Source organism: Lepidochelys kempii, chromosome 2 (assembly GCF_965140265.1).
Source record: "Lepidochelys kempii isolate rLepKem1 chromosome 2, rLepKem1.hap2, whole genome shotgun sequence".
NCBI classification, from domain to species: Eukaryota; Metazoa; Chordata; order Testudines; family Cheloniidae; genus Lepidochelys; species Lepidochelys kempii.
Genome location: NC_133257.1, coordinates 145,911,924 through 146,056,102, shown reverse-complemented (window position 1 = coordinate 146,056,102; position 144,179 = coordinate 145,911,924). Strand labels below are relative to the sequence as shown.

At 43.6% G+C, this 144,179-nt stretch overlaps 2 protein-coding genes and 1 pseudogene across 8 annotated transcripts; 1 reads left to right on the top strand and 2 right to left on the bottom strand.

Moving 5' to 3' along the window:
• Positions 1-22,560: 22,560 nt before the first annotated feature.
• On the bottom strand, positions 22,561-41,961 carry MED10 (mediator complex subunit 10). 7 transcript variants are annotated; one of them, XM_073332415.1, is made up of 5 exons: positions 41,794-41,960; positions 40,898-40,981; positions 39,443-39,545; positions 36,581-36,687; positions 22,561-22,832 (listed from the first exon to the last, which is right to left on the bottom strand). In XM_073332415.1, exons 1-4 carry the CDS (start codon positions 41,913-41,915, stop codon positions 36,592-36,594), a joined length of 405 nt encoding a protein of 134 aa, XP_073188516.1. In that variant the 5' UTR covers positions 41,916-41,960; the 3' UTR covers positions 22,561-22,832; positions 36,581-36,591. The 7 variants fall into 7 exon arrangements, with proteins under 7 accessions (XP_073188516.1, XP_073188517.1, XP_073188512.1 ...); XM_073332416.1 differs by having other exon boundaries at positions 22,561-22,715; XM_073332411.1 differs by lacking the exon at positions 36,581-36,687 and having other exon boundaries at positions 41,794-41,961.
• A 10,570-nt stretch (positions 41,962-52,531) lies between these two features.
• LOC140906138 (uncharacterized) lies at positions 52,532-77,398 on the bottom strand (annotated as a pseudogene).
• A 4,194-nt stretch (positions 77,399-81,592) lies between these two features.
• Positions 81,593-133,363, top strand: UBE2QL1 (ubiquitin conjugating enzyme E2 QL1). Its single transcript, XM_073332410.1, has 2 exons — positions 81,593-83,375; positions 124,201-133,363. Exons 1-2 carry the CDS (start codon positions 82,554-82,556, stop codon positions 124,330-124,332), a joined length of 954 nt encoding a protein of 317 aa, XP_073188511.1. The 5' UTR covers positions 81,593-82,553; the 3' UTR covers positions 124,333-133,363.
• Positions 133,364-144,179: the final 10,816 nt, after the last annotated feature.

Genomic DNA, 144,179 nt, shown 5'->3' with positions numbered 1-144,179 from the left:
CACACTAGCCTTTGTAAATTGAGCTGAGATTTCCCAAACACTTCAACCAAAGCACACTGTTTTAGATAAAATATAAAACAGATTTATTAGCTACAGAAAGATAGATGTTAAGTGATTATAAATAGTAAACATATAGAGATCAAACCTGATTACCGAAGCAATAAAAGTAAATTCACAATCTGAGTTCTATAAACTAAATAGTATTTGAATCAAGCAGTGTCTCACCCTGACAGATGGTAAAAACAGTTCACAGATCTTCAATACACAGGTTGGAACCGCCTTCCAGCCTGGGATCACCCTCCCCAGTTCAAAGTTCTTGTCCTCCAGACACGTTTCCAGGTGTTGAGTTGTAGCTGGGAGTGAGGCCAAGTCATGACGTCTCTTCTTCTCTTCATAGTTTCTTCCAGCTTGCAGGAAAGATCTTTTGCTATGATGTGGGTCAAGCAGTCTCCATTGTCTATGTTCTCTCTCTGAGAAGTCTCCATTGTATACAGTTCATGGGATAGTGGATTCTCTTTAATGGGCCATCAGCACATGTGGCTACTCCATTGTTGTACCTGAAATGCTGGTTGTGCATGTTCCCAACCTCACAACATATTTCAATAACACCATACAGCAATACTTCATAACCTCAAAAATAACGATAGCACATACAATCCAACAGGATATTAATGTTCCACAGATCAAGACTTTCAAAACGATACCTCACATGGCATACTTTGTACAAAACATATCATAATTATATGACAGTGGTGAACATGGAGGTTCCAGGGGGTTGCTTTGAGGTACAGGGTGCCACAAATACCCTCTATGGGATCGTGTGGGATAGTCAGTGACAGCTAGGTGTGTGTGGTTGGTGTGGGTTTTTTTTTTTCCATATTGAAGCAGGATCTCTCAGGATATATGGGTGGCCTGTCCCATGATGTAATCTACTTTTCTGGTGGAGCGTCCTTGTTTGGTGGAGGTCGTTTTAAGTGTGTTAAAGTGTGTACCCCAGACTTTATCCTTGGAGCATATTCCATGGTTCAACAAAGACACTGGATTTATTGCTCATTACCACAATCTATAGTCCACTAACCTTCCTTTGTCCTACAATTGCAGAGGTGTTAATTGCCCACTTCACCTTGAATGGTTTCTTATAACATGTTAACTCCTTATGAAACATCTGTTCCATCTTGTATTTAGCTGTGACACTCTGAGGCCATGTCTACACTACAAAATTATTAACTATTTCCTTAAGTTAAGTATCCTCACACCTTCTTGTCAACTGTCTAAATGGGCCATCTTGATTATCACTACAAAAGTTTTTTTGTAGTGATAATCAAGCCACCATTAATGGCCCACACTTTGCATAATTACAGTAGGACCTCAAAGTTATATTTCATATTTCTAGTTTCAGATACAAGAATGATACATTCATACAAATAGGATGAACACACTCAGTAGCTTATAAGCTTTGTAATGATGCCTTACAAGAGATCTTTTACATGAAGCATATTCCAGTTACATTATATTCACACTAATTAGCATATTTGCATAACATCATATGGAGTGCCCTGTCACAATGGGGAGGGAAGAGACTCTCAGACTGACATGTCTGAGAATGCGAATGGGGGATCTGGGCCTGGAGTGGGGGCCTAAGAGTGGTGACTCTTACACAGTTTGATTTAGAAAATTCCCCAGAAGTTTCTGTAGAGAGGCTCTCAGCCACTCCTGATGCGTCATGTGATAGCGATGGCCTGTTGGAGGATGATTTTCAAATGGTGTCTGATGTAGCAGGTATGCCTGATGATTCTGCAGAGGAACCCCCAAATAACCCTGAAAATGCAGATGTAGTCCCCCAAACATCTGTGTATAGGAAGCGAGTGAGAAGTTGGCATTCGGAATCACCTAGATTTAGCAGATCGTTGTATTGTGAAGAATTTTGTTTTGTCAATCTGGAGCAAATAATTTCAAACCAGCAGGTTGTGGAACCCATACACAGGGGGGGTCCAGTTATTTCTTGATTATGTTAATTATAGGCTATCCCCAGATGATTTTATTCAGTTACATTCAGAAACATGCCATTTAAACAACCCTTTGTTTTCAGCAGGAAGAAAAGGAAGTTACTCACCTTGTGCAGTAACGATGGTTCTTCAAGATGTGCCTCTCTATGGGTATGCCACTGTAAATGTGCTTGCGTCCCTGTGCCTCTAATCGGAGATTTTTGGTAGCAGTGTCCGTTGAGCCCACACATGAGCTTTCTCTCCCTTGTGGTCTGCCTCGAGGTTTTCTAGCACTGCGTAGATGAACCCCCTCTCCTTGCTCAGTTCCTTCTCTACCACAGAGCCCTATGGAGAACTCCGAAGTAGAAGGAAGAAGGGCGGGTTGTGGAGCACCCACAGGGGGACATGTCTTGAAGAACCATCATTACAGCACAAGATGAGTAACTTCTTCTTCTTCTTCTTCAAGTAGTGTCCCTATGGGTGCTCCACTATAGGTGACTCCCGAGCAGTATCCACAACACTTGCTAGGGAAACAAAAAGGAGTTAACAGTTATAGGAAAAACAGATTGCTGACAAAAAGTTATGGGCCAGGGTCATTGTAAAAATATTTTAAAAGGCTAAAAATGTGATGGGTGTGACGGGTTGGATCACAGAAACCCCTTTGGGACTGCCACCGGATATCCCGAGCAGTATCCACAACACTTACTAGGGAAACAAAAAGGAGTTAACAGTTATAGGAAACGGTATATGGGACTGTATATGGGACTTCGGAGTGGAGTCTGTTGTCTCGCTGAATTTTCAACAGGACCTTGGATAAAAGAGGAAACTGGTAAAGGCATACAAGAGGTTCCTGTCCCAAGGGAAGATGAGGTCCTCTCCCAGTGAATGTTTCCCCAAGCTGGCCCTGGAGCAGTAACGAGGACATTTCTTGTTCTGGTAAGTAGCGAAGAGATCTGTAGTCATAGTTCCCCAAAAGGCAAATATATCTCAAAGCACCTCTGAGTTCAGTTCCCATTCGTGGTCATGAGAAAAATTCTGACTGAGACTGTCATGTTCTGTATCCCTGGTAGATAGACAGCTGAGATGAGCACATTGTGATGGAGTCACCAATTCCAAAGTTTGCGTGCTTCCATGCAGAGGGAGGGAGATCTGGCAACTCCTTTGTGATTTGCATAAAACATATGGGTCATATTGTCCATCATGATCTTTATGTGAGTATTCTTGATGAAAGGCAGAAATTGTGCACAGGTGTTCCTGACAGCCCTTAGCTCCAAATGAGTGATATGGAGGATCACTTCTATGGAAGGCCATTTTCCCTGAATCTTGTGGTTGAGTAGGTGAACTCTTCAGCCTATTAGAAAGGCATCTGTCCCAGGTGGGTCTGTGTAGTGGGAGGAACGCTCTCGCTTTTACTGCAACAAGGTTGGCGCTGATAAACTCCAATTGCTGTACCAGGGTTAGTGCATTGCTACAATGGAGAGAACCTTGGAGAATACCCTGGGTGGAACAGTCTGTACTGATAATGGTCATACCCAAAGGTAAACAGTAGGAATCTCCTGTGTGATGGTTGTATTGAGATATGGAAGTAGACATCTTATAGGTCGAGGGCCAGAAATCAATCTCCTTGCTCTAGAGCTGGAATAATGGCTGCTAGCATGACCATCTTGAACGTCTGCGCCTTCCTGTATTTCTTTAATGCCCTTAGATCTAGAATGGGCCTCCAACTTCCCTTCACCTTGGGGATCAGGAAATAATGGGAGTAAAACACCTTGCTCCTGAGATGCACCGGGACTGGTTCTATTGTTGAGATACAGACACACACACACACACACATATATTTTGATTCATATATTCATGTAATATGTTATATGTCATTGAGGCCTGGTATGAATGTTGTGTGCTTGACATGAATACATGTGTTGCAAATTAGCAACTGAAGCAAGAACTTAAGGTCAAGGACTATTGGAACTATTTGTGCAAAACCAAACTTGTGTTCCGAGAAAAATACAGAAAATCATCAGAAAAGGAAACAATACCACCTGGACTGGTATAAAATTGTATAAGAATTGGAGGAAATGGTACTCCTTGGATCATAGAATCATAGAATATCAGGGTTGGAAGGGACCTCAGGAGGTCATCTAGTCCAACCCCCTGCTCAAAAGCAGGACCCATCCCCAATTAAATCATCGCAGCCAGGGCTTTGTCAAGCCTGACCTTAAAAACTTCTAAGGAAGGAGATTCCACCACCTCCCTAGGTAACGCATTCCAGTGTTTCACCACCCTCCTAGTGAAAAAGTTTTTCCTAATATCCAACCTAAACCTCCCCCACTGCAACTTGAGACCATTACTCCTTGTCCTGTCCTCTTCCACCACTGAGAATAGTCTAGAACCATCCTCTCTGGAACTACCTGTCAGGTAGTTGAAAGCAGCTATCAAATCCCCCCTCATTCTTCTCTTCCGCAGACTAAACAATCCCAGTTCCCTCAGCCTCTCCTCATAAGTCATGTGTTCCAGACCCCTAATCATTTTTGTTGCCAAAAAAAAAATTCCCCCCCCCGGGGAACTGGGGGCGCCCCTCCCCGCCGGGTGAGCGCGGGGGGAGGGGCAAGGGTTACACGCCGGGCACGCTCTGCCCCTGGCCAGCTCGCGGGCTCCCCGGCGATCATGGCAGACCACCCAGGATTGTCTCTTTGGAATTGTGTGGGTAGAAGGCCTAGTAAACAAAGGCAAAGAACCGATAACACGATGGAATGGACTATAAATGGTTGCCTAGGATTTCTGCAAATTTTAGTTGTTTATTAATCCAGAGACCCATGTGGATATAGATGTGGTTTTCGCCGGCTCCCTGCATCTTATGATCTTATGATCGGAAGGCATCTCAACTGGCCAGCAGGACCATTCTGACCTTTGGACTCTTGTATAGTATGTTTGAGGTGTGAATGTGGAGTGAGTAAGGTTTGTTTTGTAATCAATAAAGAGTATTTAGAATATTATATACCAACACTGTGTCTGGTATCTGCTTGCTCCCCATCCCATAAGGAGACCTCTATTGCGTGTCTAACACTATTGCCCCTAGGCATAACAAATGATATATTTCTTGATGAATTAGTTTCTCATAAGAAGGGTCATAGAATCATAGAAGATTAGGGTTGGAAGAGACCTCAGGAGGTCATCTAGTCCAACCCCCAGCTCGAATCAGGGCCAACCCCAACTAAATCATCCCAGCCAGGGCTTTGTCAAGCCAGACCTTAAAAACCTTTAAGGATGGAGATTCCACCACCTCCCTAGGTAAAGCATTCCAGTGCTTCACCACCCTCCTAGTGAAATAGTTTCCCCTAATATCCAACCTAGACCTCCCCCCTGCAACTTAAGACCCTTGCTCTTTGTTCTGTCATCTGCCATCACTGAGAACAGCCTAGTTTCATCCTCTCTGGAACCCCCCACTTCAGGTAGTTGAACGCTGCTATCAAATCCTCCCTCACCTTTCCCTGAAGGGGGACAGGGAAGGAGGGTTGGAATGGGGGAGGGACATGAATTGAATAGCATAACCCTTCAAAATCTCCAGGATCCATCTGTCAGAGGTGATATTCTCCCAACTGCTGTGAAAAAGGGCCAGGTGACTGCTGAAGGGACATGACAGGTGTGTAGATGGCAGCTGATGTTGCAAGGTATAATTGTTCAGGCCCTCGACCAACCCATCAAAAGTGCTTAGCAGAGCCAGTCTGAGAGGCCACAGATTCGGGTGCAGACCTGCTTCGGATTTTGAGCCCTGGTCCTCTCACGCTGCTGCTCGTATGAGCACTGAGATGGTAGGTATTGAGGAGATTGTGACCTGTGGTGTGGCTGAGAGGTATATCTTCTCTTCTGTCCCGCAGCGTAGATTCCTAGGCTATGTCTACACTACCGTGGTAAGTCAACCTAAGTTATGCTACTCCAGCTACCTGAATAACATAGTTAGAGTCGACATAGCTTAGGTTGACTTACTGTGGTGTCTACATTGTGCTGGGTTGATGGGAGACGCTCTCCCATTGACTTACCTTACTCCTCTCGTTCCCAGTGGAGTACCGGAGTCAAACGGAGAGTGCTCTGCCATTGATTTAAGCAGGTATTCACTAGATCCACTAAATCAACCCCCTCTCCCCTGTGCATTGATCGCAGCAGCGTCAATCCCGCAGTAGTGTAGACATTGCCCTCGGGAGTGTAATGTGGCCTGGGAATCCTTCAGGATGTGGAGAGAAGAATCTGTCTTCTCTGTGAAGAATTTTGGGTCCTTCCAACTGGAAGTCTTCTGCAGAAAGGTGTAGCCAAGAAACCCACTACTACTCATTACTACTGTCATGGAGACCAGGCAGGCCACTGTATCGGCTACATCCAGTGCAGCACCAGTCTGGCTATTAACTGACCCTCTCTGAGAATGGCCTGAAACTGCTGCTTTTGTGTCTCTGGTAAATGTTCCAGAAATGCATTTAGTTTCCCATAATTAATAAAATCATATTTGGCCATGACAGTTTGGTAATTCACAACTCTGAACTGTAATGTCACCGACAAATACGCCATCTTGCCAAGCCCGATTGTATGGGGTCAACTTGGCATGATGTTGCTTGCTTCGTGCATTAACCACATTCACTACAATGGAGTTGGGTTGCGGATGTTGAAACAGGAAGTCTGCCTTTTGGGGAGGGATGTAGTATTTTTTTGGCTCTCTTGCTGGTTGGTGAAATGGAGGCTGGTGTCTGCCAGATGACTTTGGTAGGATCTAGAATCACCTCATTAATTGAGAAGGCAATTCTCAATAAGGAAGAGGTGTGCAGAATATCCACCAACTTGTGACGTGTATCTGACACCTTCTGCAGGGGAATCTGCAGCTTATCTGACACCCTCTTGGTAAGATCCAGAAAGTTCTTAAAATCATCATCTAGTGCTGGGGGGGAGGCATTACAGCCTCATCTCATGGAGATGAGGAGAAGTTTGCTGGAGGGGTAGCTTCCCGTTCGAGCCCTTCTTCCTGTTCTGAAAAAGCTTCCTCCTCCCCTGGGTTGGGGGCTCTGGATGGCCAGGCTATAGGAGACCATCTGTTGGACTCTCTCTGAGAGACACTGGACAGCCGCAACATGTGGGATGTGTACGTCACCCAAGGATCGCAATACGGCCATGGGGGGTGGGAGGGTATTGGCGATGGGGTTACCCCAGGGGGCCCATACCATGATCGTAGGTTGGCTCAATGGAATTGAGTCAGACCCTTGAATTGTGATGGTGGACCACAATGAGGGGCCAGGAAAAAGACCTCCTGGTCGTTGTCAGACTCGGCACTGGGTAACATGGCGCTGATTGGGGTATTGGTGGTACATGGCCCAGTGCCAAGAGTGATTTTGGGTGCCAGGATGTGCAGGTACCGAGTAATGGGGATTGTGGTTCTTCCCCACCCATCAGGTCTCCATGGTACTGGAGCTCATGCGGTACCGTGGGCTGACTCAGTATCAGGAGTGTCCGTGGTACCTTCTCAATACTGATGGTTGAGAAGGTGCAGAGCACTCCCTAGATAAGAACTGTGTCAGGCCCGGTACTGAAAGTTTTGTTGGTACCGTTCTTTTAGAGATGGTACAGTAAATGTCTTTTCCTGGGTACTGGGGTCAAAGGTTTCCAGAGTAGTAGAGCTTATGTGGTACTGTGGGCTCACTTGGTAACACAGAAGAGTGCCCGTGGTATGTTGTCAATACTGATGGTTGAGAAGGTGCAGAGCACTCCCTAGATGGGAGTTTTGTCACACCTGATATCAAAAGTTTTCTCTGTGCTGTTCTGTAAGAGACGGTATGGTAATTGTCTTTCTCCTTAGGGTGAGGTACTGTTGCCTCAGAGCCTGAGCCCCTGGCTTCCCCAGGTGGTGCAGCAGAGGTCATAGCAGAGGCTCCCTTCTGGGTACCATGCTTCAGAGCTGCTGGTGCCATCGGTACTGAAGTGGCAGCAATGAGGAACCCCTCTGGCTGGTCAATTACTAGGAGCCCTTTTTTACGAACAGGAGGAGTCTGTTGTTTGTTTTTCACGATTTTACCCCCTTTGAAGTTAAAGGTTCCAGGGATGATCTTGTGTCAGCACCTGGAGACTGAAGTGCCTTCTCCATAAGTAGGAGTTTTAACTTCAGCTCCCAGTTCCTGCAAGACTAGAACTTTAGCTGTGGCAGGGGAAGCACTTCTGTGGGACTCTCCCAGGCACCAGACACAAAGAATCAACTCCTTGCAGGAGAGGCACCTCTTGGAGCTGGGCATGCCCCTGGGTGGGGTCTATCATCCTCTAGCAGTGAGGAATGCAGAAGAAATGTCTTCTTTCCTCCTCATCTTCTTTTCTTCTTTTTCTAAAATTGAAAATACATAGTGTCTTCTAAACATGGGGAGTGGGGGAGCAGGAAATGTAAACTGAAGTTCTTTTTCTTTCTTTAATACAGACAGAGTAAAAAGGAAACACTAACTATTAAAGACTAACAAATTTATTTGGGCATAAGCTTTCATGGGCTAGAACCCACTTCATCAGATGCATGGAGCAGAAAATACAGGAGCAGGTATAAATACATGAAAAGATGGGAGTTGCCTTACCACGTGTGAGGTCAGTCTAACGAGACAATTCAATTAACAGCAGGATACCGAGGGAGAAAAAATAACTTTTGAAGTGGTAATGAGAGTGTATTTATACCTGCTCCTGTATTTTCACTCCATGCATTTGATGAATGGCTTCTAGCCCACGAAAGCTTATGCCCAAAATAAATTTGTTAGTCTCTAAGGTGCCACAAGGACTTCTTGTTGTTTTTGCTGATACAGTCTAACACGGCTACCACTCTGAAACCTGTCACCATGCAAGGCACTGAATTTAGCCATATGAAGTGGAAATCCATCAACTTCATGAAAAAACTCGTGTAGATGCAGACAGACATCATCTTCCTTTCCAAATGCAAACAAATGGAAATCATACCAAAAGGATTAAAGGTAAAAAATCCATTACAATCAACACACCACACAGACTATACTGAGAGATTGTGTCACACACTCTCAAAGAAACTGAGGAACCACCTCATCAAAATCCTATACAACAAACAGAAGAAAATCAAGAATGAACTCTCAAAACTAGAAACTCTCTTCAAAACCCAACCTTCCACACAAACTCCCTCATGGCTGGTCTTTACAAAAACTAGACAAGCCATTTACAACATACACTTTGCTTCTCTACAGAGGAAAAAGGACACTAAATTATCTAAACTCCTACATGCCACAAGGGGCCACAACAGTGGTTCCCTTAACTCACCCAACAATATTGTTAATTTTCCACTGAATGCATCCGATTAAGTGAGCTGTAGCTCACGAAAGCTTATGCTCAAATAAATTGGTTAGTCTCTAAGGTGCCACAAGTACTCCTTTTCTTTTTACTATCCTTTGGTGATCTTCCAGACAAAACCATCCTAGCTTCTATGGATGTAGAAGCCCCCTACACCAACATTCCACATAAAGATGGACTACAAGCCATCAGGAATAGCATCCCCGATACCATCATGGCAAACCTGGTGGCTGAACTTTGTGACTTTGTCCTCACCCACAACTATTTCACATTTGGGGACAATTTATACCTTCAAGCCAGCGGGACTGCTATGGGTGGCCGCACAGTATGCCAACATTTTAATGGCTGACTTAGAACAACACTTCCTCAGCTCTCATCCCCTTATGCCCCTACTCTACTTGTGCTACATTGATGACATCTTCTTCATCTGGACCCATGGGAAGGAGGCCCTTGAGGAATTCCACGAAGATTTCAACAATTTCTATCCCACCACCAACCTCAGCCTGGACCAGTCCACACAAGAGGTCTAATAAGTGCTAATAAGTGATGGTCACATAAACACCACCCTATACCGGAAACCTATTGAATTCTATACTTACCTACATACCTCCAGCTTTCATCCAGACCACATCACACAATCCATTGTCTACAGACAAGCTCTAAGATACAACCGCATTTGCTCCAATCCCTCAGACAGAGACAAACACCTACAGGATCTCTATCAAGCGTTCTTAAAACTACAATACCCACCTTGTGAAGTGAAGAAACAGATTGACAGAGCCAGAAGACAGGCCCAACAAGACAGGCCCAACAAAGAAAGTAACAGAACGCCACTAGTCGTCACCTACAGCCCCCAACTAAAACCTCTCCAGCAGATCATCAAGGATCTACAACCTATCCTGAAGGACGATCCCTCACTCTCACAGAACTTGGGAGACAGGCCAGTCCTCGCTTACAGACAGCCCCCCAACCTGAAGCAAATACTCACCAGCAACTACACACCACACAACAAAAACACCAAACCAGGAACCAAACCCTGGTGCCAACTCTGTCCACATATCTATTCAAGGGACACCATTATAGGACCTAACCACATCAGCCACACCATCAGGGGTTGTTCACCTGCACATCTACCAATATGATGTATGCCATCATGTGCCAGCAATGCCCCTCTGCCATGTACATTGGCCAAACCGGACAGTCTCTATGCAAAAGAATAAATGGACACAAATCTGACATCAGGAATCATAATATTCAAAAACCAGTAGGAGAACATTTCACTCTCTCTGGTCACTCAATAACAGACCTAAAAGTGGCAATTCTTCAACAACAAAAACTTCAGAAACAGACTCCACCATGAAACTGCGGAATTGGAATTAATTTGCAAACTGGACACCATCAGATTAGGTCTGAATAAAGACTGGGAGTGGTTGGGTCATTACAAAACCTAAACCTAATTTCCCCAATACTAATTTCCCCCTACTGTTACTCACACCTTCTTGTCAACTGTCTGAAATGGGCCGCTCTCATTACCACTTCAGAAGTTATTTTTTCTCCCTTGGTATGCTGCTGTTAATTGAATTGTCTCATTAGACTGATCTCACACTTGGTAAGGCAACTCCCATCCTTCCATGTATTTATACCTGCTCCTGTATTTTCCACTCCATGCATCTGATGAAGTGGGTTCTAGCCCACAAAAGCTTATGCCCAAATAAATTTGTTAGTCTCTAAGGTGCCCCAAGGACTTCTTGTTGTTTTTGCTGATAGAGACTAACCCGGCTACCACTCTGAAACCTGTCACTAACTATTAAGGAGAACAAAAGAAACAAAAATAACTACTACTTATGGTAATGATGCAGCTAAGGAAGGGAGGACTGCTTGCTCTGTTGGAAGCCAAAGGCCAGTTGAGGAGGAATTGAGGGAGGGTTCGCCTGCGCAGTAACAAATAGTCTTGTGGCAGACCACGAGGGAGGAAGAGTGCATGAGCAGGCTCAATGGACATGGCTAACAAAAAATCTCTGATTAGAGGTGCAGGGGTGCACATACAAGTATATTAACTCCTCGCTGCAATGATGATTGTGGAGCTTCGTTGAGCTGGAGGAGTCAGACGGTGGGATATTTCCTGGGGAATGCCTTACTGCTAAATGATGAACTAACACTCAGCTGAGCCCTCAAGGGTTAACACTTTGCTGTTAATGTAGCCTCACACTCTACAAGGCAGCATAAATGGAGGGAGGAGACAAAGCATGGCAGAGAGAGACAGACACACACACCGTGTGTGTGTGAGAGGGAGCGAGACAGATACATACACTATGTGAGAGAAACACGCATTGCCCCTTTAAGTACGCTGACCCCACTCTAAGCGCACTGCCTTTTAAAGTAGATCAGCAAGTTGAGACAGCATCTGCTGCCAGCAAGTTCCCTTCATCCTGAGCCCTGTCCTGTCCCCTCCCTGCTCTGAGGGGGACACCCTGACATTAGCACCCCTTTTTCCCCCCGCTCTGCACAGCAAGCAGGAGGCTCCCAAGAGTAGCTCCAAGGCAGCTGGCAGGAGCAGCACACAGCAATGGGGGGGAGGGACTGCTGAATTGCCCTACAATTGACAGCCGCACAGGGAACTTAGGGGAGCTGATAAGGGGGCTCCCATGGTTCCAAGCCCCCACCAGCTGGCTCCAATGGGCTGCTCTTTCTGCAAGCAGTGGACAAAGCAGGCGCTGCCAAACAATGTTATAAGGGAGCATTGCGCAACTTTAAACAAGTATATTTTCTAACTGATCACCAATGTAATAACGTTAACCGTTGTTAAACAATGTTAAGTGAAGAGTTACTGTACAGTGGAACACCCATAGGGACACTACTTGAAGAACCACCAGGGATGACTTGTCTGCTGAAGATTTCTTAAATCAGACCTTTAAACTGATAGAGTATAATAGAGAGAGACATTTTGATGGGATATTACACCTTGTTGTGACAACTGTAAAAAACAAGGGTGGAGGTGGCCATAGTTTTAAATTCTATCCCCAACAGTCTAATCATCAATAAAAAGAGACAGTATTTAGTAGACCTGACTAACACCAGTAATAATCTGTGTCTTGGCTGTCAGATCTGATGGGAAACCCTCAGATGCAGAATGAGAAAGCTGCATGAAAAAGTGGGGTGATCAAATTAAAAGAAAGGTCATGCTTAGCCATGTAGCAGTGTTTGAACAGCATTTACAAGTCAACATACAAGTGGTGCTTTATACAGAAAAAGTGGAATGGCAGGTTGGCATCCTGAGATTTTTTTCAGCCTTCTGCATGATGAACATTATTTTGGAGTTCTGGATGTGAAAAAGCTTTTTGATTTGAGAAATTATTGTGCTTTGCTACAGACTGTATAGTCACACACACATGCAGGTTTGAGTGCCGACTCTGCTTGATCACAACATGTGCAGACAATGCTCTAGCTGTACTGCAGGTAAACACTGTATTGCAGTGCTTAGACAGACACATAGACTTGGCATCAGAAAACTAAGTTGAATGCCTGTCCTAAACTTTAGGTGCCAAGTGTCATCTCATATGAACACAGGGCACAAATGCAAATTGAGATGCCGTAAGCAGTATTAGGCCCTGATCTCTGGTGATGTAGACAGTCACCTGTGTTTTATGGACAACATTAGAAAGTCTGAATGATCAGAAAAGTATGTATTTTATTATTTTGAATGCATGCAGGAGACACGATTGCATGTGCCTAAAGCCAGACAAATTCTGGGAATTTAAGAGAGAAAAGAATCTGGCTTTTTTAAGACCTTTATTGGAAAATAATTCCAGGACTACCCATTCATAACACAGAAAAGGCTATGATGCATTGTGACATACTGGGGCACATTCCAGACTAGTGGAGGGCTATGTCACCCCTGCCCTGCAACCTTGGGGGCCTTACAATGTTTTGTTGTAGTAGTTCCCACTTGGGTTGTTCACAATCAGCCTTCCAGTATGCAAGCCACACCCTGAGTGTCTATGTGTAACTTCAGCCTGCCAGCTACACCCTTGCTCAGACCAGACTTGATTATACTGCAGAGTGACCCCAGCCCTGGATCTTCAAGAAATGTACACCCAGAAATGTATGTCCTGTACTACCCAGCCCTCTCCTGAACAGTACAAATATATTAGGACCTGTTATTCCTTTAAGTTTAAGGGAATAATATGCCATTTTATTTCCTTAAAGTTACCCAGACACTTCAATTTAAATACACTGGACTACATAAAACAATAAAACAAGTTTATTAACTACAAAGAGATACATTTTAAAGTGAATACAAGTAATGAGATATAAAAGTCAGAAATGGTTACAAGAAAAATAAAGATAAAATGCTTACTTTCATCTATTTAACAAATTATATTAGTTGCAAAGAAAACTCTTTCACCACATGCTCCAGGAGATTACTGACCAAACTCTCAGGTTAGGACCGCTCCCGCAGAATCCAGTGGCTGTTTCCTTTTGTCTTCTCAGGTGCGGAGAATGAGGTGGGCGGGAGGAGAGGAAGGGGTGCCTTGGGATATTGGTCTCTCCTTTTTATAGTTTCAGCCCCCCTCTTGAAAACCATTTCCAGCTGGGTACCAGGAGACAAAACGTCCATGGGGAAGGACGTTGCCTGCTGCTTTTTCCTCACCTGTTTGAGCTTCCTTTGTTTTCTCTCCCTGCTTGATGACCCTGTTTACTACTTAAATGCAAATTAAGGAAAACACACATTCCTTCCTTTGTTTAAGACAGACTTGACTTCTGCCTGGGCTCTGGAACATGTGTTAATAACATCATACTGGGGAATCTTATAACTTCATATATAATGGTGCCACACAGATTTTAGACAATACTCATCAGCAAATTATGAATTTTCAAATGATATCTCACAAGGCATTCTTTCTATAACGATGATTACAATACTGTGTAGGGAGTGAATAAAGGAGTGTATTCTGTCACATGCACACTTCGTTGTTAGACAATTACCGACGGAAAAGATGTTTACAGAACTGATTACTCATGATGGTAGACGAGTATTCGTGAAAGTTAAAGTCCTTAGGCATTCATTTTATAGACTCTAAACTTTTCAACTATGAAACTTATCAGCTGGGAGATGGGAGTTGGATTGTTGTGAAGGTATTTCCCATATCTTTTTTTAATACTTAAAAAAAACCAAAATTATGTGGGATCTATGTCAGGGGTGGGGCACCATGGTATTGACAGAATGATGGGTAAATAGCAGAATATCTAGACTAGTTTTGGGACAACCAGCATAAGACATTTGACTTGCAGAAAGCGCTTTGTATATTATTGTCAGCAGAATGTCAAAATTTTGACATGGGCCTGCAGCCTGTACAAAGAAGAAATCATGAAAAAGACAAATCGGAGATATAATAGGCGCCGACTCCGTGGGTGCTCCGGGGCTGCAGCACCTATGGAGAAAAAATGCTGGGTGCTGAGCATCCACCGGCAGCCCCTCTGATCAGCGCCTCCCACTCCCTTCCTGTGCCTCTTGCCTGCTGTTTCGTGGCATTCAAGGAGGCTGGGAGGGATGGGGAGGAGTGGGGACGTGGCATGCTCAGGGGAGGGGGCGGAACTGGGAGGGAAGAGGTGGGATGGGGGTGGAGCAGGGGTGGGAAGAGGTGGGATGGGGGTAGGGCCTTGCTGGAAGGGGTGGAATGGGGGCAGGGCTTGGGGAAGAGCCGGGGGTCGAGCAACCTACGGCAGTTTGAAAAGTCGCCGCCTGTGGGAGATGTTGCAGGGAAAGAGTCTGGTAAGTTCAGAGAGGTAAAGGTAAAATTGTTTATAGATGATTTCCAGTACATAAAACTGGCATCTGCCTGCACAGCTACATGTAGGTTTCTGTTTTTACAGTCCAACACCATAGCACTTCTCCCTCCAGACAACTATTACAGACAGAAAGAGATATTTGACTCCAGCTATTCAGTGGCTGTTGTATACCACACACACAGAAAATATTCAGCTATTGCATGCACATTACAGGATGGGGAATTACAGATAGAACCCTACTTTCTGGATGGTTACACTGTCATTGACAGGGAATGTATGGCCTACAAATTAAATGGGTGTTTTTCCCACGGCTGTGTCACTTGTTATTGTGAAAAAAACGTAGAACACTATGATAGGGACAACTTTCAGGGTTTTTTTAGTATAAGAAACAGCTCATGACTGATTAACTCAGAAGACAGGGGTATGAACTCAAAACTTCTGGGAGCATGGGTGGAATGTGATGATAGAAACAGATTGGGAGCTTTCAGATTTCTTAAACAAAGCCCAATTGACTGAACCTCTAATGCCAAAGAATCTTCTTATTGGGGGGAGGACTAATGCTATTTGCCTGTATTACAAACCTAAACCCGGTGAAGAAATCCACAATTATGGTTTTATCAGTCTGTATCCTTTTGTAAATAAAACCAAAAAATATTGAACACTCCAAAATTGTTCATGACAAATTTGGCTCCCTCATAAATAACTTTGGAATTGCAAAAGTTAAAGTGGACCCTCAGAAGACATCTTTTTCCCCATTGTTACTTATCAGAGTGGGTAGCAAACTTACATTCCTGCTATGCCGTACCTGTGCAGAAATTGAGCAGCAGGAGACATGCACCCACACTTATGAGGACAGGGCCATCATGGGGATTTGTTGCACTGTGGAATTGAAGGGGTATAGCAAAGGGGTATATGGTGGTGAAAATCTATGAAATTTGGAATTTTGAAGAAAAATCTGACAAACTCTTTTTTGAGTACATAAAATTACACTTCCATCAGAAAGAAGAGACTTCAGGGTATCCTAAATCATGCATGGATGAAGAAAAACCAAAGAAGTATATTAATTATTTCTACCAGAGAAAAGTCACACATTTCCACCAACATGAGATCATAAAAATTGCTAACACTGTTCTTTAATTCTCTGTGGGGTAAATTTCACCAAAGAACAACCTGTCTAATACCAATATTGTGAGAGACCGTCACAAATTATGTCAGTATCTATCCCCCCCCCCCACTTATGAGGTTTCATCTTCTGAGTTTATTGATGATGAAACAGCCCGTGTTCTTGGAAGTATGCAAAAGAATGCTATACAGTGTCTGGCAATATAAACATCTTCATAGCTTGTTTCACCACCATTTATGCCCACTTAAAACTATAGAACCTGCTAAACAGGTTGCAAGAGTGTTTCCTATACCATGACACAAACTTGGTGGTATTTGTAAGATGGGAGGGAGACTGGAATCCCTCCATGTGCGTGTGTGGTGGGGGGGTTATTTAGTGAAATCCCACCAGAGAAACACATCATGGTACAAAAATGTACAGGTGCAAGCTGTCACAAGGAAAGGTCTGCATGAAAGTCAAAGGGATTACCTTGAATGTAGCATGCTGCGAAAAGATCAATTTTGACAGTTTGAAAGATCTAGTCCTGGATTAGAGCGTAGCCTTAGGAGAGAACACCCCTAAAAAGATAGAAGTGCAGCAACCCTGTATCATAAACAAAAATCAGTGGCAAATAGAGACAAAGTCCCTTAAGAAAACACAGAAAGTCATTCTACCACCCTGACGTGCAGAGAGAATAGTAAATATGTCAGGTGACCAGCTTGGCTTAACAGTCAAATCCTTGCTAATCTTAAACAGAAAAAAGAAGCTTACCAGAGGTGGAAGACTGGACAAATGACCAGGGAGGAGTATAAAAATATTGCTCAGGCATGCAGGAGTGAAATCAGGAAGGCCAAATCCCACTTGGAGTTGTAGCTAGCAAGGGATGTTAAGAGTAACAAGAAGGGTTTCTTCAGATATGTTAACAACAAGAATCATAGAATCATAGAATATAAGGAATGGAAGGGACCTCAGGAGGTCATCTAGTACAACCCCCTGCTCAAAGCAGGACCAATCCCCAACTAAATCATCCCAGCCAGGGCTTTGTCAAGCCTGACTTTAAAAATATCTGAGGAAGGAGATTCCACCATCTCCCTAGGTAACACATTCCAGTGTTTCACCACCCTCCTAGTGAAAAAGTTTTTCCTAATATCCAACCTAAACCTCCTCCACTGCAACTTGAGACCATTACTCCTTGTTCTGTCATCAGCTACCACTGAGAACAGTCTAGATCCATCCTCTTTAGAACCCCCTTTCAGGTAGTTGAAAGCAGCTATCAAATCCCCCCTCATTCTTCTCTTCCGCAGACTAAACAATCCCAGTTCCCTCAGCCTCTCCTCATAAGTCAAAGAAAAAGGTCAAGGAAAGTGTGGGCCCCTCACTAAATGGGGGAGGCAACCTAGTGACAGAGGATGTGGAAAAAGCTAATGTACTCAATGCTTTTTTGCCTCTGTCTTCACGAACAAGGTCAGCTCCCAGACTACTGCACTGGGCAGCACAGCATGGGGAGGAGGTGACCACTCCTCTCTGGAGAAAGAAGTGGTACAGGACTATTTAGAAAAACTGGACAAGCACAAGTCCATGGGGCCAGATGCACTACATCCGAGGGTGCTACATCCGAGGGAGTTGGCAGATGTGATTGCAGAGCCATTAGCCATTATCTTTGAAAATTCATGGTGATCAGATGACGTCCAGGATGACTGGAAAAAGGCTAATGTAGTGCTCATTTTTAAAAAAGGGAAGGAGGATCCAAGGAACTAAAGGCCTGTCAGCCTCACCTCAGTCTCTGGAAAAATCATGGAGCAGGTCCTCAAGGAATCAATTCTGAAGCACTTAGAGGAGAGGAAAGTGATCAGGAACAGTCAGCATGGATTCACCAAAGGCAAGTCATGCCTGACTAACCTAACTGCCTTCTGTGAATGAGGGGAAAGCAGTGGACGTGATGTATCTTGACTTTAGCAAAGCTTTTCATACGGTCTCCCACAGTATTCTTGCCAGCACGTTAAAGAAGTATGGGCTGGATGAATGCACTATAAGGTGGATAGAAAGCTGGCTACATCATCGGGCTCAACGCGTAGTGATCAATGGCTCCATGTCTACTTAGTAGCTGGTATCAAGCGGAGTGCCCCAAGGGTCAGTCCTGGGGCCGGTTTTATTCATTATCTTCATTAATGATCTGGAGGATGGCATGGATTGCACCCTCAGCAAGTTTGCAGATGACACTACACTGGGAGGAGTGGTAAATACGCTGGAGGGTAGGGATAGGATACAGAGGGACCTAGACAAATTAGAGGATTGGGCCAAAAGAAATTGGCCAAAAGAAAGGATTGGGCCAAAAGAAATCGAGTGACCAGAGAGATTGAAGTGTTCTCCAACTGGTTTTTGAAAGTTATAATTCTTGACGTCTGATTTGTGTCCATTTATTCTTTTACGTAGAGACTGTCCAGTTTGACCAATGTACATGGCAGAGGGGCTTTGCTGGCACATGATGGCATATATCACATTGGTAGATGTGCAGGTGAATGAGCCTCTGATATTGTGGCTGATGTGATTAGGCCCTATGATGGTGTCTCCTGAATAGATATGTGGACACAGTTGGCAACGGACTTTGTTGTGTGGAACCACTAACCCAGGAACCTATCCTTGCAACAAACCACTGCTAAGTAAAGTAAGTGTGCTCTTGTTACTGCCTTTCGCAACAACTTACATGTGTGAAGTGGGATTTTCAACTATGACAAGATTAAAAACCAAAGATAGAAGCTGACTGAACAATGGACCTGATATGCAGGTAGCCCTTTCATCCTGTGATCCTGACTGGAACGAGATCATGATGAACAAACAGGCCCACCAGTTACATTAAGGAAGTGAAACTCAACCAGATCGCCTTTATATGTTTTGTTTAAAAGTAATGGCTTTGTCTAGTTTTAGTTATGTAAAGTGGGTTAAGTGGAAATGTATTGCAATATTATGATTTTATGAAAACTCTAGTCAAAAGATATTATGTTGGGTCACGGGCATGTCATAAATCTAATGGGAAGGGTAACCACCTTTCTGTCCACAGTGCTATAAAATCCCTCCTGGCCAGAGGCAAAACCCTTTCACCTGTGAAGGGTTAAGAAGCTAAGATAACCTCACTGGCACCTGACCAAAATGACCAATGAGGAGACAAGATACTTTCAAAGCTGGAGGGAGGGGGAACAAAGGCTGTGTCTGTCTGTGTGATGCTTTTGCCAGGAACAGATCAGGAATGCTCTTCAGAACTTCTGTTAAGTTAGTAAGTAATCTAGCTAGAAATGCGTTCGATTTCCTTTTGTTAAATGGCTGGTAAAATAGGTTGTACAGAATGGAATGTATATTCCTGTTTTTGTGTCTTTTTGTAACTCAAGGTTTTGCCGAGAGGGATTCTCTATGTTTTGAATCTGATTACCTGTAAGATATTTACTTTTTCTTTAATTAAAATTCTTCTTTTAAGATCCTGATTGCTTTTTCATTGTTCTTAAGATCCAAAGGTTTGGGTCTGTGTTCACCTATGCAAACTGGTGAGGATTTTTATTAAGTCTTCCCCAGGAAAGGTGGTGTAAGGCTTGGGGGGATATTTTGGGGAGAAGACGTCTCCAAGTGGGCTCTCTCCCTGTTCTTTGTCTAACACGCTTGGTGGTGGCAGCATAGGGTTCAAGGACAAGGCAAAGTTTGTACCTTGAGGACGTTTTTAACCTAAGCTGGTAAGAATAAGCTTAGGGGGTCTTTCATGCAGGTCCCCACATCTGTACCCTAGAGTTCAGAGTGTGGAAGGAACTTTGACAGGCATCAACAATGTTCTTCAACTGGGTCACAAGAAAAAAAAGTTTGAAAACCACTGATCTAAGACATTCCCAGCTATAGAAAGCTGAGTGGGGCATTCTTCGTAACAGCCAACAGAGGTGGTACCTTAATGTATATACTTTTCTCAATGCTGGTCTATGCGGGAGCTATTTGAAACAAGTTAAATTTGAATATGATGCACTCTTCAGATCCACATTGAACAAAAGCCATGTTGATTAAAAAGCCATGTTCATTACCAGATGGACAGTGTTTTCTCTTTCTCCCAGGTTTTCTCTTGGTCTTTCACTTATGGCTGGCCCTGCATGTCAAAGTTCTTCTTTTTAAAGGGTTTTGGGCACCCTGTGCATCACACCTCTCTTTTTCTTAAGTCTCCTTTTAATATACATACATTATCGGCCTTACCGATCGTCTAAGGCCAGGTGGGTAACCACCCACCTTATCCAGAAAAGCTCAGGAGACCCGGCTTACTACATCTTTGGCTATGTTTTGTGTGTGTTTTTATATGGGGTTTAATAATTGCTGCCCCCTTCTTAAATGAGGTTACAGAACATTCCCCTCATGATATTAGGAAGGGCCTATCCAGCCCAGGCTTTGTGAAGTTTCTGTAGATGGTTGGGTCCCTGTAATTTTTCAGGTCCATATAGCATTTTGTTTTTTAAAAACCCTTCTCTCTCTCCAGGAGTAGGTGCAGCTTGATGATGTCATTATGCTTTTGGCAAAGTGATGTCTCTTCTGGTCTGTCTTTATTTCAATGGTGATGGTTTCGATGTGATGTTTACTGACTGTGATATAATGCTGTTTATCATACATAATGGTGACAAACTCATTGATCCTTCCTCAGATGGGGATGCAGCGTAACAAAGTCCCCCACAAACTGGTGTTCTACGATGTTTGTGTATAGATACAAGGAGCTGAAACCCCCGTAATGTCTCTTGAGAAGGGGCTTGTTTGGACACTGCAATTGTGGGCCAAACCCAATATATTAGATAGCTTCCTGCCTATAGAAAAAGCATAAGCAACATCAGAAGATTTAAGTCTAACTTTTGTACCCGCAGGGTCATACTTCATAACCACCTCTGGTAGTTCCCCTGAACGATTAGCCATAGTATTATTCATATAATCCAGTAATTTGGGTATGGACAAGTGATAGCCTTGTCACAGGTTGAAACTCCATTTCTTCTCTCCAAAGGCAATTTCAGAAGGGTAGCTTCATTGATATTGTTCCAGCTGTGCAGGTACTGCATTTCTATTATCACCACCCCCTAGGCTCCTGCGAGATCCAAGGACTTAACCTGCTGTACTGCAAAGTTCAAGCTACTGTTTTGAAAGCAAAAAAACCTCAGAGCTGGCATTGCTAAAAGTAATATACCCCCCATCCCCATTCATTTTTTCCTCTTTTTACAGGAATAATTGTTTTCTTTTACAGCAAAATGTCAGAGTTGAAAATGTGTTCCATACAACAAATTTATCGGGCCACTCCAACCATTTCACCGGTAGCCACTTCTGTCCTCACCCTTTCTTTCTCTGCTAGGCCTTTTTCAATCCTGTAAATCCTATCCTGTTGTGGGTTAACTTTTTAATTCTTCAGGGTAAAAAAAATCCAGTAACTGTCTCATCTCCATAATCTTTTAATTGGTATACAGTTCTCTGTCCCTTGGTTAAGGCTTCATCCACTATGAATATTCCAGTGATAAATGTTTGTTCATAGCCTTTTTGAAAAACTCATTTTTTTAAAGATATAGTGGCCTTCTCTAAAAGAGGAAACAATCTGATCTATTTTAAAACTTTCTCCATAAGCCATTTTCCATACTTTCAGAGAATTTGAGGAGTTAATATCAAAAGGTCTGATACAATCAAAGTTTTCACAGAACTGTATGTAACTCTTTATAAACTCCGGTAACACATCAATGTAGTGAAAGGTATTGCTGGTTGTAATACATCTCCAAGTCTTAGACTTTAAAGTTTTGTTAAACCGCTCCACAACCCCTGCTTTGACTTCATTAGTAACAAACTGATGGACATGTTACTTTAACAATTTGCTTAAAGGTTTGTTTAGAAATTCTTTCCCCCAATCGGTTTGTAATTTTCAAGGTACGCAACTGTCCCAGAAAACAGTTATAAAGACCTGGGATATTTCACCACCCATCTTGTCTTTTAGGCCCAAGCATATTTACATAGACATTCTGTCACTGTCAAGATGTACTTAAAACCACTGTTGTGTTTGGAGAGCTGCTGCATATCCACTTAAAACCACTGCCTTGCCATTATGCATCACACCTGAAGTAACAGTCTTATTTCTTTAAAAACGTATTTATACTGGTTTGTGTAACATGTAAGCATCCTGCTCTGAAACCCAAGCTCTTATCTGTCTTCTAGTCAAAGTTTTACTAGGTTTTCTGGCAGCTTGAAAAAGAAGATTCATGCCTCTGAAGCTCCCAACTTCCCTGGAGATGTAATATTTTCTTTAACAGAGCCTCCAGTATACACATGGCTGTTGGTTGTAAAGTCTTTTACTAACACTAGTATGGAGGGGCCACAACCAAATTTAAACAAAAATCTTTTATTAATCACATGGTTTAACACATCATTTTACAGCCATTTTATGCTGTGGAAAATGGACATTGTGAACTCATACCATCCAAGGGTCCAAGCTGGCTCATTCTTCCATTTTGTTCTTATCCAGCATCTCCTCTTGATCTCTGTTAGAGGCATGAATAAAAACAGCTGATGCAAGATAATATTCCCACTGAGAGTGAATCTGTTCCAGGATGTCCTAGGGGATTCTCAACGGCATTTAGAAAGGTGATGGCAAACTGCTGACAGATTTTTCAAAAAAGAAATAGTTTTAAGTCCTATTTTAGATTTACACAACCCCAGGTCAGTTCCTACCCCATTACAACCCCCCACTCCCCTGACTTCCACTTGTATAGTCTATTTACCAGAGTAACATCTTAATTCACTTTGTCCGATGGTGACTCCAAGGAGGCTTGGTTGCCCTCCTCCACAGGTTCAGATGGTGGCCAGACATCACACTCATTGGTCTGACTCACAATAGCATGAGTCTCGCTGTCAGGTTCCAGTGTACCCAGCCAACAGCTAGGCCAAAGGGCTACCCATGGCCACTCCCTCCTCCTCCAAATTGTCGCTAATGTAGCACTTTGTGAGATATTTAGCACCCTTTGAGCTCAAACTAATCTCCTAGTTCTCACAGGGGTGGTAAAGGCTGCCATGTTTCCTCTCAGCATTTCCATGATTTCTGAAAACACACCCTTGAAACAAGATAGCCTGCTCCACGCAGCAAGGAACTTCCAGGGGCAGTGCTGCTGACCAGCCAGTTGTTAAACTCCAGAAAATGGAGTATCTGGCCTAGACACTTGTGCAATACTTATTCTAATTGGTACACATTTCCCTTCCAGAATGTCCTATGAGGCTGGAATCTGCTTGGATTGGTATAGAGCAGTGGAAGGAGTTCTTAGAGGAGGCACAACACTTCCAGACAGGTCATCACACCCTGAAACTTGCCCTGATTGGTCACTCCTGCTTTTGGAGAGGTCTTACAGGGCTGGAACAGACACCAATTTGTAGAGGGTTGCAAGGCAGGGGAGAGAGTGAGGTTCTTAGTGGAGACATATGACTTCCTTCCAGCCACGTGCCAATCTCTGCCCCGGAAGTAACACCCCAAGGGAGAGGGTCTTATGAGATGAGGGGGAAGTGGCAATGTTTGATTGATGGTAGATCTTTTCATTATTACTGACAAGCCCTAATAGAAGAGCTTCCTTTCCAGCAGGCGGGACACATCTGCATAAGCATTCAAATAAAGGAAGAAGAAGAAGAAGAAGAAAAAAAAAAAGTCTTGCAATATGTAAACTTATTATTGAGAGGCTCTTCTCCTTCATAGTTATGCCAAAGAAGCTTCCTATAACTTTGGCTTGGAAAATTGGTTTGGTGTGAAAATTACCACATTTACTCTGCAGGCAAAAAGGAGAACGTTTTCACAAAGACTGCAGAATATTTGAAAATCGGATAAAAATCAATGATTTTTGTATAAATAAAGCAAATTTTAACAAATTTAAATTAAAAGTTTTTATTTAAAAAGTAATCCTTTTACAGTTAAATTTGAATTTATGGCAAGCTGGTGTTAAGCCCTAACCATAGTTTTTGGAAAATGTAGGGGACAATTTCCTGGTGCAAGTGCTGAAGGAACCAACTAGGGGCAGACCTCTTCTTGACCTGCTGCTCACAAACCGGGAAGAATTAGTAGGTGAAGCAAAAGTGGATGGGAACCTGGGAGGCAAGTGACCATGAGATGGTCGAGTTCAGGATCCTGACACAGGGAAGAAAGGAGAGCAGCAGAATACGGTCCCTGGACTTCAGAAAAGCAGACTTTGACTCCCTCAGGGGACTGATGGGCAGGATCCCCTGGGAGAATAACATGAGGGGGAAAGGAGTCCAGGAAAGCTGGCTGTATTTTAAAGAATCCTTATTGAGGTTACAGGGACAAACCATCCCAATGTGTAGAAAGAATAGTAAATATGGCAGGTGACCAGCTTGGCTTAACAGTGAAATCCTTGCTGATCTTAAATACAAAAAAGAAGCTTACAAGAAATGGAAGATTGGACAAATGACCAGGGATGAGTATAAAAATATTGCTCGGGCTTGCAGGAGTGAAATCAGGAAGGCCAAATCACACCTGGAGTTGCAGCTAACAAGAGATGTTAAGAGTAACAAGAAGGATTTCTTCAGGTATGTTAGCAACAAGAAGAAATGAGGGAGGCAACCTCGTGACAGAGGATGTGGAAAAAGCTAATGTACTCAATGCTTTTTTTGCCTCTGTCTTCCCGAACAAGGTCAGCTCCCAGACTACTGCACTGGGCAGCACAGCATGGGGAGGAGGTGACCAGCCCTCTGTGGAGAAAGAAGTGGTTCGGGACTATTTAGAAAAGCTGGACGAGCACAAGTCCATGGGGCCGGATGCGTTGCATCCAAGAGTGCTAAAGGAGTTGGCGGATGTGATTGCAGAGCCACTGGCCATTACCTTTGAAAACTCATGGCGATCGGGGGAGGTCCCAGATGACTGGAAAAAGGCTAATGTAGTGCCAATCTTTAAAAAAGGGAAGAAGGAGGATCCTGGGAACTACAGGCCAGTCAGCCTCACCTCAGTCCCTGGAAAAATCATGGAGCAGGTCCTCAAAGAATCAATCCTGAAGCACTTGAACGAGAGGAAAGTGATCAGGAACAGCCAGCATGGATTCACTAAGGGCAAGTCATGTCTGACTAATCTAATTGCCTTCTATGATGAGATAACTGGCTCTGTGGATGAAGGGAAAGCAGTGGACGTGTTGTTCCTTGACTTTAGCAAAGCTTTTGACACCGTCTCCCACAGCATTCTTGCCAGCAAGTTAAAGAAGTATGGGCTGGATGAATGGACTATAAGGTGGATAGAAAGCTGGCTAGATTGTCGGGCTCAACTGGTAGTGATCAATGGCTCTATGTCTAGTTGGCAGCCAGTATCAAGTGGAGTGCCCCAAGGGTCGGTCCCGGGGCCGGTTTTGTTCAATATTTTAATAAATGATCTGGAGGATGGTGTGGATTGCACCCTCAGCAAGTTTGCAGATGACACTAAACTGGGAGGAGTGGCAGATACGCTGGAGGGTAGGTTTCAGACTAACAGCTGTGTTAGTCTGTATTCGCAAAAAGAAAAGGAGTACTTGTGGCACCTTAGAGACTAACCAATTTATTTGAGCATGAGCTTTCGTGAGCTACAGCTCACTTCATCGGATGCATAGGATACAGAGGGACCTAGACAAATTAGAGGATTGGGCCAAAAGAAATCTGATGAGGTTCAACAAGGACAAGTGCAGAGTCCTGCACTTAGGACGGAAGAATCCCATGCGCTGCTACAGACTAGGGACCAAGTGGCTAGGCAGCAGTTCTGCAGAAAAGGACCTAGGGGTTACAGTGGACGAGAAGCTGGATATGAGTCAACAGTGTGCCCGTGCTGCCAAGAAGGCCAATGGCATTTTGGGATGTATAAATAGGGGCATTGCCAGCAGATCGAGGGACGTGATCGTTCCCCTCTATTCAACATTGGTGAGGCCTCATCTGGAGTACTGTGTCCAGTTTTGGGACCCACACTACAAGAAGGATGTGGAAAAACTGGAAAGAGTCCAGCGGAGGGCAACAAAAATGATTAGGGGACTGGAACACATGACTTATGAGGAGAGGCTGAGGGAACTGGGGATGTTTAGTCTTCGGAAGAGAAGAATGAGGGGGGATTTGATAGCTGCTTTCAACAACCTGAAAGGGGCTTCCAAAGAGGATGGCTCTAGACTTTTCTCAGTGATAGCAGATGACAGAACAAGGAGTAATGGTCTCAAGTTGCAGTGGGGGAGATTTAGGCGGGATATTAGGAAAAACTTTTTCACTAGGAGGGTGGTGAAACACTGGAATGCATTACCTAGGGAGGTGGTGGAATCTCCTTCCCTAGAAGTTTTTAAGGTCAGGCTTGACAAAGCCCTGGCTGGGATGATTTAGTTGGGGATTGGTCCTTCTTTGAGCAGGGGGTTGTACTAGATGACCTCCTGAGGTCCCTTCCAACCCTGATTTCTATGACTCTATAGTATAATATATTCATCATTTTAATAAATACAAAGAGATATTGAATCAATGAGACCTCTTCACGAACTTTCATGAGTTAAAAACTGGGTTTTTATACACAGATCCAGGGGGAAAAAATAGCTAACTTAAGGTCAAGCTTTATAAATATGGTACAATTTGTCTTGTAGTGCACAAAATACGTATGTCATTTTCAGTCTTTAAAATGGAGTAAATGCTAATATTTCTGTTTCAAATGTCAGCATTTTCAGCTGTGATGTGCACAAACACTTGGTTTCATCTGTTGTATTTATCCAATACATTTTTTGTTAGTTAAATAAAACTTTTTAAATGCTGTCTGTACACTTTAATTGAATTCCAGTTTCCATCCAAATGAAGCTTGATACAAATCACAAGTAAAAAGTTAATTATCTAGTAAATTTAACAATAAAAATGTAGAAGTTAAGAATCTGAAGAAATGTATGTTAAATGTATAGTTAATGTATCCTCCTGGTTAACGAAAGCAGTGTCAAATCTAGTATAACAACTGCATTTAATTTTAAATTAAATCAGCAATGAAAAATGTTTAGGAAAATAACTATAAAATACAAATGGAAAACGATTAAAATTGATTTATATCAAGATTTTCTGCTTGCTGATTTTAATTGATGATTAAACCAATCTATCATTCTACCCAGGTTGGAGGCGATTTAAAACAAAAACACGCTTCTCAATAGTTCACGCCATATTGACTTCCCAGCTTGTAACTTCAAACAAAAATCCTTGCTTTCAAATTCAAGTTACACCTCCTGGATAAGGTAATTGTTCTGAAATTTTGATTACACTAAGTTGTGATGATATATGCATTTCAATGTACTTTAACTCATTTGTGTGGGCAGCTTAAGCGTTCATTTCCTTACATGCAAGAGTTTTTTAAGCAGGCCTGTTTTTCAAATTAAGTGTTTTGTTTTTGAAATTAAAAAGACTAGTTGCTCACCATGCTAAATAATAAAACTGGCTAAATTGTATGCTAAGCAAGAATATTTTGAACATGGAAACAAAGCCAGAAAACTTAGCCTACTGATTAACACAGCAACAGGCATCTGTAAGTGATAATGATGATGATGTTTTTTTTTGTTTTTTTGGGGGGGGGGGGTTCTAATTTTCATTTGAAATGCACAAAGACTAGAGTTGCTGAAGCATTATTGCATTCAACTGAAGTTTACATGGAAAAGGACAGGTAGATTCAGAAAAGAATAAACTTTTACTCTTATCTGAATAAGCTCAAAAGCATTCCAAAGTTAACTAAGCACAAACAGAACATAATATTTTCAGAAAGGATTACCAAACAATGACTTGAAAAATAAAGCACCACACCCAGAGGGGTGTAATGGTAATTTCTTTTAAAAGTTGTATCTTTGTTTATTTTGGAAGCAATTACTGATGATATACAAAGAAACAGAACCTGCTGAATGCATGGAGGATTTCCACTATTTAATTGATCCTAAAAACAGAGGTGGACAAACTACGGCCCACATCCAGCACGTGGGACCCTCCTGCCCAGCCCCTTAGCTCCTGGCCCGGGACGCTCGCCCCCAGTCCCTCCCCCCGCTGTTTCCCCTCCCCCGCAGCCTCCGCTCACTGCACTGCCACCGCAATGCTGTGGGCGGCAGCGCAGCTACAGAGCTGGCCTGACCCGGTGCTCTGTGGTGTGCAGTGGCTGGCTCCAACTGGGCGATGCAGCTGCCTGTCCTCGTGCTTTGGGTAGTGCAGCTGTAGTGCCGCCAGCCACTGGTGCTCCAGACAGCGTGGTAAAGGAGCAGGAGAGGTTGGAGAGAGGGCAGGGAAGTTAGGGGGTGGTGGTCAGGGGGCAGGGGCAGTCAGGGGTGGAGGGTCCATAGACGGTCAGGGGACAGGGAGGTGGACAGGCAGGGGTCCCGGGGGCACAGTCAGGAAGGGGGGGGTTGAAAGGTGCGGTGGGGGGCAGTCAGGGGCAGGGGTTCTGGGAAGCGGTCAGGGGATAGGGGTGGTTGAATGGGGCAGGGGTCCCGGGGGGGGCAGTCAGGAATGAGAGGCGGGGTTGGATGAGGCGGCATGGGGCAGTCAGAGGTGGGGGGTCCGGGGACAGTCACGGGACAGGGAGAAGGGGTGGTTGGATGGGGCAGGAATCCTGGGGAGCCGTCAGGAGGCGAGAAGTGTGGGGGGGGGGGGGCAGATGGCAGCAGGGGCCGTGCCACGGATGGCTGTTTAGGGAGGCACCGCCTCCCCTAACCAACCCTCCATACAATTTCGGAAACCCAATGTGGCCCTCATGCCAAAAAGTTTGCCCTCATGCCCCTGTCCTAAAGGAGTGGACAAAATAAATCATGCCTTCCACAGGCCAATATCATTGATGTTTGAAAGTATAAAAGTTGTACAAGATTTTAATATTAAAGATGTCTAAAACTGTAGGCTAGCCTGTCTCCCTCAAACTGCAATATTTTATATTTTGATTAAAAAGCTTGATTGTTTTATTTTTCCAATTTATTCCGTCTTAGGCAAAACAGGTTTCTTGGTAGAATTCATAGGATGAATGCTGCCTAACAGCCTTCCCCTTCTGGCAAGGCTGAAAGGCAAGTCAATAGCTATAACTCAAGATGTACTTTATTTATTTACTTTTAAATAATTTTTCAGATTTACTCTTGTAAGCCTTGGACATATGAACCAAACTAGGCTTGGCCTTGGCAGAATAGCAACACACCAGATATTTGCTAACCAAGTAAGCACATTTCTGAACAGCCAGGATGGTACTAGAAAACCCAGACCTCTTCAGTAACTAGGTAAGCAAACACTTAAGAGATGTTACAAGAGACACAGACCCCGTTGTTCTGTTCAAACTAGCAGGTACAAGGTACAAAGCTGGTAACTAACAACATCTAGAGTGTAATAGGTAACTTGTTTGTTTCAATGCATAAGACAAGTCATAGGAGGGACCACTTTGTACTGGCCTAGGGGACAGCATCGTGTTATGTTGATTGAGCTGGTACCTTGTTTCAGGCATACATGTGTTAGTGTACCTGTAACCACTGAGCTGGGGTACTAGGACTTTGCTTTGTCAACAATAAACCTGGCTGAGCACCTTTCCCACTGAACCAAGCCAGTGGTCTACCTTTCTGAACACTGAGGTCTGATGAATCAGCAAGCTGTACTCCCTACTAGATGCCAATACACAGGAACTCCTGAGACTAGCAGCAACACCACCCACATTTGTCACCCCTGTCAATTATTTTACGAAACTCATAAGTAACCAGTAACAAATGAAAAAATAGGAAGTATCAGAAAACTTGCCTTTATGCAAAAGATGTGTATTTCAAAAACTTCATAATCAATCCCTGAATTATTCAAAGACATTAAAGAACGTGGTTCAATTTTTGGTAAAGCAGCAGTAAACAAGATGTTGGCATGAATAAACACTGATGAAAAAGGGGTTCGGGTAAAAGTAGGACAAAATGCCAGACTGAAGATTCTCATCTGAAGATAATCACAGCAACTAATTTAATAAAAAGATTATAAATGGGATATTTGGCTCCTATCACTACTTTAGGCAGTAACAAAGTGAACACTCTCAAAAGATACTTCAGGTTGAACCTCTCTAGTCCAGCACCCTCGGGACCTGACCAGTGCAGAACCAGAGAATCTGCCGAACCACGGGAAGTCAATGCAGGGTGCCAGAGGATCTCCGTAAGAGCAGGAAGTAGGAGTGCAGGGGGTGCTGCAGCACCTCCAGGGTTCGCGCCCAGTGTGACTCCCTGCCCGGAGGCTCCAACGCCGGCCCCACATCCTCCCTCCCGGAGCTGAATGCCACGAATCAACTGTTCGTGGCACTCCAGAGGCGCTGGGAGGGAGGAAAAGGAGTTGGTAAGCACGGGGCTGAGGGGGGAATTTGGCGCCGATGGATGCTCTGCACCCACTGATTTTTCCCCATGGGTGCTCCAGCCCTGGAGCACCCACAGAGTCGGCACCCATGTCTGACTACAGACGTTGCCAGACCAGGGAGTGCCAGATGAGAGGTTCAACCTGTATTTTGGTACCAGTTCTTTCCATTATTAATCCCCAAGAAATAGGCAGAATCAACTGAATCAACGTTAAGATTCACATGAAACACACAAAAATCATTACAGTTCAGAGGAAAATGAAGGCCCAGTCTTGCTAAGGCTACAGTTATACTACTTTTAAGTCTATTACATTTTTTGAAAATTACATTGAAAAGACAACTACGGGTGCGAAGTCAACCACTCAAAAAAACTTAGGAAATGCCAGAAGATTTCCTGTGCCATCCCTCTTCTGCATATGCATCATGATTCATCTTTTAATTACAATATTTCTACAGGACCCGTGCCTCATTCAGTGTACAGGATGGATGTAGGCCAGTGAATAAATAGCATTTCAATATTTTATATTATTCTCACTGTTCAACGTGCAGCCTTATTTACCACAAAGCATCCAAGCCCTGCACCAAATAAAAATTATTAATTTGCTTATAGGCTTTTCTCTAGTGCTGTCAACATCTGAATGCTTCACAAATATTAATTTATCTTAATAACCACACCTGTGAATTGGTATAGTTATCCCAAGCTGTAAAATGGGGAAGTGATACACAGAGACTTAGGTCAAAATTATCAAATTCACTTTTTTTGGATGCCCAGTTTGGGATGCCTTGGGCTGTTCAAAGAATAACTTACACTGAGTTCAGTTAAAGTGCTCAGCACTTTTCAAATCATGCCTTAAGTATCTCAAACTGGTCACCCAGAAAGTGAGGAATGCATAGAAGCTACTGTGAAGGTTTGTGACTTTCCCACTATTACATGAGGACTCTTGGCAAAGGCAGGGATCGAATCCTATTCTCCCAGGGGCACACTTGACTGCCTTAATTACAAGAAGAAAAGGAGTACTTGTGGCACCTTAGAGACTAACAAATTTATTTGAGCATAAGCTTTCGTGAGCTACAGGAAGATCTTTTCACTCCCTGCCTCTTTCAACTACACAGCTTCCAATTCGTTTATTACATTCTTGATTCATTCCTTTCCACCATCCAAACTGTGCACCAAATGAGGCCTGATCCCATGGAAAAAAATCACTATGTGATCATGATGACTACCATAATGCAGACATTATGGGTTTCACAGCTATTTGTTGTTAGCAGAAAAGTGTGGGACTCAAAGAATACTGGACTCTATTCCAGGTCCTGGAGGGCAGTGTGTTACAAACCATTTCTGCTCCTCCTCCCTCACATGTCTACCTCATCCACCCATGACCTCCCCACAGGCTATCCTCTTCTGTTCTTATCCCTTCTGCTCCTGTTCCACTCATGTGTGCAAATGGCAGTTTTCTGAGGCTTATAATTTGGCAGAATATGGATGGAAACGCATGAAATAAATTAGTACTTGTGAGGGATATTTTTTAAAACAGTGACCACCTCATTACTCAATTTTAACAAATGATCAGTTGAAAGATGGGTATATACATGCTAAATATGAAAGAGTGAGCTATAATCCTTCACACAATTACAAGAAAAATGAAACTTAAGCCATCTCATTTTCTTATTTTTGCAGTTAATATTGTTTATAAAAATCATAATAACTGGGAGCAATACCTTGACTTTAGTAAAGCTTTTGATACAGTCTCCCACAGTATTCTGGCCTGCAAGTTAAAGAAGTATGGATTGGATGAATAGACTATAAGGTGGATAGAAAGCTGGCTAGATTGTCGGGCTCAACGGGTAGGGATCAATGGCTCGATGTCTAGTTGGCAGCCGGTATCAAGCAGAGTGCCCCAGGGGTCAGTCCTTGGAATTAATTGCACCCTCAGCAAATTCGCAGATGACACTAAACTGGGGGGAGAGGTAGATACGATGGAGGGTAGGGATAGGGTCCACAGTGACCTAGACAAATTGGAGGATTGGGCCAAAAGAAATCTGAGGTGGTTCAACATGGACAAGTGCAGAGTCCTGCACTTAGGATGGAAGAATCCCATGCAGCGCTACAGACTGGGGACAGACTGGCTAAGCAGCAGCTATGCAGAAAAGGACTTGGGGATTACAGTGGATGAGAAATAGAATATGAGTCAACAGTATGCCCTTGTTGCCAAGAAGGCTAATGGCGTATTTGGCTTCATTTGTAGGAGCATTGACAGCAAATCGAGGGAAGTGATTATTCTCCTCTATTCGGCACTGGTGAGGCCACATCTGGAGTACTGCATGCAGTATTGGGCCTCCCACTACAGAAGGGATATGGGCAAATTGGAGAGAGTTCAGCAGAGGGCAACAAAAATGATTATGGGGCTGGGGCACATGACTTATGCAAATAGGCTGAGGGAACTGGGGTTATTTAGTCTGCAGAATGGTGGGGGGGGGCGGAAGAGGGATTTGATAGCAGCCTTCAATTACCTGAAGCAGGGTTCCAAAGAGGACAGATCTAGGCTGTTCTCAGTGGTGGCTGATGACAGAACAAGGAGCAATGGTCTCCAGTTGCAGTGTGGGAGATCTAGGTTGGATATAGGAAAAGCTATTTCACTAGAAGGTTGGTGAAGCACTGGAATGGGTTACCAAGGGAGGTGGTGGAATCCCCATTCTTAGAGGCTTTTAAGGCCCGACTTGACAAAGCCCTGGCTAGGATGATTTAGTTAGGGTTGGTCCTGTTTTGAGCAAGGGTTTGAACTAGATGACCACCTGAGGTCTCTTCCAACCCTAGTCTTTTAGGATTCTATATATAGAACTAGATTTTGGCCCTAATAGGGATCATCATGAGTAAGTGACAAAATAGTCAGAGATACTATTAGCTAGAGAGATACACCATAATCACATTTTTCTCTTACAGGGCATTTTTAAACCATGTGAGGCAAAAATGAGGAAAAAAAACAAGTTTTTCCAGAGGACTGGGAGAACATACTGCTTGCCTTTATGAACAAAGTGTCCCTTGGAGGTCAGTGGAAGATTTTGTTTATACTCTATATTTATATTCTTTACCACAGAGTTTTATAAACCAAAATAGATTCAAAATTCAAGAGGTAATGCCATAGAGTTGGATTCATTCCATCTTTGACAACAATTTCAAACTGAAAGATTTCTGTTCTGCTTTAAAAACTGGATTCAGGTATAATTTCAAAATAACGACATTCCCTAAATTTCTATTATTAGTTTTGTATACATGTGTAAGTTGACTGAAATTAAACAAAGTAGATAGAGACTACCTTTATAGTCACAAATTTTAAACCTAACTATAGTGAGAAAGCAAATACTCTTAAGTTATATTTATTTATTTTTAGCCAGATTACCTTTCTTGGTTTATCCTTCCTCAAAAGATTCTATTATCAATCTGAAACAAATAAGTTCCCCGTTCTGAATTCTTTTCTAATCACCCACAATACTGAGTATGTATACTTATTGCAATCTGAAATTTATACTGCCTTAACTTACTGTCTTCCTACCCTCTCTTTTGTTAAGGAAACACGGCTGTTTCTAGTTTTATTAAATATAAATAGGAGCTAGAACAGTTGCTGTAAAGCTGATAGCATATACAGAATACATGCAGGTGCTGCATATGCAAGTGTGGCCTTCATGAGTTATATAAGTCACTTGAAACAAATGCAAACATAACATCTCTTTGTATTCTCTATTTATGCTGCTGGTAAGAGAGCTGCTTTACAGTAACAAGTGAGATCAAATAATTCAGCAAGATTTTAAACAAACTGAAATTAAATCTCAATATACAGACCAACATCAGTGAAATGTTAAGTATTAGAACAAGAGGCATATCTGCTACTATTTGGACGCCTCCCTAACATGGTAAAAGTAGGGACGTTTTCAGCCTTTTCCACCGTGAAGCTAGCCTTTCACTATGTGCACTATAGCACTGCATAGTGATCCTGTTAAACTAATCTTTCCTGCAAGGAGCATCTACAATAAACAGTAGCTGCGACTTGTGCTAATTTGTACAAGCTCTCTCTATTATTTTATTGAAAAATATATTGGGATGGTGACACATTCCCCTCTGGTGTTATCTGGACTGGTGATCTCCTAGGCCTCTCCAATCCTTGACTCTGGGAGCCAGCCTTACTCTGCTCTGCTGTGAGAGCCCCCACTCCTGGGCTGTTCACGCACAGCCTCTGGCATGTAAGCTACTTGCAAGCAAATGACACTAACCAATATCTCCGGTCCCAGACACAACCCTAGGAACCTCTGTCTTGCAGTATCCAGTTATGCCCGCCGGATGTTGCAAGCTTATATAAATTCATCAATTTAACAAAGAAATTGATATGTAGCAGGCCTGTTATCCCAAGGGGTGCCTGTAACACACTTTGAACCAAATGCACTGCTTCAGGTAGAACAAAAACAAACAAAATTTATTAACTATAAAGATAGATTTTAAGTGATTATAAGTCAAAGCATAACAAGTTAGAGTGGTTACCAAAATAAAATAAAATATAAGCATACAATCTAAACTCTCAAACTTATTAGACTGGGCAGCAACTAGATTAAGCAGTTTTTCCTCACCCCACTGGATATTGCAGTCCTCAATATACAGGTTTGTCCTTTAAGCCTGGGCTAATCTTCTGTGTTGGAGTCTTGTCATCTTCTTCTCAGTGTCTTGGTTGCTTGCAGCATTGGTGGGGGCAGGAGAAGGCCCCAGAATATGTCCACTCTGCCTGTTTTATACTCTCAGTCCATATGCTTATATAACACGAGTCCAGGCATGTCTGTGGGGCACTGCGGAGTCTCCAAGCAAGGTTGAGCAATTCCCCTGGTAGGGTCTCATGCAGGTGAGTCATTGCATTGTAGCTCCCTTGCTAGACAATGGCTGTTGATGGGTTATTTGACACCCCGCCTGGGCATTGGTTACTTTCCTTGTTGTTGCCTCTGGGAGCGAATATCTGGCTGATTCCACAACTTACAGCATGTTTTAGTGATCACCATATAATACAATTCTCATAACTTCATATGCATTAATGATATACATATATATGGATAGAGAAATGACTCAGCAGATCATAACCTTTCCCCTGATACCGTACAAGGCATGCTTTATATGTAAGATCACAATTATATGAAAATGAATAATATGGAGAATATTCAATATGTTCCCCCAAGGTACAGACTGTCACAGATGGTATGGAACAGAAACATAGTAGAAGAACTAGCTACAATATTCATTTCAAAGTGTTTATTATATATTTTGCCCAAAGAAAATGCAATACACTTAATAAAAGATTTGTTTCTGCATCAAATGCTGAACAAAATGCAAGCACGGCTGGGAGGCCATCCTTGAAAATGTTCAATTTTTCCATCCTCAGCCACCTGTCCTTCCATTCACAGGACTGAAGGGGACTTTTTGGTTGTGGTTGACAAAGTTACATGGATGTACAGCACCTGACAATGGATTTCCATTTCAGCAGAAATTTAGTAAAAAGAAAGAAGTCCTGTCCAGTCATGCTTTTATAAACTATCAGGAAAGAGCTAGTTAATAGTAGTCAATTCTCATTCCCGCCCTTCCTCCCCAACCCACCACATGAGATAGGCTGTAGCCTATTATAATAATCAAGTATAACTAGCTTCCAAAAGAAGTGTATTTATCCAGTCTGGCACTTGATCATAATTCTTTTCCATACTAAAAATGTACTTTGTGGGAAATGACGTACAATAGCTTGCAAGTCTCACACATGCCTCAAACAACTTTTGTGGAAAGAACACAGTAGTACAGGAAGTTTCAAATGCAATCTTTAGATGCATAAAAGTCTGTAGGAAAACATTATGGCTTCCAAAACAAAACAAAACCACCCAAAAACAGTGCGTGGTAATCAGGCTCCCTTACAGCCCATAACCACATACATGAACACGCCTAGTAGGAAGACTGAAGAACTTCTTCTGTCCAGTGAGCTCAACATTTTCACAAAAGATTATCAGTTCCATGAAAATATTAGGCATCTTAGAACATACCAAAGGCAGTCTTAAGGAGGAGGTTCTTCTCCTCGAATAGCTTTGTACTTGGCCATGTCCTCTGGGAAGACCTTAGTCAGCTCTTGAATCAATAAGCTTTTAAATTTCTAGAATGAAAAAAGATTTTAGAAAATAAAAAAATTGGCCATATATTGGAGCCAGTCAAACAGAGTAAGTTATTCACTGAAATATTTGCAAATAATAGTCAACCAGGTCTACCATTCCTTGACCTCACTGAATGGTATTCAAGTCAGAAAAAACAAGTCTTACAAGACCCTTATTCATAGTAACTGCCTGAAATCTATTTTATATTTTCTATAAACTAAACTAGCAATCAAACTCTTTCAAGAAAGGTAAGGAAACTAGACTCTTGATAAGCTCTGGCGCAATGATGTCCAATTTGTGGCCCTCAAGTCTATCATTTTAAAGAAGAAAACCGGCACTTACTTAATTGAAAGTGTGCTGAACCATGTCCTGAAGTTTGTAAACTAAGAAGCCTGAATCAGCCCCCTTTCCACCATTTCCCCCAGTGCTTCCTAGCTCTTCTCTTGAAGCCTCAAGAGCAACTCTGATGTGAGCCAAGTTCCTCTGAGCAACTGCTGTCCCTTCCCTGATGCAACAGCTCAGCAACTCATCCGCTTGGTGCACCACAGCGGAAGGAGAGAATAGTTCTGACTTCCCTGCCAGGCTGTGGGAGCTTCAGGGAGAAAACAACAGAAGTTTGATTGATACTACTTGAGACCAGGGAAGCACCTAGCAAAGCACAGCGGATTTCCTTCCCTCACACAATCACAGGACAAGGGTAGGAAATCTCTAGTAAGGGAGGGAAAGATGCTGAGAACCAATCAATTATGGCTTCCTGAATCTTTATCCCAACCCTGAACGCAGATTAGAGCAACCTGGGAGTTTCTCTAATTTGTACTATGGTGTCCAATAACTGGCTATAGCCAGCATACAGCATACTCCAGTCACACCCTCTCCATCAGAAATACGACTTATATAGTTAAACATAAAACTATTATGCTAGATCACAATAGGTCCACCAAGCCTGATATTCTACCCAAAAAGAGCATCTTACACCCAGCACTTCAGAAGGAATAAAAAGAATAATGCACTTAGCCAAGTATGTAAGGCTACATCACAAGGCTGAACACAGACCACTGAAACCTGGAGATCAATTTATGTCTTGTAGCACGCATATTGCTGTCCTCTGTGCGTATTTAAATCTAGCTATTCTTCAGCTGCAGATTTTTTCTGAGTCTTGCTAAAAACTGTCTCAATATCTTTCAGTAATGAATTCCTAAGGCTGATTAAACATTAGGAAACAGGATGCCCACAATCTTATTGAAAAGAAACTACTAATTCAGACAAACACATTTTAACTAACATCAACTTGAACTTCCATTTAATATCATCTGCCACTGTGTGCCTCATCTCATACTGAAGATGATAAAATTCACAAAAGATGTATTTTACTGTTAGGTACAACAGTTTCTTGTTATACATCTATAACTATTATCCACACATCAGTGTTCCAAAGGCAATAAGGCCAAACAAGATTTGGAAAACATAACAATGCTTTTATTTAAGGGGAATAAGTGCAGACTGCTGTTACTACTAAAAGTTAGTAAAGTGTCCTCCATTCATGGGTTTAAGAGTGGGTTTGGGTTTTTTTTTTTTTTTTTTAACTTTGATTTAATCCCTTTAGCATCACACAAGGGGAAAATACTGTTATGGGTTGGGTTAAGCCTTGTTGAAACTGGTGTGGTTAAACTGCCCTTCACTCACGAAAAGTAGAAAAAATATTCAAACTCTTATGAAACCAGAAAGGTGGAACAATAGCAGCCTCCAGCCAAAACACAGACACATGCAAGGCACATGTGGATGGAGAGGCTTCACTGAATATTGCTTTAGCAGCGGTGTATGAGACAGGGAAGCAGCAAGAATACAAAACAAAAATCAGTGAAAGAGCAGAAAGTCAAGGACAAAGGCTTGCCTGGGAGCATGATAAAAGCCTAGAGATATTTTTATGCTGAGTGTTGGTTGAAAGAGGCTTGGAACTGTGAGCAAAGAAACTCTCTCCTCTTTGACTCCTGCTATGTTCAGGGAAACATGACTCTCTGAATTTTTTGTAAAATAAGCAGGAATGCATTGAAGATACCAAGCTCAATCAACAGTTTCTCCTCCTGACCAATACAACCCACAGGACCCTGAATTTTGGGGAACTGTTTAGGTCACACAAGGGTAACTATCAAATAACAGAAACCATCTTACTTTATTAGAAAGAGATAATTAGAAAGTATCCTCCATGTTTTTCTATTCTTAGAACTGTTTTATGGTGAATTTGCACACCATAGCCATGCTTAGGAAATTATACATTCAGTACCTATGGAATAGCAGTTGAAACAAAACCAACTAGCTCTTACACAGCACACTTTCCATCATTAGATATCAAAGTGAGGTGGCAGCTCTATGAACAGACTGTATAAAGAAGATTAGATTAGATGTGTGTTATGGCTATAGAAATGAAAGTTTGATTTTGTATTTAACCTTACCATAGAATTAGAGACCATAACTACAAAACAAGCTGCAACATTATCAGTTAAGATAAATAGATTGGAAATAAGCCGCAGTGCAACCCACTTAATGAAGAAAATCTGATAATCATTCCAAAAAGATGACAAGGCTTAGAAATACTTAAATATGGTTCCTATCCTTATTATAAAGAACACAATTATATTTTTAATACATCATAGAATATCAGGGTTGGAAGGGACCTCAGGAAGTCATCAGGCCAATGCTCAAACCACGGAACTATCCCTCCCCCCAAATTATACTCATTATACATTATACTCATCTTACCTTCATAGTGTCAATTTTGCCTTTTACTTGTTCATTTTTAGCCAAAGCCCTTTCCAAACACTCTTTAGTGTAAAGCTGGGGATTACGGCCTTGATCTATGTATCTGGAAATATGAAAGATGCCATGTAAGTGTATCATGTAAGTTAAGATATTCCTTACCTTCACTAAATACAGCAATGAGAAGCTCAATTACACTGAGTAAAAGAAAGGCATATACAAGTATGCTTTGTGTTCCTCCATCTGAAGCATGCATTCTAATATGTGGATTAGGCCAGCAGCTCCCAAACTGTGATCCAAGGAGCACCTGACAGTGATCTGCAAACATCTGGTGCTGGTTTTCAATGGCCGGCTGCTTCTAAGTGTCCAGACTTTTCCTTGTGAAGAGCCTAGAGGATTGTAGAATGTGCTGGGAATCAGCACCATGTGACTAGCTAACTCTCTCCAGACCACCAGTAAGTACATGAAAGCTGGAGAAGAAACAGGAGTCACCATCAGCAAATGGACCAGCAGTGAGAGCAAAGCAAAGTGATGTGACAACCGTAGCAAAGTGGTATACAGGGAGAAAGGAATAAAGCAGCTAGAACATCAAGGGAAGAACTGAGTAGACAGAAGTGGGGAGATGAAAAAAACCAAATATTCAAATTATCTTCTTTTAAAAAGGTCACACATTTACTTTATTAGAAAGTGCTAAAAAGGCATTAGTATTTCCCCAATTTTACTATGTCACAGAAACAATTACTATAGTTGCCACAAGGATGTTATGTGATTGAAAATAAATTGAAAGATATTGTCTCAAACTATTAAAATATAGACTGAACTATAAGAAAGTTTTGAAACCACCTGGTTTAGCCATCTACAAGTAGCAATACTATACACATTTCTCAGCTTGTCACATTTGAGGTAATTTAGAATTCATGAAATTGAATGACTAATGTGCTAACTCACTGAGCAGTATAAGTCGATTCACATAGCTCTGCCATTAAACTTTGGCCCAAAACTAGATCAGTAAGAGTATAACAGGTGAATGCAAAATTAACAACTGACTGCCAATTATGTAAATATATGCAGTGACTATGGCGTACAAAAACAGAGGCTCTGATAAAAAACAAACTAGTTTTCACTTGTAATCTAAAGCAAGATTTGAATCCTGAATAAAGAACCAGAGTGAGATGGAAAGCTATACACAGTACCAAGTAACTGAATTAGATAAGCTCTTTCCCAGCCTTGAGTTATGCAATTTATGCAAACATTAATGACAAAATAAACAGACGTGAAAATAGATGGATAACTCATAATTTGTCTTACTCTTTTTCCTTCAGATTCTTTAGGAATATTTCTAAAGTCAAATTAAACAAAACACAAAAACTGCAGTGGAAATGTCTAACACTACAAGATTAACTGTCTCTTCAATTTGATGATGTGTGGAGGTTGCTCCCCAGATGTAAAGTTACTTACTCAAAAACCTCTAAAGGTACGCTTATATCGTGAAGTTGCTGTCGGCACTTGTCAATATCTTGCAAGCCGGTAACCATAAAATTCCTGGGAAGAGAAAAATCATGTGGCTATAAAACCAGACCCAAATTAGTTACAAACATCCTTCTACATTTTCTCAGCTTCAAAGTATAACTGATCTCACTGCTGTTGGGTTGCTGCCTACAAGAGGCTGCAAGAATAAACAAGGGAATGAAAAGGTTCTCTGGAGGTTCTCATGGCACCTTTTCCATGTGCAGCCCTGGATTCCTAATGCACTTCTAAATCTAGGTCTTTGGTACACAGCACACCATACCGAGTATATGAGTCCCTTCCAAACAGAATTAATTAATCGTCACAGGACACTCACAAAATAAATCATTATTGTTGCAATCACATGTCCCAGATTTGACCCTACTACAAACAGGTTTGGAAATCAGTATATTTTCCCGTCAGGCTGTACACTTGGCACCACTGCATCCTGTTGAATCATGCTAATAGACCATGCTTCAAAGTTTAGTTTATAGTTTATTTAAACCTAAGTATTGCTCTTCACACACCAATGCAACTGCACGTTAGAGACCTGCTCCCTGCTGATCACCACGCCACGTGACAGGCGTTACTTGACATGTGGACACTGGTCCATCACCGACAGACCCGCCCTGACTACTCCTAGGCGAGACAGCGCCACAGGCCTCCCCACCCACAAGTGGTTACAGGCCGTCGCTCCTCCGGGAAGCGTCCCCACGCCCGCTTCCCATAAGGCCCCAGGGCGCCTGCAAGGGGCCGGCGCTGCCGCGTAGCGCTCGGCCGCCAGGGAGACCCCCAGCCGCCCAGCGCAGGGGCCACTGAGCCGGGGGCGGGCGCGGCGGGGGTCTCACAGCTTCTGGTTGAGCCCGGCCTGGCTGCTGGGCTGGAAGTCGCTGACGATGATGCCGAGCTGCCGGATGTTCTCCACAAACTTCTCCAGCTGCTCCTCCAGCGAGTCGAACTTCTCCGCCATCGCCCTGCGCCGCCGCCACTTCCGGGTCAGCTGCCACTTCCGGTCGCGCGCCCGAGAGCGTCAGGGGGCGGGGCGAAGCCGGGGTTCCCGCCCTGCGACCCAGCGGCGGGCCAGGCCCGGGCTTCGGGGAAAGCGCCCCAGGGAGGGGGGCAGCTCCCCGGCCTCGCGGGCTCCTGCTCTGCCCTGGAACAACCCAAGGCGAGCTCCGTGGGAGTCGCCGGGCGTGGGCGCAGCTACGCTCCGGTCAATCTGCCCAGGCCATTAGGTGCCGCGGAGAAGCCACCTGACTGAGGGGCGTGGTGCCCTGGTTGCCATGCGGAGGTTGTTGCAGTGGGTGTGCGGACTTGGTCTGTGTCAAGACTAATAGGCCTCCCGCAGCTGTCCGGTAGCACCCTGTGCCCTTGCAGCACTGTCAGTTCCTAGCACCAGTGCTCAGGAGTCACAGAGAGAGAAAGAACATTAAGATGGGCCAGATTGGGTCAGGCCAAAGGTCCAAATAGCCCGGTGTCCTGTTTTCCAACAGTGGCCAATGCCAGGTTCCCCAGAAGGAATGAACAAAACCTGTAATCTTCCTTTTCTTTTTGTAATCGTCAAGTGATCCTTCCCCAATTCCCAGCTTCTGGCAAACATAGGCTAGGGACACCATCCCTGCCCATCCTGCTAGTAGCCGTTGATGGATCTAGATCTCCATGAACTTATCTAGTTCTTTTTTTATCTTATAACCATGTTATAGTCTTGGCCTTCACAACATCCTATGGCAAGGAGTTCCATAGGTTGACTGTGCATTGTGTGAAAAAATACTTCCTTTCATTTGTTTTAAATCTGCTGCCTATTAATTTAATTTGGTGATCCCTAGTTTTTGTGTTATAAGAAGGAGTAAATAACACTTCATTTTTTACTTTCTCCACACCAGTCATGATTTTATAGACCACAAGTATACCCCCCTCCTAGCCATCTCTTTTCTAAGCTGAAAAGTCCCAGCCTTATTAATCTCTCTTGATAAGGAAGCCATTTAATACCCCTAATCATGTTTGTTACCCTTTTCTGAACCTTTTCCACTATATCTTTTTGTGAGATGGGGCGACCACATCTGCACATAGTATTCAAGATATGGGCGTACCATGGATTTATATAGAGGCAGTATGAGATTTTCTGTCTTATTATCTATCCCTTTCTTAATGATGCCCAACATTCTGTTTGCTTTTTTTGACTGCTGCTGCACATTGAAAAAAAATTTTGCTAGCTGTCCTTCAAATTCTTTTTTGGCCTTCCTAATTATATTTTTACACTTCAGTTGCCAGAGTTCATGCTTCTTTCTATTTTCCTCACTAAGATTTACTTCCACTTTTTAAAGGATGCCTTTTTGCCTCCCACTGTTTCTTTTACTTTGTTGTTGCCATAAATATAAAGGGAAGGGTAAACACCTTTAAAATCCCTCCTAGCCAGAGGAAAAACCCTTTCACCTGTAAAGGGTTAAGAAGCTAGGATAACCTCGCTGGCACATGACCAATGAGGAGACAAGATACTTTCAAAAGCTGGAGGGAGGGAGAAACAAAGAGTCTGTCTCTGTGATGCTTTTGTTGGGGACAGAACAGGAATTGAGTCTTAGAACTTAGTAAGTAGTCTAGCTAGATAGATTATGATTTCTTTAAATGGCTGAGAAAATAAGATGTGCTGAATAGAATGGATATTCCTGTCTTTGTGTTTTTTTGTAACTTAAGGTTTTGTCTAGAGGGATTCTCTGTGTTTTGAATCTAATTACCCTGTAAGGTATTTACCATCCTGATTTTACAGAGGTGATTCTTTTTTACTGTTTCTTCTATTAAAATTCTTCTTTTAAGAACTGAATGCTTTTTTCCTTGTTCTTAAGATCCAAGGGTTTGGGTCTGTGCTCACCTATGCAAATTGGTGAGGATTTTTACCAAACCTTCCCCAGGAAGTGGGGTGCAAGGGTTGGGAGGATTTTGGGGGGAAAGACGTTTCCAAACAACGCTTTCTCAAAAATAAACCCGGTCAGACGTTTGGTGGTGACAGTGGAAGTCCAAGGGCAAAAGGTAAAATAGTTTGTACCTTGGGGAAGTTTTAACCTAAACTGGTAAAAGTAAGCTTAGGAGGTTTTCATGCAGGTCCCCACATCTGTACCCTAGAGTTCAGAGTGGGGAAGGAACCTTGACAGTTGAGTAGCCACATTGGCACCTTTTTGGTTCTGTTACTATGTTTTTTAATTTGGGATATTCATTTCTGTTGAGCCTCTATTATGGTGTCTTTAAAAAGCTTGCAGGGATTTTACTTTTGGCACTTTACCTTTTAATTTCTGTTTAACTAACCTCCTCATTTTTGTGTAGTTCCCCTTTCTGAAATTAAATGCTACAGTGTTGGGTTGCTGTAGTGTTTTCCGTGCCACAGGAATGTTAAATTTCATTATATTATGGTCACTATTACCAAGCAGTCCAGCTATATTCACCTCTTGGACCAGATCTTGTGTTCCACTTGGGTCTAAATCAAGAATTGCCTCTCCTCTTGTGGGTTCCAGAACCAGCTGCTCCAAGAAGCAGTCATTTCAGGTGTCAAGAAACTTTATCTCTGCATCCCGTCCTGAGGTGACATGTACCCAGTCAATATGGGGATAGTTGAAATCCCCCATTTTTATTGAGTTATTAATTTTAATAGTCTCGCTAATCTCTCTGAGCATTTCACGTCACTGTCATCATCCTGGTCAGGTGTTCAGTAATATATCTCTACAGCTGTATTCTAATTATTCAAGCATGGAATTACTATCCATAGAGATTCTATTTAAGGTTCATTTAAGATTTTTACTTCTTTTGATTCTATGCTTTCTTTCACATATAGTGCCACTCCCACACCAGCACGACCCGTTCTCTCCTTCCGGTATATTTTGTACCCTGGTTTTACTGTGTCCCATTGATTATCCTCATTCCACCAAGTTTCTGTGATGCCTGTTATGGCAATAGCTTCATTTAATATGAGACACTCTAGTTCACCCATCTTATTATTTAGGCTTCTAACATTGGTATTTAAACAGTTTAAAAACTTGTCACTTTTTAGCTGTCTGCCATTACATGACATAATTGAATGGGACTTTTTTTCATTTGACTGTTTTTCATCAGATCCTACCTGTATTTTATCATCTTCCATACTCTCCGCCTTACTAGGACATTGAGATCTCCATGAATAGATCCTCCCCTAAGGGATGTCTCTGTCTGAACCACATGCTCCTCCACACCTGTTGGCTTTCCCCCAGCCCTTAGTTTAAAAATTGCTCTATGACCTTTTTAATTTTAAGTGCCAGAAATCTGGTTCCATTTTGGTTTAAGTGGAGCCCATCCTTCCTGTATAGGCTCCCGCTTTCCCAAAAGTTTCCCCAGTTCCTAATAAATCTAAACTCCTCCTCCCTACACCATCATCTCATCCACACACTGAGACCCTGCAGTTCTGCCTATCTAATTGGCCCTGCGTGTGGAACTGGAAGCATTTCAGAGAATACTACTATAGAGGTCCTGGACTTCAATCTCTTACCTAGCAGCCTAAATTTGGCTTCCAGGACCTCTCTCCTATCCTTCCCTATGTCACTGGTACCTATATGTACCATGAACCCTGGCTCCTTCCCAGCACTACACATAAGTCTATCTAGATGCCTCGAGAGATCCGCAGCCTTCGCACCAGGCAGGCAAGTCACCATGCAGTTCTCCTGGTCATTGCAAACCCAGCTATCTATGTTTCTAATGATCAAATCGCCCATTACTAATACATATCTCTTCCTAATAACTGGAGTTCCCTCCACTGGAGAGGTATCCTCAGTGCGAGAGGATACCACAACATCATCTGGAAGGAGGTTCCCCAGTATGGGATCATTTCCCTCTGCTCCTGTTGGATGTCCTCTGTCAGGGTTCCCTCCCCACTCTGAACTCTAGGGTACAGACGTGGGGACCTGCATGAAAGACCCCCTAAGCTTATTTGTACCAGCTTAGGTTAAAAACTCCCCAGACACAAATTCTCCCTTGTACCTTGGGTTTAAGTAACACTGCCACCACCAAGTGATTTAACAAAGAACCAGGGAAAAGGACCACTTGGAGTTCCTCTTCCCCCAGCAATCCCCGCAAGCCCTTACACCCCCTTTCCTGCAGAGGCTTGAGAATAATATCCTAAGCAATTGATTACAAAATGATCAAAGACCCAAACCCCTTGGTCTTGGAACAATGGAAAAATCAGTCAGGTTCTTAAAAGAAGGATTTTATTTTAAAAAAAAAAAAGGTAAAAATTATCCCTGTAAAATCAGGATGGAAAATACTTTACAGGGTATTCAGATTCAAAACACAGAGGATTCCCCTCTGGACAAAACCTTAAAGTTACAGAAAACAGGAATAAACCTCCCTCTTAGCACAGGAAAAATTCACAAGTTAACAAAAGATAAACTAATCCACCTTGCCTGGCTTTCCTATACTGGTTGCAATATTGGAGACTTGGAGTGGGATGGGTTGGAGAAGATGGATTTCTATCTGGCCCCTCTCAGTCCCAAGAGAGAACCCCCACACAAAACAAAGAGCACAACAAAACCTTCCCCCCCAAGATTTGCAAATATCTTCTTTCCCCATTGGTCCTGTTGGTCAGGTGCCAACCAGGCTGTTTGAGCTTCTTAGCTTCTTACAGGTAAGGAGAAATTCTAGGCTACCCTTAGCTGTATGTTTATGACATCCTCCTTCCCTGAACTGACATCCTCCTCAACAGCACAGAGGCTGTCAGACCAGGTGTGGGACCATTCTACTGTGTCCTGGAAAGTCTCATCTACATACTCCTCTGTCTCCCTTAGCTCCTCCAGTTCAGGCACTTTAGTATCCAAAGCCTGTACATGGTCTCTGAGAGCTAGGAGCTCCTTGCACCAAATACACACATAAGCCACCTGCTCACAGGTAATCATATATGCTGCATTTGGTGCAATAAACTGGATAGCCCCTACTCTGTTGTTGGACTTCCGCCTGCACTATCTTTTTACTCCTGAAGCTTGTTCTTTTGTTGTTGTTTTGTTTTTATCAGGGGGTGTTTTTGGCTTTAAGTTTAAAGAATGGTAAGTGTATCTAGCCCGCACTCACAGTCCCCCTGTAAAGTCCCTCGCAAAATTTCCCTGGTTAGCCACTCCTGTTCCCTAGCTCCTCTGGTCGCTTAAGAGCAGGCTTTTTAAATCCCTGGTCTTCCTGAGTAGCCCTGCCCCCTGGTTAAGAGTTGATGGTGCTAAAGGGTTTTAGGATCAAAGCCTCCTTAAGAAGCTCTCAACCTTGCCTAGAAGGTCACTAGGCTCAGCACATACATGGTCAGCACATGGTCCCCCAAACAAACAGACCACACAGTATATTTCAGTCAAGCAGCATCTGTGAGCCATTGTAATATCTCTGGGGCACCATGGAGCCAAAGGGCATGGTATCAAAATGATAGCGACCAAACGACATGGCAAAGGCAGGTTTCTCTTGTGATTCTGATGTGAATGGGATCTGCCATATCGCTTGGTTAGGTCTAACATGGTGATATATCAGGCCTCACCTAGCTGGTCTAGTAATTCTTCCATTCGGGGCATGGGTAAACATCGAATTTGGAGATGGCTTGACTTTTTTGAAACCTATGCAAAACTGGATAGTACCACCTGGCTTTGGGACCAATACAACCAGACTTCACCATTTGTTGCAGGATTCTTCAATGCCCCCTGTTTCCAACATCACATGGACCTCTTGCCTCATGGCCTCCCACATTCTTGAAGGGAGTGACCATAGGTTCTCCTGGACAAGGTACTGGTTCTGTTTGGATATGGTGTTGCATGAGATGATTCCACCCTGGCTGGGAGACAAACACGGTTGAGAAAACTTTTACAAGGCTTCTCACTTAGGCTTTCTGTTCTGGGTAGAGGTGTTCCCGCATCTGTATAGGGTTTGGGTCCAATGAAGTGGACACTTGGGGACTGGGTCTGGCTCAGGGGGATAAGGAGCAATAAATAACCTCTCTTGCTCCTTCCATGGCTTCAGAAGGTTAACGTGGTAGATCTAGGTTAGTTTCCTCTTATTGGGCTGCCTGATTTTGTAGTTTACTGGCCCAGCTTGGGGTATGACTTTGTATGGGCTTGCCATTTAGGGCAAGTAACTTAGACGATATACTTGGAAGTAGAAGAAGAACCCGATCTCCCAGCTTAAACATGCACCTATACATCCTTTTCTTATAGGTTCTCTCCTGGGCCTGTAGGTTACATGCATTAAAGCCAACTATTATGGCTAAATCTCATGAACAACAAACTGGCATTCAACATAAACAAAACCCAAGAAAACACTATGATTCACTAATAATAAGATATGATAACAAAATAATATGAATCAAACCAAAAGAAAACATATTGTGCAATAAAACAAGCTAGTAAATTGGCCTTATGGGCTACAGCACCAACCTTACATTTTAGGGGCAGAAAGAAGTATGCAATGATAGAAGTATCCACTAAGGAGGTTTTCTGTGGCAAAGGACCCTAGGGTTTTGAGCCTCTCCTGAAGTTTCAGAATATACTTTATCACATTCTTCATCCTAGGAGACTGTTCCTCCCCCATCTCTTGGATCAGGTCAAGTATTTCCTGGCATTGTCTCTCACGTAAGAGTTCAAATGGGGAGAATCCAGTAGATAACTGGGGAACTTCTCAAATAACAGGGGAGGGATCAGCTGATCCCAATGTCAGGGATCCTGAGGAATATTTTTTTTTTAACATTCTTTTCAGGGTCTGGTTGAATTGTCCAACCAGACCATCCATTGGTGGGTGATAGACAGATGGACATAAAGACTTGATTTTTAGTAGATTGCATACTTCTTTCAGCCCCTAAGATGTAAGGTTGGTGCTGTAGCCCATAAGGCCAATTTACTAGCTTGTTTTATTGCACAATATGTTTTCTTTTGGTTTGATTCATATTATTTTGTTATTGTATCTTATTATTAGTGAATCATAGTATTTTCTTGGGTTTTGTTTATGTTGAATGCCAGTTTGTTGTTCATGAGATTTAGCCATAATAGTTGGCTGTAATGCATGTAATCTACAGGCCTGTATCCTGTATGATTAGCTAGAGCAAGTTAGTCTGAGTGTTTGCAACCTTTGGCATAGATAAATGGTCTTCTGGTTCCCCCCCTCTACTTTGGGGAACTAAACAAAGAACTGAATCTGTTTACCTTAGGTCTGGAGCAGACCAGTAACGACAGGGCACACCACAGGACATGGTAGTCCTGAGTTAGGCCACGGTTAACGGTTTCAGGAATGAGATAATCAATACTAATATGTATGAGTCTATGTCTGTAGGGAGGTCTTCCTGTTTGCCCTTGCACTATGGGACCCCTGTGCCCACAAATCAGCCAGAGACCTCTTCTGGGTGCAGTCACCAGTGCCTTTTATTTACAGTGTCAGCTCCCACTGTCTATTTACAGACTGCTCCAAACTAGCAACCTGGGGGACAGCTAGCTTCTCCAGCAAGCAGGGACACACAGCCCTTGGCTCCTCCCTTTCCTTTCTCTCCCCCCTTCACTTCCTTCCTGCCAGCCCCATATAGCCCCTGGCTAATGAGGCTCGCAGGTGCTTCCCTTCTGTCAATTAGGCGTGGCCTCCCCCCTTATGAACCGCCAGGTCCGGTCGACCTCGGCCCCTCTGCCCGGCGGGGGGTCCTCCGGGGAAGTTCCCCACTCTTGGCCAGGTGATGCCCGGCATCCTCCCCTGGGGTTTTTTCCATCTCCCACCCGCAAAACGTACATTGCTCGGGGGGTGGCTGCCCCCATAGTTCCACCTCTGCCTGCAGGTCGTCACACCAGTCGCACCCCTGCAGGTGTCCCATCCCCTGTACTGCCTTTATTTTTGGAAGGGGGTCAGAATCCATCCCACTGTCCTGCGGGACCCTCTGTGCCTCCGTTTCCCCTACACCACCCTGCTGGTTCTGGGTCCCCTCCCTGGGGAGTGGTGTTGTGGAGTGTCCCAATTGCCCCCTCTTGTCTTACAAGGGGCTGAGGCTGGCCGGCTCCCCCATACACCCTTCCTGCAGGTCTAATTGATCTGGGCTCTGTTGTCCAGGATTCTCTTCTTTGCTATTTCTGGGACTTTGCTCATCTTTCCCACTTGGGATCCTTGGTCTAGGGATATCTGCCTCCTCCTTCAGGGCACCTCGCCGCTTCTTCCTAGGTAGTGGGCCCCAGTCCCTACCTAACACCACCGGGTATGGTAGCCCCTTCAGCACCCCAACCCGCTTCCATTTGAAGTGGCCCCTCACTTCTAGGGGCACCTGGGCCACCGGACAGGACCTCTTGTCCCCATGAATACACTCGAGGGCCAGCCTTGCCCCCGCGATCAGCCAGTGCGGCTTCACCAGCCCCCTCTGTACAAGCAAACAGGCTGACACGGTATCTATCAGGCCTGTTTGGGTGTTCCTCCCAATTCTCACTGGGATGGTGGACCGTTTCTGCCCCCCTTTCTGCCCCCCCAGCTTGAGTCCAGCCAACTTTTACAGGTTCAGTGCTCCCTCCGGGGGCCCTCTGCCTCGATATATTCCTCCATCAACCTGACCACTGCCTCGACAGTGACAGGCTGGTGACGCCTCACCCAGACATGGATGTTCTTGGCGAGGCTCTGCAGCAATTGTTGTAGGACCAACGTGTCCATTGTTTCGCCCACCATGCATGTATCCGGCCTCAGCCAGTGAGTGGCCCAGTCCATTAGTCTCTGGGCATATGCCCACAGCCACACTGCCACCATCCATCGGGTCACCCAGAACTTTTGGCGGTACCACTCTGTCAACAGGCCCACCTGGTCTAGAATGGCCGCCCTCACTGCCTCATAGTTCTGGGCTTGTTCGTTGCTCAAGGCCATATAGGCTGCTTGTGCCTCTCCCGTTAGGTATGGAGCCAGTCGGAGGGCCCAGGTTGCCCTCTCCCACCCGGTGCATGTGGCTATCCGCTCAAAGGTCCTGAGAAAGGCATCCGGATCATCCACTGGGCTCATTTTACAGAGTCCCCAGCCCAGCGGCCAGATGGCATCCCCTCCTGCAGAACTCACCACTCTTTGCAGGAGCTGCTGTTGCATGCCGGTCTGCTCCTGTATGAACTCTTGCAGACTCTGCTGTTGCTTTGCTTGCCAGGTCAGTAAGGCCTGTCTCTCGGCCTGGTGGGACTGAAAACTTTGCAGGGCCTGCTGCATCTGCTCCTGCTGTTTGAACAGCCATTGCAGGGTCTTCTCCATATCTGGGCTGCCAACCACATTCACTAAAAGAAAAGGAGTACTTGTGGCACCTTAGAGACTAACCAATTTATTTGAGCATAAGCTTTCGTGAGTTACAGCTCACTTCATCGGATGCATACTGTGGAAAGTGTAGAAGATCTTTTTATATACACACAAAGCATGAAAAAATACCTCCTCCCACCCCACTCTCCTGCTAGTAATAGCTTATCTAAAGTGATCACTCTCCTTACAATGTGTATGATAATCAAGTTGGGCCATTTCCAGCACAAATCCAGGTTTTCTCACACACACCCCCCACCCATCACACACACAAACCCACTCTTCTGCTGGTAATAGCTTATCTAAAGTGACCACTCTCCTTACAATGTGTATGATAATCAAGGTGGGCCATTTCCAGCACAAATCCAGGGTTTAACAAGAATGTCGGGGGGGGGTGTAGGAAAATACAAGGGGAAATAGGTTACCTTGCATAATGACTTAGCCACTCCCAGTCTCTATTCAAGCCTAAGTTAATTGTATCAAATTTGCAAATGAATTCCAATTCAACAGTTTCTCGCTGGAGTCTGGATTTGAAGTTTTTTTGTTGTAATATCACAACTTTCATGTCTGTAATCGCATGACCAGAGAGATTGAAGTGTTCTCCGACTGGTTTATGAATGTTATAATTCTTGACATCTGATTTGTGTCCATTTATTCTTTTACATAGAGAATGTCCAGTTTGAACAATGTACATGGCAGAAGGGCACTGCTGGCACATGTTGGCATATATCACATTGGTGGATGTGCAGGTGAATGAGCCTCTGATAGTGTGGCTGATGTTATTAGGCACTGTGATGGTGTCCCCTGAATAAATATGTGGGCACAGTTGGCAACGGGCTTTGTTGCAAGGATAGGTTCCTGGGTTAGTGGTTCTATTGTGTGGTATGTGGTTGCTGGTGAGTATTTGCTTCAAGTTGGGGGGCTGTCTGTAGGCAAGGACTGGCCTGTCTCCCAAGATTTGTGAGAGTGTTGGGTCATCCTTCAGAATAGGTTGTAGATCCTTAATAATGCGTTGGAGGGGTTTTAGTTGGGGGCTGAAGGTGACGGCTAGTGTCATTCTGTTATTTTCTTTGTTAGGCCTGTCCTGTAGTAGGAGAGTTCTGGGAACTCTTCTGGCTCTATCAATCTGTTTCTTCACTTCCGCAGGTGGGTATTGTAGTTGTAAAAATGCTTGATAGAGATCTTGTAGGTGTTTGTCTCTGTCTGAGGGGTTGGAGCAAATGCGGTTGACTCTCGAATCCCAGACAAGCCCACACATGTAAGGGGATCTTCCTGTTTGCCCTCACACTATGGGACCCCTACACCCACAAATCAGCCAGAGACCTCTTCTGGGTGCAGTCACCAGTGCCTTTTATTTACAGTGTCAGTTCCCACCACCTTCTATTTACAGACCGCTCCAAACTAGCAACCTTGGGGACAGCTAGCTTCTCCAGCAAGTAGGGGGACACACCCCTTGGCTCCTCCCTTTCCTTTCTCCCCCACCTTTGCTTCCTTCCTGCCAGCCCCATATAGCCCCTGGCTAATGATGCCCGCAGGTGCTTCCCTTCTATCAGTTAGGCAAGGCATACTCAGCCAGCCCCAATTAATGCTTCTTAATTGGAGCGAGGCTAACAGAGGACTGGCTCAGGACCTCCTGGCCAGCACCCTGTTACAATGTCATAATATGTTAACCTATAGAGTAAGTGTACCCAAAGATTTATGTGGGTGAGGAAATAAGATTTGGGCATGGTAGGTTGGGCCTAGATTCTGGCAGTGGGCAGTACCGGGACCCTATAAGAGAGCAAACAACCATGCAGGGTAGTCGCTTTTTCCTATCTTCTGTCAAGCTATCAACTCAGCTTCGCAATACAGGCTAGCTACTCAACACTCGAACCTAGTCCCTACCAATTTGCGAAGCCTGGACCATCAGTTCCTCGGGCATGCCAGAGATGAGGCTGGTCCTCTGTCTCCTACCACCAGGTCTTCAGGGAAGGGTGTGAGTATGCTAGCTTAAGTAGTCTTTTAGAATAGATATTTACCACCAAGGATCATAGAATTGTATTATTTCTTGGTGACTCTGTGTTTTGTAACGTTAATTCTTCTTTCATTCATTTTAATAAAGACCTTAACAAGTTGGTATTATCCTCAGTATAAGTGTCCTTGCCATACACTCTGAGAGTCCTCTCACGATGTGTGAACTCTATGTGTTCTCTATCCCTGTAGCCTGAATTGGGACAAGAACCTTAAATGTCTTCTGATCAGAGCAGGGGTGAGTCATAATAAACCTGCCCATAAATTCAGGTCAACAGTTCCTTGACCAGTGAGGATTTTCTTAGGTACTCCTACTCTGAGAAAGCCTTTTAGCAGTTCAACTGAAATAGTCTTTTAATTGGGTTTGCACAGTGGGATTGCCCCAGGATAGCAGTTAGTATAAAATCAAACTATAACAAATACTTGCTTTTACCTAGCTGCACTTTTTTCTAAGGGCCCAATGATGTCCATCCTGACCCTTTCAAATGGGATGCTGACAAAGAGAGTGGGACAAGAGGGACTTTTTTCACTTCTTTAGGTCCTATTAGTTGGCATTTGGGGCAGGATTTGCAGAAATCTTTAATTTTTGGTGAATCCTGGGCCAAAAGAAGTATTTCAGAATCCTGGCCAGGGTTCTATCTGTTTTTCCAGACCCGCTTCTGACCCCCTCTGTGGGAGCCCTTTAACAGGAATATGGAGGGGGCAGGTCTACCATCACCCACCAGACCCCATAGGGTACTGGATCTCCAGGAGCGGGTCATGCAACATCAAACTGAGAACCATCTGCTGCAGTCCCAAGTGGTGCAGCTCCTAGCAGAAAATCAGACACTCCGTGAGCAGCAGGCATGGTCCCAGGAGGAAATTTCTGTATTTCAGGCCTGGGCTAAGCCACTGCCCTTTGAACTGAGCTCTGCAGTACTGAACATTTTGATGGGGACCTCCTTGACTTCAGGGAGTTCCTTAACCTTAACAGTCCGAACTTCACAAAATAATTCATTTTATAAATTGACGCTTCAGAAGTGGGACTCGGTGCCGTCTTGTCCCAGGAAATAAATGGAGAGGAATTCCCAGTACTCTGCTTGAGCTCAAGCTGTTTCCCTCGGAACAGGCAGATTCTGTAATAGAAAAGGAAGGTCTCACTGTTAAATTGGTTGTGGACTCTCAGCAATGTTACCCATTCAAGCCTGTCACCGACCATGCCCCCTTGAGGTTGTTAAATGCCATGAAGGACACAAATGCTCAGCTTATGTGTTAGTACCTGTCTCTCCAGCCCTATTCTTTCCGAATTCAGTATTACTTGGCATATATAATCTGGTCAAGCCAAGCCACAGTGTTCTTATCAACGATATTCAAGGCAAGAAGATTTCCAGCTCTCTGCCCACTTGTGCATGATGGAAATGGAGGACACTCAACACAGTCTTACTTCCACTTGGTATCAGGTGCCACAGACAACAATAATCAGCCATAGTCCCCATACTGCATTCAGAACTCTGTCAAGTACTTCAAAGGAGTGTGGCTGAATGCCGAGGCATATGTCACCTGCATAAACAAACTTGTGAGACCCAGTATGTGGTAGGCCATTCGAATATAAGTTGAATAATGTTGGAGACAATATGATCCTTGCAGGAGGTCATTCTTCTGGTGTCTCCAAGCATTTGTTCTATCACCAATATGTGCACAGAGATGGTGATTTCTCAGAAAGAGAGCCATTGCACATACTAACCAACTTGGCATAGTTCTAGACAATTTAATCAAAAGACCCATATGCCAAACCATATTGTATGCTGCAGTCAGGTCAAGGAAAACTGAACCAGTCTTCAGTTTATGTTAGAAACTATTTTTGATTAAAGTTGTAAGTGCCAGTACTTGATCACATGTACTACGAGCACAGCAAAAACCAGCTTCCTCTGGTGCCAGCATGCCTTCCACAGATGGTGAAATGGGGGACAATGAATCAGTGTGGGGGACAGTGGACCAGCATTCATGACACATCCCCCATAAGTAGCCAGATGCAGCTTGTCTGCCATCTAGAGAAACGGACAATCCAACTAGCAGATTGAATTCAAGAATTAGTGTGCATATCAGTCAACTGGTCAAACAGGTTCCAGATGATAATTTTCCAAATTCAGTATAGAGTCAGAAAAATTCACCAAAATACTGATGTTTTCTCCCAGGAGTGGGGGAACATCCCAATGGCCCTGGGTCCGCAGGTTTTATCTTGAGGTAGAGGGGGTGTGATGTGTTATACAAACCCCACACTGGGCAACAAAGGGTTAAGGTGCTTTGTCCTTGCCCTACCCTGCCACACCTGCAAGAGATGCACACACTAGGGAAGGAGTTAAAAGGGAGCAGAACAGTTCATTTTTGGGCAGCTCAGGGAAGAGAAGGGACCTCTACCTTGCAGCTCCTGAAAAAGGCAGGATCTTTCCCTCAATGATTGTCCCTTCCTGAGGAAAGGGAGGGCCTGCTTCTGTTATACCTGGAGAGAGAGACATTCCCCCCCTCTCACCTACTAGCCCAGTTTATTTGAGTTGATTCCTTGTGTTTTGTTTATGGACTACCCCTTAAGGGAAAAGACTTTGAACTGACCTAGCTGGAGGGTCAAGACACAAGAAGAGGCAGCTGCTGCCCCAAGAGGGAGAGAGCTGCCATGCCCAGCTGCAAAGAGGCGCCAAGCGCTGAGCTGATCACCTTCATGTTTTTCTATTGCAAACTGTGAATTTTTGACAATAGTGGGGTGGTAGAAAGTGTCTCAGGGAGGGCAGCCTTAGGTGTTCCTGGGTGTCAGACACTTTTGTCACCCTTACAGGGCCCTTGGCTGGGCTGGACTCTGAGGGAATGGGGAAGCCTGGACTCCCTTACCAAAACTGCCCTCAGTATGTCAAAGGGCCTAAGCCCCTGACTACAAGGCAACACTCCTTGCAACTGAAAACCATCAGAGAAGGGTGTCCGGAATTAAGTATAATAAAATAGAACTCCTTGGCACAGAGGTAAATGCAAAATAAATGTAAACAAGTACTATTCTAATAAAGGTTCTGCACTGCATAAACTTTAAACAGAAAAACAAAACAAAAATCCCAAACCCCTTAAGTGGCATTTTCCAGCAAAAAGCAGTTAACGTGTTCTAGCCATTGTCAAGAGTTGCCAAGTTGTCATAAAATCAGTCCTTAGTGTCAGTCCAGTTGCTGACTGCTCCTCTGTAAAAGTAGGCAGAATGCCATTTGAACAAGACTGTTTACAAGGTTACATAATTATATAATTTCTAAACTACTTCTCATACTGAATAGATGAGGGATGTTGGTTCAAGGCACAGTGAATGTCATATTACTTACTGAGAGGGAAGACAAAATAAACATCTGTTTTTAAGAGATTATTAATTTTAAACTGTATGTTGGGTAAAGAGGTACAGTTGGGTTGTATCTCACAATGAACTAATCATAGATAAATGCAAATATAGTGAAAAGATGGGAACATTTTCAAGTTTTGCCTTTTCAAAAGCACAGCTATAATATATTCATATACTGGATCAGGTTCATTTTGTAGAATATCAGGGTTGGAAGGGACCTCAGGAGGTCATCTAGTCCAATCCCCAATTTTTGGCCCAGATCCCTAAATGGCCCCCTCAAGGATTGAACTCACAACCCTGGGTTTAGCAGGCTAATGCTCAAACCACTGAGCTATTCCCTCACCCCATAGCTCAGTGGTTTGAGCATTGGCCTGCTAAACCCAGGGTTGTGAGTTCAATCCTTGAGGGGGCCATTTAGGGATCTGGGCCAAAAATTGGGGATTGGTCCTGCTTTGAGCAGGGGGTTGGACTAGATGACCTCCTGAGGGCCTTTCCAACCCTGATATTCTATGATTCAGGCAGTACAAAAAGGTGGAATTCACCAAGGAGAGAGTAGGCTGTGGTACTTCTGCTGACCCATCCCCGAAATTTCTGCTGCAGGGAAGTCAACTCTAAAATTTCTATAAACCATTTCAGTACATCTGCAATCTGGCCTGGCCTTACATCCTCACTGTGTGGATGGTGCTGGCCTGCTCCATGTCCTAAAGTGGCAATGGAGACAGCTTGCACAGTTACACATCCACTCCTGTGGACTTTCTGCTGCTGGGGACTGATTTCTTCTAGTTTCTAGGCAATGAGTGAATTTGGCCCAGAACCTTTGCCAAATCTAGATCAATTAAAGCATCTGTCAGCAAGAGATTTAATGGAAGCTGAATGTCAAATGTGGTTTATACAAGGTCTTAACTACTAAATTAATGAATTTAATTTAATTAGGTTATTTGTACAATGCTTTGAAAATTAAAAGTGGCATGAATGCATTGCTAGATATTGTTACTAAAAAGCATTAATAATAAGTTGGAGGGTCTAAACTTGTCCTGTTCCTATTTAAGAAAAAAATTGCTTGTCAATGAAAGATCTAAATAGATAATTGAATGGTTCAAGAGGTTAGTATCTGTAATGTCCTCCTGGCCTGATGTCTGGGAAGATGACAGTACAGGAACAAGCTAGACCAGTGTTACAAACTATCATTATAAAACTAAATCTTAAAAGACTGAGTAAGCAGGAGGCAATAGGGTTGTGAGAAAATCTCACCCTGCTTTTCCAGTACAGGGACTGGGAAGCAAAACTCCTTATCGCACTCAGCAGAGGTGACATTTGGGATCCTCAATAGTCACTGCAGCTGATCCCTGCAAAACCCATCTGAAAGGCAAAAGTCCTCCAAAACTCAGTAATCATGAACAAAGGCCACATCTACACTGGTAAATTTAGGATCCATAACTGATCACCACTACAGCTTCAGTGGCAGGAACAATGGCATAGGCTGTATTGTAAACAGGACTCTGGATTAGACAATATGATGGTAAAAATGCCTCAGTCCTGTCTACACTACAGCCTTCAACATTACTACTATCAGTGAAGCTGCAAACTGGAGGATTATGGGTCCTAATTTCTAGTGTAGACAGGACCTCACAGTGCAGCTGTTGCCTTTACCCCTCAGCAGGGTATGATTTGTAACTGCATGAAGGGGAAAGACTTGAAGACCATTGTGAAAGCCATTACCATCCCCATAGATCTCAGATCATCTGCAAGGAGAGCTAACACTCCAGTCTTCCCCTCTCTTAGAAGCATGGATCCTTAAGACTCCCATACTGCAGTTACAGATTGGAGTGCTATATGAGAGACATAGAAGCCGTGTGGTGAGCTATTACTGCAAGGAAAAGCATTAATTAAAAATTAGCATGGGCTGTTCACACACAAAAAAGAGAGAGAAAGGATACAAAACAAAAAAGGGAAAGTAAACAAGAATCAAATAATGACTTTAAAACAAAAAAGAAAAATAGGCAACCAAACTAATAAATACAATTTTTAAAAAGAGAAAATGAGCAAGCCTCAAAAGAGCACCAAAAATTAATGAGTCAAGGATTAAAATTAACAGCACGAGCTGAAAGTAGTCAAGGAAACCATGGCAATTGGGTCCATCTCTAATGAAATAATGTACTCTTGCAATAAAGATTTATGAATAGAGGCTACCATTTGGCCTTGGGGTTTACTATTAACACTAAGAATTCACTCTAGCTTCAGTTTTATGGATTATAACATCACCGGAACCCATACGTGCTAGAACCAGGGGTGCTGGGGGTGCTGCATTCCCCCTTGGATTGAAGTGGTTGCCATTACAGACAGGGTTTATAGCTTGCTTCAATGACTCTCAGCATCCCCACTATACAAATTGTTCCAGCACCCCTGCCAAAACCCCAGGATGGAATTACAACCTTAGACCCCCTGCTCCACAATCATATTCACTAGTATAGAGCTTTACACTTCTTGAAAGCTACAGTGGAACTCCAAACAGGAACTCCTAGCAGATCTGACTGCAGGATCATGGCCTTATCAATCACAGTTGAGCGGCAGAATTACCAAAAGGCAGCCCTCCATCATCCTTACCCCCCATTTAAATTAGAGGCTCTAATTTGCAGGACCTCAGACATGCTTCAATGCAAAAAACTTTGCCCATTTCCCCTTCCTATGTCTTATTTCCAAAAGTAACTTAGGTACTTAAGGTCAGACATTCCATGCTATTTAGGCATCTAAAGATGTAGATAGGTTGGCTAGGTTCCTAACTCCCATTGATTTCAATATGTGCTGAGCACATGGACACTTTTGAAAATCCCACTAGGAGCCTATCTGCATTTTAGGCACCTACATTACTTTAAAAATATGGCCCTAAGAAACTTTTTAAAATGGGACTTAGGCTCCTACATTGGGTAGGAGCTTTGGAAATGTTACCTTATATCTTTAAATTAAGACCATTGTGAGGGAGGGGAACAAAACAATAAATCAAATACAAAATAAATGTCAGTAGAAAAAAAGCAAATAACTAGAGGCAAAATGTGAACCGTCAAAATATGTTGTAGAATTAATGCAGAATGTGCACTGATTCCTATGATGCCAGTCTCTATCTGAAGAATGCACTAGCAATAACATTCATCTTCTTTCTTTTTTCACATCAGCTACTTGGTAAATTAGCCCGTTATTTCAATTGAGCAACTATAGCAACATAGACTACATTTACTTATCTAATATGCAAAGTACAGACTGACAGAGAAAATGCTAATGTTATACTGGTACAGACTTACTTGTACTTTACTGCATGATGCCAGGTTCTATAATTATACAATGTATTGTTCCAGGACATGTCATAATTACATTTAGAGTTGTCAGTTTTACAAGGGAGTTCTTTCTGAAGATCAAACAAATAAAAATACATTGAAAGGGTCATTGGATTATGTCAGTGTGACACTCTCCTCAGGGCACCCAGAGCCTTGCATCACTGCGTTACTTCTGTGCCTCAGCAAGAATCAGTTTTGCTGGGGCTTCAACTGTGTGTTAGCTCTTGCCACACCAGTCTATCTGCCTCACCAGCAAATTCCTCAGGATGCTGCGAGTCTTAACCTTGCCTTGCAGGTAACAGTCCGTGAACTCCCATTCCCATGTACCCCAGAGACATCGCTCTGCCATGTCCAGTCTCTCTCACAGAAGCTATTAAATTTTAGCTCAGAACTCCTACTTTACTTCGGTATAACAGTGCTGAGATGGCTTATAGTAAAACTGAGAATAAGCTTATTGATAAAGAACATAGATTTATGTGATACTAAGCAAGAGAAAAGAGATGGGTCTGGTTACATAAAAAACTATATAAATCATGCTTTTCAGTGTTCAAGCCTCAACTTTAGCAAGCCACAATCTTTGCCTAAATAGCTTTTTCAGCTTTTTTGAGACATTAAGCTACCAGCCTCTCCAGCCTTTGTGACAGGAGGATCCAACATTCACACAACATTCACTTTGACACCTAAGTGATGGATAACTAAGGAGTTGTCCCCCCTTTATTTTATAGTCCAGTAAATCTTTGAAATGTATTATTCCAAAGTGTATCCCCAAATAAAATTCTTCTCGCCACTGTTTTTGTCTCTTCCTCTTGACTTTCTGTGCTCCTTTACAATTTTTGTGAATATTATATGCTTTTTGTTTATTCATTTGGAGTTTGGGTGTTTTTTAGGGTTCAACTGACATATGCAGACTGTCCAAATTTTGTTCTTATGACGTAAGTACCCCAAGGCTGCCTAAATTATGCCAAGGGCATAATTGGGAGCCTGCAACTGCCCATCACTGGGAGGGCACAAAGTTAGTGCTTCCCAACCCTTGGGCTGTACCTTCTGCGCCTCCTAGAAGCATAGCACAGGATCTTAGCCTCGAGGGTAGGTCTACTCTACAAGGTAGGGTTGCGATTCTCCTACTGTTCATGTACCATACTTGCGCTGCTCTCATAGAGCTAACACAAGTGTAAAGAGCTGTGTAGCCACAGTAGCATGGGTAGGGCACTGGAGGCACAGGTGAGCCATGCTGCATACGTACTGCTTTCAGGTAGGTTTGTACTTGGCGTGGCTCAGCTGTGCCTCCACTGCTGCTACCAGTGCTACCATGGCTGCACTGCTAATTGTATTCATGCTAATTTGATGAGAGCTAGTAGGAGTGTGTATACATGAATAGCAGGGGAATCACGCCCCTAGCTCATAGTGTAGACATGTCTGCACTGTAATCCAACCTCTGACTGCAGCATGTCCTAGCTTTACCTGCTCTAGCACAGCTAAAAATAGCAGTGCAGATGCGGTAGCATGGACTTCAGTGCAGGCTGTAGAAGCCCACTGGGGACTCTGAGTACAGTAACTCCTCACTTAACGTCGCCCCGGTTAACGTTGTTTTGTTGCGGATCAGTTAGGGAACATGCTCATTTAAAGTCATGCAATGCTCCACTCTTACGTTGTTTGGCTGCCTGCTTTCTCCACAGCTGACAGCCTCCCTTCGCCCCACCCCCATCCCCACAGTACCTCCTGCCCTCCGGCAGACCCCGGGGATCAGCACCTTTCCCCTCCTCCCTCCCGCCTCCTACCCACAGCAATCAGCTGGCTTGCGGGGGAGGAGGGAGAAGCGAGGACTCAGCGCACAGGCCCTGCCTCCCTCCCCTGCCTCCTGAACAATGCAAACCAGCTGATTACCCTGGGCAGGAGGCAGGGAAGGGAGGGGGAGCCTGCATGCCAAGTCCTCACTCCTCCCTCCCTCCTGTCCCACAAACCAGCTGATTGCCCCGGGCGGGGGGGGGGGAGCAAGTACTCAGCATGCCTCCCCCCTCCCTCCCTCCCCTGCCTCTTGCCCACGGCAATCAGCTGGCTTGCAGCATTCAGAAGAGAGTGGGGAGAAGGAAGGATGCAGAGTGTGAAGTAAAGGGGGAGAAGAGGCGGGTCAAGGGTGGGGGCTTGAGGGAAGGGGTGGACTGGATGGGCCAAGGGTTGAGCCCCCTGCCCCTGGCAAAGTCAGTGCCTGTGCTTGCAAGAACAGCAAGAGGAGCAGCCAGACAATCCATCCTCTTCCACTTTCTGACTCCACCACCTCAACCAAGCTTCATTCTCAGCAGTGATGATTGTAGTATTAAATTGTTTGTTTAGAACTTATACCTGTATTAAATTGCTTGTTTAAAATTATTTAAAATTTATATAATGTCTTTTGTCTGGCAAAAAAAATTTTCCCTGGAACCTAACCCCCCCCATTTACATTAATTCTTATGGGGAAATTGGATTCGCTTAACATTGTTTCACTTAAAGTCACATTTTTCAGGAACATAATAACTACAACGTTAAGTGAGGAGCTACTGTAGTACATACTCACATAAATAGCTTGTGTGGGAACTTGTGATGCCATGTCAATACTGCTATTTTTAGTCATGCTAGCACAGATCAAGCTAGTGTGGATATATCTACCTGTCCTTTAATCACACTTCATATTTCAGTGTACAAAGACCCTTAGTGTATACTGTGCAGAAGAAGAACTATTGGAGGAACAGCCCTGGAAGGGCTTGAAGAAGCAGATAAGAATCAAATCAAAACCAGCTTGGATCTGTGAAACCAAGAGTCCAGATCTATTTCCTTCCAGAGAAGAATGGATTTAGGACCTGATCCTGTAAGGTGCTAATCAGCTCCTCAGAAGTAGTTAATACCTTCCATTACTATTAACTTCACATTGGGCACTCTGCACCTCCAGGATTTCATAGAATATCAGGGTTGGAAGGGACCTCAGGAGGTCATCTAGTCCAATCCCCTGCTCAAAGCAGGACCAATCCCAATTTTTGCCCCAGACCCCTAATTGGGCCCCTCAAGGACTGAACTCACAACTCTGGGTTTAGCAGGCCAATGCTCAAACCACTGAGCTATCCCTCCCACCTTTATCACAGCTTTTAAGATCGAGCCCTTAAAGTCAGCTTTATATGTCTTTAGACAGTTTGTGTATGGTTGTGTGTGTGAGAGAGGGAGATAAGGTCTTTAAGCCTCTTATATGCTACTCTTGTTGACTGGAGGGGTCATGTGAGTGCAGGCTGTGGAAGCTGAGTGTCAAAGAAGGGCTAATTAAGTGCAGGAGATGGGCAGGTTGCATGGTGGTTTGTGACAAAGGGGGTTGGTGAAAGGGAGGTTTGTGACTATGCATGTGTAGTTTTAAAGTGATTTTCAAAATAAAATACAATTTACTGTACCTTTTCCTGTACTTTTATGGTATGTACCAGGGAATTTACCTTTCCACATATATATGGCACAAGTCAGTGTTTAAAATATAATAATTAACATGCTGGCATATTTCCCTTTCTCCTCAGGGCTCCAAACTGCCTGAAGATCCTTTAGCTGCTTGGTCAGCTCTGAAGTCAGGATTGGTTATTTCCTCCTTCCAGCTCTCCTTTTCTGCCTGAGATATCCAATACAATGGAGGAACCTAAATGAGTTAAATAAAACTTTAAAACAATTATTTATTATTTTTGCTTTTGAAATATATGTATTACTTTTGCTTCCTCCACCCCATCTTTTTCCATTTCTTTATTTCTTTTCCTCTTTCAGGGACTTGCAGAGGAGAAGTCATGCCCTGATTGGCCACAAGGAAGCACTATCTAAACAGTTCATTTACAAATTTGCTGGTGAATACAGGCATCAGGCTAACCCCTGTGGAAGGGAGTAGGTCAGGACTTTAAAAAAACAAAGCCTCCCCAGCAGTATGGACATGGAGCAACCATTGAAATGGATGATGCAACAGAACGGCCAACTCAGCAGCAGCAGCTACAGCAACTCCTCCAGCAGATGGTCACCCAGCACCAGCAGCTGATCCAAGATTTAATTTTTCAGCAGCAACAGCAACAACAACAGCTAGTGCATCAGGTGGTGACCATACTGCAGCCTCCCACAATAGTCGGTCTTCCGGCACATATCTGACAGAGGCCCCAGTACCAGTCAGACTAACAAAAATGGGACCTGAAGATGATCCAGAGGCCTTTCTCAGAAGGTTTGAATGAGTGGCAGTGGCAACATAGAATCATAGAATCATAGAATATCAGGGTTGGAAGGGACCCCTGAAGGTCATCTAGTCCAACCCCCTGCTCGAAGCAGGACCAATTCCCAGTTAAATCATCCCAGCCAGGGCTTTGTCAAGCCTGACCTTAAAAACCTCTAAGGAAGGAGATTCTACCACCTCCCTAGGCAACGCATTCCAGTGTTTCACCACCCTCTTAGTGAAAAAGTTTTTCCTAATATCCAATCTAAACCTCCCCCACTGCAACTTGAGACCATTACTCCTCATTCTGTCATCTGCTACCATTGAGAACAGTCTAGAGCCATCCTCTTTGGAACCCCCTTTCAGGTAGTTGAAAGCAGCTATCAAATCCACCCTCATTCTTCTCTTCTGCAGGCTAAACAATCCCAGCTCCTTCAGCCTCTCCTCATAACTCATGTGTTCTAGACCCCTAATCATTTTTGTTGCCCTTCGCTGGACTCTCTCCAATTTATCCACATCCTTCTTGTAGTGTGGGGCCCAAAACTGGACACAGTACTCCAGATGAGGCCTCACCAATGTCGAATAGAGGGGAACGATCACGTCCCTCGATCTGCTCGCTATGCCCCTACTTATACATCCCAAAATGCCATTGGCCTTCTTGGCAACAAAGGCACACTGCTGACTCATACCCAGCTTCTCGTCCACTGTCACCCCTAGGTCCTTTTCCGCAGAACTGCTGCCGAGCCATTCGGTCCCTAGTCTGTAGCGGTGCATTGGATTCTTCCATCCGAAGTGCAGGATCCTGCACTTATCCTTATTGAACCTCATCAGATTTCTTTTGGCCCAATCCTCCAATTTGTCTAGGTCCTTCTGTATCCTATCCCTCCCCTCCAGCGTATCTACCACTCCTCTCAGTTTAGTATCATCCGCAAATTTGCTGAGAGTGCAATCCACACCATCCTCCAGATCATTTATGAAGATATTGAACAAAACCAGCCCCAGGACCGACCCTTGGGGCACTCCACTTGATACCGGCTGCCAACTAGACATGGAGCCATTGATCACTACCCGTTGAGCCCGACAATCTAGCCAGCTTTCTACCCACCTTATAGTGCATTCATCCAGCCCATACTTCCTTAACTTGCTGACAAGAATACTGCGGGAGACCATGTCAAAAGCTTTGCTAAAGTCAAGAAACAATACATCCACTGCTTTCCCTTCATCCACAGAACCAGTAATCTCATCATAATGGGCAACATGGTGGGCACATGAGTAATGGGCAATCTTACTATCCGCACACTTGACTGGAATTGCACAAGAGGCCTATTGTGGGTTAGACTCAGTAATATCATAAGATTCTGCATGAGTCAAACTGGCCATTTTGGATTCTTTGGCTATCATTCAGCCAGTGATTTTGGGAGGAGCAATATCCTTTGAATGCCTGGGCCCACGTGATGGCACGAAACTGGAAGACTGGTGTTGGCAGTGGATCAGACCCAAAACAATGGTAGGGGTTCAAGTAGTGGAAATGATTCTGCTCAAATAGTTTACACAGGTACTCCCTGTCAGGGAAGGAGACTGGGTGTTACATCACTGGCTTGAGACAATAACTGAAGCAATCCAGCTAATGGAGATCTCTATGGTGGCTAGGATAGCAATATCCAGAAAGGGACCCTCCTGGGCCAAGGAATAAGCTCTGGTGAATGAAAAATGTGGCCAAGAGGATCTGTGTCCTGAAGAACCCTACCCAGGGCCTCCCTAGCCAGGATTTAAGAAGCTCAGGAAGTCATGGGAGTCATGAACAACTCAAAGTAAGGAATTGGAATAGTCTGGCTGAGGGTCAGCTCAAGAATCCTCCAACTCTCACCAATCTCAAAAAAGGGAAATCCTGGGGTCAGGCACAGGGAAGGCCCATGCAGAAGAGATTACTGAGAAATGATGGGGAGGCCTCCATACCAGCAACCAGGTCCAGGATGTGTGTTTTAATTGTGGCCTCCCATGGCACTGGTACCAGGACTGTCTGTTTATGGAATGCAGTTACGGTAAGTCTGGACTGCAGAGGCCCAAACAGGTTGGCCAGGGCCAGCTAAACTGACCAGCCTGGTTAAACTGGATAGAAGTAATGGGCCTTGTGATCTCAGGGACACAGAGCGGTCTGACCCTCATGAAAGAATCATCAGTACCAACTCCAAGATTGCCCCGCAGCACCATCTACTTATAGTGTTTGCATGGGGATGTAAAGCCATATTCCCACACTCAATTTCTGCTTCCCATGGAGGAGCTTACAAGACCCCTAATTGCCAGCCTCATGACATCACTCAGTTACCCAGTCATTATTGACTGAGACTGGGACTATTTTGGGGACCTCCTGACGGCGTTCTTGGGATCTCCCCAGAGCACAGGGTCCTCACAGCTGGCATCCCCTCAGTTGACTTGGGGCCCAATAGGCCTCACTCATATAGCACATAGCCAGGCCAGAGGGCAAGAGTTCCAAGCAGCTAGTTGCTTCCTTAGGATCCCTGTCCTTCCTGCAGTTTAGGATTACCCCCTTATCCAAATCTGAGATCCTGATTAGGTTCTACAACGTTATTGAAGAACAAAAAGGAGATGAGACTTTAAGTTGGTCCTATGTACTAGTGGTCATTTTTAATGGGAAGATAGTGGATCCCCTGCTACCTGAAGTATTCCCCCATTTTGAAATTCAGGGTGAGTGGTTGTACCACCTAGAGAAAGATCACCAAAGGAAGTTCAAACCTAATTCCTGGTGTCCCAGATGCCCCTGTTTTTCTGGCCCAGGATATATAAGAAGGTTCCAGACTTCTCCACCTCTTGCTCAGAATGTCAACTAACTGCACCCCAGAGAATGACGAAGGCTATTTTCAGGGTTCCCTCCCCACTCTGACCTCTGGGGTACAGATGTGGGGACCCTCATGAAAGATCCCCTAAACATATTTCTACCAGCTTAGGTTAAAAACTTCCCCAAGGAACAAATCCTTTCCTTGTCCTTGGACAGTATTGCTGCCACCACCAAGTGATTTAGACAAAAATTCAGGAAAAGGACCACTTGGAGTCCCTATTTCCCCCAAATATCCCCCCAAGCGTCTTCATCCCCTTTCCTGGGGAGGCTTGAGAATAATATACCAACCAATTGCCTTTAATATAAGTACAGAGCAGACCCTTTATCTTTAAGACACTAAAATCAATCAGGTTCTGAAAAGAAGAACTTTATTATAAAGAAAAAAGTAAAAGACGCACCTCTGTAAAATCAGGATGGAAGGTAACTTTACAGGATGATAAAAAGATTTAAAACACAAAGGATTCCCCTATAGGCTCAGCTTCAAAGTTACAAAAAAAAAAAACAGGAATAAAACTCACTCTTAGCATAGGGAAAATTCATAAGCTAAAACAAAAGATAATCTAACACATTTCCTTGCCTTTACTTACAATTACTGTAACTTTAGATGTATCATTTCAGGTATGTTTTAGGAGATGTTTTACCTGTTTGGTCACTCTCTCCATCCAGAGAGGAAACAAAGAAAGAGAGCGCAAACAAAACCTTCGCCCCCCCCCGCCCCCCCAGATTTGAAAGTATCTTCTTTCCCCATTGGTCCTTCTGGTCAGGTGCCATCTATTTAATTGAACAGATTAACCCCTTACAGGTAAGGCAATTCAGTTCAGCTGCCCATTGTATATTTATGACAGCTATACTGGTCCATCTCCCCTTGGTTGGCATACCATTTGTGAGGACTGGAATGGACATGGTTGGGCCACTCAACAAAAATGTGGGCTGGTTCTTGCTAAATCTTGGTAATCATGGATTATGCTACCCAATATCCTGAGGCCTTACCTTTGTGCTCCACAAACATCAAAGCCACTGCAGCTGGTTTTATGAATTGATGAAGATCTTTGCCCAAGTAGGGGTTCCTCAGGAGATTCTCACAGACTACGGAACTAAATTTACATCTGAAGTAAAAACAAACAAAAAACAAAAGCTGACCACTGAAGATCAAGTACCTCCTAACCGTCAACTACCCTCCCCAAATGATGGGTGGTAGAATGTTTTAATCAGACACTAAAAAAATTATTTGCCACAGATACTTGTCACTGGGACCAGCTGCTTCCCCACCATCACCATCCTGTTTGTGGTATGACAGGTACCACAATCATCTACAGTATTCTCCCCATTTGAACTGTTGAATGGGAGGCAGCCGTGAGGGACTCTGGATTTAGTACAAGAAATGTGGGAGGAACTAAGTCCCCAAGGTGACAGTGTTGTATAAAACAGCCTCACCATTTGCAAAAGGCTAAGAGACTTTAGGTACCATCACACAGGAGAATCTGCTAAGTTCATACAGCACCCAAGAAACAACCTATAATAAAGGGGCCCACCTCTGAGTGTTCTAATAGGGGGATCTTGTTGCTTCCTAAATTTGACTCTCTAGTTCTGAGTCAAAACTACTGGCCTCCTTACAAAATTATTGGTCAGGTAGGGCCAGTGAATTTTGAAATCAGGCAGTCAGTCAAGAGGAGGCCCAAACAAATTTACTATGTCAATCTCCTAAAGCTGGAAAAAGCAAGGGAGGGCATACGTATAGCTTGCTACCCTCTGGAACTAGAGTTAGGGCTTTAGACAGACAGCATCTCAGACTTCAGAACAGTTAATACTGGGGACAATCTCGCGCCAAAGCAGAAGATCCAAGCCCAACAGCTGATTGCTGCCTTCTCAATGGTGTTTTCTGCCCGGCCTGGGTGAACCCACCTCACCACCCATCACATAGCCTGGACACTGTGTCAGGGAAAACTCGCAGCCTTTTTCCCAGAAGCTGAGAGAGCTCATGGAACAAGAACTCCAATCTATGTTGGACCTTGGGGTAACTGAGGAATCCTGTAGTGACTTAGGGAGTCCAATAATATTGGTCCCTAAGCTGGATGTAACCAACCAATTTTGCATTGACTTTAGAAAAGTCAGTGCCATATAAAAGTTTGACACATTTCCCCTGCCATGTATTGAAAAACTATTACATCAGCTGGGTGCAGCCAAATATATCACCACCCTGGATCTTAACCCAAAAGATACTCACAAATTCCATTCACACCAGAATCTCAAGAAAAAAACAGACTTTGCCTCCCCCTTCAGCCTGTATCAGTTCCAGGCCATGCCATGGGCCTTACACAATGCACCAGCAACATTCCAACAGCTAATGGACCACGTCCTCCGGTCTATAACGGTTATGTCACTGCTTACCTCAACAATGTTGTGATCTATAGCCAGAGCTGGGAGGACCACCTAAAGCAAGTAGCTTCTGTACTTTGGTCCATCAAAGAGGATGGACTAACAGCAACCCTGCACAATACTGCGTAGGCAAAGACAAGATGCCTTACCTCACGTATACCTTGGGGAAAGGTCAGGTACAATCTCTTGTGGACAAGGTCCAGCCCACTCTGACTACAAAGAAGCAGATGTTCAGGTTTCTGGGTTTCTTAGGTTACTACCACCAGTTTGTACTGCGGTTCTCATCTATTGTGGCCCCCTCAGCATTAAGCTTAAAGACAGTAGCCCAGAGATTGGCAACCTATGGCCCACGGCCCGCTAGGGTAAGCCTCCTGGTGGGACGGGACAGTTTGTTTACCTGCCACATCTGCAGGTTCGCCCTATTGCAGCTCCCACTGGCCGCGTTTCGCTGCTCCAGGCCAATGGGGGCTGTGTGAAGCGGCGTGGGCTGAGGGATGTGCTGGCTGCTGCTTCCTGCGGCCCCCATTGGTCTGGAGTGGCGAACTGCAGCCAGTGGGAGCTGCAATCGGCCGAATCTGCAGTCGCGGCAGTTAAACAAACCGGCGAAGCCTGCCAGGGGGCTTACCCTGCTGGGCTGCATGCCAAAGGTTGCCGATCCCTGCAGTAGCCCAAAAAAGATCCACTGGACAAAAGCCTATGAGAAAGTCTTTCAGACCCTAAAATATCACCTTTGCAGAATCTTATGCACCCTAGATTTCACCAAGGAATTTCTCCTACAAACTGATGCCTCTGAAATTTGAGGTATTGTTGTCTAAGATGATTGATGGTGAGGAACACCCCATCCTCTATCTAAGCTGAAAATTGTTCCCAAGAGAAAGGCCCACTCCATGATAGAAGAAGAGGGCTTAGTTGTGAAATGGGCCATGGAAGCACTCAGATGTTACGTCCTTGACAATAAGTTCACTCTCGTAATGAATCATGCCCTGCTACAATGGCTTCATGTCATGAAAGACACCAGCCCCTGAAGCATGTGGTAATACCTATCCCTCCAGTCCTTCTAGATCTGGATACAGCATTGGCCTGCAGGTGCTCACCAAAATGCAGATTTTTTTTCTCTCAGGATGGAGGGAAGTTGGTTGGGAAGAGCCATAACCCAAGCAGTATCCTGAAGGAGAGAGAATGCGATGAGGTAGATAGGCCCCATACTGGCAATGAGGGGATTAAAGATCCCACATCCTGCTAAACCTGCAGCCAATCTCAGGTGCGGAGAGGGGAGTTAAAAGGAGAAGACCTAGCCCAGTTCAGATCTGACCAGGAAGGAGAGTAGAGCTCTGCTACTTCCTTGACCAGGGAAGCCTGGTTCCAGCCAATAGCCTAAGACAACTTGCTACTTAGATGAGTTGGAGATAAGGCTTTGGATTCTTTGACCATGGGATGGTGTTCCAAGAAGAAGGATTGCTAGGCAGAGACGGGCTCCACCTCTCAACGAAGAGAGGGAAGAGCATCTTTGCAAGCAGGCTGGCTAATTTAGTGAGGAGGGATTTACACTAGGTTCACTGGGGGAAAGAGACCAAAGCCCTGAGGTAAGTGGGGAAGTGGGATACCAGGAGGAAGCACGAGCAGGAGAGCGCAAGAGGGGAGGACTCCTGCCTCATGCTGAGAAAGCAGGATGATCAGTAAGTTATCTTAAGTGCTTATAACACAAACACAAGGAGCCTGGGAAACAAGGAGGGAGAACTGGAAGTCCTGGCACAGTCAAGGAATTATGATGTGATTGGAATAACAGAGACTTGGTGGGATAACTCACATGACTGGAGTACTGTCGTGGATGGATATACACTGTTCAGGAAGGACAGGCAGGGCAGAAAAGGTGAGGAAGTTGCACTGTGTGTAAGAGAGCAGTATAACTGCTCAGAGCTCCAGTATGAAACTGCAGAAAAACCTGAGAGTCTCTGGATTCAGTTTAGAAATGTGAGCAACAAGGGTGATGTTGTGGTGGGAGTCTGCTATAGACCACCAGACCAGGGGGATGAGGTGAACGAGGCTTTCTTCTGGCATCTAACAGAAATTACTAGATCGCAGGCCCTGGTTCTCATGGGGGACCTCAATCACTCCAATATCTGCTGGAAGAGCAATATAGCAGTACACAGACAATCCAGGAAGTTTTTGGAAAGTGTAGGGGACAATTTGCTGGTGTAAGTGCTGGAGGAACCAATTAGGGCCAGAGCTCTTCCTGACCTGCTGCTCACAAAGAGGGAAGAATTAGTAAGGGAAGCAAAAGTGGATGGGAACCTGGGAGGCAGTGACCATGAGATGGTCGAGTTCAGGATCCTGACAAAAGGAAGAAAGGAGAGCAGCAGAATACGGACCCTGGACTTCAGAAAAACAGACTTTGACTCCCTCAGGGAACTGATGGGCAGGATCCCCTGGGAAAATAACATGAAGGGGAAGGGAGTCCAGAAGAGCTAGCTGTATTTTAAAGAATCCTTATTGAGGTTGCAGGAACGAACCATCCCAATGTATAGAAAGAATAGTAAATATGGCAGGCGACGAGCTTGGCTTAACAGTGAAATCCTTGCTGATCTTAAACACAAAAAAGAAGGTTACAAGAAGTGGAAGATTGGACGAATGACCAGGGAGGAGCATAAAAATATTGCTCAGGCATGCAGGAGCGAAATCAGGAAGGCCAAATCCCACTTGGAGTTGCAGCTAGCAAGGGATGTTAAGAGTAACAAGAAGGGTTTCTTCAGATATGTAACAACAGGAAGAAGGTCAAGGAAATTGTGGGCCCCTTACTGAATGAGGGAGGCAACCTAGTGACAGAGATGTGGAAAAAGCTAATGTATTCAATGCTTTTTTTGCCTCTGTCTTCACAAACAAGGTCAGCTCCCAGACTACTGCAATGGGCAGTACCTTATGGGGAGGAGGTGACCAGCCCTCTGTGGAGAAGGAAGTGGTTCAGGACTACTTAGAAAAGCTGGAAAAGCACAAGTCCATGGGGCCGGATGCACTGCATCCGAGGGTGCTAAAGGAGTTGGCAGATGTGACTGCAGAGCCATTCGCCATTATCTGTGAAAACTTACAGCGATTGGGGGAGGTCCCGGATGACTGGAAAAAGGTTAATGTAGTGCCCATCTTTAAAAAAGGGAAGAAGGAGGATCCAGGGAACTAAAGGCCAGTCAGCCTCACTTCAGTCCCTGGAAAAATCATGAGCAGGTCCTCAAGGAATTAATTTTGAAGCACTTCAAGGAGAGGAAAGTGATCAGGAACAGTCAGCATGGATTTACCAATAGTGAGTCATGCCTGACTAACCTAATTGCTTTCTATGATGAGATAACTGGCTCTGTGGATGAGGGAAAGTCCTTGACTTTAGCAAAGCTTTTGATATAGTCTCCCACAGTATTCTTGCCAGCAAGTTAAAGAAGTATGGGCTGGATGAATGGACTATAAGGTGGACAGAAAGCTGGCTAGATCGTCGGGCTTAATTGGTAGTGATCAACGGCTCCATGTCTAGTTGGCAGCCAGTATCAAGTGGAGTGTCCCAAGGGTTGGTCCTGGAGCCGGTTTTGTTCAATATCTTCATAAATGATCTGGAGGATGGGATAGAGTGCACCCTCAGCAAGTTTGCAGATGACACTAAACTGGGAGGAGTGGTAGATATGCTCGAAGGTAGGGGTAGGATACAGAGGGACATAGACAAATTAGAGGATTGGGCCAAAAGAAATCTGATGAGGTTCAACAAGGACAAGTGCAGAGTCCTGCACTTAGGACGGAAGAATCCCATGCACAGCTACAGACTAGGGACCGAATGGCTAGGCAGCAGTTCTGCAGAAAAGGACCTAGGGGTTACAGTGGAAGAGAAGCTGGATATGAGTCAACAGTGTGCCCTTGTTGCCAAGAAGGCTAATGGCATTTGGGGCTGTATAAATAGGGGCATTGCCAGCAGATCAAGGGATGTAATCGTTCCCCTCCATTTGACATTGGTGAGGCCTCATCTGGAGTACTGTGTCCAGTTTTGGGCCCCACACTACAAGAAGGATGTGGAAAAATAGGAAAGAGTACAGCGGAGGGCAACAAATATGATTAGGGGACTGGAACACATGATTTATGAGGAGAGGCTGAGGGAACTGGGATTGTTTAGTCTGCGGAAGAGAAGAATGAGGGGGGATTTGATAGCTGCTTTCAACTACCTGAAAGGGGGTTCCAAAGAGGATGGATCTAGACTGTTCTTAGTGGTAGCAGATGACAGAACAAGGAGTAATGGTCTCAAGTTGCAGTGTTGGATCATATTAAAGAAGTTCTGTATTAAAATCACAAATGAGTTTGATTCCCCATAGTTTAAATTCCAGGGTATTACTAATTAAGAGGTCTCTTGGTTTTTGGTACTGTTTCTCTCCCTCTATGTGTGAAACTTGCAAGCTGCTAATTGCGTTAGTACATTCTAAGACAGAGTCTGTTCTCAAAGCAATTCACACAGAGAGACTCAAAGCAATACTCTGTAACAACAGAAACAGCACCCAGAGACTCCCCGCCCTTTTGTTGTATTAACAATTATGATTAAAATAGAGATAGAGGATGTATGTGGATGGATGCTTGGTTTGGATAATAACTGAATGATGAGGGAGGTGCCAGCCTAAGAATCCAGTGTCCATCATCTGAAGAAGGCGTCAAGTAGAAATAATCAGACGACCCCCGGAGGGCAGACTGGAATCCACCCAACAGCCTCAAGAATGGGAGAACCAAAGAACAAGATAACATATAGCAGCACGGAGCCGTCAGGAATGTGCTATCTGCTGATTGATTCAGTAACAGCATGATGAAGCAATTCCCATAGACTGGCATAGGAAGAAATTCCTATAAAAATGGACTCTAGAAAGTGAGAACTTTGGAGTCTGATTCTGCAAACCAACTTCCAGGAGCATCAGATGAGCATCTGACAAGGCCCTGCTCCCTCCTCATTTCCAGGCCACCTGGCCAGTGGCTTGGCATGAGCAACTCTAAGGCTGGTAACTATGATAACAACCTTGCAGAACCTGTGTGTGTGTGTGTGTATGAATGAATGTGTGAATAAATATGAGATTGAATGGAATGTTATAGCTATAACTAACTGCTTACTAGGATTCTTTCTGTATTCACAATAAATGTGGTATTTTGCCTTTTCCCCTTTAATAAGATCCTGCTGGTTTTTATTTTATTGGTATAACAGCAGTGGGGGAGGTTTAGGTTGGATATTAGGAAAAACTTTTTCACTAGGAGGGTGGTGAAGCACTGGAATGGGTTACCAAGGGAGGTGGTGGAATCTCCTTCCTTAGCGGTTTTTAAGGCCAGGCTTCACAAAGCCCTGGCTGGGATGATTTAGTTGGGGATTGGTCCTGCTTTGAGCAGAGGGTTGGACTAGATGACCTCCTGAGGTCCCTTCCAACCCTGATATTCTATGATTCTAAAGGACTAGCACACAGAGAAAAGCCTGAAGCGGAATAGCTCAGTCCATCCAACACATCCTCGGATGCCCCTGATTTATTGTTTTCCTTTGTTTGGACTCTAACACCCCAGAAGGAATAGACCTACTAGTGTGCCTTGGTTTGAGGACTAAGGCGCCACCATACTGGATCTGCGAGGGGCAACACCCAACCATCAGGGACACACAGTGGGGTAGTCAGGGCCTCGCAGGCCACAAGGGGGTGCCACCCAGATAACCGAGTTACAAGGAACATTTTGTTCTGTCAGTAAACTTATCATAAAAAATTTAATGCATATTGCATAAAAGATAAAGCAGTCACCTTTGTCTAGCTTGTCCTCGTCCGTCTCTCCACGAATGCAAGTTGACACCACATCATTCCATTTTGTTGCGAGCACATTCTTTCCATTTCTGGCCAAAGAATTTTGTCATGGGATCGGCCCAGCACATTTTTGGTCTGCCCAACAGTTGCTTGTGGTCTGTGGGACTCCAGTCACTGATGCAGGTTGTCCACTTATTGTCTTCCTTTGGTCTACATGACCCACCCATCTCCGCTTTGCGTTGTACATCACCTGCATTACATTGGTCACTTCTGTATGCCTTCTGATCTCATTAGGTATGTGATCATGGAGTGATATCTTACACATTTGCCTTTCCATTGCTCTCTGGGTGACAGTGAATTTTTCTTCCTCCACTTTTGTTGTTGACCAGCTTTCCACTCTGTATATCATTGCTGGCAGAACAGTGGAATTAAACAGTTCTCTCCTTTTCTTCACGGGAGTTCATCATCCATTTGAGACATCTTTATTTTGTTGAAACTTGTATACCTCACCTTTCTCCTCCTACTGCATTACCCTTCGAATGAGTTGAGTCTGTTCAGTTGCTGTCCCAGATAAATATATTTGTCGACCTCCTCGATTACTTTCCCATTTATAGTGATGATTTCTGCTGCACAATGCTCATTCTGCATCCACTTCAACATGTTCACTTCCAACCCTATATCATGCAAAAGCGTTTGCAGTTGCTGCAATTTGTTTTCCAGTTCTGCTGTGCCCTTTGCCAATATTACCCAGTCATCAGCAAAGAGAAGATGTGTTACCATCAGTTCTGATTTCTTTTTCCCAGTTCAATTTCTTAAACAGTGATTCCAGTATTGCTGCAAATAGCTTTGGTGAGATTGAGGGCTTGGCTACACTTATATTTTATAGCGCTCTAACTTGCTGGCTCAGGGGTTTGAAAAATCACCCCCCTGAGCGCAGCAAGTCAGAGTGCTTTAAAGCGCTAGTGTAAACAGGTTCCGAGTGCTGGGAGCCGTGCTCCCAGTGCTCAGAGCTTAATCCCCTTGTGGAGGTGGATTACCAGGAGCGCTGGGAGAGCTCTCTCCCAGGGCCCGCACGCAACCACACTCATACTTCAAAGCGCTGCCCCAGGAGCGCTCCTGCAACAGCGCTTTCAAGTTTCCAGTGTAGCCATGCCCTGTGTCACCTTGTCTGAATCCTCTACGTATAACAATAATGCAGGGGACATTGAATAATGTTATCTCTGTCAAACAATTGCAGATAATTTCTTTCAGCAGGTCAATTTACCTTGGGTCGATTCAGATTTCATTGAGTGTGTTGAGACAGCGTTAGTCTCCACTGAGTCAAATGCTTTTTTGCAGTCGACAAATGCAATACACAATGTGGGGAGGGTTAGCTCAGTGGTTTGAGCATTGGCCTGCTAAATCCAGGGTTGTCAGTTCAGTTCTTGAGGGGGCCATTTAGGGATCTGGGGCAAAAATGGGGATTGGTCCTGCTTTGAGCAGGGGGTTAGACTAGATGACCTCCTGAGGTCCCTTCCAACCCTGATATTCTATGATTTCTTGCATTTTTCGATGAGCTGCCGAGCTGAGTAAATGTGATCAATTGTTGAATACCCTGAGCAGAAACCAGTTTGTTCTCTGCTATTGTGAATTCAAGATCCTTCTTAACCTGATTGAGTATGACGTGGGTGAAGTCCTTATACACTTGTGAGAGGAGTGTGATCAGATGGTAGTTGCTCAATTCTTCTGAATCGCCTTTCTTCATCAATAGTATTGTTTTCGATTTCTTCCATGCATCTGGAATATGCTTGTTATTGATGGAGATGGTGAACCATTGTGCCAAAGCTTTGAAGAGAGTCTCTTCTCCTGCTTCGAGGTATTCTGGCCAAATAGCATCCACTCCCGGGCTCTTCCCTCTCTTTATGTTATGAACTGCGTATTCAATTTCTTCCCACATAATGTCGGGAACTTCTTCTGTAGCCTGCTGCAGCAGTGTATGCTGGACATTGACATGCGAGGAGTAGAGATCATTGTAGAATTTTGTACATATTTCCTTCATCTTGCTCCTTTCCAATGTCCTTTGACCTTTTTAATCTTTCAGCTCTGTGGGATAACATGTTTCAGCCTAACATCTTTTTCTACCTTCTTCAGATGCTTGTTCTTTCCAACCGCCTCTTTCAATTTTTTCTTTCTAAAGTCTTCAGGGTCTTCTTTGATCTTCACGCAAATTTCTTTGCACAGTGTTCTGTATTCTTCACCCATTTTTCCTTCTAATTTCATGCGCATCCTCCTCGCCACCAGATTCAGTTTCCTCAGTGATCCTCTGCTTGCGTCCCAGTGTTTTCAATGTCTTTGCCTTCTTAGCTGGTGAGATTATCTGAGAGAGAAACTCTCCATAGTCCTCATCAATGTCCTTGTTGACATTATACTCGAGGTCCATTTCACTCACTTCCTATGCAAATGCTTCTTTGTTGAAGTGCCATTTTTGCTTCGGTTTCTGGCTTCTCTTGACTCATCTTTGTAGGCATTGTCAACGCATAGTTTTGAGCCCAACATAGGATGGTCTGAGCCTTGCACATAAGTCATTCTCGTATTGTAGCTACATCGTTGAAGATTTTTCTTGTATCCATCAATATATAATCAGTCTGATTCAGTGTGACTCCACCTGGGATTTTCCATGTCCAATGCAGTTGTTCTTTTTGAAATATTCTGTTCATTATGTGGAGATGGTTTGCCTCTGTGAATGCAATCAGACGTATGCCACGATCATTTCTTACACCTTTATTGAATTTTCCCATGTACTTTTCATTCTCACTCTCCTTTCCACCTATTATTGCACTGCAGTCCCCTTGAATGATTGTATAGGTGGACCCTTTCTGCATTGCCTCCTCTAGCTTTTTGTAGAAATGTTCCATTTCTTTGTCTTCCGCTTGCTGCATGGGAGCATACACCTGAATCATTTTAATCATTCTCCTTCACTTTATCTGAACCATGGGAACTGCAGTACCACACAATAAATAGATGTTATTTATTCAAGAGACCAGAAATTACCAAGTGCCCAGATTCAGAGGGTTATATAGTACAAGTATATTTTTCATACTGTTTGGTTGTTTACCAATTTGTTCATGCCATAATTAGAAATAAGCAATCCCTGACTGCAATTTGGCAGGGTGGTATATTCATGTGTCAGGGTGTGATCTCACTTCCCATTGAAATCAATGGAAATGTTGCCATTGACTTCAATAGCAGCATAGCCAGGATCCCATCCTTTACTCAGACAAGTACGGCTGTTCTTATGCGAGAAGTTCCCTGGGCTAAATTCTCAGGTGTTTAGCCAAAGCTCACTGAATTCATAGACTCATGGATTCCAAGGCCAGAAGGGATCACTGTGATCACTTAGTCTGACCTCCTTTATAACACAGGCCATAGAATTTTACCTTGCATCAAGCCCAATAATTGGTGGTAAGATAGAGTATCTCTTAGGAGGGTGATGAGAAGATCTTAGAGGAGTTGGAAAAGACCTCTTTGCCCATAACAGGGATTGTGATTGACCTTTATTGTGGCTGAGTGGAGGAAGTACAGGAATTCAAGAGGATGGAGTTTGCATTCAGTGTGAACTAGGGTGTGGAGATTGGCAGCAGTCAAGGTGGCCAACAGGGATGTGGTTGGCAATTGGCAAGAATCAGTGTATAGTATGTTGCCATTTGGCACCTGCCATTACTAACAGGATAGTAGAGTGCTCTGTGTACTCCACAAACTCTTTATCCAGTTGTGGACTCATTTCAGTGTATTTGTTATGAAATTTGAACCCCTCATTGAGCTGGGTCCCAGCTATTTTCAGGCTTGCTTACACTAGGCAAATTTGACAAAAATTCCTCAGACACTAACACTAGTGTCAGCTACACCAGCAACTTTGAGAGCCTTAATGTAGACAGGACAAAGGCTGCAGCCAATGTTTTAAGTATCAAAAGTAAATTACATCTTTGTTTTGAGCAGTGTTAGCGGACACAGTGGTTAAAATGCTGGCAAATGCCAAAAAAAAATTATCTATACTAGCAGCCGGATTCTCCTACCCACTGTGTCTACTTTGAGTTGCTCAAGTGTACAAAATGGACTGATATTGGCCATAAATGGCCATCAGAGAACTCCTCTTGTGCAAGTGAAATCTCTGCCTCCTGTGTTAGCTCTGTCCTTCTGTCCCATCCCCACACAAAAAACCTCCCTTCCCCTAGCATAGCTGAAAGGAGGGAATGTGTTAGGGAACAAAGAGACAGAGCAGAGCTCCACTTTGCATGATCCTCCACTACTATAAGGTCAACTAGGCTATTTACATCAGTGGCATGATATAAAAAGATGTCTAAAAGGTCTGAAACTGACTATCTTTGTCTAAGCTTCAAGAAAGGCAACCAGTAAACAAACAGCATAGATGTTTAAAATGATTAGAGTTTTAATAATCAAAGTGTCATTTATAACAGAGGTAAGGAACTTTGTTTTGTTTTAAATGATTTTAAAGTGATCAGTGTTCCTTTTGGACTCCATCCTATTTCCACTGAAGGCAAAACTCTCACTGACATCCAATGAAGTGAGCTGTAGCTCACGAAAGCTTATGCTCAAATAAATTGGTTAGTCTCTAAGGTGCCACAAGTACTCCTTTTCTTTTTGCGAATACAGCCTAACATGGCTGTTACTCTGAAACCTGACTTCACTGGATCACTGACTTCACCTGCAGGATAAGGCCTTTAATGATACCATAGCTGAGAAATCAATACAGATTGAATCCCTCTAATCCTGCACTCCCTGGTCCGCTAACATCCATGGTCCGGCATAGGTGACAACTCCGTGGGTGCTCCAGGGCTGGCGCCAAGCTCCCCCCTCAGTCCCCTCCCCCAGCGCTGCTTGCATACCGGCGGCCTCGCGCTTACCAACTCCTCCTCCTTCCTCCCAATGCCTCCAGAGTGCTGCGAACAGCTGATTTGTGGCATCCAAACTCCAAGAGGGAGGGGGAGGACCTGGGGACAGCAGCTGGGACCCTGGGCGAGGGGCCGGCAACTGAGACCTGGGGCCGGCATCAGAGTCCCCGGGTGGGGGGGGCCACACTGGGCGCAAAGCCTGGGGGTGATGCATCACCCCCTGCACCACCCCTATTTCCCGCACCTATGGAGACCCGCTGGCACTCTGCATTGACCTCCCGTGGTTCGGAAAATTCACTGATTCAGCATTGGTCAGGTCCCAGGATGCTGGACTAGAGAGGTTCAACCTGTATAATGCTACTGATTAATTATTTTTAGGATCTTGATATCTAAAAGCTCTCTAAAATTATGCCAAATAAAATTGTCATTAATTTGTTTCTTCTGTTTATATTAATTTGCATTTTACACTATATAAAATGAAAAAATGGTTATTGCAACTGGTCGTAACATGCTATATTGTCACATGCAGTATCACCTGACAAAAGAAGTTACCGGTTAAATTAATAGCAAGGGGAAAAAAATAAGGATGAAAAGTAAAGGGTGTCTCCAAAATTCCTTACAGTTGTGTCAAGAAGCCGTTACTCAGATCAAAAAATATGGTTGCAGCTGATAACATACTATAATTTGCACATATCATTTAAGAAGCCTGCTAAGTTTCCTTCACATTGTTTCCAAAACGGCTTAAAGGAGTTCACAAATCCCTTCCCAATACAGGCCGTTCTTCCAAACCAGAGTGGAGGCCGGGGCCAGATTAACCTTTTGTGGGCCCATTCATGGAGGCAATGGAGCGTGGTGGGGGGAGTGAAGGGCCAGCCAGGGGCAATGGAGCATGGCAGGGGCAGCCCCCTCCGCCCAGCCCAGTGCGAGGGCACTATTCACAAACCAGCAGTTGCCAGACGCACAGTGGCCGACTAGCCCTGTGCTGCCAGCATGCCCTTTCCCCTCGGGGGGCAGGCCTATGTTGTCTTGGGGCGCAGTACAAGCGGAGCAGTCCAGGTCCCCTTCTGAGCATGGGCCCGGCTCCATGGCACCATTGTAAACCTGGCACTGGTGGAGGCCTCCCCAGGGCACACCAAAGGGCAGAGGACATCTAATACTGTAACAGATTTATTCCTTCATCAGGTACTGACTTGACATAGATTTTATAGAATATAATACCAACAGGGACACACACACTGGCTATTACTATGTGTTCACTGGTGAATAGCTATAATTATTCTTCAGCCTTTGCCTTTCGTCCTCCCCATCTGAAAGTGTTTCTCTCTTCCCTTTTCAGTCTTTGAAGGGGAAAGCAACTGTATGGATCCAGCACCCAGCGATCACGTTTCTGATACGGTGGGTTGTCTTCTCTCTGTGCACAGTCACAAGCCCATGGGGCCACATTAGCCTTGGCGTTTGGGGGGAGCAGGTGGGCTGAGAAATCTGTTCATGTTGAGGGGATGAAGGGGCGCCCATCCCCAACTCCCCACCATTATTAAAGAAACATTTTAATTCTCCTCCAGCCAGTGGCTCCTGCCCCCGTGCGAGTAACAGCCTGGCCCCTCCCCAGGGTCCCGCCTCCTCCTCCGCACGCACAGCAACAGACTGAGCGGCCTCTGCAATGTCAGCTCCGCAGAAGCGGAGAACCTGCAGAAACAAGGCAGGGCGGCCGTGGTGCGGGGGCAGCTCCCCCCAAAGCGCTCTCTCCCCCTGTGCCAGGAGAAGGTAAACGGAGGGAAGGGCGAAGGGCGCCTTGGGCTGCGATCGGAGATTCCCCTGCCCCCCTCACCCGCCTTCTCGCTGTATTACTCCGTCAGCCCAAACTAGCCCCGTCGGCTGCGGCACACGCAGCGCCCGGAGCCTGGCTGTAGCGGATTCCACAACAAAGAGCCGGGGCCAGGAGCTGTCCGGCTGCCGCTGCTGAGAGGGAAACGGGGAGGCAGAGGGGGATACTCAGGAGCCGAACAGATCCCACCGTCCGCAGGGAGAAACCTGCAGCCGACAGAATCGAGAGCGACATTAGCTCACCAGCTGGAGGAGGAGGGAAATCTGGTACCTGAGCAGGTCCAAGGCTAGCGAGGGAAGCGAAGGGGGGCGGCGGGGAAGAGGCAGCGAAGGGTAAATCCCGCGGGCAGAGCTCGTGGCGTGGCTTGGCTCGATATTAACTGCAGGTTAGTCGGGAAGCAGCCGGCCATCTGCAGGAGAAGCACCTCTCGGGGGGGAGGGGGCGGTGCGTGGAGAGGGTTTCCCCGCTTTCGAGGGGGGTTATGGCCATAGCAGTGGAGCTCTGGTGACTCCGGGAGCGGCTACAGTGCTGCAATGCTGCCAGCAGCAGCCCCGGTGAAAGGAGGCGTCTGAGCAGAAGCAGCATCGCCTCTCCCCATCGTCTTTCTGTCTCTCCCGCCCTCCCTGCTCCGGGCTCAGTCGTCTCCGTCGCCCTCACTCAAGCCGAGGAGCGCCCTGCTCTCTGCAGAGGGGCCACGCCGGGGCTCGCCAAGCAGCGGCTCCAACAGAAACCGCCAAACACAACATGGCCACTCTGCTCCGGAAAATCGGGCTCATCCGACTGCACAACAGGGACACGGAGGATCCCAAGCACCATCATCACCACCACCGCAGCAGCCAGCAGGGCTCCTCGCTCCGAGCCAAGGGCAGCCAGAAGAACAGCAGCAACAAGCAGCAGGGCAGCGCCGGCTGCAGCAGCAGCAGCAGCCCCAGCAAGGAGGGCAGCCCAGCGGGCAACAAGGCCAAGAAAGTGCTGGAGCTCTCCAAGCAGCCGCCGCAGCAGCCCGGCTCGGGGGGCCACAAGGAGAAGCCCCCGCACCACAGCGCCAAGGAGCCCGGCTCGGGTAAGGAGCCCAGGCCGCAGCTGCCGCCTGGGGGGAGCAGCAGCGGCCGGGCCGGCTCTGCCCCGCTGGTGCCGCCCCCGTCGGGCTCTGCCCCAGTGGCGCCCTCGGGCAGGCAGCAGCACTGCACGCAGGTGCGGAGCCGGCGGCTGATGAAGGAGCTGCAGGACATCGCCCGGCTGAGCGACCGCTTCATCTCTGTGGAGCTGGTGGACGAGAGCCTGTTCGACTGGAACGTGAAGCTGCACCAGGTGGACAAGGACTCGGTGCTGTGGCAGGACATGAAGGAGACCAACACCGAGTTCATCCTGCTCAACCTCACCTTCCCCGACAACTTCCCCTTCTCGCCGCCCTTCATGAGGGTGCTCAGCCCCCGCCTGGAGAACGGCTACGTGCTGGACGGCGGGGCCATCTGCATGGAGCTGCTCACCCCTCGCGGCTGGTCCAGCGCCTACACCGTGGAGGCGGTCATGAGGCAGTTCGCAGCCAGCCTGGTGAAGGGTCAGGTAAGGGGCTGAGGACCCGGGGTTCAGTGCCGTGTCAGCTGTTTCCTTACTTGCAGGGGTTTAAGCCCCAATTCCCGCACAGCCTGCTCTCTGGCCCTGACCTCCTGGGCCAATGGCTCCCTGTATGACCTTGGCCAGGTCAAGATACCAAGGTGATGGGTCACCTGTTCTCCCTGTTCCTCAGTGAAATGGGGATAATTACACTTCCCTGCTGCACAGGGGTGATAGGGTCAGTCATGTGGGTCAGGTGCTTGGAGAGCCTCTGGTTTCAGTTATATGCAACGGTAACAATGGGGGAAAGGGTGTGGAGAGGTCTGAAAGGAATGGTTTTATCTCCCCTTTTATATACTTTGTCCTGTAGCTGACATTATAATTTGCTAGCTGGGTAGTGAAAGATGCTGGAAGAGCCATCCCCAGCAGACAATCCCTTTGTGTTGAGCAAATTATCCTCCAGATTTCAGGTGTCATTTGTTCTATCTTGAACTAAAGCCTCCCTCCACTAGTCAGCCTAGACTTGCAGGCCTCCTACTTTACACAAGTATCACTGTATTAAGATACACTGCCTTGAACTGCTGCTTCCAGACTTTTTGTCTGGCTTCTTCCTGGCCTCCAAAGCACTGCACAGATAAATTACTGGATGGGATAGTGGGCAATTATTGGGACTCCCTCAGCACCTGGTTTTTGATAGCTCTAAACATAGGTTTGCCTCTTTGACAATAGTTACACTCAAGCTACAATTCTTGCCCAGTGCTGAGCTATCAACACTGTTGTGCAGCTTTAAATTTGTTGTCTAAAAAACTAATCAAATAATTGTTCACTATACATTAGGTTCATAATGGCTAGCCCTGGAAAAGATCTTTTGGATCCTCCAGCCAGAACAAAATATGTAGGTCCTCAACAGAGGATGTATTAGATATCAAACAATACTCCATTTGCTCTTAGCCAAGAAGAAATATTACTGTTGTGTTCCTTTTTCTCTTTCTCCCTTAGAACACCATTGGAAGTGAGATTTTGATGAATAAATATTTTTTGTGAGATCTGTAGCCAGTCCTTCTTTATGTTCATTACAATGGGCAAGTTGCCTGTGTCTATGTAAGGTGGTTTTCTGATCATTTAGTGTGTCCTTGAAATGTTGTCTTTCCACTTAGCCCACACACACAGGTCCATGTCCTCTAGTAATAGTAGACAATGGAAAATGGTGTTTTTTCCTTCGGACAAAGGTAAATAAATTCACTGGAATCTTTTGGGTGGATCTTTTGTTTAATAAATAATTATTGTTACAGATTTACTCACATTCATTAATGGGACTGCTTGTGTGAGTAACTGCTCATCAGTAGCTTCACAGACTGGCCCATAAAGGAGGTGTTTATTTAGATTACTTTACTTGAACCTTGCCTGACCCTTTTGGGAAAGACATTTCCACAGTCCTCACCTCCTCCTTCAGTTTGGCTTCTAGGTCTGCTACTCATTTATTCAATTAGTTCGTACTGTATGCCTTGTTTCACTTGAAGATGTCAATTTCCATAGGTCACCTTGGAATTCAAAGAAACATCTACCCATAAAAAAGAGGCTTACTTAATTTATAATAGATCTGTGGTATATTAAACCTCAGTAGGATCTGTTTTGTTATGTCCCATTATTTGTTTTTCATTCTTTTTACAGTGATCGTGTTTCTCATTGTATTTGAATAAGGATTGAGAAGTATTATGTTAAAATCTATCAAACCAGTTCTTAAACTATTGTAATATTTTTCTGTGGTTTGTTTCTACCCCTAAACTGAAAAGGGTCAAAACAGGTTTAATGGCATAATTTTGTTTTAAATATTTTGTTTATTCATAACATGGCTCAATATAAAACACTTTAAATAAAATACTTAGATTACTAATCAATTAAACATTAGTCTTGAACACACTGTAAAATTTCACAATCTTCTTTTAATCACCAAAAGGATTTCTGAAATAAAATTCTGTTTTCTGATTGCAAAGGAAGGATGGTTTCTTCAAAGCAAAGTTTTTCTTTTTTGTTGAAATAAACCTGTTCAAGCCAAAATTTATTATAGGTTTGCCAGCAGTTTGATCTTAGGTATTTAATATGAAAAAGTCCTGTATGTAAATTGGTGTGTATTTGTGAGATAAAGTAAAAATGGTCTCTTAAAATTATTGCCAATAATTTAATAGGCAAGTAGCCATAAAAGGGAAATTTGAAAGCCGTGTACTGTGCAATGCAAGTTAAAATATATATTAACAGTAATATAATATATACTTGTCAATTATAGCCTGATAATCTGTGATAGATTACTATCCTGTAATAGAAACCATGCACTGTGTAATGAGAGCCATATTTTTTGTAATCAGACTCATGTTATATAATCTTGATTCCATTGCATAAGTGCAACAGCTGAAAGTACAGACACTTTAGAATCCAAATTCCATTTTTATATTTTAAACATGATCTTCTCTTGACTATTAGTTTAATATCATAAAGTCATAAGAATATAAAATGTTGAAAATATATAACTACTGATCCTGCAAAAATATACATGGTTAATTCTTATCATGCTGCAAGTAGTCACATTGACTTCAGTGAAACTACCTGCACAAATAAGGATGATTCATGTCAGATTAATTAACTAATGCCTGTACAATGGTGTAGCGTATAAAACATTATGAAAATGCTAAATATCATTATTATTTAAATAAGGGTTTGAAAGAGTAAGCACCTTCTGTAGACTAGAAATGACAGTGCAAGAGTAAATGATAATTACTAGCCTACAGTTCCATTGACGGATTATGAAGCTATCATAAAATATGCCAGAATAATGCAGCATCAGAATTCCGCATTTGAATTCCAGCTTGGTAGTCACCATTAGCCTGTGCATTAACCCTTATATTGGGTGTTATCTTCAAGGGAATGTGATGCATGGAGCTCTTGTAGGGTCTGGCCCAATATGAGCTTAATTCTGTTCCTATGGAATTGAGTGGGAGTCTTTGACTTTAATGGAATGTGGATCTGGCTCAGAGAACAGTTACGGGATCAGGATCAAAAGTAGCACTTACATTGTTAAAAGAAGACTTAAGATAATAACAGGTTTCAGAGTAACAGCCGTGTTAGTCTGTATTCGCAAAAAGAAAAGGAGTACTTGTGGCACCTTAGAGACTAACCAATTTATTTGAGCATAAGCTTTCGTGAGCTACAGCTCACTTCATCGGATGCATATAATAACATATGTTAAATATTCTAACTATTAAGAATGTAGAGTATTTCACATGAAAGGTTTCTAAATATATATGCCCCAGTCCTGTAAGCAATTAGGCAAGTATGTATCTTTAATAAGACACCTTATGTGAGCAAAATTACTCAAGTGTGTGAATGCAGGATTGAGTTTTTAATATGCTTTCCACCGTTTGAGATGTTTGCCTACTTTTTTCACTTTTACCAGTTTGAACAATATAACTAGGCTGGTTAGTTTCATTTTTTGTTTCTAGTCAAGCCCACTTTTTGATATTTATGCACAATAATGCTGTTCTGTGTTAGTTTCCAACACTGTAGAGGGAATGCTTAAGTTTTGTGCTGAGCATAAAAATGCTTTTCAGTATATTTCTCGTATTAGGGTTTTGTCAAAAACAAAAACTAAGCAAGTGAACTCTAACCATTAAGCCAGACCTATCATGCTTGTTTATAACTTGCTCTAAAAATTTGCCATGGTTTAGAGTTTGCCATACAACATCTCACTGGGAAACATACATTTGTTTATTTTTATTATCTTTGTGTAAGTTGTTCCAGCTATTTCTATATTTTAGGAGTGTCAAAAACAAAAAGGTTGTGTGTGTATAGGCCCTGATCCTGCACCATGGAAGCCAGTGAGAATTTTACTGTTAACTTTAGTGGGCACAGGATCAAGCCCTTGCTTTCGAAGACTCTAGTCCTGCCTAAATGTAAGCACCTGAGTAGTCCCTTTGAAGGACTGGAGCCTTCAGCTCTAACACTGCTTTGGGATTTTGTTTTGTTTTGTTTTTATTTTGGAAAAAAATAAAAGATTTTTCTGGCCACAAAACTAACTAACTAAATGAAATAAAACAAGACAAGTAATTATTTTACTTGACTAGTTAGGAAAAAGAAATAGACAAGCTTTCTATAGGAAGTATTGTCCGTATCTCAAAGAACACACACGTAAAAATAACTTACTTAGTCAACAAGATTACTACCTTTACCAAATAAAAAAGGTCATGATACTGATATTTATAAAGCTATCTTTGAAAGCCTTTTTAGTTTGCATATTTAACACATGCTCTAAGTTCCATTAGATTACTGCACATGTACTATAGAGTATTTAGATTATATAATGTTGACTTTTTAGTATGCAAACTAATATTGACACAAGAGAAGAGTTATTAAAATGAATCATGTCATTGAGCTAAAATTGATCAGAATATTTCATACATTTGCAAGTTGGTCTTTCCTTTATATATTAAAAAAGCATAAAAAGACAGGGATGTTTATACAAAACATTTGTTGCAAATTAATATTAATAGCCTGATTAAAACTGTAAATTCCACAATGAAAGAAAATCAGATTTATGGACTTCCAGCTTTTTACATTGAGTTATAATAGTATATTTGATATATAAAAGTAATAGGACCCAGTCTTTTTCCCATTGATGTCAATGGCAAAACTTCCATTAACCTCAGAAGGAGCGGAATTGAGTCCTTCTTTAAGCACAGTGGTGTGAGTTACTGGCATGAGACCAGTTCCATTGGGAGCTGAGGGTGCATAGCACCTTGCAGGACGTTCTCAATACCTCGAAGAACTGTGCCCATATTTTCTGCCTTAACTCTGGATCTCTCTTTTAAAAAGATTATTGGGCCAAGAACTGTACTTTAAGAAGGGTTATTATTATTATTTATTTATTATTATTGTTGTGTAATTGATTCCTGCTGTACTCATTGCTGACAGTTTGGTGAGCAAAGCCTAAGGACTTGTCTACAGTTAAAACATTGCAGTGGAACCACTGCAGTGCTTCACTGAAGATGTTACCTATGTTGACAGAAGGGGTTTTCCCGTTCGCATAGGTAAGCCACCTGTCTGATAGGCAGTAGCTACATCGACAGGAGAATTCTCCCATCAACCTAGTGTTGTTGTCTACACTGGGAGGTTAGGTCAGTTTAACTGCATCGCACGGGCTGTGGATCAACCTGATTTCCTAGTGTAGACCAGGCCTAACTGCCTGCACCAGAGTTTGAATCCTGGCCCACTGAAATAAATGACAAAAATCCCATTGACTTTAGTGGGGTTGGGATTTCACTCAAAGAGTTAAGATAACTTTAGAAGAATACATTTGAATATCATCATCTGACACTGCATCAGGTCCTGGAGTGAATATCTTTTGTTGTCTTGGAGCACTCTTGACCCAGCAGAACCTTTTACATCTATGTGGCTAGCCTGAGGGAACTGCACATGTAACTTGTAGCAGATGAAGTGAAGTCCTTTTATTTTTCTTAAGTCTTTAGAAATTTGTAAATCATTCTAGAATAGTAAGTACTGCCCTGACAATATTAAATGCTATTATTCACTGAATAAAGGAGATGGGAGTAGTGCCAGTCATATAACTGTAATAAAAAAGCAGAGTGTCTGCTGTAGCTCACATTTATTTAATATTAAGATGCATGATTGAAATCAGTGCATATCCCTTCAAACACTGATGCTATCTTGTTACTTGCAAACAAGCATTCTTCAAAATTTATCCCAAAGCAGTTACTATTGCTGTAAAAGTAATTGAACCATTTTATTTGCAGTTTTGCAAACTGTGTAAACACTGTATCATAGAATCATAGAAACACAGAATATCAGGGTTGGAAGGGACCTCAGGAGGTCATCTAGTCCAACCCCCTGCTCAAAGCAGGACCGATCCCCAACTAAATCAACCCAGCCAGGGCTTTGTCAAGCCTGACCTTAAAAATATCTAAGGAAGGAGATTCCACCACCTCCCTAGGTAACGCATTCCAGTGTTTCACCACCCTCCTAGTGAAAAAGTTTTTCCTAATATACAACCTAAACCTCCCCCACTGCAACTTGAGACCATTACTCCTTGTTCTGTCATCAGCTACCTCAGAACAGTCGAGATCCATCCTCTTTGGAACCCCGTTTCAGGTAGTTGAAAGCAGCTATCAGGTCCCCCCCTCACTCTTCTCTTCCACAGACTAAATAACCCCAGTTCCCTCAGCCTCTCCTCATAAGTCATGTGTTCCAGTCCCCTAATCATTTTTGTTGCCCTCTGCTGGACTCTTTCCAATTTTTCCACATCCTTCTTGTAGTGTGGGGCCCAAAACTGGACACAGTACTCCAGATGAGGCCTCACCAATGTCGAATAGAGGGGAACGATCACGTCCCTCGATCTGCTGGCAATGCCCCTACATATATATCCCAAAATGCCATTGGCCTTCTGTAAATGATAATCAGATAAAATAATGAACATCCCTAAGGCTCAGCAAGAAATTTTTAAGTCCTTAGCACCTTGGTCCTTAGCACGTTCAACTAAACCAGAACACCTCCAGAAAAAAAGCATAACTTGTTTTCTTTAGTGAACTAATACAGTTTCAAGAGAATTTTTTCCTATTTGCTACATGTTAAAAAAAAGTTCTGTTTGAGAAGTCAAATGAAGCCATGCTGCTTCACAATATAATGCTTGAATCTGTTTTAGTAAAATGATGAAAGAAGTAGGGATGTCAATGTGAAAATAAGAAATCACAAATCACCATTTTATTTAAAAATGGCTGAAGTAGCAGGAAAACATTACTTAATTGTTTCAGGACCCTGGATTGGATTAGTAATACTGGTGGGTTGTCCTGCCTTTAGTCACTTGTTTCATGTGTTCTCTATCTGGGTGAGGGGACAAAATAGTTTAAGATAATTACCAGCTAAATGGTAACCCTGCAGCTTGTGCCATTTGTAAAGCTTCCCTATTGTAAAGTATATATGTTTGTTTTTGTATCAAGTAGGACAAGTATGAGAATGCAGACCGGACCTAATGTCCGAAAAATAGGAAAAAAATAGCTGGGAGTGTTCTCACATGTTTAAGTATCTAGTGCTTGATTTAAGCTGATCAATCCAGGTTGTTGTTTTTTTTAATATATAACATTTTGTAATTCAGGTTATAATGTAAAGTGTACATTCAGGCATCTTCAAAAATAATTTGTTTCAACTGTCTATGGATTGTATACTAGAGTGTATACTATATAAATATACTGTATGCTATATAAATTAATTTGTTACTAATCTATTTTTCCATTTTTAAAAGTGCACCCATCACAGTTGACTCTGCATGTATGAAACTTAAAAACACAACAACATTAGTTAATATCATTTTATTAAAATGAGATTCAGTCACAGAATCCAGCTGTTAAACATAATCTAAATATCTCCCACCTTTACCCTCTGAAGCAAAAGCCTGAGCAAACAGATGGCCTTTTTGATAGACTGCACCTCTTTCAGATATGAACAGTGGAAATGAATTCCAGATCCATGAGCCTTCACTAACCTCCAAACATTCAATCTAAGGATTGTTTGCATGGACCCATCAGCTAATTTCCACTGCTGCAGTTATCCCTAGGAAGCTCGGTAGTCAGAGGCTTGGTCTACACTACAGAATTAGGTCAACGTAAGGCAATTTACATTGAGCTAACTCTGTAAGTGTCTACAGTACAATGTTGCTCCCACCAGTGTAAGTCGCCCACTACACAGGTTGACATAGTTAGGGTGACGCAGTATCTCTGTAGACACTGCGTTACTTACATTGCTTGCTGGCTATCAGCCCTGCGTGGGGCTCACAGCTTGGGCTGTTGGTATCCCATGATGGTGAGGATGCGCACCACTTCACAGGAGGCATAGTGTAGACATGAACCGCCACAGTAATTACTGTGGAAGATGTACATCGACCTAATGTAGGTGGACTTAATTTTGTAGTGTAGACAAGGCCTACGATAGCCAGAACCCAAACCACACAGAGCTTTATATGTTATATTTAGTATGTGATTGCTTTCTATTAATTGGTTATGCCTCCTGGGCTTACCACAGGTGAATGACTTCAGGCATGGGTGGTGAGGACAACTTTTGCTTTAGAACCATGACTGAGAGCCACATTTAGTAGTATGCAAGATGATAAGAAATGACAAAGGTAATAATCATTAAGTAGCAGGCATATCACTTGAAAGTATTTGAACTTTAAGCAAAAAAAATAAGGAATATTACTGAGGACTTGTCTTCACTACTAGGGTAAGTTGACCTAAGTTACGCTACTCCAGCTATGTGAAAAACATAGCTGGAATTGATGTCACTTAGGTCGACTTACTGCAGTGTTTTTACTGCGCTGCGTCGATGGGAGACACTCTCCAGTCTTACTCTTCTCAGCCCTGGTCTACACTATGAGTTTAGGTAGAACTTAGCAGCGTTAGATCTATTTAACCCTGCACATGTCCACACAACAAAGCCATTTTTGTCAACTTAAAGGGCTCTTAAAATCGATTTCTATACTCCTCCCCGACGAGGGGATTAGCGCTGAAATCAACATCGCTGGGTCAAATTTGGGTTAGTGTGGATGCAATTCGACGGTACTGGTCTCCGGGAGCTATCCCACGGTGTTCCATTGTGACCGCTCTGGACAGCACTCTCAACTCGGATACACTGGCCAGGTAGACAGGAAAAGTCCTGCGAACTTTTGAATTTCATTTCCTGTTTGGCCAGCATGGCAAGCTGATCAGCACAGGTGACTGTGCAGATCTCATCAGCAGAGGTGACCATGGAGTCTCAGAATCACAAAAGAGCTCCAGCATGGACCAAGTGGGAGGTACTGGATCTGATCACTGTATGGGGAGACGAATCCGTGCTATCAGAACTCTGTTCCAAAAGACGAAATGCCAAAATATTTGAAAAAATCTCCAAGGGCATGAAGGACAGAGGCTATCACAGGGACCTGCAGCAGTGCCATGTGAAACTTAAGGAGCCCAGGCAAGCCTACCAAAAAACCACAGAGGCAAACAACCGCTCGGAGTCAGAGCCCCAGACATGCCGCTTCTATGATGAGCTGCATGCAATTCGAGGGGTTGCCCCTACAACTACCCCACACCTGTACATGGACTCCTTCAAGGGAGTCTAATGCAACAGGGATGAGGATTTTGGGGACAAGGAAGATGATGAGGAGGGGGAGGTTGAAGATAGCACACACCAGGCAAGCAGAGAAACGGTTCTCCCCGACAGCCAGGAACTGTTTATCACCCTGGAGACAGTACCCTCCCAACCCGGGCTCCCGGACCTTGAAGGCACCTCTGGTGAGTGTACCTTTGTTAGTATAATACATGGCTTAAACGCAAGCATATTTTATGATTAATTTGCCCTGAAGACTTGGGATGCATTCGCGGCCAGTACAACTACTGGAAAAGTCTGTTAACGTGTCTGGGGATGGAGCAGAAATTCTCCAGGGACATCTCCATGAAGCTCTCCTGGAGGTACTCCCAAAGTCTTTGCAAAAGATTTCTGGGGAGGGCAGCCTTATTCCATCCTCCATGGTAGGACACTTTACCACAGCAGGCCAATAACACGTAGTCTGGAATCATTGCATAAGAAAGCATGGCAGAGTGTGGTCTTGGTGTTTGCTGGCATTCAAGCAACATCTGTTCTTTATCTCTCTGTGTTATCCTCAGGAGTGTGATATCATTCATGGTCACCTGGTTGAAATAGGGGAATTTTATTAAGGGGTCATTCAAAGGTGGCTGTTCCTGCTGGGCTGTTTGCCTGTGGCTGAAAAGAAATCATCCCCGCTGTTAGCCACGCGGTGGGGGGAGGGGTGAAGCGATCATTGCAGAGAATTGGGTGTGGGGTGGGGGGTGTTAGGTGGGTTTGTGCTGCACATTAACCCAAAAACATCAGCCCCTCCTTTTAAATGGCCAATGTGTCTTTTTCAATTTTACTTTCCCATTTTTTCCTCCCGCAGCTTCAAATGTTTCAATGCTGCCACTAGCATCTCCATCCCAGAGGCTAGCGCAGATAAGAAGGTGAAAAAAACACACTCGTGATTAAATGTTCTCTGAGCTCATGTAGTCCACCCAAACTGAAAGAGCCCAGCAGAATTCATGGAGGCAGACAATGGCAGAGTCCAGGAAAGCACAAAATGAACACGAGGACAGGAGGGACGCACGAGAGGACAGGTGGCGGCAGCATGATGAGAGGAGGCAGGCAGGATGCAATGCTGAGGCTACTGGAGGATCAAACACATATCTTCAGGTGTATGGTTGAGGTGCAGGAAAGGCACAGACTGCCACTGCCGCCCCTGTGTAACCAATCGCCCTCCTCCCCAAGTTCCATCGCCTCCTCACCCAGACGCCCAAGAACGCGGTGTGAGGGCCTCCAGGCACCCAACCACCCCACCGAGAGGACTGCCCAAGCAAAAGAAGGCTGGCATTCAATAAGTTTTGACGTGCAGTGTGGCCTTGTCCTTCCCTACTCCCCCACCCCTCCCAGGCTAACTTGGCAGTTATCCCCCTATTTGTGTGACAAATTAATAAAGAATGCACGAATTTGAAACAACAATGACTTTATTGCCTCTGCAAGCAGTGATCGAAGCGGGGAGAGGAGGGAGGTTGGCTTACAGGGAAGTAGAGTGAACCAAGGGGGAGGGTTTTCATCAAGGAGAAACAAACAGAACTGTCACACCGTAGCCTGGTCAGCCATGAAACTGGTATTCAAAGCTTCTCTGATGCACAGTGCGCCCTGCTGTGGTCTTCTAACCGCCCTGGTGTCTGGCTGCATGTAATCAGCAGCCAGGCAATTTGCCTCAACTTCCCACCCCGCCGTAAATGTCTCCCCCTTACTTTCACAGATATTGTGGAGCACACAGCAAGCAGTAATAACGATGGGAATATTGCTTTCGCTGAGGTCTAACTGAGTCAGTAAACTGTGCTTGTAAGCTTTTAAACGTCCAAATGTACATTCTACCACCATTCTGCATTTGCTCAGCCTGTAGTTGAACAGCTCCTGACTACTGTCCAGGCTGCCTGTGTATGGCTTCATGAGCCATGGCATTAAGGGGTAGGCTGGGTCCCCAAGGATACACATAGGCATTTCAACATCCCCAACAGTTATTTTCTGGTCTGGGAAGTAAATCCCTTGCTGCAGCTGTTCATACAGACCAGAGTTCCTGAAGATGCGAGCATTATGTATCTTTCCCGGCCATCCCACGTTGATGTTGGTGAAATGTCCCTTGTGCTCCACCAGTGCTTGCAGCACCACTGAAAAGTACCTCCGGCGGTTTACGTACTGGCTGCCTTGGTGGTCCGGTCTCATGATAGGGATATGGGTTCCGTCTATGGCCCCACCACAGTTAGGGAATCCCATTGCAGCAAAGCCATCCACTATGACCTGCACATTTCCCAGAGTCACTACCCTTGATAGCAGCAGCTCAGTGATTGTGTTGGCTACTTGGATCACATCAGTCCCCACAGTATATTTGCCCACTCCAAATTGATTCCCGACTGACCGGTAGCTGTCTGGCGTTGCAAGCTTCCAGAGGGCTATCGCCACTCGCTTGTGAACTGTGAGGGCTGCTCTCATCTTGGTATTCTTGCACTTCAGGGCAGGGGAAAGCAAGTCACAATGTTCTATGAAAGTGCCCTTACTCATGTGAAAGTTTCACAGCCACTGGCAGTCATCCCAGACCTGCAACATTATGTGGTCCCACCAGTCTGTGCTTGTTTCCCGGGCCCAGAATCGGTGTTCCATGGCATGAGCCTGCCCCATTGCACCAGGATGGCCAAATTGCTGGGGCCCGTGCTTTGAGAGAAGTCTGTGACCATGTCCTCATCACTCTCATGACTGCGCTGCCATCGCCTCCTTGCCTGCTTTTGCAGGTTCTGGTTCTGCATGTACTGCATGATAATGTGCAAGGTGTTTACAATGCTTGCAACTGCTGCGGTGATCTGAGCGGGCTCCATGCTTGCCTGTGTATGGTGTCTGCAGGATAGCAGAGGTGCAGGGGAAGCGGTGGTTGGATGACCAGTTTTGCAGACCTACTGCACCGTCTGCTGCCAGGACACAACAGCTGAGTGGGCTGCACGCTTGCTGTGTGATGGTGAGACAAGAGCAGCCGAGCAGAGTTGCAGTGGAATCGGCCCCACGAGACCACCAGAAGAGCAGGAGAACAGAGTGCCAGTGGAAGCGGTGGATGACGACGGTCATATAGAGGACCTGCAAGGTGGATTCATAGCATCAGGAGAGCAGGAGAGCAGAATGGCAGCAAAAGCAGTGGATGACGACGAAGGTTAGCGTCCTACTGCACCGTCTGCTGAAAGCAGTGTGGCGTCCACATGGAAAAAAGGCGCGAAATGATTGTCTGCCATTGTTTTCAGGGAGGGAGGGGTAACTGACGACATGTACCCAAAACCACCCGTGACAATGTTTTTGCCCCATCCAGGCATTGGGAGCTTAACCCAGAATTCCAATGGGCGACAGACACTGCGGGAACTGTGGGATAATGGGGGGAGGGATAGCTCAGTGGTTTGAGCATTGGCCTGCTAAACCCAGGGTTGTGAGTTCAATCCTTGAGGGGGCCATTTAGGGATCTGGGGCAGAAATTGGGGATTGGTCCTGCCATTTGAGCAGGGGGTTGGACTAGATGACCTCCTGAGGTCCCTTCCAACCCTGATAGTCTATGATTCTATAGCTATCCACAGTGCAATGCTCTGAAAGGCAATGCTAGCCTTGGTACTGTGGACGCACTCCACCGACTTAATGCGCTTGGTGCATTAGTGTGGGGACACACACAATTGACTGTATAAAATTGCTTTCTAAAAAATTGACTTCTATAAATTCAACCTAATTTCATAGTATAGACATACCCTCAGAGAGCTAGAGTACCGGGGTCAACCGGAGAGCACTCTGCCATCGATTTTGCAAGTCTTCGTTAGTCCCCTGCTGCATTGATTGCAGCAGCGTTGATCTCCCCGTGATGAAGGCAAGCCCTTCGATACATGAAGAAAATCAGGTAGCAATCTGAGAGCTATCTTAGACTATAATTTATGAAGCTTGGATTTTAAACTTCATCTTTTATTTGCACCATTGAGATGCTGGAAAATGATGTATGAGCTGAAAAAACAACATTGTTCATGTGCATTGTGCTGCTGTCCTAAGTATAGAGTGTATTGTTATGCAAATTTATTCTGTGGAGTGGGAGTGGAGACACAGGGATTCCAACTCACTGAGATAGGAAGATGTCTTAGTTCTTTTAAACAGCAGGGAGAAAATAATCTTCACTTTATCCCTTCAAAGTATACACAGGGAAACTATTCTAAAGATTTTTAAAATATTCTATAGTAGTACCATATTGTTAAAAATAATGATTGAATTAGTGAAATCATTAAAATTGAGAAAAATTACTGTTTTTAAAACATACTTTCCTGGCACATAGAACTAATTCTCCCTTGCAGTACTTGGCTGATACCCTGAATAGACGAGTTCTTAAGAAACACCTGCTTTGATCACAACTGATTAGATGCAATTTTATATGAAGAGCCTGAATCACCCAAGTGGTTCCCATTTACTTTAGTCGGGCTGCTCACTTGAGTGAGTTGTGTAGGATTTGCCTTTTTTTGTTAAATATTGTAAAGAATCACACTTCTGAAATAAGAGTCAAATCTTGAAGTCCTTACTCAGGGCCTAATTGTCCTCTCTTACCAGAAAATATGTGGGAGGAGTCACAAGGTGCTACTCTGTGAGGCAGGGACAGTTTGGTCCACATGGACCAGTCTATGGGGCTACCCTCAAGCTCTGAAAATCCCCAGAATTGGAACAAATCCCAGGGGATCCATGCAAGGCCAGGGACTTGCATGTGGAAGCTCTGTTTCTGCAGTAGTTTTGGCCTTTGCACCATTGGAATCTTATTGCCATCATCTTGTTTGGCCATGGCTGTCCCAGGGACACCCCTCAATTGTATTAGTTTTCCAATGTGAGCTCCACCAGGCTGGGTGAGAGGATGCACACCCCTACCCCCTCCAACCTGCCCACTCTCCCATACAGATCCCAATCAGCAGGATCTGTCAAAGGGGGAACACAGCCATTAGGCAGCCGAGTCCCCTTTACATGTGGAAAGGGGAGATCCAAGCAGAGGGATCACAAAGGTATAATTCTGACTCTGTTTTTACTTAGGCAAAGCATCCATTAATTTTGGTCAATATTTTGCATGAGTAAGAACCTAGTAAAGATTGAATAAAGACGTATAGTTTGGTCCAAAATGTATAATATGTAATGTACAAATGATTTAACTGTCATGATTGCTTAATTGAATGCGAGGTTTTTGGTGAGCATTATGATACTGCACAGCCTCTTGGGTCTGGCCTGACACAGGTTTAAGTGGTACTTAAGTGTGTGAGTAAGATAATTGCACTCGCCTGTGATGAGTGGCAGATACAATGCAGTCTTCCCTGGGGAGCGGGGCTAAGCAATGACTGGCAGTAGCCAAGACTGAGGCAAGGTGGCGGTAGTGGGTGGGGGTTCCCTGGGGAGGGGAGACCTTCAGGGATTGTTGTGGTTTATTGCCAGGGGGCAGCACCCCAGGGGGAGGAGGCACCGGGTCCTGGGAGGGACTAGGGCCAGTGGTAATGTGGATCACCAGACGGCAGAGGGCACTCCAGAGGCTGACGAGCTAATTCCCAAGGAGAACCAGCAGGAGGCACTGCTGGGTGAGTCCAGCTCAATTACAGAACAGTACTGCTGTTTCTGTTAGGGAACTCTCTTTCCTTGTTTACAAAGATTGTTTATGAAAGTTTTCAAGTGATTATGTATGGAACAAAGATTTTCCATAATAGGAAATGTGAGTGGGTGCCTGGGATGGGCCACATTGAGAATGCCACACTCTGAGCAGACTACAAGAAACAGGGCAGAGAATCCCCCAAAACTGGTGATTTATTGTTGTCAAAGTTTGACTCAGACTCACAATTTATCAGACCACTCTGTTTTATTAGCAAAGCTGCTCTGCTAATACATTTAGAAGTGAGTCCCCCGAGTGGGGCTTGTGTCTTTTAATTTATACAGTTTTTTGGAGAACAAGTTACAGACAAAAGAAGAAAAAGATTTTAGTCACCACCCTTTGAGATCCCTGAGACCAGTCATGTATCTTCAATTACCTGCCACCCTTAACAATCTCCTTTAACAGCTTCCAGTTAACTTAACTAATTGCCCTTCACATCTTCCATTCTGATGCCTGCTTCTTAGATGTGCTGGCTCTATCTTAATTGCTTCTCCATTCAAAAGCTAACTGTCCCTACATGTGCTCCCTCAGATACTTTGTAACATGTTTTGGCATGCCCTCTCATATACAATGTATCCAGCATGTCCCCTTATACAATGTTATACTTCCACAATTCCCCCTTTTGGTCAAGGCTACGCCCAGGACCAATGACTTACTGGATTTCATACATCAATCGTTCTTTTTCATTACTTTCACTGGTGACATTTAACAACATTAGATTAGCACTCTGGTTAGGGGTAACCTGATGGATGGTGTGTCTTGTGCAGTTTTGGATACAACAAGAAATCAATTGAAAACACACAAAGATTATTAGGTTTCAGAGTAACAGCCGTGTTAGTCTGTATTCGCAAAAAGAAAAGGAGGACTTGTGGCACCTTAGAGACTAACCAATTTATTAGAGCATAAGCTTTCGTGAGCTACAGCTCACTTCTTCAGATGCATATCGTGGAAACTGCAGCAGGCTTTATATATACACAGAGAATATGAAACAATACCTATTCCCACCCCACTGTCCTGCTGGTAATAGCTTATCTAAAGTGATTTCCAGCACAAATCCAGGTTTTCTCACCCTCCACCCCCCCACACAAATTCACTCTCCTGCTGGTGATAGCCCATCCAAAGTGATAACTCTTTACACAATGTGCATGACAATTAAGCTGGGCTATTTCCTGCATAAATCCAGGTTCTCACATCCCCCCCACCCCCATACACACACAAACTCACTCTCCTGCTGGTAATAGCTCATCCAAACTGACCACTCTTCAAGTTAAAATCCAAGTTAAACCAGAACATCTGGGGGGGGGGGGTAGGAAAAAACAAGAGGAAACAGGCTACCTTGCATAATGACTTAGCCACTCCAAGTCTCTATTTAAGCCTAAATTAATAGTATCCAATTTGCAAATGAATTCCAATTCAGCAGTTTCTCGCTGGAGTCTGGATTTGAAGTTTTTTTGTTTTAAGATAGCGACCTTCATGTCTGTGATCGCGTGACCAGAGAGATTGAAGTGTTCTCCGACTGGTTTATGAATGTTATAATTCTTGACATCTGATTTGTGTCCATTTATTCTTTTACGTAGAGACTGTCCAGTTTGACCAATGTACATGGCAGAGGGGCATTGCTGGCACATGATGGCATATATCACATTGGTGGATGTGCAGGTGAACGAGCCTCTGATAGTGTGGCTGATGTTATTAGGCCCTGTGATGGTGTCCCCTGAATAGATATGTGGGCACAGTTGGCAACGGGCTTTGTTGCAAGGATAAGTTCCTGGGTTAGTGGTTCTGTTGTGTGGTATGTGGTTGTTGGTGAGTATTTGCTTCAGGTTGCGGGGCTGTCTGTAGGCAAGGACTGGCCTGTCTCCCAAGATCTATTCAGGGGACACCATCACAGGGCCTAATAACATCAGCCACACTATCAGAGGCTCGTTCACCTGCACATCCACCAATGTGATATATGCCATCATGTGCCAGCAATGCCCCTCTGCCATGTACATTGGTCAAACTGGACAGTCTCTACGTAAAAGAATAAATGGACACAAATCAGATGTCAAGAATTATAACATTCATAAACCAGTCGGAGAACACTTCAATCTCTCTGGTCACGCGATCACAGACATGAAGGTCGCTATCTTAAAACAAAAAAACTTCAAATCCAGACTCCAGCGAGAAACTGCTGAATTGGAATTCATTTGCAAATTGGATACTATTAATTTAGGCTTAAATAGAGACTTGGAGTGGCTAAGTCATTATGCAAGGTAGCCTGTTTCCTCTTGTTTTTTCCTACCCCCCCCCCCCAGATGTTCTGGTTTAACTTGGATTTTAACTTGAAGAGTGGTCAGTTTGGATGAGCTATTACCAGCAGGAGAGTGAGTTTGTGTGTGTATGGGGGTGGGGGGGATGTGAGAACCTGGATTTATGCAGGAAATAGCCCAGCTTAATTGTCATGCACATTGTGTAAAGAGTTATCACTTTGGATGGGCTATCACCAGCAGGAGAGTGAATTTGTGTGGGGGGGTGGAGGGTGAGAAAACCTGGATTTGTGCTGGAAATCACTTTAGATAAGCTATTACCAGCAGGACAGTGGGGTGGGAATAGGTATTGTTTCATATTCTCTGTGTATATATAAAGCCTGCTGCAGTTTCCACGATATGCATCTGAAGAAGTGAGCTGTAGCTCACGAAAGCTTATGCTCTAATAAATTGGTTAGTCTCTAAGGTGCCACAAGTCCTCCTTTTCTTTTTACAAAGATTATTAGAATTCCAAATAGGATAGTCAGGATTCTTTGAAACAACCAGTTTCCCAGACTAGAGAAATTGAATAAGTTACTTATCCATTTCCACAAGGAACTTGGTTCTTCGTGGGGAAGGTATGCAATTTGCTCCAGATGGCTAGCACAATTAATTACCTCATTAGTATTATCAGGTATGTATACACAGCATTCTGTTCCAATTAGAGCACAGGTCCCTCCTTTGGCTGCCAGTATTATATCTAATGCCCGACAGTTTTGGAGGGCCACTTGTCGGACCGCTCCTGCTTCTTTGGCTAGAGCTTTTAAGCTCTCTCCTGTTTCATTGACCATGATCTCAACCACCGCTTGTAACCTTAAAAGCCTTTTTGCATGGTGGATTACCCCCCTCCCTCACTGGGACTAAAGAAATGCCAACAGCTTCTTCCCAAGTTAGGGGGCTTATGTTATCCACATACCATTTAGCATCTGGCAAGTCCCTCTTTTTTCGCCTGAAATTACGGAGGCGATTTCGTGGGAGGGATTGAAGCACCCGGAATTGTGGGAAAAGCTGAGCAGGATAACAGATACCTGACCAATTTGCTGGTAACTCAGTGTAAGCATTTTCCCCACAAACCCAATAATGTCCCATTAAAGCTGGGAAGGGTTGACTGCAACCCTTTGACATGTAAGAATTTATGAAGGAGGAATAGTAACCCCCAAAGGGCACAGGATGATTTTCACTGGGAGAAGAAGTAGGATTCACATGACATTTGTAGATGGTGCTGTTTTTCTCAGGGAGGCTGTAGGGGGAGCAAGAGATTGAATCTTTGGTTTGGTCCCAGGTTGAGAGGAAGTTTATCTTTCCATACCCAGTTCGCCATTCTCCAGCCTTGTTTGAATAGTCCCATATACCATGGGACACGATGTATTGGAGACAGCTGCTCCTCCCTAGATTCAGCCCTGTCCCATTACACACCCAGCACCAGTGGCCCTTTCCTTTCACCACACTTATAAGTTTAGGAACATATGTTTTTCCCAGCCCCCAAGTGTCATTTTCCTTCTATGTCCTTTTAAGTGGATAGGGTTCTCCAATAAGCTCTGAGGAATTCAAAGGGATTGCCATGGTGGGGATACTAGCTTGTGAGTGAGCTGGGATGTGGCTGCAGACCCAGCAATTAGAAATATTCAGGATCTGGGCTATCTGCACCTGTTGTTGGATGAAAGAATTGTCACTGTCACTCTGGATTCCCCAGACCCTCAGGACACAGTAGCTGAGGATTAAGCTTCTCAAAGGACACGTGTTGGAAGCAGGACCCTTTCTGGTTCCGACAACCCCTTTCAAGGGAACCTCAGTCATGGTTTTACGTCCACCAGGCAGCAGACGCTAGGCTCACTACTGCTTCTTGTTTGTTGGGTCCTGCTGTCTGCTTACCCTCTGCTTCTGGCAACCCTTACGAGAGCGCAGATTGTAAGGTATTGCAGGCTGTTCCTCTTTGTCTTCTGGGGTTGAAGCTGGTTCTGCGTGGTCTTGCAGAGGTGCTTGGTCCCCTTGAGGTGGCGCTGGCTTACACTGTGAGGCGTGGATCCATGCAGCGATGCTGGATAATTTCACTGCTGTCTGGGTGGTGAGCGGTACCTGGTATGGACCCTTCCACCAGGGTTCCAAGGCGTGCTTCCGAAGGTGGTGCCGCAGGTAGACCCAATCACCAGGCTCAAGAGTGTGACAGGCAGCAGAGGTGGGTTCCGTCGGCCAAGCTGCTCGCACCTGCGAATGGAAGGAGCTCACAACTTGCATTAACCCTTTGCAGTACTGGAGGAGCGTGCTGTGAGTTAGGTTGAGGTCTGGGGCTGGGGTAATAGTAGCCATTGTTCGCATAGGGCGTCCCATGATGATTTCAAATGGATTCAATTTGTGTCTCTGGGATGGGGATGACCGAATTTCCATAAGGGCCAGTGGTAAAGCAGCTGGCCAGTTTAACCCTGTGGAACTACAGATTTTTGCCAGCTTATTTTTAAGCAACCATTTCGCCTTTCAACTGCCCCTGCACTCTGTGGATGGTAAGGGCAGTGCAACAGGTGGGTGACATGTAATACCTGGTTTAGATGTTGAACAATTTTTCCAGTAAAATGTGTTCCCCGGTCACTAGACAAAGTGGCAGGAATTCTCTTGGTAGGGATAATGTGGTTTAACAGACATTTTGCAACGGACAATGAATCAGCTTTGCGACAGGGAAAGGCTTCAATCCAACCCGAGAACAGACATATTATAACTAATATGAATTCATATTTCTGACACTTTGGCATTTGTACAAAATCAAGTTGCCAGTGTAGGAAAGGTGCTTGAGGCAAACCCCGGAACCCTTGTGTTACTTTTACAGATTTGCCTACATTGTGGCTTTGACAAGTAACACAAGCGGCACAGTGGCAGGTTGCAAAGGAGCTGAAATGGGGAGCCCACCACCCCACCTTACTCATAGCAGAGACCATCCCCTCCTTGCCGACATGCAAAACATCATGTAGCAGGGTGGCTAGAGACGGGTGGAGTGAGAGGGGGGCTACAAATGTACCGGTGGGCAATCGCCAAAGGGAATCAGAATGCAAAGAGCAACCCAAAGCACTCCAGGAGTCTTTCTCTGTTTCTGGGGCAGAATCCTGGAGCTGAGCAAGATGAGACAGGGATGGTGGCATTACAGAGACAGAGAGGAGACCAAGAAACGCTTCTGGTGAAGGTTTTATAGTGGCGGCATGTTTTGCAGCAGCATCAGCAAGTGCATTACCTTTTGCCACCTCGGTGTCTGCTGCTGAGTGGCCAGTACACTTAACAATTGCCAAGGCAGACGGTAGTAAAACTGCATACAGGAGGGCGGCAATGTAGGGGCCATTCTTGATAGGGGTACCAGTAGGGGTAAGAAAACCTCGAGCCTGCCAGAGGGTGCCAAAGTCATGCACAACCCCAAAGGCATACCGAGAATCAGTAAAAATAGTGGCAGAGAGCCCCTCGGCTAGAAAGCAGGCACAGGTTAGAGCAATCAGTTCAGCCACCTGGGCAGGGGTCACAGAGGGTAAGGGCGCAGCTTCTATGGTCTCAGAGAGAGAGACCACAGCGTACCCTGCAAGAAGGTGGCCTTGGTCATTTCTATAACAGGACCCATCAGTGAATAATACCAGGTCAGAGTTAGGGAGAGGTACATCTGAAAGGTCGGGGCGCGGGACAGTGATAGCGGAGACAGTTGCAAGGTAGTCATGGGGTTCACCATTACTAGGTAAAGGAAGGAGGGTAGCAGGGTTTAGCCGGGAGCAGCGCTTAATAGTGATATGTGAGGCTGAAAGCAGCAAAAGTTCATACCTAGTGAGGCGAGCAGAGGAGAGGTGAGCAGTGTTGCATTGCAGAAGGAGAGTTTCCACAGAATGGGGAACCATGAGAGTGAGAGGAGAGCAGAGGACAAGGGACTCAGACATCTTGACCAGGCGCGCTGCAGCAGCTACAGCGCGTAGGCAAGGGGGTAAATCCTGGGCTACAGGGTCCAAGGTTGCAGAAAAATAAGCCACCAGGCTATTTCTGTCACCGTGCTCCTGAGTAAGAACCCCGAGGGCACAAGCAGATTGTTCGTGACAGAAAAGGGTAAAAGGCTTGTCATAGTTAGGTAACCCTAAGGCGGGGCAGAGGCTAAATTCTGCTTAAGGGAGATGAAAGCAGCATTTGCTTCAAGTGGCCATGGCATGGGGTTAGGTACAGAGGATCGAGTGAGTTCTTGGAGTGGTTTAGCCAGAGAAGCATATTGGGGAATCCATTGCCTACAGAACCCTGTCATGCCTAAGAATTTTCTGACCTGGCGTGGAGAGCAAGGCTGGGGAAAGCCAAGGATGGCTTGTACCCGGGCTGGATAGAGTGAACGGGAGCCCTGGGAGAGAAGGAAGCCTAGGTATGTGACAGAGGTTTGGCAGAGCTGCAATTTTGTGCGAGAAGCCTTATGACCCTTGTTTGCTAAAGCTGTGAGAAGTGTTAGTGAATCAGTTTCTGAGGCAGACAGAGAGGGGGAGCACAGGAGTAAGTCGTCCACATATTGGATCAGTGTGGATCCTGATGGGAAAACCAGATCAGCGAGATCCCTGGCTAGGGCTTGAGAAAAATAGGATGGACTCTCTGTATACCCCTGGGGAAGGGTAGTCCATGTATATTGCTGACCCTTGTAGGAGAAGGCAAAGAGATACTGGGATTCAGAGTGAACTGGGACAGAGAAGAAAGCGGAGCACAAATCTACAACAGTAAAGTGGGTTGCATTTGGAGGAATAGACGCTAGTATTGTAGCAGGGTTAGGAACCACTGGAAAAGAAGGTATGACAATACGGTTAATAGCTCAAAGGTCTTGAACAAATTGCCACGATTTGCCCTCAGCCTTTTGAACTGGGAGGATATGGGTGTTACAGGGGCTGCAACAAGGGACAATAATTCCTTGTTCTTTTAATGCAGATATAACTGGAGCAATCCCAGCCTCTGCCTCAGGATTCAAAGGATACTGAGACAGGCGAGGCAGAGGTTTGGAATTGTCTACAGTAATCCGAACTGGGTCAGTATTTAATCGGCCCACTTCAGATGGGTGAGATGGCCATAGGGAGGAAGGAACCTGAGAGATTAGGTGCTCTAGGGATGGAGTTAAGGGACAGCAAGGGACCGGAGTGGAGAGGGAAGTTTCAGACAGCAGGGAGGCTACAGAATCACATAAGGAAGACTGAGGGATTTGCAGATAGACTGAGGGATTTGCAGATACATCTGGGGATCAGTAAATAGAACAGCCAAGTTTGCATAGCAAGTCCCATCCCAGAAGGTTTGCAGGGGTGGAATCAGAGAGGAGGAATGCATGCTCCTCAGAGTGGGGACCGACCTGAACAGACAAAGGTTTTGAGAGGGGAAAAGAGGTAGGGATCCCTGTAATGCCAACAGCAGACACAGATTTTCCAGATCGGGGAACCTCAGGCAAGTCAGTGGTGCGGATTGTAGAAAGAGAAGCTCCAGTATCAACAAGGAAAGGGAGAGAGAGATCATTTACAGTCAGGACACATTCTCCAGTAGGGGACAGAGGTAATAAGGGAACTAAAACTTTGTGAGGTTCCCCAGCATTCCATCATTGTTGGGGTGAAAATAGGGTTGGGAATCAGCTGGAGGAACCAGCGGGGGGTTCACTTGATTTCCCATACAATTATTAGGTTGTCTTGGACACTCTTTTTTCCAGTGACCAGGCTGTTTACAGTTGTTACAAACCCCAGTTAATCCAGCCCCCCGCCCCCTTCTGCAACCCCGTCCCTGTCCCCGGTGTGGTCTGCTTAGTCCTGAATAATGCTGTATCTGCAGAGCCATTAACTTTTGGGAGGACTGTTCCTCCTTTCCTTTTAAAGTGCAGTGGCAATGCTCTGCTACTGCCAGCAATTTGTCCATGGTTTCAGTTTCCCATCCCACACTTATTCGTTTTAACATGCTGCCTGTGGCAGGGAGAAGACCATCAACAAATGCATGTGCCAAGGCCCCCTGCCCATTTACATCGGGCTCTTGTATTCCTGAATGTTGTAGGAAAATATCAGTTAGCCGGGACCTATAGTCACCTGGGCTTTCTCCTTGCCCTTGCTTACAGCAACGTATTGCTGTCCAGTTTGTTTTAGGAGACCACACTTTGGGAATGGCTTGATGCAGGCGCTTCCAAAGAGCCATACACCGGTCTCTGTATGCCGAATCTGGGCCAGTACTTTTTATGGTTGAGTGGCGTGCCTCAGCTGGCCAGTCTGCGGCAGCCAACCATTTTTCATAATAACTGCCAGGAGCTAACAATTTACACAGTTGGAGGAGATCTGTCTCAGAGGGTTCATAGGTTTCACAGATTAACAGAAACTCCTCAGCAAATTTGACAGAGTTTTCCTGTGGTTTGGGAAAATTTTTAACTATAGATAAAAGTTCCGTACGAGTCCAGGGCTTATAATCCCATATGGACTCACTTTCTCCCATTTTAAGGACTCGTAAGGGTACCACAACAGTTTGATCAGAGTCTCTCATTAACCTCCCATCAGGTTCTCTTTTCCAAGAAGAGATGTCAAGAGAATCTTTGCAGACTGCTTTGGATTTCTTCTTCATAATATTTTGCAGAGCTGCGAGGCCAATGAGGGTATCTTCTTCACTTTCATTATCTGTAGTCACTGAAGATTTTTCCTTTTCTGATTTCTTATTTGCGCAGGAGTATGGTGGGGGTCGGATTTGATCAGGATCATTGCACAGGACTGGGCAAAGGGGAGCGCTTGGACTAGTGGTGGGAGAGACTGCATCCAATTGAACTGTTAGGTTTTTTTGATAGAATTTTTAAGAGAGGTGAGTTTTGACTCGGTCCATCTATGATTTGCCTCTTCCCACCACTGCATGAAGCAGTCTACTTCTGCTCTCTCCAATTTGGTTTTTGGGAGGACGAGTTTGCTTTTTAAAGCGTCCACTCGATCCTTGTCCCAAGAACCTAACAGTGGCCACTGTAATTTGGGGTTCTCTAGAGCTAATTTGGACCATTTTTCAAGAAACCTACAAGAGTCCAGACCCCTCCTAAAATACATAAAATAAGCTGGATTTCCCTTAGGGAACTGTTCTACCTTAGACTTCTGATTACCCATCCAGGAGGACTTCACACAGCACTCACACAAGAAGGAAATTCAGGCTCAGCAGAGCGGTACCCGGTGCAACACACAGAAAGGACCCCACAGGCTACTGCCTCAACTGCCCTTGCTTTCACACCAGGGGTTATACCCAAGGTGTGGTGCGGCTGCAGCTGTGCAGATTCCACTTATTCAGACCGTGGGGACGGGGACCCCTTGGTCAGCCAGTCTCCGGACAGAGATGGCTCCCAGATTCACACACACACCATGGGGAAGACGGATAGACACAAAGACAAGACAGTCCTCAAACTGGTTAAAGCACAAAAATAATAATTACCTGAGACGTCTGATTCCAGAAGCTGGATCCAAAGACCCCTACCCGAACAGAGTGGGAACCAACAAGTTCAATGGTGTAGACTGCGCTGCTGCTGTGTACCTTTCTGTCTTGTGGAGGATCGCTTGGACTAAGCGTCCAGGCGCCGGCTGCCACGATCGTCCTGCAAGGCAGTCAGGGATAACACAGCCTCAGTGAAGCCGCTTGCCATCTCAGTAGAACCTCCAAATTGTCAAAGTTTGACTCAGACTCACAATTTATCAGACCACTCTGTTTTATTAGCAAAGCTGCTCTGCTAATACATTTAGAAGTGAGTCCCCCGAGCGGGGCTTGTGTCTTTTAATTTATACAGTTTTTTGGAGAACAAGTTACAGAGAAGTTACAGATAAAAGAAGAAAAAGATTTTAGTCACCACCCTTTGAGATCCCTGAGACCAGTCACGTATCTTCAATTACCTGCCACCCTTAACAATCTCCTTTAACAGCTTCCAGTTAACTTAACTAATTGCCCTTCATACCTTCCATTCTGATGCCTGCTTCTTAGATGTGCTGGCTCTATCTTAATTGCTTCTCCATTCAAAAGCTAACTGTCCCTACGTATGCTCCCTCAGATACTTTGTAACATGTTTTGGCATGCCCTCTCATATACAATGTATCCAGCATGTCCCCTTATACAATGTTATACTTCCACATTCTATAATTAGATTCACTAAACCAGTAACAAAGGAGCAGCACCACACTGGTTAATCAGAAGCCAAACACATTCCCATTTAGGCATTCCAGCCCTTGGCTCCCATCCAGACAAACAGGTCCCCATATATGAGGTTCTACCAATTTGACACCCCCCAGGTCAATATGTATCTTAGATCTTACCCAACTATCAGGCTGTCAGCCAATCCTTAGTAAACTAAATATTTTATTAAGAAAAGGAGAGAGTTACTGAATGGTTAAGGAATCAGATACATACAAGTGATTTTCAGTGTTCATAGACCAGGATCATAGCAGTGATGGAATAGACTGCTGGCCTGCAAAAGTCTCTTTGATAGCTTCCAAAAGATTGGAAGGTCCTCAGTCCATTGTTCAAAATACTCCTTTTAGTTGTAAATCCACAGTCCAGAGAATTGGAGCAGGAATGAAGCATAATGGAGATGTCTCAAGTATCTTTTATATCCTCTGCCATGTGCATGGAAATTTACTGCCCCAAACAATGATAAATGGATTTAACAAGGATAATCATACTTGATAGACAGTATCTTTTCCATTGACACCTATGATATACTTTGTATAAGATTTGTATAACAGTGGTAGCGACAATGACACAAATGGTCATCTTCAATTATACAGTGTCACAGGAAAGAAAAATAATTTATGTCAAATATTGATATTAGAAATATTGTATTTTTAGAAAACTGAACAAATGTGACATATACTATAGGTTATGTGACCAGTGATTACTATAATATCCTGGGAATAATTTTAGAGTAATTTTTCCACTGGCAGTTATACATGAGAATGTAGAGACCCTATTTTTCATAAATCATCTGTGGCATTTAGCATTTCAACAATCCTGCAATTATTGCTTTCCTGAAATCTGCCATTGAAATCAGTAAGGAAAGCAGGATCAAGCCCATAAGTTCTGCACCCTGCTAACACAAAGCTTAGTCCTGCAATATCTTAGTCACTTAGGAACTATTGTAGAAGTCAATAGGATAGTCACCCTGATTACCTTCAACTACACTGAAATCCAGCTAGGCAATGCCATTAGTCTTGTACTAGTGGAGGGGGTGGCATAGAATGAGGTTCAGCATTCTATAACTATCAGAAAGGGATTAGGGGAAATTAGGAGAGCCTGAACCACACTCAGCTATTATTGGTCTGAAGTTAAGCAGGTCTTCACAGCTATTTATATAAAGAGCAGCCCACTAAAATAAATGGGAACCACTTTATTACTCTAGCTGAATTTTGCAACAGCATGACTATTGGGCAACACAATAAGTCTGTTGCAGGGAAATCAACATAATATTGCACAGTGGCCTAGATGCTGAAAATGTGTTTTCCATATGTATAATTTCACAGAGTTTAAAACCTGAAGGGGCCATTAGATCGTATAGTCTAACCTCCAGCATATCACATGCCACTACATTTCACCCATACTCCTATAGTGAGCTCAATATCTTGAGTTAGACTAAGCATTTCAGTCCTCAGGAGATTAAATTGTTGGGTGCCACAGGCAGAGAACAGGAGAGATCAAGGAGCCACCAATGCTCAAGATACATTGAGATGATCTTAATCAATGCCTCAGGCTCCAGCGGAACACCTATGATCCCTGCAATTCTGACCTGGGAGTAAATGCCTTCCAAATTCTAAATGCTGATTATGACTCTGAACACATGAACAAGACACACCAGCCAAGCATGTAAGAAAGAAGATTCTGTGTACCACCTCAGAGCACTAGTGTAATGGCCAGGGCATAGGTAGCCAGCCTAGTAGCATCTACAGGGCAAGGGTCAAAGGCAGGAGTCAGGACTAGTTAGTAAGCCAAATAAAGAGAGGGTACCAAGGTCAAGCCAGGCCAGAGTCAAAGTCAGGAGCAAGCCTGTGTAAAAGACAAAGTCAGTAACAATTTGCATTTTTGCTCAGATTGCCCCTTAGGCCAACTTCCTGGTGTGGACCAATCAGGCAGCTGCAGGGTTCTGTTGCTCTGGCCTCTTCAGGCATTACTTTCTGCAGTGCCTAATTCTCCAGGAATTGTTGGATGCTATTCTATATGGCTTTCCAGTGGCAGTAGAGCAGTGTCAGTTCTCTTAATAGCCTAGCGTGCTGGGTTCTAGACCTGTGGATCCATACAGTTAGGCCGTCCTATCCTGCTTTTAGCTGTGGTTAATTTCTGATGCTTCAGAGGGTGGTATAAAGCAAAACGCAGACTACAGCTGTCCAGTTGTGCACTGAGGGGAAAAATGCCTTCCTGAAGCATGAGATTCTATTTCAGTCATAATGCAGAGCTGGAAGTGTTCTGAGTAAACTGAGGACAAAATGCAGAGATTCTTGTTCTCCCCTTGTCCTGAGAAGGAAGGGGATGAACAGGGGTATTCATAGATTCACAGATCCAAGACCAGAAAGGACCCCTACTGGAACAGTGTTCTGTCTCCACTACCCCACTGTGCCCAGTCCCACACTGCTATATGCCTCTCCCCATGCAGTGTCAGGGTAAGGTTAGAAAGCAGTGTGGGAGCAGGGCTAGAGAGCCAAGCTGACAAGGGAAACTGCAGTTTAGGACTACCCCACTGAGTACGACCATCCAGTCCACCCCATTCCCTGTCCACTCCCTGCCCCTGCACACATAATCCCATAGGTGGATATCAGCATATCTTTTAGAAATAGATCTAATATCATTTTAAAGACTCCAAGTGATGGCGAGTCCCCAGGTAAGCAGTTCCAATATTTAATCACCCTCACTTCTAGGAATTACATCTTATTTCAAGGTTAAATTGGTCTAACTTCCATTTCCAGCCATTGGTCTTGTTATGCTTTTTTCTGCAAAGTTGAAAAGCACCACCCCTGGCCCTCCTCCCCAGTATCAGATATCTTTTCCATGTGTAGGAACCTAGACACAGAGATCAAGTTACCCTTCAACCGCCTTTTTGCTAAACTGAATAAGTTGAGCTCCTTAAGCCTCACAAAGTAAGGCCTCTTTCCTGGCCCCTTGATCATTTTTTTGTGGCCCTCCTTAGAATTCTCTCCAATGTTTCCACATCCTTCTTGTAGTGTGGACCCCAAAACTGGACACAGGTTTTTAGTCACGGTCTTACTTCTGCTGTATACAGAGGCAAGGTCTCTTCCCTACTTCTTTTTGATATTCCCCTTTTTATACACCGAAAGAGTGCATTAAACCTTTTTGCCACAGCATTGCTCTGAGAGCTCATGATGAGGTGTTTATCTACAATTCTTCTCTGAGTCAATGCTTTCCAAGGCAGTCCCCCATCCTATAGATTTAACTTACATTCTTTATTCTCAGATGTATTTCCTTGCATTTGCCTGTATTAAAATTCCCTTTATTGGATTGTGACCAGGTGATTCAGGTCACTCTGAAACAATAATGGGCTGAATTCACAAAGTGACTTGGTTACCTAACTGCCATTGGAATTTACAAAATCCCTCTGCTCAGCTGCTGTCAAACCTTGACTCCTAAACTCACTCAGAATTTAAGATTTTGAAGTAAAAGATTTCTAGGCACTTACATTTCACCTATAGGCATGCACACTGCTCCCTCATTCTAGGTGTCCAGATGCCTCGAGCACCAGTGTGATTCATAAAATGGAGGAAAATAGCCATTCCCCAACCTAACTTGCCTGTGAGTCCCAATCCAGTAGGCATGCTTAGAGCATTCTTAATTCCACACTAGACAGCAGTAGGGACGGGGGACCTCCCTCATAACTTTTAAACTTAGTGTACATTGGAGCAGGGGGACTGGATCCTAGGTCTCCCACATATTGCATGAGTGCTATAACTACCAGGTAATAGATTCATTCTTATATGTGCTCGCTCTCTTTTTCTCACTCAATGACTCTTTAAATATTTATCTAAATTGGAACTATTGAGGCAGTGCCACAACAGAATATCCCATAGTCCAGTGGTTATAGCACCCACCTGTAATGTGGCAGAGCCATGTTTAAATGCCTTCTCTTTTTGAGGCAGTGGGGGGGCTTGAACCAGGTAGTCTCCCACATCCCAGGTGAATACCCTAATCAACAGGCTAAAAGTTACAAAGAGATCCTCCTCTAATGCCTAATTCTTAAGACAGTATTCAGAACTGTGAACTCCAAGCAGACATAGGCCCCTCCCTCCAACCTAAATTTAGGTGCTAAACTTCCTGAGAGGACTGGGATTGAGGACACATCTCTCTCATTGGCCAGTTTAGACAGGGAACCACCTAGCATGCTGGCTTTCATGAATCCCATTCTCGGGCTCTCCTCTCCCTCCATTCATTGTATAGGGAGCTTGAGCACTTGACTCAGGCCTCGTGAATCCGAATGATTTTCTAGGCACTTAAAATTAGGCATTGTGACACTGAGCATTGCAACACCTAAGTCCCTTTGTGAATCTTGCCCAACTTGTCCTCCTCATTATTTACTACCCTACCAATCTTTGTGATATCTGAAACCTTCACCAGCAATAATTTTATAACATCATCTAGATTGTTAATAAAAATACTGAATAGTTTTGAACCAAGAACTGATCACTGATGGATCCTGCTAGAAACGGCCCTGCTCATTGATATCCCCCCCCCTTTGACAAATACATTTTGAGATCTGTCAGTGAGCCAGTTTTTAATCCATCTAATCTGCGCCCTGTTAGTTCCATTTAATGCAACTGTTTTAATCAAAATACTATGTGATAGCAAGTCAAATGCCTTGGAGAAATCTAGGTATACTATATCAACACACTTGCCTTTATCAACCAGACCTATAACCCTGTCAAAAAAACAGCAGGTTTGTTTGACAAGACGTACCTTTCATGAAACCATGCTGACTGGCATTAATTATATTTTTAGCCTCTAAATCTTTGTGGATAACTTCAAATTAATTGTTCCATTATTTTACCTGGGACCAATATGAGGCTTACTGGTCTATAGTTTCCTGGGTTGTCCCCTTTAACCTTTATAAATATTGGAATTACATTGGCAGCCCTACAATCCTTTGGAATTTCCCCTTTTTTCCAATATTTGTTAAAAATTAACATTAATGGTTCATAGAGCTTCTCAGCTAGCTCCTTTAAGAATCTTGGGAATAAGCTATCCAAGCCTTTTGATTTTAAAATTTTTAATTGTATCAGATGCTTCCTCTCATTTTCTTTTGTTATAGATGGTAAAGTTTCTCTTGCATCCACAACATTATATGGGATGGATACTGTCAAGGTTCCTTCCCCACTCTGAACTCTAGGGTACAGATGTGGAGACCTGCATGAAAACCTCCTAAGCTTACTTTTACCAGCTTAGGTTAAACTTCCCCAAGGTACAAAATTATTTTACCCTTGGATTTCCACTGCCACCACCAAACTTTATCTGGGTTTACTGGGAAACGTGGTTTGGACACGTCTTTCCCCCCAAAATCCTCCCAACCCTTGCACCCCACTTCCTGGGGAAGGTTTGGTAAAAATCCTTACCAATTTGCATAGGTGACTACAGACCCAAACCCTTGGATCTTAGAACAATGAAAAAGCATTCAGTTTTCTTACAAGAAGACTTTTAATAGAAGTAAAGGATTCACCTCTGTAAAATCAGGATGGTAGATACCTTACAGGGTAATTAGATTCAAAACATAGAGAATCCCTCTAGGCAAAACCTTAAGTTACAAAAAAGACACACAGACAGGAATAGTCATTCTATTCAGTACAGTTCTTTTCTCAGCCATTTAAAGAAATCATAATCTAACACATACCTAGCTAGATTACTTATTAAAAGTTCTAAGACTCCATTCCTGTTCTGTCCCCGGCAAAAGCATCATACAGACAGACACAGACCCTTTGTTTTTCTCCCTCCTCCCAGCTTTTGAAAGTATCTTGTCTCCTCGTTGGTCATTTTGGTCAGGTGCCAGCGAGGTTACCTTTAGCTTCTTAACCCTTTACAGGTAAGAGGATTTTTCCTCTGGCCAGGAGGGATTTTAAAGGGGTTTACCCTTCCCTTTATATTTGTGACAGATACAGACTCCCGCTTCATTCCAAATATAGAACATTAATGTCTATTAAGGATTCCTGAATTTTCTATATCCCTATTTACAGTTTTACCATTTGCATCTAGCAGTGGACCTATACCTGACGTAGGATTTTATTGTTTGTTTGTTTTTGTTCCTGATATGTTTTTTAAATGTTTTCTTATTGTCTTTAATCCTATTGGCCATTGATATTTCATTGGTTCCTTTAGCTTCCATTATCAGTCACCTATATTTTTAACTTGTAACTTATTCTTGAACAATTCCCAGTTGTCATTAACACTTCCCTCTTTAAACAAATATTCTCAGTCAGTTATGCAGACAATTGCTTTACATTTGGAAACTTGGTCCTTGTATAGTTCCAAATATATATATATATATATATATATATATATATATATATATATATATATATGTAAAGGTAGTCAGATCATGATCACTGGTATGCAGACAACCGCTAATTTTTAGGTTAGCAATCAACTCTTCTTTGTCCATGAGAATGAGACTAATACTGAGTCACCCCATGTTGTGTGCAAGGTATTTTGTGTTCAGTTATGTATGATTTTTAAAAATTCTGACAAAGTTTTGGAACTGGCTGCATGAGATGTCCAGCAAATATCCCCCCAATTGAAGTCAACTCATGACAACCCAGTTTTTCTTTCTACATATTACGAACTGATGCTTAAGGAGCAGTTTTCCTGTTCTCTAGTGAGATTTGGAACTCTGTAACATATGCCCACCAGTACCCCAAATTTAGTTTTACTAGTTACAACTTTAATCCATAAAGCATTTGGGGTCCTGTGATTCTGAATTGTCTATGAGTCTGTGACCCGTGATAGTGTCTTTGAAGTATCATCCCTCCCCCTTTTTTCCTGTCCTTATGAAACAAGTTGCAACCATACATTTTTATGTTCCAGTCATATGACCTATCCAACCAAGTTTCAGTAATATCAGCTGTATCATATTTTTTATCATTCACAAGCATCTCCAACTATTCTTTATCAGAGGGGTAGCCGTGTTAGTCTGGATCTGTAAAAGCGGCAAAGAGTCCCTGACGAAGTGGGTATTCACCCATGAAAGCTTATGCTCCAATACATCTGTTAGTCTATAAGATGCACAGGACTCTTTGCCGCTTTTACAACTATTCTTTATTATCTAGGCTGCTATCATTAGTATATAGACAATTAAAAATGTTTTTTCCTTATATGCCTCCTAGTCATAGAATCATAGAATCATAGAATATCAGGGTTGGAAGGGACCCCAGAAGGTCATCTTGTCCAACCCCCTGCTCGAAGCAGGACCAATTCCCAGTTAAATCATCCCAGCCAGGGCTTTGTCAAGCCTGACCTTAAAAACCTCTAAGGAAGGAGATTCTACCACCTCCCTAGGTAACGCATTCCAGTGTTTCACCACCCTCTTGGTGAAAAAGTTTTTCCTAATATCCAATCTAAACCTCCCCCACTGCAACTTGAGACCATTACTCCTCGTTCTGTCATCTGCTACCATTGAGAACAGTCTAGAGCCATCCTCTTTGGAACCCCCTTTCAGGTAGTTGAAAGCAGCTATCAAATCCCCGCTCCTTCTTCTCTTCTGCAGGCTAAACAATCCCAGCTCCCTCAGCCTCTCCTCATAACTCATGTGTTCCAGTCCCCTAATCATTTTTGTTGCCCTTCGCTGGACCCTCTCCAATTTATCCACATCCTTCTTGAAGTGTGGGGCCCAAAACTGGACACAGTACTCCAGATGAGGCCTCACCAATGTCGAATAGAGGGGAACGATCACATCCCTCGAGCTGCTCGCTATGCCCCTACTTATACATCCCAAAATGCCATTGGCCTTCTTGGCAACAAGTCCTTGGATTTGTCATGTGCATGACACCTTGAGGTTGGTTTACATATTTGGGTGTTTGTACCATGATTGCCCCATTATTACCCTCACCCTTCGTGATTATGCACTCCTGCTATTCCAGATAATCTACAGGAGATCCCCGGTATATGTTTCCCCCTTTGCATCAATATCCATTGCTCATCAATAGGAGAACGTGTTCCAATTCACATTGGTCTTGATCCGTATATCTGTCGCTTGCAACTTGCTGCTTCATCTTTTGCGTTGCTTTTCCATGGGTGCTTAGCACCCACCGGCAGCCAGCACCAACAGCCCCACCAACCCCCCCAGTGCCTCCCATCCACCAGCGGCCCCACAGGCCGCCGATCAACTCCTCCCTCTCCCTCCCAGCGTCTCCTGCATTCTGCAAAACAGTTGTTCAGCAGCATGCAGGAGGCATTGGGATGGAGAGGGAGGAGCGGGGACAAGGCATGCTCAGAAGAGTGGGCGAGAACTGGGCCATTATTTCCTATGGGGAAAAATTCCCCGATATCCATCATTTTGGTATCTGTTGCCCTTTTCAAGAATGCAACCCCAATGTATACCAGGGATCCCCTGTATCACTCGAGATTGGTAACCCTACTACTGATCTAGAGGATGCAAGAACCATACAGCCACCTCTCTCCATAGTAGGAGCCTCAATGTTCCACAAAACCAAAGCCTTTGCCCCTACACCCCTTACTTAAGCACAGATCCTGTGAACAAATTAGATATTTTTAAAACATGAGAAAAAAATGAGAGGCTTCAATATAAAACACAAATCATTTGCTGAAGTTTTCTGTTTGACATGACAGTCTTTCATAGCCAAACTACAAGTCAGTAATAATTTTCTCAAAGTACCAATAGCAAAATATATAAGTGTGTCATAAATATAAAGGGAAGGGTAAACCCCTTTGAAATCCCTCCTGGCCAGGGGAAAGCTCCTCTCACCTGTAAAGGGTTAAGAAGCTAAAGGTAACCTCGCTGGCACCTGACCAAAATGACCAATGAGGAGACAAGATACTTTCAAAAGCTGGGAGGAGGGAGAGAAACAAAGGGTCTGTGTCGGTCTATATGCTGGTTTCTGCAGGGGATAGACCAGGAATGGAGTCTTAGAACTTTTAGTAAGTAATCTAGCTAGGTATGTGTTAGATTATGATTTCTTTAAATGGCTGAGAAAAGAATTGTGCTGAATAGAATAACTATTTCTGTCTGTGTATCTTTTTTGTAACTTAAGGTTTTGCCTAGAGGGGTTCTCTATGTTTTTGAATCTAATTACTCTGTAAGATATCTACCATCCTGATTTTACAGGGGGGATTTCTTTATTTCTATTTACTTCTATTTTTTATTAAAAGTCTTCTTGTAAAAAACTGAATGCTTTTTCATTGTTCTCAGATCCAAGGGTTTGGGTCTGTGGTCACCTATGCAAATTGGTGAGGCTTTTTATCCAACATTTCCCAGGAAAGGGGGGGTGCAAGTGTTGGGAGGATTGTTCATTGTTCTTAAGATCCAAGGGTCTGGGTCTGTAGTCACCTAGGCAAATTGGTGAGGCTTTTTACCAAACCTTGTCCAGGAAGTGGGGTGCAGGGTTTTGGGAAGTATTTTGGGGGGAAAGACGCGTCCAAACAGCTCTTCCCCAGTAACCAGTATTAGTTTGGTGGTGCTAGCGGCCAGTCCAAGGACAACGGGTGGAATATTTTGTACCTTGGGGAAGTTTTGACCTAAGCTGGTAAAGATAAGCTTAGGAGGTTTTTCATGCAGGTCCCCACATCTGTACCCTAGAGTTCAGAGTGGGGGAGGAACCTTGACAAAGTGAAAAATTATTCCATAAAGCTGGTAATGTGGGCTAACTTGGTAATGGTTTGTGTGAAATTCTGCTAGTATTTTAATATTTTTGTGTAGCTTTTGAATATCTTTTTTAAAGGCTTGGTCCTGCTCCCTGAAGTCAGTGGGTGTTTTGCTTTTGGCTTCAGTGGGAGCAGGACCTACATCTGATTTTTGAGTGGTGGATGGCCAATTTCTGCTTGCCTTTTTCAGGTAGCCACAGAGAAGTCAATTGGGTTGTTTATCTCAGTAAGGCTAATATAATTTGACTTGTGTTTAAATATACTAAATTAAGTCTTTTTTTAAAAAAGAAGCAATTCAAAGTTCTGCTTACATAAATAAATGATGATAAAAAATGGAAGTGTTGTTGTCCTCTATATTTCTTTATTTTAACCTCAATTAGCTCATTATGAAAAGGGTCTCACCAATCCTTAAAAATGATTCATTCATATTTTAGTAGTATATGGAAACAGCTGATGGCACTTTTGGGAGGTACATTTGTTTTAACTGCCTTTATGAAAAGCTTCCTTGTTTTCTGTTGCTTTTAAGTTTTATAGAACATTTTGATCAAATTCAACTCAGAATTGGTCTTTTATGAATTAGGGCCTGATACTTCAAATCTTTAGTCATGCACTTAGTCCTTGCTCCTGGGAGCAATAACTATTCATGTGCTTTAGAGTTTACGGGATGGCACCCTTGTTTAGTTTAGTTTTACCAATCCTGAACTGGGAAGTGGCAAGAAAAAAGATGACCCTAGTTTAGATAAAGCATAGGATGTGCAATCAAGATACAGCTAGTGCTGGCCATTTATGATGTTCAATTGCCAAAAGGCACCTGCAAAGGTTAGGATTGCTACATTTTCAAATAGCAGCTTTAAAATATATTATAGGTGGGGCTGATAGTATCACACATTAAGAAGTTGCCTGATACTTCCCATTATAAACGTTTGAATCATAGGCACTGCCAGCCCCCCCTGGCTTGAAGTGGTTTCCATCATATACAGGGTTTACAATTTTGTTCAATGGTTTTCAGCACCCTCACTATAAAAATGTTCCAGCACCCTTTGTATGAATTGCCATTTTCAAAGGCTTATAACTTGGCAAATGTGGGTGGATTTTCACAGATATAGCAAAAGGAACTCCCTGATGCTAAGGCCATGCCCCCCACCAAACAAATGTCATGTTCCTGCTCCAGTGCATGGAAATGCTAGAGCATTTCAAAGAAAAGATCTCAAGAATTTTTTAACATGGGGGAAGAAAACATTTTTCCCTAGCCGCGTTCTTGGAAACAGCTGTACCAGTTAGCTGGGGGGGGGGGGGGGGGAAGATGGAGCCAGAGGCAGATAGCTGACATAGAAAATGGAAAATTTCAATCAGAATGCTTAAAGTTTTACCAAGTTATAAGCAAGTGGGAAATTTGGGGCAACCATAATAATAGTTATATATATATAGTGATACAGCAGAGCCAGAGGGCAGCATGAGAATGATCTTATTGGGTGCTGGGATCATAAGCCAGCCCACAGCTAAAAGTCCCTTTCCCTCCAGTCTGGGGAGGAGCTCCTGAGCCCAGAACTCAACTAAATTCAGGGGACAACAAAGGAAAATAACAGGAACAGGTGTGAGGGTCAAAGGGCCAAAACTAGGGAACCTGAAGGTGACACTGAGCAGAGAACCCCAGACAGCACCCGCTGCTCCTCAAAGGATATCCAAGGAGCCAGCAGATGCCACCCAGAGGAACTCTGCCTGGATGCATGAGCGGATAAAGGAACGAAAACAGGCCCCACAGTCACAGAGCCCCCATTTAGTATCAGAGGGGATTTCAGAATTTATATCTTTGATATTTTAGTTGTATTGCATATTGTGTAGCTTGTTTGCTGTAGAGAAAAGATGGCATATGTTTTCCCCAAAAATTCTATTTCTGGGCACCTCTAGAATGGTAATAGCTGCATCTGTGAAAATTAAAGAGTGGACAAAATGTGTCAGGTTCCAAAAACTTTCAGTTGATGAGACTTTTAAAACATGCTGATATCTAACTAGATCAGTTCCTGTGGGAGTTTAAGTGGAAGCTGTTGGACTCATTTTCTGATAGACTTCATATTTTTCCTTTTTCTCATGTGTCTCTAAGTACAAATACATTCCCTATGCTTGTTTGGTTTAGGATAAAAAGGAGAAAATATTTAATATAAAAACAAACAAACCCAGAATGTTACCTCAGCTGAATTAACCATTCAGAATGTGTTGTGTTTCCATTAAATCAATCTGATTAGTGTTTCTGGAAAGAAGGGGACAGTAGATTTTGCACCCATGAACATTTGAAAAGATGCTGAATATCACTAAATGCATTTATATATTACTTCTCTCAAACTGAAAATGAATATTTTCTGGGAAAATGTATTTACACAAATGTATGTGTTAGTGCAATTTTCAAAGGTAAACTTTAAAATTCTCAGTTATACCATAGCAATTGTAACAAAAGCCCTATCATTTGAGACATTTTGAAGGGAACACTGGAAAATATACTGTACTGGGAAAAATTCCACATTGGTAGAGGTTTTATTACATGAATTTAATGTCATTTTAATATTAACTAGTTTACTAACGTCTAATAGTAATTAGCAATAGGAAACATTTCTGTACTGTATTGTGATATCTTTCTAGAAAAAGAAAACCTGACCTGACCCTTTTCAAATAACTCTCTATTTTATCCTCATTCCTTTCAGTTTACAGTCCTGACTAGTTTGTTTGTTTTCTGTCAGTTAATTTTAATATTTTGGACATTGTGATAAAATTGAATTAAGTGAAACATCATGCTATCCCTGTGGAAACTACAAAAATTGTTTAAATAGAAAATGAATAGTAGGAACAGTGTTTAATGCATTTTTAGTTGCCTTTTAGTGCAGTTAGCAGCTAGAAATAAGGAAAAGGAGAATGTGATCAGTCAGTTTTTTGGAATCCACTAGCAAGTGCTCTGTGGACCACCAGTTGTCAACCAATCACAATTTGAGAACATCTGGTCTGTGACTATTAAAACACCTTTATCATAGAATATCAGGGGTGGAAGGGACCTCAGGAGATCAGGAGTCCAACCCCCTGTTCAAAGCAGGACCAATCCCCAATTTTTGCCCCCAGATCCCTAAATGGCCCCCTCAAGGAATGAACTCATAACCCTGGGTTTAGCAGGCCAATGCTCAAACCTTTAACAGTTGCTGGGGTGTAGGTCTTGGGAGGGAAGGGGTTGTTTGTTCCATTTTGATTTTTATACTCTTGATTTTAACTCCAAACTCAATTGCTTATTCAGTATAATCAGTTGCATGTAATTAGAGATGGCAATTTTCAGTTCAAATTACTTAGCTATTGTTAAAAGTCAACAAGAAATGCAGACTTACCAATAAAAGAACACTAATTCCCTGAAACCAATTTCCATTTTTCTGTCTATCAACTGAGGGTTAACAAATCAGGACCAAAATATGGGAATCAAAAATTGTGACCTATCCCGATTTTCAGCAAAGTGTAGAAGAATAGGATATATTCCTTGGTTACTGCTCAGTGTAACACTGTTGCACAAGAGCAACCACTTATCAGATCATTTTTGTTCTATCTAACAAAGGCTTTCAAATCAGATTGTCAAACAATTATGATAAAGTGGTAGTTTAATAATCTAAATAAATCTTTACTTATTGGAAATATGCCCGGGGTGGGCAAACTTTTTGTCCAGAGGACCACATCTGTGCAGGGCCATGAATGTAGGGCTGGGATAGGAGGTTGGGGTGCAGGAGGGGGTTGAGGTGAAGAAGGGGGCTCAGGGCAGGGGGCTCAAGGCAGGGAGTAAAGGGGCTCAGGGCAGGGGTTGGGGTGCAGGGTGCAGGAGAGGTTTGGGGTGCAGGCTCCAGTCTGGGGCCACTTACCTCGAGTGGCTCTGGGGTGGCAGTGTCACGCAGCGGGGCTAAGGCAGGGTCCCTGCCTGCCCTTGCCCCGTGCCGCTCCTGGAAGTTGCCAACATGTCTGGCAGTGACTCTGCGATGTGCTGCCCTCGCCTGTGGGTACCACCCCCGAAGCTCCTATTGACCATGGTTCCCCGTTCCCGGCCAGTAGTGGCTGCGGGGTGCCTGCAGGTGAGGCAGCGCACAGAGCCCTCTGCCCCCCCCCCCCCCCAGGGGCTGCAGGGACGTGGTGCCAGCTGCTTCCGGGAGTGGTGCGGGGTCAGGGCAGGCAGGGAGCCTGTCTTAGCCCTGCTGTGCCACGGGGCTGGCAATCCCACGGGCCGGATTGAAAGCCCTGATGGGCTGGATCCGGCCCACGGGCTGTAGTTTGCCCTCCCCTGATATATGCAATACAAATTAGCATTTTTAAGATCAATATTATTGTATAGTGGAATACATTTGCAGTTATATTATTGTCTAGTGTCTGTTTAGCCTGCTGATTTCACAAATAATTTAATTCATACTCTCAGCAAAGGTGCAAAATTATTCTACAATTATTATATGGGATAAGCTGTTAACAGCCTATTACTTGGGTGTCATGTCAAACATGCTTTTGAAATAGTGTCCTGTCAGACATTTGATACCCATATTTAATTCTGCCTTAACGAAGATGCAAGGAGTTTGAATTTCTAGATTTTCATTTATCATAAAATTAATGATATGTATAAGTCACAAAAATAGAAATGGGCAGATTGGTCTTTTAAATCCAATTTGGAATATTACACTAAGTCTGTTCTTATATTTAAGAAAGAATAGGGCTGGGTGTTGGTCCATTTATTTTTTTCAGTTCAGATTATCAGAGGGAAACTATGCTGAATCAGCAGGAAAAGTGTCCTGTTGTTTAGTGATGTTACTATGCTATCACTGGGACAATTTACCATGTTGGCAGTTTCCTCTGGAGAATATCTTTGAGTATTTTAGTCATAAATTATTCATGGAGGACTGGATCATTCAGAGCATTATTAATGGACAACACATGACCTTTTTCATAATGCACAGAAGGCATGGATTGCATGATATTCATGTTTTTTATTAGGACTGGCACTTACTATCCTGCATAAGTTCCTTACCACACATGGTAGTAAATCACAGTATTCCAGAGAAGTGCAGGATTGGGCTGTTTATTGGTAAATTGCACATTTATATTAAAAATGAATTTATATGGAGACGGTCTGATTACAGAAAAATTAACAGATAACTAGGAATCGTGTGCTTTGCAGCATTTGGGTATAATACAGGATACACTTAAAAGCACATTCATATTGTAAGCTACTTTTTTACATTGGAAACAGCATTTAATCAACCATGAAAGATAACATTTTCCTGTTTGCAGAGGAAAAGAAGGGCATTAGTAACCTCAATAAGAATATAATTCATTAATACTCATTGATTTGTCCGTAAATCGTAATTTGATCAACTGTAAATATTAATGACAATAATCATGTATGGCATTATTTGAGCTTTTACACAATCTTGGGTCATTAAGAAAGCATTTTCCAACCCCTGGGGCTGATATGCCTTAGGGAAGCACCAGACTAAGTTGGTGGGAGGGAATTGGGAAGGGCAAAGGAGAAGATTAGTAACAGTGTTGGTGGGGAAAGCTGCAGAACTTGAGCCCTCTCAATTCGCAAATGTGCTTTTACATCTATATAGCGGTAGGAGATTTCCTGAAAGCCATCTACCTTTCTCCCTGCTCCCATTATTCAGCAGTTAGCTATTTTATAATAAGGGGCTGCTTTTGTGTGTCTGCCTGTCTTCTAACAATGTTGAGTATCGTTGTTCTCTGCTGGGTGGACAGTCAGACCTACTCAAGCATTTGTGATCAGACAGAGGACATAAGGGTCTAATACTAATACCAACTGAGTGTTTTATGACATAACATTTGTGAATTCTTATTGTTTTTACTTGTTCAATGCTTAAATTGGAATTGACCTGTGTGTTCACCTCTTTAATGAATGTTTTCTCTTTCTTTGGTGCAGGGCCGTATCTGCAGAAAAGCTGGCAAATCAAAAAAGTCCTTCAGTCGTAAGGAAGCTGAAGCAACATTTAAGAGTTTAGTGAAGACCCATGAAAAATATGGGTGGGTCACTCCTCCCGTTTCTGATGGCTGATATTTGCACCCTGCACATCAATGCTAAACAAAACAACAAAACCAAGTACTATGCTATCTCCTCAGTGCTGTACACCACCCATCCTTTTCTACTTCAGCTTCTGTTAGATACCATGAATGTCAAGGAGACATTTAAATAATTTGATCTATTTACAGAGGGAGAGAAAACAAATGCTGTTTAGGATTATGTTTTAGGACTGGCGAATGGTCATCTTTAAGTCACTTTAGAGCGGATGTTATGATTGTGTCATTTGCTCCATGCAGGCCATATTGTCTTCATCTTCTTTCCATGACAGCAGCACCAGACATCAGTACTGGAAATTCCATCCATTACTGCTCAGTTCATTTAAACGTAGAAATGAAGCAGTTAATATTTAATAGGGAAGCAGTGCATTGCAGGTACATGTTTGCTGTGCTGTTTATCTTTGTTTCCTAGCAGGTCAACATAACTTGAAGATGTGTCTTTATGTGGAGCTGTGGTCTGCTGTGACTAAATTTAGACCTCATGTGTGCTCTATATATGACCTTTAATTCATAAAAGCAGAATTATAACAATGAAAGATTCTGGTGTTGAAAAACTGTTAAATGAAATCACGCAATTGGTCAAATTGTTCTATCTATGCTGGTATTGTGGTATGCTGTTGTTCAGAGATAAACCAGTGTGATTAGATCAGGTGATATGTCAGATACCAGATGCACCCACTATAGGGCTCAAAGTCGTTGATGGTAGAATAGTTTTTATCTTCCCAGTACAATGCAGTACTCCTACAACAGCATGTTTGCCTGTCAGCTTTTCAACGGCAATACTAAAACCAAAAAACATAAATGAACCTTTAAAATTTATGAGTCATTTTAAAATGATGTGCCAGTAACAAAGTAAAAGTCAGATTTTTCAAAGAAAGTGGAACAATTGGTTTGTAAAGATGATTTGCATGGTTGAATTTTTTATTTTTCCTCAATAGACATTGTATGTACTTTGAGCCCCGTATCTGAGAAAACCCACTGATGTATATAAATGTCCTGTTATTTAATCATTAAGATTTAATTTTTCTCTTTTGTTCAATAATTTAAAAACTTTCTAAGACTCCATAAAATCTGGAGATAATGTTTATAATAATATATTGAAACAGCTTAAAAATGTGGAATCCAAATGGAAAATCATATTGGACACATTCTGAATAAAATCACCAGTACCGTTTCATTGCCTCAAGATTTCAATCATTTTAGGCTAATTTTCTTTTCAAATTATTAGATGTATTACTGTGAAACACTAGAAATCTTACTGATACATAATGCCTGCTCTGGCAGCATTTTTAATAGAAAGCAGGACATTATTGATTGTAAAATGCCGTCCAGAAAAAAAATATAATGTGTTTTTAGAGAACTCTCCATTACATGCCTAACACAAGAGTAGGCCACTGCTTTTAATCAAAATGGCTGAACAGTCTCTGGTTACATTTTAACGGCACGGAAGTCTTCATTTCTAACTATTTATGGTGCTTTGTGGGGTTTTGGCTTGATTTAAAGCTGCACAGAACAGAAAAGCACAAATGAATTAACTATAAATCAGAGTGTTGTAGGGCCAGTACAGCACAGGTTTGCCTCTCATTTCTTAATTGGAGAAGCAAAAATGCATTAATCAACCTTAAAAGTATCTGACTCATTTTGCAAAAGAATGTTCCCTTCACCCCCTCCACCCCTGCACCAATGCTGCCAGCCTCCATTGCCCCCTTGTCCAGTTCTTTCATAAGCATCTTTGTGCTTTCTTCTGCCCCACATCTTCTATGCAAAACATCCTCCCCAAATTATTCCATAAAGCCATTACCCTCTTCTCCAAATCCCTCTTCTGCAAGACCCACTTCTTCCAACAACCTACGGGAAACTGACAGATGATAGTGCCTAAGTAAATGGATGTAGGGACTTCTGATTGTTTTGTTTGTTTGTTTATCTATATATATTTTGGCAAAATGACAGTCTCAAAACCATTTAGTTGTTTACTTAGCTGGCCTATGAAAACACATGTTTTTATTATGGTTTCCCTCACCCTTCCTCCTTCGTTTGTTACAGCCATTTGGTATGTCTTGCCTTAATTAAACACTAATTATGGACAGGACTGTCTTTTACTCTATTTTGAATACAGCCTGGAAAAATTTTATCTTATCCTGATTTGTGATTTAGGGTGCTACCATGATACAAATACATAAATGAGAATTTCTCCCTAGGACCTATTTATCATCTCCATTCAGTGATGAGTCACACACAGCATTCAAGTGCAGAATGTACAGCTCAACAAAATTTATAGTCATCTATTTGTTTGATGTATTTATTTTTATAAACTTGATCTTTTTTTTTTTTTGCTTTGTTTGTTTCTGTTGCAGAAAAAGAAGCTAATATATTTTGTTAGGCATCAAATAACTTGCAACCTCCACCGTGGTTACTAAGTGCTAGAAACATTGAGCACTAAAAGGAGTGAGAGAGATTTTCCTGCTAATGGGTTATTTCTTAAAGCACTTACTACACACATCACATCAGAATTCTGTTAAAAGCAATCTATAATGCTGAGGTAAATCCACTGGGGAATGTTACTATCTCTGTGATTTATTCTCTGTCCTTTTTTTCCTATCAACTCATTATTTTAAACATAGAATATCAGGGTTGTAAGGGACCTGAGATCATCTAGTCCAACCCCCTGCTCAAAGTAGGACCAGACTAAATACCGTCCCTTATTTTTGCCCCAGATCCCTAAATGGCCCCCTCACAGATTGAACTCACAACCCTGGGTTTAGAAGGCCAGTGCTCAAACCACTGAGCTATCCCTACACCTCCAAAAAGAAAAAAAAATCCTAACACTGTTGCTGTTATTGCCTTTAAGTGGAACCCATGGTTTTGAGATACCCACAGGCATGATAATACCAATTTAATGTGACAAACTATTTGGGACATTCTGGCAAATAGTTATGGTCAAAGAAGAAAGTAAATGTCAAAATGTTTTGTTTTGGAAATGCTGCAAAGAGCCTTTGTATTTTCATTAAGCTCAATAAGGTGCTAATGTAGAGAACAGTGTCTCCTGAGGGATCTTTAGCTAAAGGTCAAGTAGCCAGGTAGCCAAGTCTTCACCCCCAGTATCCTAGACAGGAGGCCAGGTTAGTCTTAGTCTATTGGTCTCCTTTGTCCAGGTTCTTTACCGCTAAGGCCACTTGACCCAGAGACCCCTTCTGGATAAATGGTGACCATTCTTCCTGAGAATCATGTATTTCATGTTTAATTAAAGGGTTCTGTGAAATAAAACAGTGTAGATGATAGGTTCCTCACACCTATTTATGTATTTTTAAAATATATATATATATATATATATATATATATATATATATATACATACTTTCAAATGTTATTTTAAATAGTTGGCAAAACAAGGGGCATTGCTGCTAAAAATCATACCCCCATAACTAGAAGGCAGCTATCTCCATATCAGTCAGAGCTGTAGAGCAGCGGAAGCAGTGGACCGGGCGTTTGGAGTGCTTCATACAATGCCAAGCCCTTGAAAGGATTGGAGAGAAGAGTGCTGCATGGTGGCAGCCGTGGGGAAGCCATGGGTGACAGAAGCGGAGACTGTGGGATGGGGGAAAAGGAGAGGTGCAGTCTCCAAACAGGGCAGGGTGAACTGGCTCCCAAAGTGTAGAGAGAGGAACATCCCTGATAGAGGAACAGTATAAAGAGAGAGGACACAGCAAGGGGAATAATGAGGAACTTTAGGGACAGCACTTAAGACTGAAGGGAAAGGGAGAGGAGTAGGGAATTAGAAAGGTAAATAAGATATACAGAAAGAGGGGATTTCTACAGTAGGAATGGTGTTGTGATGCCTTAGGGGTTCACCCAGACCAGTAAAGGGTTCTGTCACTGCCTGCCCTGTAACTTTGTGTTCTTTAGTCTGTGCAGCTTTGGCTCAGAGCCCTGACACCAGGAGCCTGCTCACAGCACAAAGGTTAAAAGCTATTCCACCCATCCAGTTACTCCATTTTGGTTGACCCCAACAATTCTCATTGTCCCAAATCTCCCAAAACCATCTCCACTGCAGTGTCCAGTCCCTCTTAGGGCATGTCTACACATACAGTGGTGAAGATGCTGTATGCGAATGGGAGCTCTCCCATCAGTATAATAAAATCACCTCCAAGAGCAGCAGTTGCTATTTTGGGGGGAGAAGCTGTCCCGCCAACATAGTGCAGTTCACACCAGCGCTTATGTCAGTGTAACTTATGTCGCTCGAGGGGCGGGTGTTATTCACACTCCTGAGTGACATAAGTTATGCTGACATAAGCCATAGTGTAGTGGACATTCACAGAGGTAACACCAAGTTCACTGCCTCCAAAGAGCCAGTACACACAGCAGCTTGTTAGCTCAGCTGGGGTGGTACAATCCATCTTAATACACAGCACTGAGACAGTTTGTAATAAGACAAGAATAAGTTTATTAGCAAAGAACATAGATGTAAGTGATTTCAAGCTCCAGTGTAAGAGATATGAAAGGGTTACAAACAAAAATAAACTAAACAGAAATAACACATTTTCTACTGTCTAAAACTTAATTCTAGCAAGATGCAGTTTTGCCTAACCTAGTATCTTACTCACACAAAGTTTTCAGCATTCTCCAGCAGGCTGGCTGTTCCAGCCAGGATCCAACCCTCACAGAATAATGCTGGTTTCTTTGTTCCCTCAAGGGATGGATGCCCCCGCTGTCTTTCAGCAGTTCCTTATATCCCCAAAATTTAGCTTTAATTTCAAAGTCAAGAAGCCCTCCTGGGGTTTCAGCTTTGCTCAGCTGTCTGTGTCCACCAAGAGACAGCACCATGTTAATTTTGCAGTCTCCTGGATTTTACAATGCAAATGATCTTCCTGCAATCTCTGATGCAAGTGAATAGCCCATTATCCTTGTCTATGATCACACCTGGCTTGGTTTGCAACTGAACCAAAGAGGTATTTACCTTACCCTTTGTCTGGAAAAAAACCTATTTTGTTTCCTTTGTCTGTTTCCAAACCATTATATCAGAGAATATCAATAATTTTACATACAGTATTTACATAAATTTCACAGTGATATTAATGAGCAGTATATTAGTTTTCAAATGATACATTACAAGACACCTTTTAAATAAATATCATAACAATGGTGTGTGAGGTATATCAAGCTGATCAGGCCAGCTGAGATTTGCTGTTACGTACCAGGGAGCCCTTTACCATATCACACTAGGGTGCTCTTAGTGTCACAGGTATATCTTGATAGAAAAACATCTGAGCTCTGCCTACAATAACAGTTATGCTATTTATAGCAATACTGCATGTATGCTGTTGCTGAAGAACAGGTACTAATTTTCCTACTCTAGACAAGGCCAAAAGGAGAATAAAAGAGGAGAAAACTGGGAGAAGGGGTAGGCAAACAGAGATGGAGGAGGAACGGGAGAACTGAGAGAGAGGTAGTATGAAGTGGAAACCAGAATAAAAATGGACAGCAAATGCAGAAAAAATGGTTTATAGGGAAGAAAAATGAACAAGATGGAAAAAAGAGAGAAAATGACAAAAGAGTGAGAAAATAGACAAAAAGGAGGTTCAGAAAAAGTGTCTGTGCCAGACCCTGGCATGGGAAACTATCATGGGGGGTTGTCTACATGCTAATATATTACACAGAAGGGGCTCCAATAAAAACTCATAGTCATAAAATGTCAGTTTTCTTTGTGTCCTGGGAAATGAAACAAGAGACACTCCTTTGCTTTGTCCTTTTTGTGACAGTTGTGACAACCAAAGATTTTGGTATAAGATGGGTATTCAAAAAGTTGAAGCCATGCCATTGAATGTAATGCAGCCTATCAGCCCCACCCCCTTTTTTTTTGTGCCTGGAGGCATGTATCTGTCACAGATCTTGAAGTGGCCCAGGAGACCTCACTAAGCGGACTGGCCATTTCCCCTTTCTGTCTAAGTTTCAGGCTATTAAAGGGATTTCTCCTGCACAATGGAGAGTTCAGCACCAGGTTCCTCCATATTCCAACGTAAGAGCTCCAGGAACCTCTCTAAATAGGCTTGGAAGGATTAGATTTTTATCTGTAAATGTCTCCTTCACCCTACACATACAAACCAACAAAAATATTTCTATTGACAATAATTGAAATGTACAGATAGTGAAAGTAAGAAATGCTGCTTGAGAACTTCTTAGAGTTTGATTTTCGGCTATTTACTTTGTATATTTTGACATATGAAGTTGACAGTTTGTGGTTTAATGGTTATAAAGCTTTAATTTTTTAAAAATTTCAGTGTCTACTGTCATTAAATATTTATTGTCTGACCCTCCATTGTCTGACCCTCCTATAATTTCTCCACAAGTGTGAAAATGTAAGTAGAGAAAACTAAAAAAGCCAAAAAATAAACATTGATATTATTCATCAAAATAATAAAAAAAATAAAAATTGAATTCTGCCAAGCATCCTTGTAAATCACCAGATAATTGAGCTTCCTGTAGCACCATCTGGTAAGGAGGAAGATGAAGCAGCCTGTTCAGGAATATCATTTTCCATCTATCCTTCCAAAACCAGATGGGCTTTCAGAAACCATATCTCCTAAGGAAGATGGAAGTTTGAAGATGGGGTTTAGCTCTAAGCAGACAGACTCCAGGATTGAGAAGGCCACAAAACTGCATATGGACATTGGGTAAAGAGACCATAAGGTTAGTGGAGAGGACTCTCAATGAAATCGTACACAACTGGAGAAACCACAGAAGTAATAGTATGTTACTTCCTGTGGAGACACATCTCCAGAAGCCATCTTGTTCTTGTTCTCTGGGCATCTAGAAATAGATCTCAGATACTAAGAAGCCTCACGGATTAAAGGATTCTCAGAATTTGCCTCAGGCACCATTCTAGAATGAATGAGTCTATTCAGGGAGCACCCAGATCCAAAATTTCAGCTCCTCAGAGATGATCTCCTGGCTTATCTTTCTTGTAGTCCAATTTTACTACAAATACTATCACACATAATGCTTACTTCCCTAGGTAGTCCCACTGAAGCCAACTGTTGTGTTTAGAACAGTGCGGGGTTCCAAAGAGGTTGGAGCTAGGCTGTTCCCAGTGGTGGCATGACAGAACAAAAAGCAATGGTCTCAAGTTGCAGTGGGGGAGGTCTAGGTTGGACATGAGGAAAAACTCTTTCACTAGGAGGGTGGTGAAGCAGTGGAATGCGTTACCTAGGGAGGTGGTGGAATCTCCATCCGTAGAGGTTTTTAAGGCCCGGCTTAACAAAGCCCTGGCTGGGATGATTTAGTTGGAGTTGGCTTAGATGACCTCCTCAAGTCTCCTCCAACCCTAATCTTCTATGATTCTATGATCCCTGACCAGGGTTCCATTTTGCAGCATAGATGGGATGATAAATGTGTCTCTGCATTGTGGATTTTAGCACGGTTTAGGGACAAGCATTTGTATGCACTACAAAATGGAATGATTTTCCATTGTGGCTGATGTGATTAGGCCCTATGATGGTGTCCCCTGAATAGATATGTGGGCACAGTTGGGGGAGGTTTAGATTGGATATTAGGAAAAACTTTTTCACTAAGAGGGTGGTGAAACACTGGAATGCGTTACCTAGGGATGTGGTAGAATCTCCTTCCTTAGAGGTTTTTAAGGTCAGGCTTGACAAAGCCCTGGCTGGGATGATTTAACTGGGAATTGGTCCTGCTTTGAGCAGGGGGTTGGACTAGATGACCTTCTGGGGTCCCTTCCAACCCTGATATTCTATGATTCTATGATTCTATGATTTTCAAACTAGGTCAAAGGACAACTAGATTGAAAGAAAGTCACTCACTAATATCAACACAGCTGTAGTGGAGAAGGGCTGTAGACTGCTGTAATTTATACATCCAAGGGTGCAGAAGGGAGGTGTTGCAGCAGGAACAGCGGCCAGAAGGACTTTGCAAGAAGTTATAAAATAAAGAAGATATAGCATATTTAATTATCTTACACTCTCCTATTAGCATCTTCTGTATTCTTTACATGTCACCAATGTATACTTATATCCATGTGTAACTTGTATCTCCATATGTCACCTCTGAATTTGACTATATGAGTTATACACTAATATTCTAAAGAACCATTGTAATGTGTCATTTAAATTCATTTTAAAAATCCTGAATTTTCTTCTACAGCACTCAAATAATATACTGTCATGTGTCATATTATGTAGAAGCATAAATGCTTTCTCATACCACCAAGCCTAAGTCCAATCAATGATAACACAGTTCACAAAGAAAAATTAGAAACAATATAGTTTGGATATCCGACTTGTTCTTTTTCCTACTTGCTTTATCTTCTAACCTCCAAAATGTAACACCATAATGACAGCAGCATAGTGATGACATTAGTCGCATTATTGCCAGCAGCTGGTATCTTGATTTATTTTTAATGATATCTTCAGTCTATGTTATTACAAAAATACCATCTCAGGAATCCTACTCCTTTCAGCTGAGGTGACAAGTAAATTTTAATGTAGGAAGGAGCATATACATTGTGGATGTGTTTCACAAAGTGAGAATTCAGAATTATCTCTGCACCCTATAAAAAACTTCCTGGTCTAATCTCAGTGGTTGCCAGTCTATTAACATACATTATCTTATGTTATCAGCTATTCTGTGTTTTTTTACTCTATGATCTTTTGTGATTTAAATTATTTGTGGTTCACTAAATGAAGTCTTTGAGGCATGTCACGAGTATTCTCCATAAAAATCAGTGAAATGTAACTGAACCAAATCTAATTAAGTGTCTGTGTGATTTAAAAGACTTCTCCTTGAGCTGTCATTTGCATTAAAAAGATTTGTAGACTTGTTTACCACAGATTCACCCTCAAAGGTTCTCAACATAGCTACAACTGTGAATTCAGCACAAAACCCATAATATAATGTATTAGTACATTGAATGTGAACAACTCCTAAAGAAGTAACAATTTTTGCACAGATGTTGGAATCATGTAATTCTGATAATATGTGTTAACATAACAAAATCATATTATTCCTTAACTTGGATGTAATTTCTATTGTTATTATGAAATTACTTCTGCTATAACAGTATTTTGGGATAACTACTTTAATTATCAAAATTGTTTGTAGTAATATATTCAGGTGTAATGAACTGGCTCATATGCAGGTAGTTACACAAATTATCTCCTTTGAAAGAATCTTCCTTCATTATTTTAAAACTTATTTTTGTATATTACAATGAAATCATTAAAATAGATGAAAGTTGCTTTTTCCATAATACAACAGACATTATTCTTGGGAAATAATTAATATAATGTCACCCTTAATCAAAAACACAGCTGAGTTTAGGAGTGAACTATACCCGCAAACTTTACATACACAGAAATTAAAAAGTAGTGGAAGGAAGTTTTCCTCCCTTTGTGCTGAGGGAGGGGAGATAAAGCTGAGGGGATTGGGAGAGGATACAGGAGGTGGGAAGCACTGATCAGTGTTTATTTACCCTCTTCCCCCAGGCTGCAAAAGCCCCTCCTATGTATATGGTGGGGCTGGAATTGAAAACGAGTAGAAATGGGAAGCTGCTGATGTGTATGGTATCCTCTGTTCTATGCCCAGCACATTATCAAGCGACAATCTCTGGTGCAAGCCCCACTCTGTTGGTGCAGCATGTCTTCATTAGGATTTACACCAATGCACTAGCTACAGAAATACAGTTACAAATCCAAGTGCAAATCTCCTTAGAGTACAATGAAAAGGAGTACTTGTGGCACCTTAGAGACTAACCAATTTATTTGAGTCTCTAAGGTGCCACAAGTACTCCTTTTCTTTTTGCGAATACAGACTAACACGGCTGTTACTCTGAAACCTTAGAGTACAATGGGTTTGAGAAAAGTAGGATTTAATTCTAATGTCTCTGCAGAAGGTAGGGCACAATGGCTTTCCAGACTGTACCTCTCCTCCCAGTATGAGATTGAAAAGTCTTCCCCTCTCCTAGAGAGAATGGAAGGAAACTGCTTGACAAACTGCCTGGAGATCACATGCAGTGTTCTTCTCCAGGAGTGAGCAATTGGCTCCCTAAATGCTGAAGTACAAGCACTTTACAGATGTCACCACATATTATTAGGAGTACTTGTGGTACCTTAGAGACTAACAGATTTATTTGAGCATAAGCTTTCATAGCCCACAAAATAAATTTCTTAGGCTCTAAGGTGCCACAAGTACTCCTGTTCTTTTTGCGGATACAGACTGACACGGCTGCTACTCTGAAACCTGTCACAAAGCCCGTTGCCAACTGTGCCCACATATCTATTCAGGGGACACCATCATAGGGCCTAATCACATCAGCCACACTATCAGTGGCTCGTTCACCTGCACATCTACCAATGTGATATATACCATCATGTGCCAGCAATGCCCCTCTGCTATGTCCATTGGTCAAACTGGACAGTCTCTACGTAAAAGAATAAATGGCCACAAATCAGACGTCAAGAATTATAACATTCAAAAACCAGTCAGAGAACACTTCAATCTCTTTGGTCACTTGATTACAGACCTAAAAGTTGCAATTCTTCAACAAAAAAACTTCAAAAACAGACTCCAATGAGAGACTGCTAAATTGGAATTAATTTGCAAACTGAATACAATTAACTTAGGCTTGAATAGCGACTGGGAATGGGTGGGTCATTCCACAAAGTAAAACTATTTCCCCATGTTTATTCCCCACCCCACCCCTCACTGTTCCTCAGACTACTTGTCAACTGCTGGAAATGGCCCACCTTGATAATCACTACAAAAGGTTCCCCCCACCCCTCGCTCTCCTGCTGGTAATAGCTCACCTTGAGTCATCACTCTCGTTACAGTGTGTATGGTAACACCCATTGTTTCATGTTCTCTAGTATGTCTACACTACGAAATTAGGTCGAATTTATAGAAGTCAGTTTCGTAGAAAGCGGTTTTATACAGTTGATTGTGTGTGTCCCCACACAAATGCTCTAAGTGCATGTAATCGGCCGAGTGTGTCCACAGTACCGAGGCAACCATCGACTTCCGGAGCGTTGCACTGTGGGTGGCTATCCCACAGTTCCCGCAGTCTCTGCCGCCCATCTGAATTCTGGGTAGAAATCCCAGTCCCTGATGGGGCTAAAACATTGTTGCGGGTTGTTCTGGGTACATACCGTCAGGTCCCCGTTCCCTCCCTCGCTCCGTGAAAGCAAGGGCAGACAATCGTTTTGCGTCTTTTTTCTTGAGTTACCTGTGCAGATGCCATACCACAGCAAGCTTGAAGCCCGCTCAGCTAACCATCACCGTATGTCTCCTGGGTGCTGGCAGACATGGTACTGCATTGCTACACACCAGCCGTTAATTGCCTTTTGGCAGCAGACAGTGCAGTATGACTAGTAGCCGTCATCGACGTAGTCCTGGGTGCTCTTTTAATCGGGCGCCTGGGCAAACATGGGAGTGACTCAGCCAGGTCATTTCCCTTTTAAGTTTCATCTCTTGGCGATTCAGTCCTACTGGCAGTGCACTGTCTTTTAACCTCCAGCCAGCAGAAGATAATGGCTAGTCATCATACTGCACCGTCTTCTGCCGAGCACCCAGGTGTTGACGTTGGCTAGCGGTCGCACTGCACTGTCTGCTGCCAGCAAGATGTATAAAGATAGATGAAGTGGCTCAAAACAAGAAATAGACCAGATTTGTTTTGTATTCATTTTCTCCTCCCTCCATCCTTCCCTCTGTGAAATCAACGGCCTGCTAAACCCAGTTTTGAGTTCTATCCTTGAGGTTTTGAATTCTATCCTTGAGGGGGCCATTCAGTTTCTCACAAAGCCACCCCCTTTGTTGATTTTAATTGCTTGTAAGCCAACCCTGTAAGCCATGTCATCAGTCACCCCTCCCTCTGTCAGGGCAACGGCAGACAATCGTTCCGCGCCTTTTTTCTGTGCAGACGCCATACCACGGCAATCATGGAGCCCGCTCAGATCACTTTGGCAATTAGGAGCACATTAAACACCACGCACATTATCCAGCAGTATATGCAGCACCGGAACCTGGCAAAGCGATACCGGGCGAGTAGGCGATGTCAGTGCAGTAATGTGAGTGATGAGGACATGGACACAGACTTCTCTCAAAGCAGGAGCCCTGGCAATGTAGGCATCATTGTGCTAATGGGGCAGGTTCATGCGGTGGAACGCCGATTCTGGGTTCGGGAAACAAGCACAGACTGGTGGGATCGCATAGTGTTGCAGGTCTGGGACGATTCCCAGTGGTTGCGAAACTTTCGCATGCATAAGGGCACTTTCATGGAACTTTGTGATTTGCGTTCCCCTGCCCTGAGGCGCAAGAATACCAAGATGAGAGCAGCCCTCACAGTTGAGAAGCAAGTGGCAATAGCCCTGTGGAAGCTTGCAACGCCAGACAGCTACCGGTCAGTTGGGAATCAATTTGGAGTGGGCAAATCTACTGTGGGGGCTGCTGTGATGCAAGTAGCCAACGCAATCAAAGATCTCCTGCTATCAAGGGTAGTGACCCTGGGAAATGTGCAGGTCATAGTAGACGGCTTTGCTGCAATGGGATTCCCTAACTGTGGTGGGGTCATAGACGGAACCCATATCCCTATCTTGGCACCGGAGCACCAAGCCGGCAAGTACATAAACCGCAAGGGGTACTTTTCAATAGTGCTGCAAGCACTGGTGGATCACAAGGGACGTTTCACCAACATCAACATGGGATGGCTGGGAAAGGTACATGACGCTCACATCTTCAGGAACTCTGGTCTGTTTCAAAAGCTGCAGGAAGGGACTTTCTTCCCAGACCAGAAAATAACCATTGGGGACATTGAAATGCCTATAGTTATCCTTGGGAACCCAGCCTGCCCCTTAATGCCATGGCTCATAAAGCCGTACACAGGCAGCCTGGACAGTAGTCAAGAGCTGTTCAACTACAAGCTGAGCAAGTGCAGAATGGTGGTAGAATGTGCATTTGGATGTTTAAAAGTGCACTGGTGCAGTTTACTGACTCGGTTAGACCTCAGCGAAACCAATATTCCCCCTGTTATTACTGCTTGCTGTGCGCTCTATAATATCTGTGAGAGTAAGGGGGAGACGTTTATGGCAGGGTGGGAGGTTGAGGCAAATCGTCTGGCTGCTGGTTACGCGCAGCCAGACACCAGGGCGGTTAGAAGAGCACAGGAGGGCGCGGTGCGCATCAGAGAAGCTTTGAAAACCAGTTTCATGACTGGACAGGCTACGGTGTGAAAGTTCTGTTTGTTTCTCCATGATGAAACCCACCACCCCTTGGTTCACTCCACTTCCCTGTAAGCTAACCACCCGCCCCTCCTCCCTTCAATCACCGCTTGCAGAGGCAATAAAGTCATTGTTGCTTCACATTCATGCATTCTTTATTCATTCATCACACAAATAGGGGGATAACTACCAAGGTAGCCCAGGAGGGGTGGTGGAGGAGAGAAGCACCAGGAGGGGTGGTGGAGGAGGGAAGGACAAGGCCACACAGCACTTTAAAAGTTTAAAACTTATTGAATGCCAGCCTTCTGTTGCTTGGGCAATCCTCAAAACCGCGTTCTTGGGTGCCTGGGTGAGGAGGCTATGGAACTTGGGGAGGAGGGCAGTTGGTTACATAGGGGCTGTAGCGGCGGTCTGTGCTCGTGCTGCCTTTCCTGCAGCTCAACCATACGCTGGAGCATATTGGTTTGATCCTCCAGCAGCCTCAGCATTGAATCCTGCCTCCTCTCATCACGCTGCCACCACATTTGAGCCTTCAGCCCTCTCTTCAGCCTGCCACCTCTCCTCACAGTCATATTGTGCTTTCCTTCACTCTGACATTGTCTGCCTCCACGCATTCGTCTGTGCTATGTCAGTGTGGGAGGACACCATGAGCTCAGAGAACATTTCATCACGAGTGCGGTTTTTTGCCTTCTAATCTTCACTAGCCTCTGGGAAGGAGAAGATCCTGTGATCCTTGAAACACATGCAGCTGGTGGAGAAAAAAAAAAGAGGCAGTGGTATTTAAAAAGACATATTTTCTAGAACAATGGCTACACTCTTTCACGGTAAACCTTGCTGTTAACATTACATACACAGCACATGTGCTTTCATTCCAAGGTCACATTTTGCCTCCCCCCACCACTTGGCTAGTCCCTCCCCCCCTCCCCCCACTAACAGCAGGGAATATTTCTGTTCAGCCACAGGTAAACAGCCCAGCAGGAATGGGCACCTCTGCATGTCCCCTTAAGAAAAGCGCCCTATTCCAAAAATCCACAAATGGGAGCAGTTGTGTCCTGCATACAGCGAGACAGGGGACATTGCTGAATATTTCATCACCTTTGAGAGGCTGTGTGTGCACCATGAGATTCCTGAGGATCAAAAGATGACCACTTTGGTTGCAAAGTTGTCTGGGACAGCTCTGGATATATTCAATAAGATGCCAATGGCTGATGCTTCCGAGTATTGTAAATTGAAGGACATTTTTTTAAAACAGTTTCAGAATACACCTGAAACATATTGAGTGAAAATTCACAAAAAAAGAAAAGGAGGACTTGTGGCACCTTAGAGACTAACCAATTTATTTGAGCATGAGCTTTCGTGAGCTACAGCTCACTTCATCGGATGTGAATTAGAAGCCTTAAGAGAGGGGCTGGAATGAGTAATGTGGCATATGTAACCCTAATGAGAGATTTACTGGATAAGTGGGTAAAGGGAAAAGGTATTACAAGCTTTGAAGAAATGTTGTTGCTCAGGAACATTTACTGAATATGTGTAGTGATGATGTGAAACAGTGTCTATGGGACAAAAAGGTGAAAACTGTTGAACTTGCTATTTTGGCGGATGAATTTGAGCATCCATTAGAAATAAATCACAGGCAGAAGAGTTTAAGTTTGGTGGGAAGCAGAGTTTCTGTTTTACCCCTGGGAAGAAAGATGGTGGATGGGAGGCTGGACGCTCACTTTCACAAGTTCATTCCTCTAGCCCTCATTCCAAATCTCCTGTAAAAACAGAAGAGCCCAGAAGTTGCTATCATTGTCATTCCATTGAGCACCTGAAGAGTAAACGCCCTGTGCTGAGTGGGAACAGGCAGCAAGCAACTCGTAGGAATGCTGCTACCCAGAGCACAGAGGCACCTCAGGCAATTGCCACTTATCATACAGGGTTTGTAAAGGTAGCCACTGCACAGCCAGGAAGAAAGCACATAAAGGCAGTCAGAGATAATGGCAAAGAACTCCCTGGGTGGAGGGATACAGGGGCAGAAATTTCAGTGCTCACGAGACACCTTGTTCAGGAGAAAGACATATTGCCATGACAGATGGCAGAGCTTTTGTTAGTAGGAGGTCACAAAATCCTTGTGCCTTTGGCTAAAGTGCACATGGACACTGAGGATTTGTAAGATGAATTAACAGTTGCTACTGTTCCCCATAACACAACCCAAATATTATTCGGCAACAAATTTTTCAATGCGGCTCAGGCTGTCCAGGGGTCTGTCAGCAGCAAGGAGGAATCTTGTGTCTCTTTAATTCCTCTGCAGCAGTGGAAAACTGTCTGCTACCAGGGGTGGGTTTGGTTGAGACTAGCTCCTACTGCCTGGTGGCTAAATGCAGCTTTTCCTCGGGGAAAGGGAATGTTTTGCCTGTCTGAGGGAAGACTGTCCAGGTTGTGGGCTGCCAGCAGATTGCAGCCAAGAAAGGGACAGATCTCACTCTAGAATGCATAGGCAGATGTGTCCTAGAGGGAAGCCCAGAGGAGGGTGATGGAATCCTAGAGACCTGTGGTGGGTGAGGGCAAACCCAATTCAAAGAGGGAGGAGGGTGCAGTGCTTACAGTGAAGGGATTGTTCTGGCTGTTAGCTGTGATCCCACAGCTGAACAGGGGATAGATCCCACTCTAAAGAGCACAGAGGTGTGTGCCTTAGTGGGGGGCCCAGAGAAGGAAGTTAAGAAGAGATGTAGGGGAGTAAAGGAATGTCTCCTCACTGATTACATGGGAGGGTCTGTCCAGGAGAAATTTTCTGGATTGGCATCTGTGCTTCCAGGCACCCCACCTGTGGCTCAGGTTTTAAGGGGGAAAACTCTAAGTGACCTCCAGGAGGTGAACAGTCATACAACTGATCTTACTGTGTTTCAAGAAGGGGTTGAGAAATACAATGACTACTGAACAAACTGGACTGTCTACAGAAGGCATGGTATACTTGGAAACGCCTCCCTGTCATGAAGTTGCTGGTACTGTTGAACCTCATACTATACAGCTTATTGGTCATGACAAAGAATTTGGTACTGATACTAAATCCTTTAAAAATGTGTAACCTGCACCTAGGGAGGTGGTGGAATCTCCATCCTTAGAGTTTTTTAATGCCTGGCTTGACAAAGCCCTGGCTGGGATGATTTAGTTGGTGTTGGTCCTGCTTTGAGCAGGGGATTGGACTAGATGACCTCCTGAAGTCTCTTCCAACCCTAATCTTCTATGATTCTATGATTTTTGGAAGAAACTTTTTGAACATGCTAGGAGTGGTAACAAGGAAGTCCTATAAGAATACTACTTCTCAGCTAGCACCAGTTAACAGGCTTGCAGGTTGGCACAGCAGAGAAAGCATAACAAACTGAGGCTGCTGTGTAGAAGGGGAAACTGAGGCACACTGCCTGATGGCATTGGTGGCTAAATGCCAAGACACCTACTTGCTAAAATATATTGATATCTACATGGCGTTAATAATGCTGCACACTAGAATGCTTTCAGGCAACCTGGAAAATTAACCCCTTTTTAAAAAAAAAAAAACAAACCCTAGGAATAATACTCCAATTTTTTATAACACTGACCAGTTGGATACCCAAGACCTAAGGAGAATTTTAGTCACACTGCCTTTGCCAGTGACTTTAGCCAGTGACTAACTCTATGGCAGTAATCTCAGGGGGAAGGTGTGACACTACGCCCCATATTCTTAATAGAAATATTATTATAATATAATTATAGCATAACTATAATATATTTTGTGCAAGAGAAGGTGTCAAGGTTCCTTCCCCACTCTGAACTCTAGGGTACAGATGTGGGGACCTGCATGAAAACCTCCTAAGCTTACTTTTACCAGCTTAGGTTAAAACTTCCCCAAGGTACAAACTATTTTTTACTCTCTGCCCTTGGATTTCCACTGCCACCACCAAACTGTATCTGGGTTCCTGAGAAAACGTAGTTTGGACACTTCTTTCCCCCCAAAATCCTCCCCACTTCCTGGGGAAGGTTTGGTAAAAATCCTCACCAATTTGCATAGGTCACCACAGACCCAAACCCTTGGATCTTAGAACAATGAAAAAGCATTCTGTTTCCTTACAAGAAGACTTTTAATAGAAGTAAAAAAGAATCACCTCTGTAAAATCAGGATGGTGAATGCCTTATAGGGAATTAGATTCAAAACATAGAGAATCCCTCTAGGCAAAACCTTAAGTTACAAAAAAGACACACAGACAGAAATATTCATTCTATTCAGCACAGCTATTTTCTCAGCCATTTAAAGAAATCATAATCTAACACATACCTAGCTAGATTACTTACTAAGTTCTAAGACTCCATTCCTGTTCTGTCCCCAGCAAAAGCATCATACAGACAGACACAGACCCTTTGTTTTTCTCCCTCCTCCCAGCTTTTGAAAGTATCTTGTCTCCTCATTGGTCATTTTGGTCAAGTGCCAGCGAGATTACCTTTAGCTTCTTAACCCTTTACAGGTGGGAGGATTTTTTCCTTTAGCCAGGAGGGATTTTAAAGGGGTTTACCCTTCCCTTTATATTTATGACAGAAGGCATGTGAGATATCACTGGAAAGGTTATGATTTAATTAATATGATTATCCTATTTTTATGCATGTATCATTTTTGTTTCTAAAGTTAGCAATATTGACTATGTATCAATTACAAGTGGGTTTACACCTGGGGAATGCCCACCAGATAGAATGCAATCAGTCCAGATGGGCCATTAGGGAGAACAATAGATCTTTGAAGATGCTAATTTCCCACCTTCCTAAAAAGTTTCCTGAGATGCTATGAACAGCCTTTGACTCATGGCTGCTTTGACACTGCAGGGTCATGTGATCATGTCACCTGGTACTGGACTCCATGATAGAATGCCAATATTTTTCTTCTGGGGGTCGGGAACCACATTGGAAAACAAAGGGTTCCCACCATATTTAAAACCTATTTAAGGGCTGGGAGTGACTTAATCAGGGTTCATTCTGCACTGAATCCTGGCCCAGGACAACTGCTGTAAACATTTAAGAAACAAAGACAAAAGGGCGGGGGTGGGGAGATCTGACCTCAGGCTGGAAAAAGTGTCTGGCCTGTGAAAGAAATGCCTAAAACAATATTTAGGGTGAGAAATTACTACTTGTAACTAGATTCTTTAGTGTATTAAGCTTAGTTTGCATGTTTGCTCAGTAATCTGCTTTGATCTGTTTGCAGTCCCTTAAAATCACTTAAAATCTATCTTGTGTAGTTAATAAATTTGTTTTTGTTTTCTCTAAAACCAGTTTGTGGAAGCTGTGCATATCTTCCACACTGAGGGAGGGAGCAAATTTCATGGGCTTTCGCTGTACAGTTCTCTGTGCAGCTCAAGACAATAACATTTTGGGTTTGCACTCCAGAGGGTTTGTGCACTTGAGTGCTGGGCAATTCCCTTCCTGAGTCTTCCCATGCAGAGCTGATTTCAATGTCTGTGTCTTTCTGCAGCTGTGTGCCCCTACCTGTGTGTGTATACAGGACAGTGTAAGGGAGCCAGGGCTGGTGAATAGGTGGGCTCAGTGGTATCCCAGTACATCAGGTGGCACCCCAGAATGGGGCGGGAGGGGGAGGAAATCTGTCACAGTGACATTCATTTTTTAATGCAAAATCTTTTGCATTTGTGAATTGGATTTTGTACAGTTGGCTCATCTCCTCCATTACTGTTAGGTTACTGTTCACAGATTGAGAAGGACAGAGTTCATTCATCAGCAGAGACATAATTCCATTCCCAGGGCCATTCCACTGCAGAGTTTATAGTCCCAGACAGTGCCAACCTCTCTGCGGTACTTTTCTGCTTCCTTCTCTGCAACATGGCTGCCTCAGGAGATGAGCTGCCAATGGCTTTTCCACTGATGCTTGTGCAGTATTCTCCTTCTCTCAAAGGTATTGGGTGTAGAAAGGAAGTTAATGCTGAAAGACCAGAGCTAATTTGTATATGGATATCAGCTTAGATAACCATCCAGTTTCAAGGAGAGCTTGCCAGGTAGCACAGTCGCATAGGCTACAGACTCCTCCTTGCCTGGAGATTTTTCCTGATACTCAACCAACATTTTCACTTTCCTCATTTCAACACCTATTCCTAGTTGTACCCCTTGTAGCATGCTAAAGAATTCCACTCCTTTCTTTGTGTTTTCATATAATTTATGATTCTCTGTGAATGAGGCCAGTGTTTCATGTACAATTTCATGGTATATAACATATTTTATTCAATCTCAGTAGATAAAATGAAAGTAAAAACAGTGATGTAAAGATATCTGTGCACTAGATATTTCGTGTTTTCATGTTTTAATTATTTTACTTACAGTAGTATTCCAACGTTTTTACACTTTTTCATAGTGTGAACCCCATATTAATAGAATGATTGTCTTGTAAACACATCCCCCCTCATTTGGGATTGGAAGGAACACTTCCCTTCCCATTCACCATTAGATAACATCCCTCTAGCAACCACAGCAAAAGCCTCTGCATGCTTCCATGGAAAAGTAATATTAAGAAAGTATTGAATCTGTTTTTAGGCATCAATATAGCAGCTGGAAATAAAGAGAGGATGCTGCATCATAGCCCCAGTCCAGCAAAGTA

Coding starts and splice junctions, on each gene's coding strand:
- UBE2QL1 (XM_073332410.1), top strand. CDS start 82,554: ATGGCCACTCTGCTCCGGAAAATCGGGCTCATCCGACTGCACAACAGG. Junction 83,376..124,200: donor CCAGCCTGGTGAAGGGTCAG/GTAAGGGGCTGA, acceptor TCTTTGGTGCAG/GGCCGTATCTGCAGAAAAGC.
- MED10 (XM_073332411.1), bottom strand. CDS start 41,915: ATGGCGGAGAAGTTCGACTCGCTGGAGGAGCAGCTGGAGAAGTTTGTG. Junction 40,982..41,793: donor GCCGGGCTCAACCAGAAGCT/GTGAGACCCCCG, acceptor TTCTCTTCCCAG/GAATTTTATGGTTACCGGCT. Junction 39,546..40,897: donor GTACCTTTAGAGGTTTTTGA/GTAAGTAACTTT, acceptor TCATATTTCCAG/ATACATAGATCAAGGCCGTA.